General features: G+C 45.5%; 1 long non-coding RNA gene across 1 annotated transcript; it reads left to right on the plus strand.

Moving 5' to 3' along the window:
* Positions 1-22,333: 22,333 nt before the first annotated feature.
* LOC138268596 (uncharacterized) lies at positions 22,334-119,745 on the plus strand. The gene is made up of 3 exons (XR_011200032.1): positions 22,334-22,464; positions 37,578-37,653; positions 117,481-119,745. It is a non-coding gene; the product is annotated as an uncharacterized lncRNA (long non-coding RNA).
* The last annotated feature ends 24,434 nt before the right edge of the window (positions 119,746-144,179 follow it).

Consider the following 144,179-nt stretch of genomic DNA (forward strand, 5'->3'; position numbering starts at 1 on the left):
TTGTTACTTTTTTTTTTTTTTTTAAACACCTTGTCCCCTGGTTCATCTCCTTCGTCTCCTCGCCCTCGCCGTCTGAGAGCACAAAGGCTCCCAGACTCCCCTCAGCCAGTCACAACGCTGCTATCACCAGCATGACAGCAGCCTCATGATTGGTGCGAGCGCCCTGCTTCAGTGCTCACAGAGGGAGTGGAACCCTGTGCAATTTCTTCTCTCGGCTGTTCAATACAGCTGGGTGGAGAAATGCAAAGTGTGCTTGTCAGTTTGGCCGGCCAAACAGACATGCACACTTAGGGTGCACGAACCACTCCTCCCTTCAGCCCTGCCCTATCCTGCTGCCACAGGTTAAAATAAAATGATAATTACCATTTGTTAATATCATTTTATTTTTCTTCTGCTGAAAGCAGCAGGGTGATGCTCCTCTGTCGTAGTGGAGAAACTGCCCCTGCTCACACCTAAATTAGAGTATTCCAGTTTTGGACTGGAGCACTCATGCGCACACTCACTATTGAGAGAAGATACAGGAGGGCATTCCACGCACACCCACTGACAAATTCCTGCAATGTGAATGTATCACACCCTGCCAGGGCTGCAAGATCTGAGGGAGATGAGAGAGAGAGGAGCGAAGGGAGATGGAGACTGGATGGATGGAAAGTGAGCCACTGTGGGAGGACATGAAGGAAGCGGGCGGCTTTCATCATTTCTGCCCAGGCTGCTCTGGTTCTCACATCCGGCCGCACAGATGAAAGAATTTGGGAACATGGACAACAATTAGTGGTAGCTAAGGGTAGCATGTGCTGTCCATGGATTGCACTATGATACTACATGCACTACCCTTGCTTCCTCTGGTCTCACGGTTCATGAAGGCAGGACAGGGTAGAAAGTAAACCGATCTCTTACCAGCCCGAGCCGCTAATTGGGATAAAAAGTGGGAGAAACCTAAAAGGGCATGGCCTGTATAATTAATGGCATGTGTAAAACATGTAAACTACAATTCCCGTACAATGCCTCACAAGTGCAACTGGCATACGTGAGCATTGCTTTGTGCACTCTACAGAGAGGCCAAGGATTGCATGACCATGCATTCCGAAAACCAGTTTGACCCACTGACAGGCATTGAGAGAAACTTGCACTGCCTTCAGCCTCCTCTCAGTTGTGCCCCCTATAATCACCTGGATGAGACTTGATTCAAAGAATGCACTATACAAGAGTAACATGCTGCCTGAAAACAATGCACCAGCTCAACATCATGGAAATAACTACCATTCTTTGGGAATGCAAGATTAAGGACCTTACTACGAGGTTGGCGGGCCGACCGTCGGCCCTCCAGTCCGTGAAGAGGAGACCACCGCAGAGCTGGTGGTCTCCTCCAGGGCCAATTTTACAAGATTCCCACTGGGCTGACTGGCAGAAACCTCAGAAATCTGAGGTTTCCGCAGGTCAGCCCAGTGGAAACAATGCAGAAGCATTGCAAGGCCAATGGCGTCCACAGAGGGTGCCCCCAGCACCCTCGGAGTGTGCACTTCCTGCCATAGCTGACAGTGCCCATTCCGAGGGTGTTGGACAGTGGGGCCCCTGCACTGCCCATGACATGGTCGAGGGCCGTGCAGGGGCACCCTGTGGCCTCAAGCACTATTTTTCACCCAGCTTTTTATGGCAGGGTCCCAGTCATAAAAAGGCTGGTGGAAAGTGAAGTTGTGATCAGCATAGTGATGCTGCTTTAGCACTGCTGTGACTAAGCACGACTTTGACAGCCACCTACCCGACAGGAACCTTGTTCTTAGTGGTGGCGGTGGTCCAACCGCCAGGGTCATAATTTTGCAGTCAGATCAACAGGAGCTGGGTGGTCAGACCACCACCGCGAGTCTTAATGAGGGTCCATGTGAAATATAAGCAGGAATGACATGGATTACCTTAACCTTTCTACACTTATTGTTCCGAAATTGAGCCGTGTTTTTGCCTGTAAAGCTAAGGACATGAAAACAGGGCCCGAAAGGGACCCGTTTCTATGCGCCTTTTTAAATATTACTGGGTATGAGACCCAGAGGGGCCTGGCCCACTTAGAGCCATGCTCTCATCAGCAAACAGTAGGCTGTTGAGGGGGGCTTAGGATGGTACAGAGGGGGTTCATCACTGTGAAGTCATCACATGAATGATAGCACTTCCTCCATAGCATGCATTTTGGTGAATCGACACCCATGCTTGGGAGCAGGCGCGGCCAGCAGGCTGAAGCGGGAGTGTTGCCACGGCTCTGAATCAGCCGGGTTCCCTCGTCATGCAGCATCTGTCCCCCCTCCAGCTGCATTTCCCACCGTCCCGTTCGTGCCGCCATTTACAGCACTTTATCTACACGCTCAGAGATGTTATCGCTTTTGAGCAGATGCGTATCGTGTATTACTGCCAAAGAATCCCTAAAAACATAACAACGTTCGCAGCTAAATGTAGATTAATAACTAATTTGCGTGCAGTGAAAGTTTTCTTTGGAAAATATTTTGTTTTACTACACAATGCCACAACACACTCAGTGCTGGTAAGCTTGTACCTCAAACGTGGGCTATGAGTTCATGTGTGGCGCCTAACATATCACAGATAATAAACAATAAGTGTGGATATGGAAGGTACATAGTGGTGGTGAGGCTGTTGTAATACTCTATGAAGGCCTGATTTGAGTAGGGCCGAAAAGGTTGTGATAATAACCCCACCCAATGAAAGCTAACACTCTCTAGGGTTCGAAATTCATCTGCGGCCAAAAGTAACACTAGATTGCCTTCAATATTGGGGAATAACGTGGATTTTGTTGTTTACAGCAATAATACAAATTTTGTTACCGGAGATCACCAGGTATTTTACTTTGTAAAACCCGGCAAGGTTGACCTCAAATTTAACTGGGGATGTGAATGTCATTGCTCCCAGTAATTACCATGTACCGTAAACTTTGCATAATTTATAATTCTGGTGGCACAAAGAGGGGCTTTTTGCAAGGGTCAGAATTTTCCATGCCACTTGTAATGATGGCCTAATCAGAAATACATCATTTTAAGGGAATATGATGGTGTTCAAGCCAAAAAAAAAAGAAGAAAAAAAACGAACTGTGCAGAATAAGCAGAAAAATGGGTACCACATCCCACCATGGGAATTTAAGCATGCAGCTTCCTGCACTGCTGCCAGTGACATGAGATTAACTTTCATCCAGTCATGGTTTTTGGTCAGAACACTAACAAGCTCCAAGAACTTGTAAGCCCCTGCATATTATAAAGCATTTAATCAGTTTTATTGATATTGTTATTGGGGTTTTAAGAAATAAGTACTTTGTATGTTTGTGTGATCTTTTAAAAACTACAAATAAATATAAAGGTATAATATGAAAAGCAAAGCTACAAGTCCGATCATGTTTATTGCTGTTGGATGAATAACTGGGGCTGGCTGACAGGCACGATTATGTGGTTATTTTGTCCTCTCTCATCTATATAGTTTTAAGGGTCGAGGCTGGGAGATCGGTGCTACATTTCTAAAAAGGACACTAGCATACAGGATCAGATGTCACAGATACATCTGGATAGCCGGTCTTCACTTCAACATGCATGCTGAGATTATTTATATTAGGAATGTGTATCTACTGGAAAATGCCTCTGAAACCTATCATAAATGTAATCTTCAGAGTTTGAGTTCCCTCAAAGTTCTCTCATTGGGGCTGGAGGTTCAGCCACTCCTGGTGGAGCTGAACAACCATCCATCATACAACACATACACAGGCACACACTGGTTATTAATTGTGATACTTTTTTTCTTTAAATGTCTTTATTTAATCTTTTCAATTAAAAAATCTAAATTGCCCCAAGAACAGTAACATGGAAAATATATTAAAATACTCTAAGGAATATTCTTGTTGATATGACTGGCTCCTCATTTTCCGATGTTGCTACTATAACTACTTTAACTGTGGTCTGAAATGAAATGTGGAGGTCATCTTCAACAAAGTCTTGAGGCCTTCTATTACTATGACCTCGTAAAAGATATGTCCTCACCTGCGCAATGTTTTTTTCATCAGTTGCTCAGTTCAGTATTTGGGGGTATTTTATTCAGCAGAATCCCAGAACATACCTGCCTCGGACTAAGGAAACCATCAATGCTGCAGCAAGACTGATCAAGAATCCGATTTTTCTAGCACATTACTCTAGTGCTCATCATGCTTAACTGGCTGCAGATAGAACCTAGAAACATATCCAAAGTGGTCTACATTACCCAAAAGCCTTGCACTACAGCACACCGAAGTGCATGGTACAAATGCACAAAAACTCACCCTCTCGGGTAGTAGCCTCTGTCTTCGTAGTGTCAAATCCATACTCCTAGAACCACCCAGATTCAAGAACAAAGAACAATCTCTTGAGCCTTCTCTCGAAGTGTACTTAGAGTCTGGAACTCAATCTCTCCTGAAATACACACATCCTTTGTTCAAAACATTCAGGAACTTACAATTCGTACCCATCCTGATGTACCTATTAAGTTAACTGCATCTACAAACCTGATCCCCTGTAGAAAGGATATGGCACTTTGCAGTTCGAGTTTGTGTATATTTGTTTAAATCCAACGACTAAGAAATCATCATGTACCCTTATATTGTAACATTACTATTGATACTGTAAAAGCTCTGTGACACTCCAGGTCTAGCACGCAGTGTAGCATATATAACGCTTCAAAATAAATAAACAGGCATTGTGTTATAAAAATATATTTTAATTTGATAGAACACTTGTTTTTGCCTTCATAATGGCATGATTAATGGTTTTCTTTTTAGTGTGACACTGGAAGCACAAACTCAATTGAGTTGACTACTTATCACGTTTGTGTGCCATTCGTTTGGGTTTAAAATGCATTCACTTTGTTGCCAAATGCCTTTTATTTGGACAGTAACCGGTTTGTCACTTCTACAAACCTCAGTACTTTGGTGAATGGCTGCCCATGTCAGCATGGCCTTGATTTTGACTAGTGTCCTTTCAGGTGGCTTTAGGCCTGTCCTGCAGCTAACGTCATTTGGTTTGCGAAGGGTCAAAGTGTGACAGGCGTCACTTCCACAACCCCAGCACTTTGGTGAACAGCTGCCCCGTCTTAGTATGGCCTCGATTTGTCCAAAGTGCCCTTCAGGGTAGCTCTGGGCTTGCTCTTCACCAAGAGCTGGTACAGGGCAGGGATGACCAGGCCTGTATGCCGGTGCGGGACATGAGGCGCCTCAGCTCGTTAAGGGCAGCGCACTCCTTGATCGCCTCAAGGGGATGGACTGGCTGAGTCAAGCAGAGCCGCGCGATCAGGTTAAACATGTCCTCTCCTTTCATAATTGCGCTGCTGTCCGCTGAGGCCTAATCTATATTATCTATTGCTACCATTTAAAAATAGCTGCCGTCGATATTTCTTTGTAAATTATGTCTTGATTGGACAATGGAGGTAGTTTTTTTTCCACTTTATTGCTGTTTATTTGTCTCTTTCCTAGCGGACTCTGACAGGCCAAGGTTAAATAGGACTGGACATCTGCCCCTTCGGCTTTATAGACTGCAATGTCCTTCAGGGCCGGAATGACATTTCCCTGCAGACTACATTAATGACGGCCATCAACCAAAGATGTCCCTGTGGCCTGCAGAGTAGAGTTGCTTTGACAATACTTGCCTGGAGGACCGGCCTTTGGTGTGGCAGAGTGGAGCCCAGGCCCAGTGTGCCATTACTTAGAGGGGTGCAAGGAGCTGTCTGCTTTAAGGCCATGCAAAAACTAGCCCAGTGAGTCGCATTAAACTGCTTCTGAAAATGTTTGCTTGCCTTGGGTGCAGTTATTAATACCCCATCAACTATCCTTCTTTCCCTCTCCCACCGCGGCCACGCACAAACTACTGTCTGCCCACACACCCCTACACCAAAAGGTGGTCACCAGCATGATGAGAGAGCTAAACTGTGGGTGATAACGCACCAATGTCTAACAGTAATTTTAGGGGGTATACACAAATTAAGATAAAACTGGCAGACCCACCTACAGCAGGCAACCGTGAAATGCCAGTGCACGCACGTGTGTTTATACATATATAAACAAATTCATAGAAAGCATTTTAAGGAACAGTGCTGCTTTTTATAGGTCAGTCTTATGTATTGCCTTAATCAATGTTGCCGGGAAATGTGTCTTATGTATTTACTTAATCAATGCAGTGAAATATATTTAGATATATTAATGAGTGCGCCAAGGTGTGGTGTCTGTCTTTTTTTCCCCTGTATTGCTGCCTAGGACTGTACTATTTCAACAACAGAGCCCAACTGGGGAAGGGGGGGGGGGCAAATTGTGCCGGGGCACAAGCCACACGTGCGCACCTACCCCCCCCCCCCACCCACTGTTGTCAGTGTAATATATGTGAGCTGAGGGTGGAATAGTAAGGTCTGTGTTCGAAGACAAGTCACTGCACATCCAAAGACTAATTTGCAAACAAACAGGGGTCCCTGCGGCCTCATTGTATTTACCATCGGTAGCCAAGGAGTTATCCCAGCAAAGGCTTGTTCTGTCTTTCGGAGCGGATTTTTGTTTCCAGTCTGGTCCTGATGTTTATGGATGTACAGATTTTCATCTACAGGCCTGATTTTACAATAAAAGTTGTGATCACAGACCCTCTCTTAGCATCATGGGACTGATTACAAGCACCCCAAAGCTGTATCAGATAATTAGGTTTCCCCAAACCCCCAGAATTATCAGTACCAGGAGGCATCTAACTCTGGATGGTCGAAGCTAGCAGATATTAGATGTAGGTCTCTGAGGGAACTGCTATGAAGCAGGTAATTACTGACTTGGATTCTAATCTGAAACGGATTCGGGAATACCTCCTTGATTCTCATGTTTATTTCTAATTTCTCGCCGGTATTTTACCTTGGAATTCTGAGTGAAAGTCACAGGGTCTATGTTGTACCTGCGAGTCAGATTCTTCCGCTGGTTTCATTAACTAGTTATCAACACCATTGCCATTACAAGGGACCAGATAACGAACGTGGAGGCCAAAGTGCTACACAGCTACTCGGAAGCAGCCCACAAGCAATGTGGATGGACGGGTCCTCCATCAACCCAGCAGGATGTTGTCATCGGCTGGACAATTGACCCACTTTCTTTTCATTTTCAGGCGTAGGGGGTTATGTTAAGAGACAACCTCGAACACGTGACATTGCAGAAATTACCACCACAGGGATAACTTTGAAGGAAGTGATATCCCAAGAAGTATAATTAAATGATACGTGGCACTGAGCAGGAGGCACTTGACAGAGAAGAGGGATTGTGGGCACAGTCTTAGTGCAGGAGACAGTGATTCTTAGAGGTGAGCGAAGAGTGGTCTGTTCTGGGGGTAGCTGTATATGCATGGAGGCAGAGTTATGATTCTGGGGATGGAACAGGAATGGACACGTAGGAGGAAGTGATTGTGGTGGAAGTTGGTGGTGCACAGGACCTGGTTATGGGAGATTTAGTTAATTCAGACTTGTTTCCTGCAGTGACATACATGTGTAATAATGGGGTTATCACACATTCTCGACTAAGGCAGATTTAGAGGCATGTGTTACAGAACAATCTATCCAGTTCTTAATTGTTGCCGGTAGTTTCATATGTTGGGCATGGGCACTCATTAGGGACTGTAACCCAGACCAAGATAGAGAAATGCAGACAGCGCAGAAAGGAGGGACAGAATGATAGGAAAACTGTGACAAGGGTGGTCATTAAAGATGAAAAAGAACCCGCATGAGTGAGATAGACAGAACGTTTATAGGGTGGAAGAAAAAAGGCAAAAAGGTGAAATTGTGACTAGGGTGCCAACCTCGGCCTTAAGCAGTGCACCCATGGGCTCCTAGAAGAATGTTGGGTCCCCGATTTATGTTTTATTTATTTTACAAATTAACCATTGATTGTATCACAGAATAGCTTCCACTAACAGAAAGCTGGAAGATACTACACACTAGAAAATTCAGAAAAACGTGTGATTTTTAGTTGTCACTTTGTTATTTTCTACATTAAGTGCGATGTTAATCCATGTGGTATCCTTTTCATCGTATCAGTGCATTATCACGACTTTACCCCACTGCGAACGATAGATTAATTGAGTTTTGTTTCAGAATGACATAAGTAGCTCAGCCCTGCAACTACTGCTCAGGGCGACGATGTGCAGGACTATAAAGCAGTTCACGGCGGCGAGATTGTGTGTGTGTATACAGTAAAACATGACGTTTCAATAAGACGCCGCAGCTTAGTCGTCTGAGCCGGCTGTTTAAAATAAAGCCCTTTCTCTGGCGCGCTTTTATCTTCCAGGACCCGTAATGTGCTCATTTGCGTGTGACTCACCCACAGGGCCGCGCCGCCGCGGGTGCGCTGTTGACAGAAGCTTTTTCACGGCCTACAGTGAGCGCATTTTCCCGCCGCCAGCCGGGCCTGGAATGAGTTCTATAAATTGTACTTTTGAGCATTTTCAGGTATCGATTCATTAGCACTTTACAGTCCACATGACATTTTTTTCAAAGGGGACTGAAGAGTGAGGGCCAAAAAACACGACGGGCTCACGGCCTCCCGAGCAATGTCTGCTGTTCGATGCAAGTGCGCCAGCCGCATGTCCTTCAATTATTAACCGCGATAGCTCTGGTGGCATTAATGCTGCGTCTAGACAAAAGCACAGTCCCCCCCCCCAAAATGGTCCAGATAAACCGATAATGCAAGGCCGGTGAGCGGTGCTGCTTTATAGGTCAGCCCCAAAGATGCTCTGTCTCTTTTTGTTGCAGAGCAGTCCGGTGTATTCTGTGCTGTTGTGCGTCCTCAGAATCGCCCTTTCTGGCTCTTTATGACATTTGCATCAGCTGCAAATAAGTGTGATGCATTTTTTTGCAGTTGCATTTAGGGCGAACTTCACCCACATGTATTGGAGTGCATTACATGAGCATCAGTTACATTACACAAAAGCACAGTTAATTTTGCTTTTTAGGCACCCGGAGATTAGTTATTTTGCCCGGAATCTCGAGCCAACGCCGAGATTCGAACCTGGTTCCCAGTTAAAAGTGCAGTAAGCTTTGGCCGTCTAGCACCTAGATACATTCTGTCAGCTGTGGTTCACACTGAAATACAGGCCAATGTATCACACCTAGGGTGGCACTGACCTACACGCAGTGCCAGAAAGGCTTGTGTGACATTTCAGTACGTTTTACTCTTTTGGGCTCTTCGTGGACCTGTTTTATAGGATGGTAAGCTCTTTTTTCCTGTTGATTTCCCTGAGATCACCACAAACATTGCATGCTGGAAGCATAAATGCATGCAGTCTCTCATACCTTGCAAAATCCCTATACATCCTGCCTTTACAATTTCAAAACTGCCTCTGTTGGCAAATGTGAGACACGTTTTCTTTTTTTAATCTATCCGATTCACTAATAGGGGCTACTTTTATTTTGGATCCTGAACCTATTTTTTCCCCCAGTCTGACCTTGGATGTTGTCTCCTTTTCTCTTACATTTAGTATCTGGACAAACAAAATGACTGTAGGCTTAATTGGACCCTCTTTTCAAACCTATTTCACACGCCAAAAAACTTGATGGGATCATCCTCATATACGTTTGATTTCATCCTCATTTTAGAGTCAGCCGGTTGAGAAGCTTGTTGTCTGTTGGTTTTCATTTATGGTACCTGCGTGACCTTTAAATACACCTATGTACATTAAAAATCATTTGGGAAAGGGGATGTGTGGAGGCATACTGTTATTCATGGGGACTGTTCAGGAAGTTCTTTTCTTGCCGAGTTGTTTGTGTTGCAGTAAATGCAACTGTGACTATTTTTTTTTCTTTTTTGTCCTCATAAAAGCCCATTCTTCCAAACGAGGGTCATCAACCTGTGCCCCCTCACCAAGGGGGAGGCACACATCACCTCTCCTGGTCTTTTCTACACCTATACGCTTATAAATCAACGTATGATGTTATCCAGGCCAACCAAATACATAACTAGATATACAACGTTGGCCGGCTAGAAGGAGGGCAAATAATCATTGGACCAGAGAAAGAAAAAATTCACACTGTTGAACATTTTCCCAAATTTCCCAGCAATCATCCCTTTTTTCGGAGGAACCAAGGGCATCCAAACGGCAATATTAATTAACTGATGTCAACCATCCAGATACAGAGGGAGGGGAAGAGGCGATCCATCGAAAACAAATTTGTCTCCTAGCTAGTAAGATCAACAGAAACATCAAATCCCTCTGAGGTTTAAGTAATTTAAGCCCTTCAGGAGCTACCCCAAAGATCACTAATGTAGGAGTTACCTCTATATCAGGGTTTATCATGTACTTAAGGATAGCTCCTATATTAGACCAAAATCCTCCAAGTCTGCTACACTTCCAAAACATATTGATATCATTCGCTTTAGGCTCCCCGCAATGTGGACAGCTTTTAACTGACTTCCCCAGACCTGATAGCCTCTGAGGAGACCAATATGCTCTATATAAAGTAAACAGATGATTTTTCTTTAGTGGGGCTGGCCTAAGAACAGACCAAAGCGTGGAACAAGATGTTTCCCATATCTAGCCAAATCCAAGGAAGGAAGGACCTCGCCCCATCTCCTCTCCACTAAAGGCTTGAGTCAGAGGCTTCCCTTAATGCCTGATACCAAACTGCAATTTCCATGGGAACCGAGACCTGAATTAATTTCTCCTCCCAGGCATTCCCCATAACCCCCTGATCCTTAAGATTTGCTGCCCAACTAGACAGCTGCAGATACTTAAACTTCGAAGACCTATGTTCGGTTATTTCCTCAAACCTCTCCCAGACCACCATGTTTGAATCATCCAGAATCTGTCCCCAACAACCCACCCCTCTTAACAGAAGTGATAACTTATCCAACAGATATTCTGGGGTGTCGGGGGAATCCCACACCGGATCCAAGGAACTATAATACTTAATTCCTAATGCTTGTCTGACCCGCCACCACACCCTGGCAGCGTCCCGGAGGATCTTCAGCCAGATCTTTTTAAAATATTTAGGGTGGCCAAACTTGTATAAAAAGTACCTGCCAGCCTCTAACAGCTCCTGAGTCATTCCAGACCAAAAGACCGTATATCCCGATCTATCACGTAGTAAAATCCACACATTCTTCAAATGGAAGGCTAAATAATATTTGTAAAAGTCTGGGGCTGCAATACCACCTTTCCCCTTTGTCCTACATAATTTCTGCCAGGCAATCCTGACCCCCTTGGAAGCCCACACAAATCAAGTTAAGTCTACATGCAATTTTTGAAACCAATGTTTCATAAATTCCAAAGGAATTGCATTAAATAAAAAGATAAACTTTGGGAGGATAATCATTTTAAGAATATTTACCCTCCCGAGGAAAGATAATGTGAGGCCCGTCCATATTCTAAGCAGTCTGCGAGTCTCTGTATACACCAAATCAAAATTTGTCTTAGCTGTTTCATAGTGGTTGGCAGTAACTTGTATCCCTAAATATCTAATTTGTTGTTTAACCAAGGGACTACTGTACGTGGTATTCCAACACAATTTCGGTTTTATCCTAGTTTACTCCAGTATTGGAACTTTCATAGATTCACATGCTTGAATCATTCCCCGTCGTCGAGATGGGAGTCCCGGTACAGTTTTCACAAGTAATGTTAAAACATATTGAAGAGAAAAAGGCCCTAGGCCTCTTCAATTTCATAGTCTATCAGAGTCATTTTGTGAAAAGGACCAAACCTAAGCCTCCACCAATCAGGCGACAGCACCCTTCAGAACCTCATGAGAGAAGCTCTAGCACCACAGATTTTCTACCGCATGTCGTGCTAGGGAGTCTCCTCAGAGCTCTGCTCTGTCTTCACACCTTTATTCAACTATTTTTCTCTCAGAGAAACTCATTTATTTGGATTTGTCAGCTATTTTTCAACTATGTCTGACAAGGAAAAGAAGAGTCTCTTCAGAGACTGCAAGACTTGTGGGAAGAAAAGACTTAATTCTGAAGACCCTCACCAAGACTGCATTTACTACCTGTACCCAGATCATTCAGCCAAAGACTAAGATTTGCCGTACTTTTTCTTCTAAGACCTTAAAAGACAGGGAAGGCATATTATTAATATGGCTGCAGAAACTAAAACATAGGAAGGATCCAGTTTCTGATTCTGAGATTGAGGAATCATCAGCATCTAAGAGATCATCTAAAAGAGCAAGATCACACTCTAGATCTCCCTCACAAATCTCAAGAAAAGCCCTCAAAAAGACTGCTTCAGGGTCTTATAAGGGTCGCAGCCCATCTTCTTCCCCAACAAAAGTCTCAAGTAAAGAGGGGAAAAGACATTCTTCCAGTTCTGAGAGGCACAGAAAGTCTTCATCTGTTCCACCATCTGTGCCTTTCAAAAAGCCATCCTCTATGACTGGAAAAAAGGCTTCGTCGACAGATTCCCCGTCTACGGCACCGTCGGTGGGTGCATTGCCGACGACATCTACTTCTGGATTGCCATCGTCGACGGCTCTGCCGGCGACATCGTCGACGAGAACAAGTACCCCACCTCCCTTGTGCCAGTACATCTTTTGGAGGGAGACGAAAATTCAGATGAAGATGGGCCTTTTGGAACAGCCCACAGTCCTTCTGAATTGAATGTAAAGTACCAGGAAGAGGAGTAATATGAAGAAGCTTATGATCCCCAGGTTTACTCAGAGCAACAGCAATATCAACAGGGGGCGTATATTCCTTCCGACCTGCTTACTGACCTTAGAGCGATGTTAGTGGATTACAACAGAAGGTTTCCTCCTCAAGGAGAACAACCTCCTCCATCGCCTATTTCTGGTGTTTCTACTCCACATCAGAGACCAACGTCCTTGCATCTCACAAATGTGGCCACTCCGGACATGACAATTCCCCAAGACACCGACATCTCAGAAGGGGATCAGAAAGAAGGAGAGCTCATGGACACTCACTCAGAGTGGGACGAGTACATTATCCCTGCTCCTTCGAAGGTGGAATCCCCACCAGAATACATTGGAGGTTTTCATAATCTTCTAGAGAGGGCAGCCAAGCGTTTTGCCTTACCCTTACCTACTAAGCAGACTGTTTCCTATATGATTTTAAAGAGCCCTTTCAGAAGTCTGTGCGCTCTATCCCGATGGTGAACTACCTGTGGGAAGAGGGCCTTAAAGTCATGAATAATCCGGCAACAGTCACAGCAGTTTTGCCACGTCTGGATAAAAAATACAAAGCTCTTGATGATGCACCAACATGCTTAACAGGACATCCTCCGGAGGATTCAGTAGTAGCTCAGGCAGCTCAAAGAAGATCGAAGAATCCTTCTGCCCCAATTTCCGCACCCCCAGACAAGGAGGGTAGGCGGCTAGACAACATAGGGAAAAGGTTTTTGTCTATGGCTAGCCTAGTAGTTAGAGCTGCCAACTCCTTGGCTATTTTGTCTAGATACGAGAGACAGCTTTGGGCGGATATTGCACCTTTCATTAACCAACTGCCACAGGACGCAAGATCGGAGGCAAATAAAACTGTACAGGAAGGTCAACGCACGTCTGCAGAGCTTATAGACTGTGCAATGGATATAGCGACCACTGCTTTTAGACAGCTTGCAGGTGCAGCTGTACTAAGAAGAGAGGGCTGGCTTAAAGCCACCTTGTTTCGTCCACAATAAAATTCTAGACTTACCCTTTGATGGCCAAGTGCTATTTGGAAAGCATGTCGATGAAGCCCTACAATTAATCAAGACGGACACGGAAAGGTCATTAGGGACCCTGCAATATCGAAGATCGTCCTTTCATCCTAGGGGGCGTGGCCAACTCTCATACAGAGGGGGATATCAACAACAGAGATATTCTTCATATCCATCATCCTCACAGCAGTATCGTCCATACTACTTGCAAAGGCAACCGACTTAACCAGCCTATAGTAGACCGGCAGGCCGTGGACGTTCAACCCGTCCGGCCAAAGATTCAGCTCGTAGAACCGGATGTTTTCAAGGCGCCGGCTACGCTCAGTCCTCCTCCTGGCTCCCTGGGCGGGAGGATCTCCTTATTCCTCAGTCAATGGCAAACCATTACGTCAGACAAGTGGGTCCTACAATTAGTGGAACGGGGCCATACTTTAGAATTTATCTCAACAACTCAAAGAAGAAGTCGACAAGCTGCTTCTCAAGGAAGCTATAGAGAAGGTGCCTCGGGCCCAACGAGGAACAGGATTTTATTCCAGATCCTTCATCATTCGGAAAAAGTGGAAGGATTGGAGGCCGATCCTCGATTTAAGGGAACTAAATGTATACCTAAAGAAGCAATCGTTCCGAATGATCAGCCTGCAAGACGTCCTTCTGCGTCTCAATCAGGGAGATTTTATGTAATCACTAGACCTCAAAGACGCATACTTCCACATACCCATCCACCCTGCCCACAGAAAATATTTGAGATTCACCGTAGCCGGGAGCAGTTATCAATACCGCGTCCTTCCTTTCGGACTGAAATCAGCCCCAAGAATATTTACCAAATGCCTAGCACCAGTCGCAGCCTTTCTCAGAAGAAGAAAGCACCAGGTTTTTCCATACTGAGACGATTGGTTAATAAAGGCAAAGACTTACGCAGGAGCACACAAGTCAACAAGAAAGTGCGTTTCCTTACTGACCAATCTCGGATTCACAATCAACTGGGAGAAGTCCAACCCTCTACCAGTACGCAATAATACTTTTCTGGGAGCAAAACTGAACACAGAATCCGGCATGGCATATCCCACGTTAGAGAGGCAACAAAGATTACTGAACCTAGTGAGTTCCATACAGAGAAGACAAAAGGTTACTGTCTGTCTCTTCAAATCACTGTTGGGCATGATGTCTTCATGCATACCTCTGATCCCTCTGTGTCGGCTAAAGATGCGCCCCTTACAGGAGCAGCTAAATCGTCAATGGCTCCAAGTATCAGGCACTTTCGAAGACCAAGTACAAATAACTCAGATAATGATCAGAACTCTGAGATGGTGGTCTCAAAAGCACCATCTGTCAATCGGCCTCTCGTTTCTTCAACAGCCAGCCCTGAGGACCATAACAACGGATGCCTCACTGGAAGGCTGGGGAGCGGTGTTACAGGACCTGAAAATCAGTGCCAAATGGCCAATGCATCTGGCATCAATGCATATCAATTGGCTAGAACTCAGGGCAGTGCACCTGGCCTTACAAGCATTTCTCCCAAGAATCTCAGGATCGCGAGTGGTGATAAGAATGGACAACACCACTACGATGCACTATCTCAACAAACAAGGAGGCACAAGATCTCTCACCCTCTCCAGGGAAGCCCAAGGGATCTGGAATTGGGCCTCACAGCAAGGCATCACACTATCAGCGGTACACTTGCCTGGAATAAACAACAAGACAGCAGATGCACTCAGCAGGCAGAAATCGGACTGCCACGAGTGGGAGCTAGACCAGACAGTACTGAACCAGATTTTTTTCCCTGTGGGGAACACCAAAGGTGGATCTGTTTGCGAACAAGGACAACGCCAAATGCCGGTTCTTCGCAAGTTGGCATCACCAAAAGGGATCTTGGGGGAATGTGTTTGATAGTCTGGTCAGACATCTTTGCTTACGCCTTTCCTCCCATTCCGTTGATCCCAAGGGTCCTCACGAAGATGAAAACAGAACCGTGCACTCTGATACTGATAGCCCCGTACTGGCCGCGCCAACATTGGTTCACGGAGCTCCTCATTCTGTCAGTCAAACCTCATATTCCACTGGAGCCGTTACCTCAATTACTAACAATGAACAACGGGCAGGTTCGGCACCCCGATCCTCAGTCAATGCGGTTATCAGCATGGCTCCTCACCACAGAGAGTTTGCGCATTTGAATATCCTGCAGGACTGCAGGGATATTTTGACGAAGGCCAGAGCAGTTAGCACAAACAAGACTTATCAATGGAAGAGATTCTGTGCCTGGTGTCATCAGCGTCGGATTGACCCTCTAGTCGCACCACCAGAGGAAATATTGCCGTATCTCTTACAGTTAGCTCAATCTGGCCTAGCACACTCGTCCATTAAAGTTCACTTAGCAGCTATAGCTGCATACAGACGTTCAGATGACACACCCTCACTTCTCTTCTCGGCTGATTAAGAGATTTCTAAAGGGGCTTTTCAGGGTTTACCAGCCTTTCAGACCACCACCTCCTTCGTGGAATCTGAATATTGTTTTGGCACAACTGATGAAGCATCCGTTTGAACCGATCCATCGTGCTTCCCTCAAGTTCTTATTGTGGAAGGTTGCCTTGTTGATAGCCCTTACATCAGTTAGGCGGGTCGGCGAGGTGCAAGCGCTGTCCATCCAAGAGCCACTCCTGCAGCTTAAACACGATAGACTGTTAATGCGCACTAACCCGCATTTTATTTCAGAAGGGTCAGTCAGACTTTCACATGAACGAACCTTTAGTCTTCAAGTCTTTTCCCTCATCCATCTACTCCGGGGGAGAGGGCATTACACTCTTTAGACGTTAAAAGATGTGTTCAATTTTATTTGGACAGGACTAAATCTTTTCGACGCTCTAATCAGTTATTTGTGGCATACAGTGCTCCTAGGAAGGGGTACCCACTATCCAAGCAGAGTATTTCCAGATGGATCGCCTCAGCCATTCGCTTTTGCCATCAAGCAGCGGGCAAACTTTGCAGTCATCTGTGCATGCTCACTCTACGAGAAAAGTCTCATCGTCAGCGGCACTGTTTGCCGGAGTGCCTCTACAAGACATTTGTAGGGCAGCAACGTGGAAGAGCTGTCATACTTTCACTAAGCACTACTGCTTGGAATCCCTCTCTCAGGGAGAGGTAGCAGTGGGCCAGGCGGTTCTCAGGAATCTCTTCAGGTGAAGGTGAGCCATTTCTCCTACATCCCTCCATCCTAGAACAGGTATGCACATTGTTTACATTTAAAAAAAAAAAAAAAAAAACAAGAGAAAAACAAAATGTATGTAAGGATAAAAGAAAGCTATGACAATCACATAAGTAAGCGGGTTTGCAGACATTGGTCATGTTACAGTAGTGTCTTATAATTTCTTTTACTGTTTTTCTTGGAATTTCATCATGTATCTCCACAGGTATATCTGTATGTAATAGAGATAAGTATATAGGTGTATTTGTGTATATATATAGACATATGAGCGTATACTTATATAGTTCATCATTTTATGCAGGATGATAATAAGGTTTTGTGGTTCAAGATATTTTGTTTATTAGAGGTGTTGTCATATTACAATGTGCATAGTTATTGCTCTCTACTCTGATTCAAGCATGTGAATCTATGAAAGTTCCAATACTGGAGTAAGAAAATAAGTTACTTACCTGTAACTGTTTCTCCAGTATTGGAATCTTTCATAGATTCACATGCGACCCACCGGCCTCCCCGGATAAGCTCACTTCACCTCTTTCTTTCTTTATATATTCAACATAATATACGCACTTGTGCTTGGAAAATCTGAGGTACTAGAGCTTCTCTCAGGAGGTTCTGAAGGGTGCTGTCGCCTGATTGGTGGAGGATCAGGTTTGGTCCTTTTCACAAAATGACTCTGATAGACTATGAAATTGAAGAGGCCTAGGGCCTTTTTCTCTTCAATATGTTTTAACATTACTTGTGAAAATTGTACCAGGACTCCCATCTCGACGACGGGGAATGATTCAAGCATATGAATCTATGAAAGATTCCAATACTGGAGAACTACAGTTACAGGTAAGTAACTTATTTTCTTACCAAATAACCTGACACTTTGCCAAAATCATTTAAACATTGTACAATTCTAGGAAAAACCCATGTCAATTCACCTGTATAGATCATTAAGTCGTCTGCATATAACACAACCTTTTTCGTCCAGCCTTGACATTGAACTGGGGGGATCTGACTATCGGCCCTAATTTTTGCAGCTAATGGTTCAATGTACAAATCAAAAAGAAGAGGGGACAGTGGACAGCGGACAGCCCTGGAGTGTTCGTCTTCCAATTTTACATTTTTGAGACACTCAGTCACTAACCAGAATGCTGGCAACCGGGGCTCTGTAGATAGCCTGGACCGCGCTGATGAATCTTGAGCCCAGTTTTCACTTTTCCATAACATTCAATAAAAAATACCAATTTACCCTATCAAATGCTTTAGCAGCGTCAAAGGTTAGAACCGCCAGAGGAACTCTGCTTAAACCGGCCAAATCTATTGCGCCTAACAGGTCATGAGTCAACTCATGCAGTTGTCGCCCCTTGATGAAGCCTTTTTGATCTTCATGAATCAACTTCCTAATTAACCCTTGGAGTCTCTTAGGCAGAACATATGTATAAAGTTTATAGTCTGAGTTCAACAAGGAAATTGGTCTACGTGAACTACACAATGCCGGATCTTTCCTGGGCTTTAAGAGACGACTTATATCACTCTGTAATTCCAAGAAATGGGCATGTTTACCCCTTCCTATAAAAGAAGGTTAAACAACTCTACCAAAATAGGGGCGACCTCATCACAAAGTGCACAATATAGCTCATTAGGGAGCCCATCAGGACCGAGGCCTTCCCTTTTTTCAAGACTTGAACTGCTGCCCTGACCTCCCCAGTATCTAAACTCCTAGTCAACTGTAGCCGTTCAACATCGGTTAACGGAGGGAGATACACCCCCTCTAGGTAACCCTTAACCAGTGCTTCCGAGCAGGGCAGGTCTTTAGTGTAGAGGTCCTGAAAAAAAGCCACAAAAGCCTCTTCTATTCCGGCAGCATCTGTACATAATGTTCCAGTTACCTCTGATTTAATAGACGTGATATAGTTTTTTGCGTGATCCGTCTTAGTTTTCCAGGCTACAAGTTTGCTGCAACCTTCCCCATATTCATAATGGGCAAACCGGCTGCTATCCCAGCTCTTTCTGCTTTTCCCCCTCCAGAAAAAGATAGATCTATTTTAGCAGAAACTAATTCGGCATCCAATGTATCTGACTGATTTCTCTTGCCTGTGTGATTAAAGAAAACTTCCTGCAAGGATATCACCTGAGATTCAAGTTGCTCTTCTAACTGATTCTTTTCTTCTCTATATTTGAAAGTAGCTAGACCCACCAACCTCCCTCTGATAAATGCTTTATATGCATCCCACAGAATCTGCAAGGTAGTGGAACCATAATTAAATTCAAAAAAATATTTTTTATCTTTCCTCAATCCCTTAACAATCGTCTGGTCCAAAAAAAGGGTACGATTAACTGTCCATCTGTAGGTTAAGGGTTGAATTTGAAAAGAAATATGCATTCTTACTGCTGCATTATCTGACAAATGAAACAGGGCATGATCAACAAACCTCACTGAATCCCTCAAGTTGTTCTGCTCAAGAAAAAAAAAAAATCTATCCTAGATCGGTGGCCATACTTTTTATTATTAAATGTAAACCTAGGGCCCTCCCTGCCTTTCTGGTGCCAAATGTCAATCAAGCTCAAATCCAACATCACTTGTTTTATCCACATACGAGTTTTAGGAAGGTTGACCGTCTCCCTTGATGTTGACTTATCCAACCGGGGATCTAGTAAAATATTGAAATCCCCGCCCATAATAATCGGGTATTTTAACTCCAGCCAATGGTTATACAATTCTTGGAAAGGGGCAGGATCATCCACTTCTGATGGATACAACTACCTGTGGATTCCTCACCTAATGAATACTCCCATGGCGCCAGCATTCGACGGAATTCTTCTTCCCAGCTTCTGCACGTCGACGAGGACATCACATTAGCCTACCTTTAGAATCTCTTATAGTCTTTGCCACTCTTGCCTTTAAAGATTTATTTATAACAATCGCCACACTTTTCACTGTATAAGGTCGATTTGTGCTTGCACTCAAGCCCACCCAACCCAAGTGTTTAATACATTCTTTCCACTCGCTTTGCTTTAGGTGTGTCTCTTGTAAAATAATCACTTTACCATCTTCCCCTTTCAGGTATTCAAAATGTTTTCTCCTCCTCCCTTTAACCCTTAGACCATTAACATTCCATTAAACAAACTTCAAACAAGCACCCTCCTTATTAGCCATTGTCCAAAAGAGAAAACAAAGACCAGGATACAAATAAACCCAAACCCATAACTGCCCCTTCCACAGTATTCTTGAGGACCTTCACAAATTTAATATTTTACCCAGTCCACCCCTTACCCCCAAATAGTGAGAAAAAAAACACCAACCAAACACAAACACCCTCCACATATCCCCCCCATGGGAACCCTCCCTACACCTATAACAGGATGAATATTGCAACCCATACGAGCTCAGTATGGTTCCGGTCGACTAATATCCAGAAAAATCACACAGTTATGGTGGTTTTTCCATCTTCTCAATCAAAGACTGAACCTCAACAGGATCCCTAATATGGTACATTGTGTTATTCCACATAATTTTTAGGAATGCCGGAAATCTCATCTGAAGTGTGGCACCCAGGGATCTGAGTTCTTGCATGAATTTTCCCAGCTCCCACTGCCTGTCTAGAGTCACTTTGGAGACATCTGACCTTATCCAAAAGGACCATTCTCCCATAGTAAAGCTGCCTACCTTAAGAGACTCAGACAGAATCTTCTCCTTAATGGAATATGTACCAAAATTAATAAGAATCTTCCTAGGGACCTTTGTATCAGGCTTCCTTCTGAAGGGGACTCGATGAACTCTGTATATCTACCTCCAAGTTTGTATGCGCGATCGACGGACAAAACCTCCTAAGCAAACTTATCACGTAGCCCCTGGTATCCTCGCCCTCCGCACCTTCGGAACATTCAACACTCTAATGTTGTTCCTCCGCAGATTATTCTCCAATGATTCCAACTTTTCTTGAAACGCTTTTTCCTTACGAACCAATTGCGCAATACCCTGAGAGTTAACGGACACCCATGTTTTCTGCTCCGCAACCACAGTCTCAATCCTGCTGATTCTCTCGGATAACATGTTCAATTTGGTTTCTAGGGCTGCACAGGCCTCCCTGATTTTCTCTTGATTATGCTCAGAGACCTCGAACTTTCCCCTAATCTCATTTGTTAATGATACCAAGAGGTTCTGAACAAACTGTGATTGTGGGTCTGGCTCGGTCTCTGGTACTGTAGCTGACCGAGAGGTAGGTGCATCTGCAGATTTAACTGAAGCGGCCACTATGTTACTGCGGTTTCTATTTCTTCCCATCTCCGGGGGGGGGGCAAGGGTAAGGGTTTGGGAGGGCAGCATGTCTGAACCTCCGGAAAGGTTCTTCAAAAAGGGTGCTAAGAGGGAGGTTGTCCTACCACCCTCTCATAACTTGGCTTGCACACGGGTAGCCTTAATTAAAATGGGGTTAAAGCCTGATTTGATATTTTGCCTTTTCCGGAGTTTAATCTCCGGCTGCTCTTTTACTGAGTTAGTCCCTTTTTAGGGTCGAGCCTGCGTTGCATGCGCTCGCGCATGCGTATCGCAGCAAGACGCTTTTGTATTTAGAAAAGGGCTCGGAGCCCTGTCAACTTCACGTCAGTGTTTTTTATTGGTTCGTGGGCTAGCCTAATAAAATCTGCTTGCTTTCATTAGTCGAAGGCAAGCATACGTCATGCCTTTTCCGGTGGCTAGCCCTCCTCGAGCGCAGCGACCAAGTACAGAAAACATGCGAGGCTCGCTGTTTTCCATCGGGCTCGTGGACTTCTTTTTCTCTAATTTACGAGTGCGATCTCGCTTGGCAGAAGTAGAGCGCTTTACATAGTTAATTTAACTTTTTCGTGTTGTGTACACAAATGCACTTTTGCCCGATAGGTGAAAAGTCGGGTTAGGAGTTTACAACGCGATCAGCTCTAACATGAGCAAACGCGAGACCCGTTGCATTGTAAATGCTTGCTTTTTTTGCTCGCTGTCAGCTTTCCGTGACGTTTCCTACTGCCCCCCCAAGCCCCCCTTTGGGGGGGGGACCAGAGAACGACCCTAAAGACGCCTCCTCGCCTTCCCCCTTATTTTGTTGCTGCTGAAGTAATGCCGATGGAGGGCCTCTAGGAGTTGCCAGAGCCCTCCGCTTAACCAGCGTCATGCGCACACAGCTCTTACCATGGATAAGATGAAGTAGCTGAAGTATAGCAAGATAAAGTCAGGTTAGAGCCATCGTTGAAGAAAAAAAAAAAAAGCCTTCTTCAAATATCCTTTTGTTCTCTACAGTAAACACCTCACAGTTACTTCTTAATGTTTTACTTTCTTTTTTTTTATCTTCTTCAAAACAGAGCTGAGAAAAAGAGATGCCCTCCAAAACCAATAATACACACACAAGCTGCCAAAACAAGCTGGCAGCGTCTCCTTCAGCATTCCACCTTCGGTAACTTCAATTGCTTTCGTGTTTTCAGGACTGCACTCCGCGGTCCTAAACGCCGACCGCTTCGTCCACTCCCCGCTTCCGTTTCTCCTTGCCTAACTGCGAGGGAGCGAGGGGAAAGAAAGAAAGAAGGAATGGGCGCGGCCCAGCACCTCCACACTGCCGCCACCCTTGCGCGCAGACCGGGAATCAGGTGAGCTCGCGGCTGCGGACTTCACGCGGCTGCCATGTTTCCTCTAACCCCAACTGTGACTATCAATGATGGGTCAATTTTGCTAACTGTGCCCTGCATATTCAATGTCACTAAGGCCTCAGCCACTGCAAACCAGAACTGGTCTGCCCAGACCCGCAGCGTTTAATCTGAATTTTAAAGCCTACCCTCACCAGCAATGAAGTCCTAGGATTAAGGATCTGAAAGTACTTGTGATTACTTTGGTACATTTTACTTTGAGGTTTTTTTAAGGGGCTGTGAATGTGGACTTTGTGTTAAATGTCCACTATCAGTGTTTTAGTATTGTGTTAAAGGAATATCTTTTCAGTAACATACGTTCTGATTTTTTTTTAATGACACTCTGCATACTTTGTCACATGTGCCTCAAAAGTCGAAACAAGTTATATAAGCCCCGTTGTTGATCTTGCCTGGGTCACACACTCAAGCTCTTGACTGTTCCCGTTCCATGCCTCAGTAAAGAAGCAAGGCACCTCCTGTTAGTGAGGAGATCTGGCACACAGCAAGTGCAAGGAAGAGGTCAGGCAGGTAGTAGTGTTTTTTATGTTTTTTATGTCTTGCTAGAGAGCAACTGAGAGCGAGTCAGAGAGTTACTCTCTCTGGGCTCCAGATTGCTAGTTTCTTGTGGCAGTTTAGCGTGAATTAATGTTAGGGGTTGTGTGTTTTCTTTTTTTTTGCTCTGTGTCGGAAACAAAAATCCTCCTGTTTTGATGTGGACAGTCTTAAGTTTTGGCTTTGTGTGAAGTTGTGCGAGGTGAGTAATGCAACAATTGCGTGGTGTACCTTTCATGAGTGGAGTTGACACCCATGTGTATGGTGGTTTGAATTATGTGGGTAGAAGCATGCCCTATTTAGGTGGGTCAAATACTGGCCCGTGTGGGTGAAGATGAGTCTTATGAGGGTGTGGATTTTTGTGTTTGGGTGTTGTAGTGTACTGTGCGGGTGAGTGAATTGTGCTGTATATGGGGTGTATTGGACTAAGAAGGGGGACTCAGTGGAGTCGGCCCTGTGTGGGTAGATGGTACACTATGAGTGTTAGGAGTTGTACCCTACGTGAGTGGAGTTATACTCTGTGTGGATAGCTATGTGTCAATGTGGTAGATGTTCCTGCACCACTGGGTTGCTACCTATGTCAACATATGACTCACGGATTTTCGTCCTGCTCCTAGTGGGATATGTACATATTTGTAGCTCAAAATTAACTTGATTAAGCTAACTTAACTGATAATCTGTAGTTGTTCCTCCTAAAAAGGAAGACACGCATTAAGCATAGAACATAAGAGAGCAAGGCATCTAAATGCTAGAGCAGACCAGTGTCCTCTGCGTTGTGTTGTTTCCTCCCAGGAGTGCACTCCTTTCCCACAGTGTTTTCATATTTGTTTTTTCTTGGGGCCTCGGATGCAGTATGAAGCACTTCTTAGAAGATATGGAGGCAGGCGAGAGGCAACTGGAAATTGAAGTTTTGGAGTTCATATGGGTGATGGGTAGTACACGTCTGAGTGTGGGATGCAAATCTTTCCCACGGTTTGTTTTTATCTTTGTTTTTTCTTACGGCCTTGGATGAAATATGGAGCACTCCCTAGAAGATAGGGAGGTAGGCCAGAAGCAACTGGAAACTGACGTTTTGGAGTTCATACGGGTGATGGATAATAGATGTCGGAGGGTAAAATGCAGTGTGGGATGCAAACCTAGTAAGTGGGGTAATGCAGAACAGAAAATATCTGAATTATTCCTCACCAAATCACAGATTATATAAGGAGTCACACTTAGGAACCAAAAGTAATAAACTGCTTATACAAGATGTTCCACTCCACGGCTTCAGTGAATGACAGTGGAACAAAATCCCTATATGAGTGACCCCTCCAGATCCATCCCGAAGGAACGACGGTTCGTTGTAGCAACAATAAGCAACTAATTAAATTGTAGGACCATGGTGTGCAGGGTTGGGTTTTATGTCAGACATCATATACAGAAATATTATCTAACCTTCGTAGCGTGTCCTCAATATAATTTACCAAAACGAAATATCAACCCACTAGGTGAAGATGTCCTCAAACTCCAGTGCGACGATTTGTTTGTAGACGATATTTAGAATGCAGCATTTATGAGAACGTTACTCTAGTACCATACTGGATGAGTGCCCTAGCAGAAGGGGCAGTATGATAGCCTGCAGCCCTCCAGCGTTGTAACTTTCATAAAGTTGCATGTTTGAATTGTTCTACTTCGTCAGGCAGGGAATATATTGTAACATTAAAATAGCCGTAAACGATGTTAAAAAGGCCATATACCTTAACAACAGCTCCTGTTTAGTAGCATATCCACACCTGTTGAAGCAAGTTTAGTCACTGGAGTTGAAGTGCTATCTCTACTACTCCCCCAAGGCCCCCCCCCCCCCACAGCTCAGATTTCTACAGCACACTGTGTGCGAGAGTGTGTCTAGGTAGAGCTCCGCTCTAACCTATTAGTGGCCATATCTGTCATTTTTCTGGGCTAACCTGGGACCTCACCAGCCCGATCTTCGGTTTCAGGCTACTGTATGTTGTTTTAAGGGTAAATTCCTTTAATCTCTGGGCCTACAAGACCCTTCCTCTGTTATTTACTGTCACCATGGCAGCGAGGGACCACGTGTGCCTGGAAATCGAGGGCCTCTCCCATGACAGCTTGCTTGGGCTCGGTCGATGGAGGTGTGGGCGACAGCAGAGGGTACTGCTTTGCTGTCTGTAACAGCTGGGTCTACGGAAATACCTGGTATTACAACAGTGGGACTCCCTGCTTGAGACCTTCACATTTGAAGCGCCCACCCTCGACTCTGCCCACTCAGCCCAGCGACTGAGCCCCTCCCCCCCCCCCCCCCCCCCCGAACCCGGAACCTGTCTCTCACACCAGCGACCCATACACGCTTCCTGTTACAGACATCTTCTACCGGTCACATTTCCTGACCGCCTGCCACCTCAAAACAGTCTCAGTACCCCCTCCCTCCCACCTAAGCTTCCCATTTCTCCTGATCCTCACCTCCGCCTGTTATACTGGTGCTTTGCGTGCATGATCTTACTCCCTACCACGATGAAAGATGTACACACCTGCGTTATGAGAGGCCGGACGCCTTTGGATCTTGTTCGCGTGCATTATTGTTATTTACCCTTAGTTTGCTTTCCTCTTTTTCAATTTCTGTGGCTGTAATTCTGCACATGATTATATAACTCGTACTCCCTTTTGCTACGGCACTAGTACTCCTTGTGCACTGACGTATCACTATTGCTACTTAAAATTATTCATACTGTGTGTTGTTGATTTCATGACAATGTTTTCAGAACTTCAATAAAAACATCTTTAAAGAAAATGAAATGTCACCATGACCAACACAGAGAAGAAATCTCTTTTAAAATCCTATTCATCTTGTGGTCAGAAGAAAATCTTTACTGACGACCCACATGAACAACGTATGCGTTTATCCATTCTCCCGTTTTCTTTCATTGCCAGGGTACGAGCATAGACACATTTAGGGGTCTTAAGGGATTCCACTTGCGACCCTAGATTGCCCTTTGCGACCTCTGGCTTAAGAGGTGGCAAAGTTCAGTGCCTGGGACACAGGGACACCTCTTCCAAATGAATCTCGGTTGGGGCTATCCTTTCCTGGTTTTCTGTCATGTTTTTATTAAACAAATAGCGAATAATAGTATTCATTAATAATGTAATAAAAATGGAGAACAGTTAGCTGTAATATAACATTATCAGGCAGTTAAGGTTAGTGTTAGACTTTTCATCCTTGGCGTGGTCTCCCTTAACTTTTTGCCTCTGTTCCCCAAGTTGTTGATGTGTGCTGGACTCTGATTTTATTATGTTTGTTACTCTGGGCACTTTACCACTGCTAACCAGTGCTAAAGTGCAAGTGCTCCTGTTTAAAATGTGTACGTAATTGGTTCTCCATGATTGGCATATTTGTTTTACTGTTAAGTCCCTAGTAAAGTGCACTAGAGGTGCCCAGGGCCTGTAAATCAAATGCTACTAGTGGGCCTGCAGCACTGGTTGTGCCACCCACATAAGTAGCTCTGTAATCATGTCTCAGACCTGCCACTGCAGTGTCTGTGTGTGTATTTTTACACTGTAAATTCGACTTGGCAAGTGTACCCACTTGCCAGGCCTAAACCTTCCCTTTTCTTACATGTAAGGCACCCCTAAGGTAGGCCCTAGGTAGCCCCAAGGGCAGGGTGCAGTGTATGGATAAGGTAGGACATATAGTAATGTGGTTTATATGTCCTGACAGTGAAATACTGCTAAATTCGTTTTTCACTGTTGCAAGGACTGTCTCTCTCATAGGATAATATGGGGGCTACCTTTAAATATGATTAAAGCGTAGATTCCCCTAGAGAGTAGATGGACATGTGGAGTTTGGGGTCCCTGAACTCACAATTTAAAAATACATCTTTTAGTAAAGTTGATTTTAAGATTGTGCGTTTGAAAATGCCACTTTTAGAAAGTGAGCATTTTCTTGCTTAAACCATTCTGTGACTCTGCCTTGTTTGTGGATTCCCTGTCTGGGTCAGTTTGACAGTTGGGTTGTTTTTCACCTCACCCCAGACAGTGACACAAAGGGAGCTGGGGTGTAACCTGCATTTCCTGATTAGCCATCTCTGCTAGGAGGGAGGGGTGGAGTGGTCACTCATCTGAAAGGACCGTGCCTGCCTCTAACAATGCCGGCTCCAACCCCCTGGTGTGTGTCTGAGGCCTTGCCTGGGCAAGGCAGGATTTCACAAGTAGGTGTGAGTCCCCTTTGAAGAAAGGTGACTTCAAAGGCTAAAATGGGTATAAGAAGGGCACCCAAATCTACAGACTTCAGAAACACTTCTGGAATCAAGAGGAACCTCTGCCTGGAGAAGAGCTGTTAGCTGAGGAGGAAGTGCTGCCCTGCCTGTGACTGTGCTTTGTGGAGCTTTCCTGCAGTGCTGCTTCTGCCAGAGTAAGAGGGCAAAGACTGGACTTTGTGTGCCTTCCATCTTGAGAAGAAATCTCCAAGGGCTTGATCTAGAGCTTGCCTCCTGTTGTTTGAAGTCTCAGGGACAGCAAAGACTTCTCTCTGCCAGCACCTGGAGCCTCTGGAGAGACTCCTACTCTGCCCTGTGGTGCCCATCCAGTTCCTGGGACCCTGAAAGGAGAAGCTGGCAGCCTAAAGACAAGAAAATCCACGCACAGAGCGCCGTGCGGGGAAAAGATCGACGCGAATCCGATCTGCGGCTGAAAAACTACGCGCCGCCAGCTCCGCAGCTGAGAAACGACGCTCGCAGGAAACGCGACCGAAGAATCGACGCACGGAGCAGGAGAAACGACGCGCAGCATCGCTGACGGAGGCTGGGAGATCGCAACCTGCGCGGCAGGATCTTCAACTCATCGTGCAGCTGGATTTTTGACTCGAGTACCGCCGTGCGGAGTTATTTTCGACGCACACCCGCCCGTGCGGGGTTATTTTTTACGCACACCAGGTACATTTTCACTCTAGCAGCGCTAGTGCGTTTTTAAAACTACTTAAAGACTCTTTTTTGATTTTTAATTAATAACTTGACTTGTGTATGGTGGATTTTTGTCGTTTTGGTCTTGTTTTGTGTAGATAAATATTTCCTATTTTTCTAAACCTGTGTTGTGTCATTTTGTAGTGTTTTCATTGAGTTACTGTGTGTGTTGGTACAAATACTTTACGCCTAGCACTCTGAGGTTAAGCCTACTGCTCTGCCAAGCTACCAAGGGGGTAAGCAGGGGTTAGCTGAGGGTGATTCTCTTTTACCCTGACTAGAGTGAGGGTCTTTGCTTGAACAGGGGGTAACCTGACTGTCAACCAAGGACCCCATTTCTAACAGTTAGTAAACTGCTTTTAAATATATGTTGTATGCATGCTTGTCGATTAGAGTGTTTATGTGAAAGAGTAGGTGTGATAGTGTGTGTATGTGTAAGCATGTGTGTCTGAATAAAAGTAAAGGTCACATGGCAGATGATGTCACCACCCCTGCCATTTTGGTGAATTGACGCCTATGGGTACAAGGTAGCCATCTGGTCACTCCCAGAGAATTAAGCAGCATATTTCAAGCAGAGGCCTCTGAACGGCACATGGGTACCTTTCCTTTACTGTACAAATGAGTGCCATATGATACAACCTGCTCACATAAGCAACAAGCCAGTCTGGAATAGGCAGACAGTTCTACTTCTAGTCTCCATTATCCGTCACTTCCTGAGCTGCTTGAAGCCAGGGCTCAGTTATTGCTCTGTTCCACATAAACAATGTCATTCTAGCATAAAGGGGCTTTAGATTCACTTCCATGAGCCAGAATAGCTTTGAAGGGCCTAGGCAGTCTGCGTTGTCTCTGACCAGACCTCCAAATTTCTCTCAGCTTCAACATACATTCCAACGTTTGCGGGCACCTAAGATGGAGAATTAAGAGAAAGATGGTAGAATTTTGTTTCCCTTTTAACTTACTTTTGGGGTGGAGGACGTTTTAGATCACTTTTTGCTCTAAATATCGGGAGTTTCCCCACTTAAATCAGGAATATTGACATTAATGCTCAGACATGTTGAAGAAGCCAGTGGGGTCAAGTGTCCTTGTGAGGTGATATCTGCAGCCCCACCAGTCTCCCCAATGCTGCATGCATGATGTTCAGTCAAGATGCTGGCAAGCCAGTGATCATACATGATCACATTGGTCCATAAAGGTACATCTGTGAATTTAGAAATTATCACGTCTGATAATGCCTTGGCATTCTGGCACAGTCTTGGTTAAGATATATCTGTTTGTCGTCCTATCAATACTTGCTCTTGTCTGATCCCATGTGGGCGTATTACAATGTTCCAGTGTCCGTCTGTTTTCCCTCTCCCAGAGTCCGTGTCTAAGTTACCTCATGCTATTCTCCATGCTCCCAGAGTCTGCATCTGTAGCCATGCTTTAGTGTCTTTGTCTGCCCCTCGAGCCTGTGATTCCCTGTTATAGTTTGTGTCTCAATAACTCAATGCCTGTCCCCCTATTTGATTGTCTGTTCCTCCCTATTTGTTTGTGCATTTCTGCCCATGTGCTGTTATCTTTCTTTTCTTCAACGGCGTCTCCCTACACCAGTGCCTGTGCTGTGCCTCCTTGCCCAAGAGCCAGTGTCTGTCTCTTCCTGGCTTAGTGTCTGCCTGCAATTTCCAGTTTCTGTTTTCTCCCAGTCCTATGGCCTCATTACGCCACCAAAGCCCCCCAACCCCCTGCCCTCTTACAATGTTTCAGCCGGTCTGATCAGCAGCCAGTGCGCATTCCGATGCCGCAGGGCAGGGGGGCCTATTCACTGCCTATGCCATAAGCATGGGCAATGCAGGCCTCCCCCATGGCCCCCAGCATAGTCACCACCAGCCCTTCCATGCCGGTGAAACAGCCATGGAAAGGCTGGTGGTGAGTGTAGTTGTAATCAGCCAGGCGGCACTGAGTTCAGCGCCACCTGGCTGAGTTCAACTCAGACCGTTGTTACCACGTCGGGAACCATGTCCCTGGCAGTAACGGCAGCTCCCTGGCAGGTGTCTGCCAGGGCTGTAATTGGGCAGTTTGACCACCCGGAGTGCAGCGGTGCAATCGTCAATGCAAGTGTGGCAGTCCTCAGTCCCCCACACCCGTAATGAGGCCACTGATTTGGTATCATCATGTTCTAGTCTCTTTGTCTTCCCTGTATTAGTGTCCTTTTTCTCTATTTCTGTTCAGATCCCCCTGTCCTTATGTCTCCCTATCCCTGCATCAGTGTCTCACAGTGCCTCGGCCTCTGTCTCAGTGTCGGCCTCTCCCTGCCCACAAGTCCCTATCCAGGTCAACCTGTCCAAGAGTCTGTGACTATATTGTCCAGTGTCCATGTCTTCACGTTCCAGCCTCTCTCTCTTGATCTCTCTAGACATAACTGTGGCGTTAGGATCAATATAATTTTCTATGTGGAAAACGTGTGATCCTGGGCAAATTACTTTATTTGCAGGTCTCACATTTGCCGGGGATTGAAGTGGTCAAAACAGACGAAACAGGTAAGGTAAGAAGACTTTTGTGCACCTCCTAGACGTGGTTTAGTTTGCAGGGCTCTGTACATGCCTGCTCACTGCATACACCACTACGAGCACATCCACCCCTCCCCGCCTTGCTTCACATTCGTTACCGGATGACAAGAGCGGAGGGACGTGTAGTAGAGATCGGCTTCCGGCGCCCAATAGATCTTCCGATATGTACCAGCGAGAAGCAGATGCAAACCATTTGTCAAGAGGCAAGAACGAAATATTAAGTAAAGCTCTTTTGTCGAGAGGTCTCGACATGCCACACTCGGCAGATTTCACCCTCCCTCGAGGATTACCTCTCCTCACAACAACCCCAAAATATATAGAGACATAGAAATATATTGCACTTCCAGCCCATAATAAAAACCACTGAGATATGAAATTAGAAAACATTTTCAGGAGGAAAAAAGCAGCAACAACGGAAGCGACAAAAGGCTCCCTTGATGAAAACCGCGGCAAGATGATTTTAGGATAATTAACTTTAAATTGCTTTTGCTGGCAGATAGCTTTCGCTGAACTGAATGGAGGAAAAGAGGCGCGTTCGCTAGTTATCCATCAAAGTTCACCTCGAGCTATTTAGGAACCGATTTTAGGAGGATGTGAAGATGGCTCCAGCTGCTAACTTCGAGTGGAAGATTTCACGGGATGCTTGTAGGTGCAGGGGTGGAACATGACACTGGGAGGGGACATGTTACCATGTGCTGGCATCACGGAAATATGTGCCTTGCTGATAGATTACACATCACTTGGATGACGAATCACTAAAATGCCAGGGTTGATGAAGATGGCGTTAGGCAACCTTTACCACCTTATTGATACTGAGGGGCTAAGTCAAGGAGTAGTAACTGTCTAAAACCGTCACGGATTTTTCAGAATTGCTTTCTTGGGTCCTGTGGCAGGGGATAGCAACAGCAGGGTCCTCTTACCAATGGCCAAACCAGCGTAACACCTGTCTGTTATTGATGCCCATCTACCTACTATCCTAAATGTTATATTCGTGTTTAATGATTGGCAGTAAAATGGCACCAGATTCAAGATAAATAGTTTGGCATGTATGCATGCTGAGCACCCCCCAAGCAATTAATGGCACCCTAGGTCAGTTCTTGCTATTTAGCCATCAATACTTTAGATTCTGGGATTTGTAGTTTTTTTTAATGTTGCTTTAAAACTAGAGGATGTTTGTGGCTACAGTCTTGGAATGCTGGACTCCCGAAGCACACCACCTAAACAGAGTAATCAGTGGAGGGGGTATGATGGATGGCTGAAGTCCAACATTAGAGTTGATGTCATAAGACTAGTGACCCGCCAGCACATTAGTTTGTTTGAGAGTTTACATTATTGTTTCACACACCGACCTTGCAACAGCGTTCTTTTGCACACTTGTTATTGGCTGGGATACTCTCTGTTTGAACTTCCACTAATAAGCAAGCCGTGGTGTGATATAAATGCCTAGGCCCTGCTAAAGTATCTTTAATCACACCACTCCCTTTTAACATGAATCTCTTGTACTTATGTGATTAGTTGTTTGACAACTTACATGATTGAGATTGGTTGTGTTTTTTAGGCTACACGGTTGAGATTGTTTGGTTTGTCAGGCTTGTTTGTGTAAGCTCTGTTGTCTTGTAATTGTTTATGGAAACACCTTGACAGAATAAACATAGCTGCTTCTTGCAGATTTAACATCTTCTGCTTGTGGGTTCTGTCTTTATGTAGAGAATGATACACGGTGTCATAGTTTCACATCTCTCATTACCATTAAAAGTACTTATATTCATGCACACCACCCGAAAGATTCATGTTTAAATGGCAGTTGCAGTTTTTTAGGCTCCAACTCCAATCGGGGCCATCATCTTTCTGGCTGCGGCAGTTCTTTCGTTCTGACATTTCTTCTTCTGCTGTTTGTTTCTCTTGTGGACCAGGAGGCACTTGTCTTCAACATGTGTCATTTTTGTCTATGTTACGTTCACCGATATTGTGCAATGTGGTGCCACAGGCGATGCTGTCAGTAGTCTTCTCCTGGCCATCAGCAAAGATTCCTGTACTACTACTAAGCGTTTTCAGTTGTGCACATATTAATGATTCCACCACAATGTTAGCATGCAGCCAGTGTAAGTTAATGCAATGGTGGCGAAAAGCAAGTTGTGCTAGAGAAACACATTTGTTGGAGGGGAGATTGTGGCCCTTTGGCCAATTTCAGCTGTAATGGGATGCTCATGATTGTAAATATGGTAAAAAAAAAAAAGCTGTGCCTTTGTGAAGTATGCCCTGAGCGCTTAATGGCAGCTTGAGGCAGTGCCTTCAAAGTTCCTTTGCTTGCAGGTTGCCATATATCTTTGGATAGGACACCATTCCCTTGAGCAACTTCCCCAACTGAATCAACAGCAGACAGTGTTCTTGAGCTGTAGACTGGACACAGTGTCCCAGGCACCTTGCTTCAAAACTTGTTGTCAGACAGTTCATATTTCATTGTCTCCATTTCTGATGATCCCGAGTGTTAGAAACGGGGTCTCTAGTGCCAGTGGTTTGCACTCTGTCCAAGTAGTGACCCTCACTCTAGGGAGTCATATAGCTAAGATAACCCCTGCTCACCCCCTTGGTAGCTTGGCTAAAGCAGTTAGGCTTATCTCAGAGGCAATGTGTAGAGTATTTGTATACACACACACACACACACACACACAGTAACAGAGTGAAGACGCCACAAAAGTACTCCACACCAGTTTAGAACAGTAAGCAATATTTATCTGAGTAAAACAATATCAAAACAATAAAAATCCAACAATCACGTAAAAGTATGATTTTTCAAAGATTACATTTTGTATAGCACTTAGAAACACAATAGCTCCAACTGGGGCTATCAAAACAACTTGACAGAGTTGTTTCCAACATACCAGAGCCACCCGCAAGGAAATGCGGCCGGTCATGGAGTCTTGTAGACCACAGTTTCAGTAAGGAAGGAAACAAAGAAGTCTAGGAGGTGAGGTCCCCTGGAGCAGGTGCGGCATCAGCTCCTTACTGCCACCAGGAAGGTGAGGCATCAGTTCCTTACTGCTAGGTAGGGGAGGTGAGGCATCGGTTCCTTATGGTTGCAGAGGAGGTGATGCAGCGTTGTTCTTGAGGCATCTGTTCCTTACGACAAGACAGGATTGATGGATCCAGCAGAACAAGATGCAAGGCGTCTACTTCACGGTGTCGCAGTCATACCAACATGGCCACAGATGCTTCCTCGGTGTTGGAGTCTGGCATCGCGGATGTCAGTGACATGGCACTCTGGACTCATCCTGTTGCAGGACTTTGGAGGCACTGCAGCTGCGTTGGGCCTGCCTTGTGTGCCGCAGCAGTGTACCAAAGTCATTCTGGAAGTCGATGCACTAGTTTCTTCCTTGTCGCACCAGAACTCACTCCCAGGAACTGCACATGGCACCACTTGGCAAGCTAGGACTCTCACCAAAAGAGCCCAGGCTCTGGCATGCAATGTCTTTGCCGCCCTGGGACTTCTCAGCCGGAAGCAAGCTCAGTCCAAGCTCTTGGAGAACCTTTTAAAGCAGTATGTAGAAAGCAAAGTCCATTCCTTTCACTCCAAGGACTGGAGCAGCAGGCCAGCAAAGCAACAGGCAGAGTGGCAGTCCCTCATACAGCATCCAGCTCTTCTTCCTAGGCAGACTTTTCTCATTCCACAACTATGTGGTACAGAGGTCCAGTACTTATACCCATTTCTGTCTTTGAATGAGGCAAACTTCAAAGAGAAGTCTTTGTATTGCCAAGTCCCTCTCCCTGCTCTGGTCCCAGAGAGACTCCAGGGGGTTGGAGACTGCTCTGTGTGAGGATAGGCAACGCCCTATTCAGGTACAAAATTCAGCTCCTTCCACCACTCTAGCTCAGGAAGACCCATCAGCCTGGTGATGGGCCATCAGGATATGCAGGGTAAACCTCAGCTACCTCTGTGTGACTGTCTAGAGTGATTTCACAAACAGCCCAACTGTCATTCTGACCTAGACGTGTATTCCACTGCCATGCAGTCACACAGAATGCTTAAGCAATAAAGTGCATTCAAAAAGTGGCATTTTCAAACGTACAATTTAAAAACCAACTTCACCAGAAGACTTTTCTTTAAATTGTGGGTTCAGAAACACCAAACTCCAAATCTCTATCTGTGCCCATTGGGAAATTACACTTGAAAGGTATTTCAGGGCAATCTCCATGTTAACCTATGGCAGAGCTAGGCCTTGATATAGTGAAATTGAAAGTATTTCACTATCCGGACATGTAAAACACACCAGGACGTGTCCTACCTTTTAAATACTCGGCACTGGGCCAATGGGGCTTCTTTGGGCTTAGTTTAGGGGTGTAGTAAAATGGAAGGTTTGGGCATGGCAAGTGGGTGCGCTTGCCAAGTCAAAATGGCAGTTTAAAATTACAGAAACTGCAGTGACAGGTATGAGACATTTTTACAGGGCTAGTCATGTGGTTGGCACAATCAGTGCTGTAGGCACACATAGTGCACTTTACTAGGGACTTACTAGTACATCAAATAGGCCAATCATGGATAAACCAATTGGCAATACGATTTAGACATGGGGCACTTGCACATTTAGCACTGGTCAGCAGTGGTAAAGTGCCCAGAGTCCTCAAAGCCAGCAAAAACGAAATTCAGCACAGGATCAAAAACAGGAGGTTGGAAGCAAACAAAAAGACAGGGGGAACTACGCCAAGAGCTGACAGGTCTAACACTGAGGGTTACGACCCATCTCAGAAAGTAGCTGGCATACTCAACCCTACTTTGGAGATTGAAAGTGTTGATTGTAGTTGCCATGGCACTTACTACAGTTTCCAGATAAATCTGAAACAAATCCTACTCCAGATAAAATGGTTCCCACCTCAAGGAATCCAGAAGATACTTAATCCGTAAAATACGTAAGACACATAGAAAAGAAGAGAAAGAAGATGAAGAAGAAAACAAAAAACAGAAAAGAAAGAAACCAAAACAAAAAAACCCACATACAAGCCAACAAACAAAAACACAGAAACCAACACTCAAAGAGACAAACAAAACAACGTACAAACAGCCAACAAACACACCCCTGAGATACCCTCAAATAATATATACATTAAGAGATTTTTATTCCCAAAAATTCCAAAACTACAATGATATACAAAAATACAATATAGTAAATAGAACTGATATAACAATAATAAATAATATAAATCCTGGGAACAAGACATAAAACTATATACCACTCACACTCACCAATCACACATAAAACTACTATAATATTACCCAGACAATATGATACACAGCAGGGACAAAGGACAAAATGAATGCTAAATGGCCTAAAATACAGGTCAAACCCTATATGAACATTCTATAACAAAACAAAGCAACAAAGAGGATCTGGAAAATGATGTCCATATTTTGGCCAGATTAATGTCTTTAGGCACCCAATTAATTCAATGGAGTCTAAAGAAGAAATTCTTTACTTATTGCTTAACTTAATTATAATGATCTAAACCTCATTGTGTCAAGATAATTAGCTAATAAAGCCATAATATGTTGATTGCCAACCTGTCCCAAGAAAAGGATGTCTTGGTCCGGGTTAATGTATGCCGACGCGCGTTTCGGTGAACCATGACCCTCACAAGGGTCACACACCTTCCTCAGGGCACATACATTTCACATTAATATAATTCTTCCCAGGGAAATATTAATCCGCCTTCAGGCTGATGTTGCTTTCAATAAAGAGAACGAGGCCTTTGCTTCTGATTATATGTCATAAGGTACCTGGAATAAATTTCAGTCCAAGTACCACCTTGAGTACGCTTATTGGAAATACAACACTGATAGGGAGAAATCCTAGCCCAATCTTCCTCTTGACTGTCTTCTGCTACTTAAAATTAATATCGTGGCACACACGGAGGAATAGGGCATCCTACAGATGCCATACAATAAGGACGGCGCATTCCAAAGAATCTGTCTTGCGTGCAAAATCATCTACTGCTTCAACTCTCCAATGTCTCCCTTTCTACAGTTTCTCCAACTCTTGTTTAATTCCTCAGTCCAAGTCTCCTGAGATCATGGAGAATTCCTTAGAACTTCCATATTCACTGATACAGTCAAATCAGTTACATCTTATGGTGTGAGAAGGTTCCGGGTACGACAGCAAGTTCCAGGAATTACGACGAGTCCCTAGTACATTCACCAGACTTGGCCCAATGGCACTAAAATATAAATCACAGATCTGCTTGGAAGAGGTGGTTTAGTTATGTAGCCTGAAGACACTTATGTGTAGCTTAGTGGTTGAGAGACTAGGATGCATATGCAAGTGAATTTGGATCCAGTGGAAAGACGCATTTGTTGATATCCTCCAAGATGTTGTTTGCACCTGTTTCAAAGACAACTTTAACTCATTGGGTGAAGTAGGAAATAATATATTTTGTCATCTTTGGGGTTCAATCCGTGAGAAGGGCCATGACAGTACGATTGTCTCTGTTGGAAGTCAGATTGGAAGAAATTTCGACCTTACTGGAATGGTGAGCAGAGTCTACATCGAATACATTTTATTTGAATTTTTTTTTGTTGGAGAATCTATAGCGTAATTGTTAAATTGGGCAATCCAATGAATGATGTCTCAGTAGATCTCAAAACTCCCAGTAACAATCAATCAAACAACATTCTAAAATACATGTTGTTGGAAGGGGGGGGGGGTGCAATGAGAATTTTTGTTTTCTTCACAGCAAATAGATCCTCTAAGCTTTGAATACTATAATTTAGTCCTCTGGATCTGACAACAAATTTAACATTTCTTAGCTTTTCACATATGAAAGTTTAAATGCTAATACTGCACAGAGGCAAAGAGTATCTCATGATTTGCTGTACGGTGTTGTGAGCCATGAAGACTGAATGTACATATTAGTTTAAATTCCTGGTTATTATTTATATTCCGACCCCCATGTTTTGCTATGTTTAATTATTTTCATTGCAGAACATCTTAGTATCTATGAAGCATTTTACATATTTGGTCTATATGTTGTGTTTTAGAAAATTACCAAGAGCAAAAGTGGACTGGCGCAATTTATCAGATGGATGAAGTGCAAGCTCAAAGCAATGAAAAAGCGTAAGCAGGCAACTTTGCTGTGCTTTGTTGAAATTGATGTTTTCTGAACATATGCTTGGCCCTTTCGTTTTCAAAGCCAACTGGGCACTGACATTTTATTGTTAATCATGTATTGTTGTGTTTAAGGCCTTGAGTAGGAGTGCCCCAGAATATTTCAATAAGTCTGGTATCTCCTGTTACTACACATATAAATATTATGAGGCATATAGCATACGGCCTCAGTTTTCCCTAGCTAGACACCTAATGACATTTACCACTGGAAAATGCCTGGTATGTACCAAGTGATGCACATTTTTGTGCGGAAAGCAACAAAATCGTACAGTTAAGGCTCATTTCGTGGACAATATGCAATAACTAGTGCACCAAATACATTTCAAACTTTTTGGTGTCGAGTTTTGGGATAATTATTTCACAGAACACAAGGGAACTAATAATCAAGGCCTAGGTAGTGAAGAGAGATAAAGCATAATCCTCACCGCTATGTAATTAACAGAATCTAACCTCTCAGAGAGATAATACCTAATCGTTGTCTCTGTGTAATTATTCAAATCTAAATTTTTAGGTTTATAGGAAGAAAATGTACTCATGGAGACCCCCCCCATTCAAACCTGAGAGAAGATCCAAAAACACCCAAAGCCGCCAGCAGACGAAACACTGCCAAACAAAAACTAGACCTTTGCACGAGTCAGAGCAACACCTTGTTCAACACAGGCACTGTGGATGGTGGGTTGCAGGAGACCGCAGATTTTTCTGGGACAGAAAGGAGGGACCATCTTATATAAGGCTCTCCAGTACTCCTCTGCCCCTCCGTAGAAGTTGAAAGCAGTCAGATGATTTAGATTTTGGGACCACATATGACATATTTATAGGTGTATGTACGTGTGTGTATATATATATATATATATATATATATATATATATATTTCGTACACAAGTCCCGGAATGCAGGTGCACAACACAGCGGTCCCGGGTGGGCTCCGAGAGGCCCTAATATAACGTTCAACCCTCCCTTCAATACCAGGATCCATGAGTAAGGCTGTTGCCGAAACGCGTTGGATTTTTGTGCTGAAATAAACTGAATTTTCACAATGGAGGTGTCCTAGTTCTCCTGGTATTGAAGGGAGTGTTGAACGTTTTATATATATATATATCATTTTCTAATCTTTAAAATAAAAAGTAAAAATAAACAAAGGGCAAAGGGTGCTACTTAAAAATAACCAATCTGCTGCTGTTCTGTATTCGTAAGACCAGATGTTCACCTGCACATCATACTTCTGTCATCCTTGATTGCTATGGTTCTGTCATTGAAGAGATGAATTTAATCAATTGTTGATCCCATTTCTAAACTTTTAGTGAAAGTTGAATTTAAAACCCCCATTACTAGTTAACTCTGATCATGTTATAGCTTATTTTCACAATTCAAAATGGATTGCCAGCACTCTAAACAAGAGTTGAAACAGGAAGGCACAGTCAGTGTGACACATGACTCACATGATTGATAGATATTGTGTGTGGTGACATGTAATGTTATATCAATCACAGGTATATCAGATGCAGTGTTACACCACAGTGTTTGCAACTGATATACCTAGTTGCTGATGGTATAAGGGCAAACAAGATCGCTACAGGCATGTGCTAAAATCTTCTGGTGCACCGTCATGTGGTATAAAACCTCACCTTCACTCATGCTGCATGCTTCACTCATTCTTCTGTGGAGCGTCTGATGTTTCGGGTTCCTATATAGTAACCAATCCCCTCTCCCCCTTTCTCCAATGTGCAATTCTTGAATTTCTGTAAGCTGCAACTAGCTGACGATACGTGGGAAATGAAGCTCAGTGTAGCTGGTAAGCAGCAGGGCCATGTTGGTAAGCATTATTATTTTCAGTGTACAGTGTTTATTGCTGCATTCAAGCCAGATGTGCGCAACCCAAGCCAGCCCATCGCAATCAGCCAAAAACCCAACTCACTGCTATTACCATTCCTATTAGGAGACCTAATTGGCTTCTAAGCCCGGAGGCTGCAAGCTGCTCTGATCTGGCTTTGCCAACCTTTACTCGTCTGTTACCTGATCAACAGTGTGAGGAGTGGGTAATGGGTGGGGCTATGAAGTCATAGCTCGGAGTCTCCCATTGTGTGCCTGCTTTGAGATTTATCAATTTCAAATACGCAATGGCGAAGAGAACCCTGCCTGGGCCCTACAAATTGAGGCATCTATTTGTTTTATTAATTTGGTCAAACATTTGTATTTTTAAGACCGGAAAATTGTCCTCCATCATCCAATGTATCTCAGGATATTTCATAGCAGGTAAAGGAGTCTATATCTAGGATTATTCCAAATCTGAGGCACAGAATTTTCTATGGAAAACTAGGAAGTCGGCAGGCTGTGAATGAGATGGATGCAAATATCTTGGCATAAGGGCCCCAAATACTGCTGGCAGAAGTGTGCATGAGAGGTGCTCCAGGTGGACACAAACCCTACTTATGTTGAATTAGCTAGCTTCGTAAAGATTCTTATGACTTGAAAATATAGAGAATGAGAGCAGCTGGATGAACATTTTCATTATTTTTTTCAGTGACCATGAATGTGTTTTTTCAGTATTCTCTGCAAATTTCATAAGAATTCTCTAAATATTTTAATTTTTTTATATTTCTCAACAATTATATTTCTTCTGCCAGTATATTAGTTTTGGTCTGTTCTATGGTAATGGTCATCAGGGTATTGTTTTTCAAATGCAGGAAGATAACACAAACATGTTATTTGGACAAAATATCGAGTTACAGATGTACTGAAAAAAATATTGTGATACAGAAACTGTGGTGCAGAAACATTGTCAATAACATACATTTTTCGTTAAGTGATATTTATGTCAAGAGTATCATTAATATCGTTTTCCATAATATACTTATGAAAAATATTGTTTAATTATCTTCATGTGTTTTTGTTCATATATTCATTTTGTGTTGTTAGTGCTTGTATATTTGCTAACATTTTTAAATTAAGTTTGTAATTTTAAGTGATTAATTTTTTAACATGTAATTTCTAATAGTAATATATAGTGTTGTAGCGGGCTAATAGGTTTCTAGCGGTATAATACTAAGTATAATTAACAATTAATTTATTATGATTTATTCAATTGCTGCATAATTATGTAAATTGTGTTATATTTTTTAAGTTGTATATTAGGTGTGGGCTGCTGGGCTTGTAGGGCCATAGGCTGAGAAGTTAGGTAATGATTTTTTAAATGTATTTTTCATTATTTAATTGATTAGTAAATATGTAAACTGTGTGATAATATTTTAAGTTATATATTAGGTGCAGGCTTCTGGGTGTGTAGGGTTATCAGGTGGGAAGTATATTAATAATTGATTAAAAATGCATTACTAATTGATTAATAAGTATTTGATTATTATTTATGTAAATTGTGTATTATTTTTAAAGTGTATGTTAGGTGCGGGTTGATGGGTTTCTAGGGGTATAGGGTGGGAAGTTAAGTACTAATTAACCATTCATTTATTAATTATGTCATTGAATATTAAGGATGAAAATTGTGCAGCAGTTATATTTTTAAGTTATATATTAGGTTCAGGGTGCAGGGTTTGAAGGGACATAGGGTGAGAAGTTAAGTAATAATTAACAGTTATTAATTTATTATTCAATGATTATGTTGATTATGTTATAATTATTTATTTTTGTTCTATTTTAAGTGTGGGCTGCTAGGTTTGTGGGAGGTATCGTGTGTGAAGTTAAATATGTTTTTATTTGATAATTATTAAATTGTTTCATAATCATGTAAATTGTTTAATCGTTATATGGGTTCTTTACTTCTAGTAAATGAATAGGGTTATTCAGCTATGTTATGTGTTTGAAGTAAAGTGCTTTTCCTTCTGTTGCACACGCTGGAATTGGAACAGTAAGCATTGCTCCTCTAAAGTCCAACGCTTCCCCTACTGTTGCACAGTTTAGAATGGGAATAATACATTTTACCCTTCTTAGCCCCTTCGCTGCCAGGCCTTTTCCCCCTCCTGTGCCGAGCCTTTTTTTGGCTGTTTGGGGCAGTTCGCGCTTAGGCCCTAGTAACTTTTTGTTCACATAAGCTACTCACGCCAAATTTGCGTCCTTTTTTTCCAACATCCTAGGGATTCTAGAGGTACCCAGACTTTGTGGGTTCCCCTGAAGGAGACCAAGAAATTAGCCAAAATACAGTGAACATTTTGTTTTTTAAAAAAAAAAATGGGAAAAAAGGGCTGCAGAAGGCAGCTCGTGGTTTTTTCCCTGAAAATTGCACCAACAAAGGGTTTGCGCTGGCAAGATCACCATCTTCCCAGCTTTCAGGAACAGGCAGACTTGAATTGGAAAACCCAATTTTTCAATAAAATGTTGACATTTTACTGGGACATACCCCATTTTTACTATTTTTTGTGCTTTCAGCCTCCTTCCAGTCAGTGACCAAAATGGGTGAGAAACCAATGCTGGACCCCATTAAGCTAAACATTTCTGAAAAGTAGACAATTCTGAATTCAGCAAGGGGTCATTTGTGTAGATCCTACAAGTGTTTCCTACAGCTGAAATAAATAAAATTGAAATTGAGGTGAAAAAAACAGCCATTTTTCTCCACGTTTTACTCTGTAACTTTTTCCTGCGATGTCAGATTTTTTAAAGCAATATACTGTTACATCAGCTGGACTCTTCTGGTTGCGGGGATATATAGGGCTTGTACGTTCATCAAGAACTCTAGGTACCCATAGCCAATAAATGAGCTGCACCTTGCAATGGGTTTTTATTCTATACCGGGTATACAGCAATTTATTTGCTGAAATATAAAAAGTGAAAAATAGGTATCAAGAAAACCTTTGTATTTCCAAAATGGCCACAAGATAAGGTGTTGAGAAGCAGTGGTTATTTGCACATCTCTGAATTCCGGGGTGCCCATACTAGCATGTGAATTACAGGGCATTTCTCAAATAGACTTCTTTTTTACACACGGCCTTACATTTGGAAGGAAAAAATGTAGAGAAAGACAAGGGGCAATAACACTTGTTTTGCTATTCTGTGTTCCCCCAAGTCTCCCGATAAAAATGGTACCTCACTTGTGTGGGTAGGCCTAGCGCCCACAAAAGGATATGGCCCAAAACACAACGTGGACACATCAAATGTTTTCACAGAAAACAGAGGTGTTTTTTACAAAGTGCCTACCTGTGGATTTTGGCCTCTAGCTCAGCCGGCACCTGGCGAAACTTAGCAAACCAGCACATTTTTGAAAACTAGAAACCTAGGGGAATCCAAGATGGGGTGACTTGTGGGGCTCCGACCAGGTTCTGTTACCCAGAATCCTTTGCAAACATCAAAATTTGGCCAAAAAAACAGTTTTTCCTCTCATTTCGGTGACAGAAAGTTCTGGAATCCGAGAGGAGCCACAAATTTCCTTCCACCCAGCGTTCCAAGTCTCCTGATAAAAATTGTACCTCACTTGTGTAGGTAGGCCTAGAGCCCATGAAAGGAAATGGCCCAAAACACAACGTGGACACATCACATTTTTTCACAGAAAACAGAGGTGTTTTTTGCAAAGTGCCTACCTGTGGATTTTTGCCTTTAGATCAGCTGGCCCCGGGGGGGGCAGAAATGGCCTAAAATAAATTCCCCCCCCCCCCCCAGGGGAGCGACCCTGGCCTAAAATTGGCTGATTTGCCCCAAGGGGGGCAGAAATGGTCTAAATAAAATTTGCCCCCCAGGGGGGCAACCCTTGCCTAATGGGTCGCTCCCCATCTCTAAAAAAATAAATAAATAAAAAAATGTGCCCTGGCGCCTAGAGGTTTCTGCTCTGACCCCCCCCCCCCCCCATCAACCCCCCCCCCTCCCCCCCCATCCCCCCCCTCCAGGGACAGATCAGCCGAGTAACAATAAAATAAATTTGCCCCCCCCCCCCCCCCAATCGAGCGACCGTTGCCTACGGGGTCGCTCCACTTGCGTGACATTGGCGCCAAAAAAATATTCCCCTGCCTAGTTGTTTCTGCACCCCTTGGGGGCAGATTGACCTAAAATCGGGCAATCTGCCCATAAAGCGGGCAGAAATGGCCTAAATACAAATTGCCCCTCTAGGGGAGCGACCCTTGCCTAAGGGGTCGCTCACCAACTGTACAACAACAACAAAAAAAAATCCCCGGTGCCTAGTGGTTTCTGCCCCCTTTGAGGGCAGATCGGCCTAATTAAAATAGGCTGATCTGGCAGAAATGGCCTAAAATAAATTTGACCCCCAGGGGAACGACCCTTGCCTAAGGGGTCGCTCCCCTTGCGTGAAATTCACAGAAAAAAAAAAAACCCTCCCTGGTGTCTAGTGGTTTCTGTCCCCCTTGGGGGCAGATTGGCCTCATAAAAATAGGCCAATCTGCCCCCAAGGGGGGCAGAAATAGCTTAAATATAATTTGCCCCCTATGGGAGCGATACTTGCCTAAGGGGTCGCTCCCCACCTCTAAAATCAAAAACAAAACAAAATCATTTTTTTAATCCCTGGTGCCTAGAAGTTTCTGCCCCTGGGGGGGGGGGGGGGGGGGGGGCAGAAAAGGCCTTTAAAAAAATGCCCCTCCCTGGGAGTGACCCTTGCCCAAGGGGTCGCTCCCTCATGCCAGTTTCCTTTTAAAAATTAAAACCCTCGGTGTCTAGTGGGCGTTTCAGAAGCCGGATTGCTTTACAATCCGGCTTTTGAAACTCAGAGAGAGACTTCAAAGGGAAGGAAATTCCTTTCCTTCCCTTTGAAGCCTCTCTTGCCTCCTCCACGTGATCGGATCCGATCATTCAGTGCGAAGGAGGAGGCATTGTGACAATCAGCGCGCGATCGCGTGCTGACGTCACGGGGGGTGGGGGAGGTCGGGGGTGGAAGGGGAAGGTCTTCCACTTCCATTCCTGCCTTGGGGGGCTGGGGGGGGGGGGGGGGGGGAGCCCCACAGAGGGAGCGCTAGCGCTCCCTCTGGGCTCTGTGCCCAGGACGTAATGGTTACGTCCTGGGCACACAAGCACTGTGCCGCAGGACGTAACCATTACGTCCGCGGCACAGAAGGGTTAAGTCCAACACTTTCCATCCCATTGAACAAACTGGAGTGAGGATAGTAAATGTAACCCCTCCGAAGTCCAACGCTTTTCCTACTGTTGCACAGACTGAAGTGGGAGTAGTAAATTTCACCCTTCTGAAGTACAGTGCTCACCCTACGGATGCACAGGTTGGACTGGGAATAGTACAAACTACAACGCTTTACCTAAAGTTGCACAGAGTGAAGTGAGAATAATATAACTATCTGTTTTAAATGTTTTATATTTTATTCATTTGGTAATTTATTCAATGTTATGCAACTGATTTATTATTTTATATTATTTATATATATGCTTAAACAGTAGTACATTAAAAAATAGCTGAAAATGTAATATAATCTAAAGTATATGTATCAATAGTGATACTTTACATATAAATACACATGTTTGTTTACATATATATTTTTTAGTATTAATTCACATTTATTTAATTAACATTATAATAATGTTATATGTTAACATATTTAAGATTTACCATTTTAAAATATATATATATATATATATATATATATATATATATAATATATATATATATATATAAAACAATAGTTTGTAAGTTTTTTTACGATATTAGTGTGAAAATATTTTTTTTATATTTTTGTATTTACAATTATAAGTATAGGAAAACAGTATTTTTGTAATCAATATTTCTGATGCGATATTCCTGTTCCACAATATTGTTGGTTCCAATATTATGTCAGTGATCTCACAAATGTAGATGGCACATACTGACAAACTCCCAGTGGTGTGGTCATACAGGCACCAATAATGTATCTGTTTTGGTCTAAATGTGCTGATGGGGAAAGAAAAGACTAAGCCACGCTTTGCCAGACATTTATCAATTTGGCATACGTTTCAGCATCGGCCATTTTGCCTGTCAGTGACCCATAACTTTCAGTGGGCACGGTGATGGGAGTTAATAGGTCCATCAGAATTATACTTTTTTTCACATGGGGATTTTGGCAGTGAAAAGCAGTCAAAGTTTCCGTGTCAGACTCCGGGTGAAATCATTCAGGAATCTTTGTAGAAAAGAATTGATTCTTGCATGTTATCACCAACAGCAGCAGTCCCAGTTATTTTGCTGTCCTTGGAATTACAGGGATCCCTAGTAATGGTAATTCTAGGTCAGGGAAGTAACAGGGATTGTAACAGGCTACCCATACTGAGAGCCTAAGTCATTGAGTTGCTTTGGGAAGTATGTTTTATGCATTGAATAAAACTAGTGAGACAACACACTCTGTTAAAGTCGATTACGTTAAAAAAAAGTCACCTGGAATTTAAAGTTAACATTGCATGTTTTTTGTCAGTGTGTGCAATACTCAATTTTAGAATGAAGCAAGGGTAAAAATGGATTGGATGAGAAGGTGCATCCAGTACATGTAATATATGACTTACGGTCATCAGTCTCTATGCCAAAAATAATTAAGCTGTAATTATAATAAAAAAGGCTACTTTTCGAGAAAATTCTGGAAGAATAATATTTCCAACAGAGCACTATTCTGCATTTTGACAGATATGGCAGACTGTCTAACCCAGAGGTCTTCAAACTGGGGGGCGGGCCCCCCTTGGGGGGCCTTAAGTGATCCCAGGGGGGGCGCCAAACTCTGGCCAAAATAAATATTATACAAATAACATGCCTTTGTTTTAAGCAAAAGCATGATATTGCAGTTTTAAAAAGGTAACAGTACTTAACTGCGATGTTTAAATAGGTTTAGACCTATTTAAACATTGCCATCTTTCTAAAATAATTGTGAAAAATTCTGAGGGGGGTCCCAATGATTTTTATTTTTCAACTGGGGGGGCGCAGCATTAAAAAGTTTGAAGACCACTGGTCTAACCGCTGATAATGCTCATAAGGTGCTGAAAAATGTGTGTACAATAAACCAAATGTTTTTCAGAACAAAATTAATTTAATAAGTTCTACCATCAAAGGAAAAGACAAAAGCAGTATATTAAGCTGTAACAAGAACCAGTCAAGGAATGAGACCTTCCACGAGGATATGTAACTGCTGGTAATCATCAACCTTGTTAAATTCATAAATAGAATTATAGAAGGCTAACTGTGAGTTATGAAGGTGGTTTTCACTGAGGGGTTCTGAGGGACATCAAACAGACAACGAGAGAGAAGCTCTAGTTGTCCATATCACATCACGTAGAACCCCCATGTGAAAAATATGCCTCTAACTCACAGTTAGCCATCAATAAGTTTATTCTATGTATGGTACCTAAAATCATCTACCACAGTTGGTAGACCGTGACAAAGGAGTAATGGGGGAGCCAGTTCTAATATGGCCTCTCTTCCCTGTCCCAAATGTGAAAATAACTTTAAATGCCATGCTTAACTAACCCTCACACTTTCCTTGCCATTCTTTCCCCTCTAGCAGCTGTGCATTCTGCTTTTAGTCATGGCAGACAAGCAGTGCTGGACGGACTAGCTCGGAGAGCCCTGTCAGCCTGACCTGGAAGGCATTTATCACAAAGCAACAGTTTAGAATGACTTATTATCAACGGTTGTTACGTCATAGCAGTGAAGTACCAGATTTAGGGACTTGTTACGAGTATGGCGGTCCGAGGACCGCCACACACACAGTGACAGTCGGTCCGCCGCACCATCCGACTACCACATTACGATACTGGTGGGCAGACCTGCCTGAAGACTGCCATACCAGCCAGGAACATCGTTCCGAACGTGGTGACAACAGTCAGAGTAGTACTCAGCCAGGGTGATGCTGAACTCAGCACTCCCTGGCTATTTACAACCCCACTTACCGACAGCCTTTCCATGGTGTTTTCACTGTCAAGGAAAGGCTGGCTGTAAGGGTGTGCTGGGGGCTACCAGAGGGCCTCTGCATTGCCCATGCCATCGGCAGTGCTGGGCTCCACCTGCCCAGTACCGTCGGAATGCACACTGTCTGCTTTGCAGACAGTGCACATTCCGAGGGTGCTGGTGTGCTACAGTTTTGGTCTCCGCTCCCTTAAGAGAGCAGAGGCCAATACTGTAGTACTGTTCCCGCTGGGTAAAGTGGTGGGAAAATGCAAATTACAATGTTACCGACAGTCAGCCCGGCAGCAACATTGTAATATGCTGCGGGGGACGCCATTGCCAGGGTGGTGGCATTCTCCCTGCGAGTTTGGCAGTCCTGCGTTGGAACCACCAAACTCATAATTAGGCCCTTAGAATCTGGTTTAAGTAATAGAGGATTCCTATGGAAGACATGCATAACATTTCAATCACAAGTCCCAGTGATGCTGGTCCATCCAGAGTGATCAAAGGAGTAAATGAGTTTACATACTTCTATTGGAGATTATAAATGGCTCATTTATAACTGGTTAATTACTGCGGACCTTTATAAGACAGGGTTTCTCCCCTTTCAAAAGAAACAACTGGATATGCTGGGCCCAGACATTTGGAGACCAATCACTGTTATCCCATTACTTAACAATAAAACAGCTGTTGAGATCCATTTGTAGAAATACAAACGGTCTCAAAGACTGCCTTGGTAAATATTTACACTTCCAGCTACGATGTCATTGCCACAAGAGCTGTAGCTCATTTGATGCTCTTTTATAGCTCTACTCCTTTTGAAATACTTAATCATCCCAAACGTCAAGAGAATCCAAGGGTTAGTGAAGGTTTAGGTAAATACATACCATTGGGTAGAAACCTTCATATTTGATCAAGAATCAGTAACCATTGGAGCTATAAACCCTTGAAAATATTGAAAGCAAGTTATATTAAATTCAGTATGAATATAAGGAAAGGACTCCAGCATGGAAAATATGAGGCACAAAATGTAATTGAGAATAAAACTGAAGTGAACCCTTGGCTACTAAAAAGATTTCTTGAAATTTAGAATTTTGTGTATTCTTATGTTCTTAAGCATTATGCATATATCCCTAAAAGATCCAGTTGCACCTTGAATTTAATGTCTGAAGGGACTCTAGAAAATACCATAATGAAAAAAAGGAAGCATCAGCAAAGCTGATGGGTCTCTTTCAGAAAATTTTGGTTTTGTAATGGCTTTTGGCAAAGTTGTATACCATCAGGCTTACACTACACTGTGCAGCATCATAAATTTAAAACAAAACAACAAAAAAACTTTCATGAAGTGCTTAACCCAAAAAATGTCCCTAAAAATGAATAGTCAAGTGATAGAAGTCAGCCATTCAGATAGATGGTAAAAAAGCTATGCACCAAGCGAGGAACAAATGCACGATAGACAAGCTGGGACAAGGAAAGGAATCTAATAAAAAACAAACCAATGAGAGTGATAATTAAGGCAACCAACATAAGGAATGGGTGGGCTGTAAGTCCCAGGAAGTTCTTGTTAGCTCACAATAAGGTTTTTGCAACCAGACAGATTGTGGTTTTGGTAAGTTCAATCTTACGCAGGGACCATTAAAATAAACATTAACAAAAGTCAGATTTGTAGAAACATTCTGAACCAGCATAGCCATTTACTATACTGTAGGTGCTTAAGGTTAAGACTGAAAATTATGAAGCACCTATCCTTCCCAAGCCATTGATACCTGAATGAAGCAAATTGCACCTCTCTGTTTATAAGAAATATATTATATTTCTAATTTGTTTAGTAATAGCTTTATTTTGTACAATCAGCGTGGCAGACTTATAAAAACGTTCCACAACGCAGCACAGAAACTTTGGTCATGAAAATGTTAGAACATAGCACAGAGCCATTTCTACAAGTCATCCTCTGTGCTGGTACTCAAATAGGAGGCCTAGTCCCATCACATACCTTTGCGCCATGGTTCTAAGCAGTATATGTGCATTACAGTGCAGACATGCATGCAATATGTGTAAATCAAAATATTTCACCAACTTAATGTCTTTCTAAAGTAGGCATTATTTTTTGCCACAGACCCTATCTAACACGGTTAGCAGATAGGACTTTGCATCAAAAACTATGGATAGTAGAGTGGGAATGCCTATGTAACATCGCCTCAATGCCCTCTTAATAAAACGAAGTTCAAAGTGCTATTTACGTTACTTTAAGGCTACTTTTCAGGACCAATATGTTTTGAGTTGGAAACTTAGTAATACTTTGCATGGGTTTGTGTATTTTTTGTGACTTTGAATCAGTGCTGAATGATGATAAATCTGACCCTTAGACTTCTAATTTGATTTAGCAATATCTAGTTGCAAAGAATTGTGTGTGTGAAGAAGGAAACAGCTGTTAATAGTTGATTTACAATTCTTTGTTGTTTTTTCAACGATACTTCTTCGGGTGTTGTATAAAAATACTGCACAACTAATGTTGTTGCATTAAAGATGTGATTATAAGACTAGCATTGTTTTAAATATTGTAGGCAAATATATTGTTTAATGGATTTTTAATAGCATTGTAAATATATTGTTCTGTATAATAGTGTGTGTAATGTTAGTATTTTCTATATTTTTGGATATTTTATACGTATGTAGGAGTGGGTTGTTAGGTTTATAGGGGAAATACAGTGGATATTATTTTTAAAGCTCGTTTTTTATTTTTTGAAATGTTTTATTATTTGTATATTATGCTTTATGTGTAATGAAGAAACCAGTGGGAAAAAATAAAAGTTATACAATTATTTTTGTAATGTATTGTTTATGTTTACATGTTTTAGGTATATTTTTTCAAATAGTTTCTAATGTTTTTCTGTTGGATGCATGGTTTTTAGGGGAATAGAGAAGATTTTTAAATGTGAATTTTTCTTTATCTATAATCAATTTTAAGTTCACTTTATTAAAAAAAATTGCTGTGATAAAATATGTAGTTTTTACAGTTTTAGTTTAAATTTGTTTAGTTACATGCCTTTAGATTTAAATTGAAATGTCTTTAAAATTTTATTTTTACAGTTTGAGAGTTAATGTTGATTAGTTTTTGTTTTAGCTTTTTTAAAACAACGAATTGTTTTAATTGTTTTTATTTATTCATTTTTATTAATGTTATAAAGTGTACGCTATTTTTAATATGAAAAAGTGTTTGCAATACATTATTTTATTGATTTTTAAATAATACCCGTTTTTTTAAAATTGTTAGTACTATTCATAATTTAAATGGTACTTAAAATGTAGTATTATTATTGTTCATTCTATTTATATTAAAGAGTATTTTTTACAACTTTTATATGTATTTAAAATATTTTATTTTTTATAATGTTATTAAACATTTTTATTGCAGCTTTTTAGCACAGTTCAGTTTATTAAATAGAGTTGGTGTAATGTCCATAATTGTTGTATTAGTTATATTTTTCAAATATTTATTTCTATTTTAATGGTTATTTTTCCATTTTAATATAATTTTCAGTTATGTTATAGGGGTTTTGGAATATTAAATATATATTTTTCAATGTCAAACACATGTTTCAGTGTATAAAATAGGAGTGTGGATAATAAATCTGCATCCCTCAAAGTCCTACACTGATCTCAGGGTGGCATATAATGGAGAGTGAATAAAAAAAAAAAAAATTCACCTCTCAAAGTTAAACTCTTCCCACATTGTGGCTTATTTTAGCATGGGATAGTAAATTTATACACCTTAAAGTCCAACATTTCTCCATATGGCTTGGATTGAAATGAGAGTACTAAATCTAAATCCATCAAAGTCCAAGACTTTCCCTACTGTGGCCTAAAGTGGAGAAGAAATTGTACTTAGATTGAGAAGGGACTAGTCCACCTACAACCCTTGAAGTCCAAACCTTTGCTCAGTGAGGCTTAGACTGGAGTCGGAATAGTAAATCTACACACCACAATGTCCAAGGCTTTAGCTGATGTGGCTTAGATTAGCAATGGTATAGTAAACCTACACCCCGTCGAAATCCAACACTTCCCCAATGTGGCTTAATTTGGTGTGGGGATTGTTTATTTGCACCCTCAAAGTCCTATCTTTCCCCAGTGTGAGTTAGATGGGAGCCACTATACACTCTTCTAAGTCTAACACTTTGGGTTAATTTGGACTGAGAGTAGGTAGCCTATGTGTTTGAGAATTGTTGTGTTTTTATGTTGTGGATTTAAGTTGTGCGAGTTAAAAATATTTATGTTAATGAAATTAATGCATTTAAGTAATATATACAATATGAAATCAAATGTAAATAATGACACTTTGGGTTTGTGATTTGTTTTGTGTTTTACATATTTTCACTTTTTTAACATAAAGGGCCTTATTAGGAGTTCAGTGGGTGGTTTGGACCGTCTGAAGAACTTCCAACGGGAAGGTTGCCGTCACACTGGCTACCCCCCCCCATCGGACCCATTATGAGTTTCCCGCTGGGCTGATGGCCGAAAACCGAGGTTTCTGCCCACCAGTGGGAAAATGGCAGCAGCTTTCTTGCCGGCTCATAATTGAGCAGGCAGCAATGCTGCTTCTACTAGGTGCACCAGCAACCTTGCAGTGTTCACCATCTGCACAGCACAGCAGACAGTGAACATTGGGAAGGTGCTGGACAGGGGGGCCCCAGCATGCCCATGCCAAGCTCAAGGGCAGTGCAGTGGCCCCCTGCACCTTTTCTCCACCAGCCTTTAAATGGTGGTAAAGCCACCATGAAAAGGCTGGCCGAGAATAGGGTCACCCGATCATGGAGTCTGGCGGTCTAACCACCAGGCGTTCCTGACCACCACCGCGAGGCTGGCAGTCCCAAGACCCCCAACCTTGTAATGATGCCCCCCCAAGTGTTACATTTTGTGTACTTTTTTGATTACTTTCATTTCTTTTTTGTTTAATATTTTAATACATTTCATAAATCATTTTTCAAACTTTTTTTTTTTTTTTACATTTTGTTACACATCTACATTTATTATGAATTTTTCAAACAGCAAAACGAAGAATACATTGTTTTCCCATTGTTTTTGGAGTGTTAGTTTTTTTTTTTTTTATCTTTATTTAGCTGACATTTTGTTCATGCTTTCTTTTACTCTATCTTCTTTTTTTTGCTTTGGTTCAGCTTCTGTGTGGTCGCAATTCCCCGCTTTTGCTCTCTGGTCAGGCAAGAGTCATTTTCAGTTACTTATTAGGGTTTTTAGTGTTTGGGTGGATGTATTTATGATTAGTTAGTGTAGTGTTTGTTGGTTGTTCATAAGGTAAACGTTAGGGTATCACTGTAGTTGTGTTATTCGAATGTAATGTATAAAATATGTTCAAAAACAGCAACAACAAAAAATGAAAAAAACGGCAGAACACCTGTTTATGTATGGTGCATAATGACAAACATTTCGGTTTCAGACAGTCTTTGTCAAGTGTTGTGCCCTTAACACAATAGAAAAAATATAGAAGCTATTTATTTACTATGAAAGACACACCACATAAAAAGATGATTGTTGTTTACCAAGTCTTGGATCATATTGGTTATTTCATCGAGGTACATATTTTTATAATAAATATGCCAGGCAAATTGCAATGGTAACAGTCAAAACAACATTACCTATAAACCAGTAGTGAAGCATGTACTCTAAAAATCAGCATAAGGTAAAGACACTTATACAACTACTAATTCTTAATATTAAGAAATGATCGTGTCCATAGCTGGTGCCTGAGAACAAGTATTCCAAATAAATGTGATGTGCATTATAGCACTGCTTAAGCGCGCCACAAAATACGTGTGTATGCACTGTTCATGCTTCCAAGGTATTGTAGTAGGCTGCGAATTGTGAGCATGACTAATGGTTGTGATAAGGCCTTGTTTGCCTATAGCTGAAGGAACCTACATTGCATTGGTTTCATCCAAGGATGGTAAAATACATCTCCGGAGTAATCAATAAAAGGCGGATCAGAAATTCTGCCCAAATAGGCATCAACTGCTGGATCCTGCATGGAAATAAGTAAGTCCCATCCTAATAATACTACTGGAAAGACTTATAGCAATACGGATCAGCCATTAAACCCCTCTGTATATATTTGCCTGCATGTGCTATGGAGAAAAATATTATCCACAAGGCCGAATGACCGCAGAGGTTACCACAGGAACCTCTGTGTGTTAGACCTATTACTGTTGGGTTACTAAGGTTACAGATGAAGCCCCACGTTTTGTTACAGTCCCTATAAGAAGAGTCAAAAGGTCTTCTCCACCAGCTGTGTGCTATATGGAGGGGGAGATTGCTGTATAGGATTTAACAATATTGGCCATGATATTAAGACAGTTGTTTGTTCCCAGCTTTTATAATAAGGATTGTGTATGGTTTGCCTGCTCAAATCTCATTAATACAGGCAGTGCTTCGTTATTCTAATGAGGGTCTGAGCTGCCACACAGGGAAGGGAAAGATATCACTGCAAGAGCCAAGGCCACAATAAAGGTGTCTCAAAAAGATAATATGTATGCTACAAAGTGACCTGAAATCTGCAAAGAGAGGAGTATAAGTAATAATCAAGTGCTAAACGTTGAAAGCTAAAAAATGCACGTTCCGATGAGCCAATGGCAGAATGAAATGGAAGCCAATAAATCTTGATACATCTACTCAAAGAGAAGGTCAAACACCTTAGTACACAAGTTAGGAAGCAACATAAACGCACAACAGCAAAGGTCCCCGTTTAAGTGCCATGATCAGTATCCTATCAATGGTAAAAAATTGGAGAAGTTAAGATTAGCTGTTATCAGCAAAGTGGCGCACAGCTGGATATATAAACACACTGATTATTTATTGCCGAAGGAGCTTATCTACCCTCTTCTGGACAGGAAATGTCATGCTTCCTGCATATCTAAGTTTACAGGGCCATTGCTGTACATATACACACAACATCTGAGGGCCTAAATACCAGTTTGGCAGTCCTATGACTGTCCTGGAGCTCCGACCCCCAGATTACAATCCTGGCGGTCTGACCACCAGGAGACTGCCGCCAGGATCAGTGATCCCAATGGCTTAGCAGAGGTGAAAGTCATGGTCAGCCATGGTGGTGCCGAGTTCGGCACAATCGTGCTCATCACGACTTTCCTTTTCGCCAGCCTTTTCATGGCGAGGTCCTCACCAATAAAGGCTGGCAGAAAGGCAGAGTTCGGGCTAAGGAGGCCCTACACTCTCCTCAACCATGTCATGGGCAGTGCAGAGGGCCCCCGTCAGCACCCCAATAAGGTGCAGACAGTGTTCCTTCCAAGGGTGCTGTGTGCGATGGAATTGGCCTCTGCTCCCTCAGGGAGCTGAGGCCAATGACGCCGCACTGTTTTCGCAAGTCAGCCCGGCAGAAACATCGTAATATGATAGTGTTGAGGCCGCCTGCTTGACTGCCCCATCCCCACCGCCATATTGGCATTTGGGTGGTTCAGCCCCCGAACTCATAATGAGGCCCTGAGTCACCTGACATTAGTTTTGGGATCCTTCTACTTTTACTGGTAGACCAGGAGAAAGAATACACATTTTTGCTGGATTTACAGGCATTGCATTTATTGCACCTTCTGAACCAAATGTTTTTTTATCAAGAAAGGTCTCATGTGTAAGCTTGTGCTGGTGGATGTGTACTAGTCTCTGTAAGATTTTACCTTTGTGAATGTAATAGAGGGCTGTATATTGATTTTATTTGACTGGTTGTTGAATCTAATCTAATTATCCCTAAGATTCTTGTCTTAAAACAGTATCTTATTTAGAGGCACCCAGAATCTTATTAAAAATCTGATTAGATTCATGACAGTTTTCAACAGAATCAAACAAAATAAGATACAACTTTTGCAAACACAGAGAGATTTTGAAATCTGACAATGTCCTTGGCTCACTCCTCAATATATATCCCTTTATTACATTCAGAAAGTGTCCTAAAAATAAAATACAACTGTGGCGGTGCCGGCAAAGCAGAGATGCATCATGATGGGTCCTATTCCAGTGGAAAATACCTTGGTAGGGCACTGAGGATGTCTTTTGGAGCACAGCTTCAGTGCTACCAACACGCCCCCATGATGTCATGCGGCCCAGCGATATGTGCACTGACGAGGAATGATGGGGTCTGATCCGAAAGAAGGACGTGACAACGAGCAGGAGCGCGGAGATGGCAGCAGGGAGAACACCGACTAGGAAAACACAGAGTAGCAGAAGGACGATGGGAGCAACAGCAAGAAGAAAAGCAGCGAGTGGAGGAGCTGGGAGACCTCAGAGGCCACGAGCGTGGTGGCCAGAGCCCAAGGAGTGGAAGTTTAGGTTCGATAAGCCAGAGACGCCTGCATTCCTGACGACTCTTTAAAGTCCTGGATGTCCCATGTTCCTGGAGTAACGTGGCTGGACAAGGTACGGGCTCGGGTCGGTGGTAACCGGGGCTGGGGACGAGTGATTGGGGTTAGGGAGGAGAGTGCAGGAACTTGGATAGAGCCTGGAAGTCAGTGAATGTTCTACTCACAAACACGGGGAATAGCAAAGCACAAAATAGGTGACCGTGGCAACAAGTCCCTTTCGGCATCTCTTCTTCACAACCCTCACGCCCTTCCTTATTGCTGGCACATTGAGGAAACTAAAGACTTACCTAGGGTACTGTCTTCTCTTTCTCGAGATACTGTTATCCCGAAGACGGAGTGAGAGTCTGGTAATTGAAAAACCTTTGAAAAGACAACAGGGAAAAAACACTATAGAGAACAACAACTAAACCTGGAACAAACTTAATATATTTCAAGTAGGCTACAAAAGGCCCTAAAAAAAATATTTAAAACATTTAAAAAAAGAGAAAACAGACTTTTCCAGTGTATGTGTCGGAAACAAAGCAATCTATAGCCACTTTCTATCCTTGACCCTGTCACAATAACACAACAATCTGTTGCAAATTATGTGGCTAATGTGGAAAATTCATAATTGTGTTAAATACTACAATCAGAGTGGCATAAACCCACTGGCCCTTACTGTAGTCCATTGTTTGATCTCAAATGTATGCATGAAAAGTGAACAAAATCGAAACATTCTATTTCCAGTCAGTGCCCATTGTTGAAGAATACAGCCTTTTCAAGTTTGCTACTCCAAAATAAACATGTAATATAAAAATAGATAATGAATAAACTGTAATATGAGTCTGTATTTCAATCTTGGGATTCTAAGCATTTACAAACCACTGTGGGTTGGTCTCTTGGTTTATGATGTCCCTAGATCACCTTGATGGCATTATTGGGCCCTCTGACATGGTTACTTGCTGCAGGTCCTCCATATATTACACAGGACGCTCGGTCGCCAATCTGTAGTTATAATTAGGCTCTTGTTACCATGGGAGATGGATTTTTGGCTTGCTAGTACCTTTGGCACCCTTTGACTAATCTTGACAATGCTTTACAAAGAAAAGTTCATCCACCTCAGCTTCTTCTTTGATCTGCCAAATGGTGGCCGTGACTTAAGGGGGATCCCAATACATAGTTTTGCCATGCAATTTCCACAGGAAATTTAAAATACTGCTACAGCCAAAACAGCTGAACAGAAATACACTAAATTTGGTAGAAAGGTAGAACTTTACCTAGAAAGTGTGCTTTTTGGAAATTGGTTTAAATCCATTCAGTGGTTTAGAAGATATTAAGTAAGGTTCAAAATGTATAGATATGGACGGTTGGGTTTGCGGGACTCTCATGAAGGACCAGCAGACAGGCAATTTCAAATAATGGAGCTATCAGATTAGCAGATGGTGCTTTTTCCCCAACATTTTTCAGCACAGCACTGTTGCCACTGTGATAATCCTAAACTTAAAGACTTTGCTGAAAAAAATGACAAAGGTCTCGGTCACTTTCCAGTTGTGTGTGAATGGCACTGTGCTAATCTTATGTTTAATAAAAACTCTGTTAGAAAAACAGATATTTTGGCTGGGCATATTCAGCGTGCTCCTTGTGTTGTAGGATGCTTCATATAAAGGAGCTGCTCTCTCACTAAACGTAACTACCCAGAGTTCGCAGCTTCCGTTTTGCATAATTCATGCAGCACTCTAAGCCTGAAATGGTATTGCCTTGACTTCTGCTAGGTGCTCCCTTGTGTCTGGACAAAGCTGCACCTCTCTGGCAAGCTCTAACTAGAGAGAAACATGTGTCAGGTATTGCTTGTATTGATTCCAGGTTGGTGTGGGTGGTATTGTACCAACCCAAAACTGTAATACTGTTGCTGGAGTGCTGAAAGGGTTTGTCATTTTATGCTTAAAGGCTTTGCTGTAAATATGGCAAAAGGCTTTGTCAGTTTCTAGCTTGGCGTAGATGGGACTGTGCTAATTCTCCGCTTAAAAACTCTCCTAGAAAAACAGTCAATTGATGTGAGCAGATTCAAAGTGTTCCTGGTGTTGTAGGGTGCCCTGTATAGAGGAGTCGCTCTCCACCTAAACTTGAAAGCTATCTAGAGATCCCTGCTTCCCTTTTGCATAGATAGATATACATCTGTGCACCTTTAACTCTGCAAGAGTGGTCTCATGGTGCCATCATACCACAGAGACTGTCTCATAAAAATACTTTATTTAATTGTCAAAGTCTTCAAGGTGTTTGTGAAACAAGATAAACTGAATTCTTCTGTGAGCAATAATGGGACGTGTGACAAGCTAATTCCTTGATGACTACGATCTGGCACCGCACTTAGAGCTTCTTACTTTTAGAGCCCTCAAAAAGAGTTTAGATGAGGGTAAACATTTGCTGAATGCTGTAGACCGACAAGTTGGAGCAGTGCAATGTAAAAAAATTAAAAAAAAGAAAGAAAACTTGGAATCCCAGTGCTTTCAACACGATAATTTAAAATAAAATCTTATTCCCCCACAGGCAGCCAAGTGTAGCTTTTTAATTTTAGGCAAGATATGATCACATTTGTTCATTCGGAGTGTGATGTGAGCTGCAGAATTTTGAATATATTGTAATTACTGTATAGACTTAGGCAGAAAATGGAATTACAGAAGCCCAGCTGAGACTGAATGTAATCATTCATGACTAGAATTTTAAGACAGATGTCTAAAAAAAAGTAGGGTGCATCAAAGAATGGACATATGGTAAAAAAAACTAATTGGTATGGATTTTTTCCTAATGTCTGGTATAATGGAATGTTGAATTTATGGTGCACCTCCAGGGAAGGATTGCTTTAAATTGGATGTTGTCACTACACTGGAGAACTCATTGACCACCTGAGATGGATAATAACTGAGCTAGAGATTCAGGTGTACAAAAAATGAGAAAAAGTTATTGTAGTAGTGGATTTAAAAGTGTCCTTAAACCATACCATACCAAAAGTTGGAATCTGGAACCCTCTATGTGTTTAGGCTTAGTTTTTGCATACACATGGCAATGGAAACATCCCTATACATGGATGTCACATCAGAAGGAAGCGAAGAGTATATTAGCTATCTGATAGAGAATTCTAGCTGCAGATTCCTTACCTTAGAATTTCCCCAGGTGTCAGACTGGATCCCGAGATTTTTTCTTCAAGCAGTACTCTTGTGGGCCGTCAGGTGGCATCGTCGACTCCACGTCCGTTGCTGGCATCGCAGTTGCGTGAGGACATGGGAGTTGAATATAGGTGCCGCTTCGCACGATGACGTCAGTTCTTTTCTTTCTGTACCACGCGCTGATCTAGAGAAGAGCTACCCTGGTCACTTTTTGACCGGCCACTACACTTTTGTCTAATTTTATGGTGACTTCTGGTGAATCTAGGATGTCCCCTTAGACCAGGTTCAAGACTTGCGAGGATTGTCACTGAATGATGTCGGTGACGGATTCGCATCGGGTGTTTGTGGTGTCTGGAGCGCTACCATGACCTGGGCCATGCACCCAAAGGCTTTGAGGGAGCGGTCCCTCATGGTGGCCCGTCTCTCGGCTCCACATCGTTCCCGGTCTTGTTCTGGAGGAAGGTCTCGAGACCGGCTGCGGAGTAATCACCACTCCTCATCCTCAAAGTCACCGGGGTATTAAGGTAAGAAGAAGAAGAAGTCGAAGAAGGCTAGGCATTCTTTAACTTCACCCTGGCGCTCAGACAACCTGATGCGGAAGAGCGTTGACGCTCTAGGCCTCCGTCCGCGGAGCCAATTTCTGGGTCCGCTCCGTGACTCCCCAAATTTCTGGGAGCCAGAGCGACTCCTGCCCAACAAAAAAAAATTATGAGGCCATGTTTCTCATATTTGGGCAGTCAGACCCCTCTGCAGCACCTTTGGTGCCTGGGGGTTCAAACGGGGACCCTTAGGGTTCCATGCCAGCAGCTCCAACTCCAGCCACTGAGGGTACTTCTGGATCCGCATCGCCACCTGTCGTACCATCAAGAACTTCACCGGCGCAGTCGCCGACACTACCGACGTTGGTTGGGGCCATAATCGCCATCGACCCGATCCTAATCCTTGAGGACCCAGAGCCGGAACAGCATTGGTCGACACAGATTCAGACTTCAATGGGGCTTAGCCTTCCGAAGTCAGATTCAGACCCTTTTTACTTTGTGTATGAATAGGAGGAAGGATAGGAGGGGTTGCTGGACCCTTATGAATAACAACAAGATGAGCAGAAAATGGACTGGGCTCAGGAGTTAGGTGACTCCAATGGTCTTGATACTTCCCCCAGACACTGGCATGATGTCTCCTCCTACCGTGGCTATGGCGGAGAGATCTTCTTAGTCCATGGTGGTCAGTAGGGCAGCTGAGGTCCACGGCCTTGAGCTGCCTACTCTTGCGGTCAGGACTAATCTCTTGACAAAGGTGCTTCAGCCCTGAGCTTCTGCCTCGAAGCCTCTCCTTCCAGTTAACTAAGCCCTCACTGCTGTCCTACTGAGTATCTGATACAGACCCAGCACAGGGTCTCCTGTGATTAGGACAGTCGCTCACTGCCATCGGGCTGCCCCAAACGACTCTAAATTCCTGACTCAACACCCCACGCCTGAGAGCTTGGTCATTCAGGCATCATTGTCATCTGGCGCATTTCCCTTCCGCTCACCCAGACAGGGAATCAAAAAGACTGGATAATCTTGGGAAGAAGTTGTTTTCTTGCTCCAGTTTGCGTTGTGGTCGGTGAACTCTGCATGCCTTTTGAGCCCTCGTACCCCCTCCTTGTGGGGTACGGTTGCGCAAGTTTTGCCGCAGATCCCGGACAAGGCCCGTGCGATCATCTCCCAGGCTGTTGCCGACGGGAGAGATGCGGCCAAGTTCGACATAAAATGCGGGCTGGACACGACCGACTCTCTGGGCAGATCGGTTGCATTGACAGTGGCAATGCGACGCCATGCCTGGTTAAGAACTTCTGTTTTTTTGAGGGATGTCCAACAGACCCTCATGGACATGCCCTTTGATGGCTCTTATCTCTTCGGCGATAAGGCGGACTCGCCACTGGAGAGATTCAAGGACTCCAGGGCTATGGCTCGGTACCTTGGACTTTTCACTGCCTCTCACCCCCAACTGTCCGCCTTTCGCCCCTTTTGTGGACATGGAAGGTGCTTCCTGTTGCGTCCCCTTCCTAGCCAACATGCCACGCATGCTTTAGAGCCCCTGCGTGGCCAGGGACACAGAATCCCGCAGGCTCAAAGGACAGGGAACCAGAGGTCTGCCCAGTCTACCCCGGCTGCAGCCTCCAAACCTTCCTAGTCCATCCCCTCACCCCAGAACAGTTGGTGGCAGGATAAGCCATCACCTGCCCCACTGGGAATCGATCACGATGGGCAGGTGGGCTTTGCAGATCGTCTGAAGGATCTTCTCTGTCCCCCTTCGAGACTTCCGCTCCGGCCATGCCTCCATCATTTGGCCCTCTAACGGTGGATCATTTGGCACTTCTCTGCAAAAAAGTTACATCTCTTTTGGCCAAGGAGGCAATAGGGAGAGTTCCTGCGCTAGAGGTAGGCTGTAGTTTCTATTCCCACTACTTTCTGGTGCCCAAGGAAGACAAGGCCCTGCATCCTATCCTCGACCTCGGAAGCTTCAGTCTCTTCCTCAGGAAGGATAAGTTCAAAATGCTCACCTTGGATCAGGTCCTTTCTGCTTAGGACCCAGGAGGCTGCATGGTGGCGTTGGTCTTGCAAGACGCTTATTCTCATATCCCCGTCTTGCCTGCCCACAGACGTTACCTACAATTCATGGTAGGTCACAAGCACTTTCAGTTTACCATGCTCCCCTTCAGCCTTACCAGCACCCCTCGGGTGTTCACAGCTCATCGGCGCAGGTCAGGAATTTCTGTCTTTCCTTACCTCGACGACTGGCTGCTGAAGGCAGACACGCCCCAGAAAGTCGTCTCCACCTCCAGACTACAAAGAACCTCCTACATTCACCAGGGTTCAATATAAACAGGATGAAGTCACACCTGACACTCTCTCAGATGCTCCCTTTCATTGGAGCTGTTCAGGACACGGCACAGTTTCGGGCCTATCCTCCTGATCACGAGTCCAGGATATTTGGGCTATGATTCAGAGGTTTCAGCCTGTACCTGGGGTTTCGGTGAGAATGGCTCAGAGGCTGCTGGGCATCATGGCCCTCTGCATCCTATTAGTACCAAATGCCAGATGGCATATGCAGGCTCCGCAGTGGGACCTGAAGTTCCAGTGGGCACAGCACCAGGGGAATCTCGCTGACATGGTCCAGATCTCGGAGGGGACTGCAAAATATCTGCAGTGGTGGCTTTTGAATCAGGATTGGTTCAGCAGCAGATCCCTCGCCCTTCCCCAACCAGATCTCACAGCTCTGGTCTCCGGTGGAGTCTTAGCTCCACATCAATCTTTTGGAGCTCGGGGCGATTCGACTTGCATGGAAAGCATTACTTCCCTCTCTCAAAGGGAGAGTGTGGCAAGCGTTGACCGACACCACCACCACTATGTGGTACTGCAACAAACGGCGGAGTGGAGTCGTGGACCCTTTGTCAAGAGGCTCTCGCCTTCGGACATGGCTAAAAACATCAGGGCATTTTCCTGGTGGCTCAACATCTGGCGAGCTCTCAGCAAACTCAGCAGTCGATGCATAGTCGATCACGAACTGCATCTCCATCCAGAGGTGGCGCAAGGTTCCTTTCAAAGGTAAGGAGAGCCTTGGTTAGATCTGTTCGCCTCTGCAGAGAACGTGCAATGTATGCAGTTTTGCACACTGGAGTTTCCAAGGCGGTTCTCGCTCTGAAACACCTTTCGTCATCAGCGGAGCTCAGGCCTCCTGTACGCCTTCCCGCCAGTACCACTTCTTTCCAGAGTTCTTAAGACGATCAAGAACAACCGGGCCCCATCCTATATCATATCAAAACAAGCTTTATATGGTCATAAAAAAACCATCAAAGCATACAGCTATAGGACTCCATATAAATTACAAAACTAGATCAAATAGATAAAAATTAAAATCATCATACGATACGGACACAATAAAAATTGATCAATTCCCAAAGTCCAAGCCACAGAGCATACAGAATTTGCACCATACAAACATACATACATATAAGAGATATACATTACTAATTTTTCAAAAGGCGAGTAAGTGTGTGCCATGCAGCCACAAGGAACTTGCTAACTGCATGAACCAAGACAGTTGAAGTGTTGCTCTTTAAAATCCTAAAGGCAATAACATGTTGACCAGTGCCCAGGTTCTGGCAAATTGGATGAATTCACTTGGGTCATGCGGAAGCTGTGCAAAAAAACAGAAGGTGTTCAACTGACTCAGAGGCACCGCCACAAGCCGGGCATAGGTTAGATACAGATGGTGCCCTCCAACTACTGATAAGACATTAGCGATAAACCCCCACAACGAAAACGGGCATACAGGCTCTTGCCTGAGGAATCATGCAGGTCATTTAAAAAGGATTTCTACTGGGGGTACCATTTGAAATTGAGAAATTGATTGGTCAACCGCTCATGAGTTTTGCCAAGGAGATCATTATTCCTAACGCAGGACCAATACGCTAATTTCAAAGATTGCTTCTGAGCCTTCCTTAGATCCTGACCTCCCTTAGATCCTGAACAGGGTCCAATCATTCTTGTGGCTCCGGAGTGGGCATTAAGAGTTTGGTACCCAGAACTCCTGAGCATGGCCACGGATCCTCCAATCAGACTGCCTCTTCGGGAGGATCTTCTGTCGCAGTAGCAGGGGACGGTTCTTAACATGAACCTGTCTAGTCTCCGCCTTCTTTGTGGAGATCAAGCGGCGGCAGTTGATGGCTTTTGACCTTCTGACCGAAGTCTGCAATATTATCTTGGCAGCCAGGCATCCCTCCACCAAAACAGTATATGTCTCTCGTTGGCACAAATTTGTGGCCTGCTGCATGGACAAATCCGTTGATCCTCTCTCTGCCACTCTTTCTGAGGTTCTCAAATTTGTTTTTTTACTAGCCAGTCAAGGTTCTGCTTTCGACATTCTTAAAGGCTACTTATCAGCTATCTCAGCTTTTCTTAGATTGCCGGATCAACTTTCTTTTTTTTTAAATCCCCTATTGGAGGGCGATTTCTTAAAGGTATAACCCACTTGTATCCTCCTACTCCATTTATCATGCCCCAGTGGGATATCAGTCTTGTCCTCACTTACTTGATGTGTGCTCCCTTTGAGCCATTACACAATTGTCCCTTGCGGCTCCTTACCCTCAAGACTGTCTTCCTGGTGGCTATCACGTATGCTAGCAGAGTGATTGAGCTTCAGGCTCTGTCTTCCAAGCCTCCATTCTTGTCTGTACATCCTTACAAGGTAGTGCTATGCACAAGGGCCTTCTTTCTTCCCAAGGTTGTCACCCCTTTTCATGTAGGCCAGTCCATCACTTTGCCTACTTTTTACGCACCCCCACATCCTTCTCATGAGGAGAAGAGACTCCACCGTCTGGATCCATAAAGAGTGTTGCCGTTCTTTTCTAATCACACTAAAGATTTCCGGGTGGACGATCAACTCTTTGTTGGGTATGTTGTTGTGAAGAAAGGGAAGGCGATGCAGAAGCGTACCATTTTGCGATGGGTGCTTCTCTGCATCAAAATGTGCTACGCTTTGGCAAAGAGCAACCTCCAGAGGATTTGCATGCTCACACAACCAGAGCAACTGCTGCTACCACACTGTTAGGAAACAGAGTTCCTGTCCTGGACATCTGCCAGGCAGCAATGTGAGCATCATTGCACACATTTACTAAACATTACTGCCTGGACAGTCAGGTCCGCTGAGACGGCTACTTTGGTCGTTTGCTCCTGCAGGACTTTTTAGTATGATTTTGGTTCGCAGCCCACCTCAGAGGATTGAATTGCTTGGATTTCTATTCTAAGGTAAGAAATCTGCAACTAGAAGTCTCTATCAGATGAACAAGTTACCTACCTTTGGTAACGATTTATCAGGTAGAGACATTCTAGTTGCAGATTCCTTACCGACCCACCCATTCTCCCTGCTTACGAACTGATTTCTATAGCCAGGGATTCCCCTTTAAGGGCCTTAGCTCTGGCACACAATTTCAGTGTTCATCATGGCTCTCCGCTTTGGCATGGAAAGTCTTGAAAAGAAACAGATGTCACTGCGCTGAGGTGGCACCTATATTCGACATCATCACTGTGACCACGATGCTAACGACGGACGCAAAGTCGAATGACGCCACCTGCCGGTGCGCAAGGGTACTGCTGAAAGAAAAAAATCTTAGGATCACCCCTGGCGTTAGCCTGGATCCGAAGATAAGGAATCTGCTACTCGAATATGTCTGTACCAGATAATTTGTTACCAAATGTAAGTAACTTGTTATACAAGACCAATCAGGCAGCTTCTTCTAATGTAAACATTCAGATGAAGGCAGGGTCTGCGTGGTCTTCAAACTGAATGTATTATTTTATCATCATATTAGTGTGGGCACTAGGTTATTTTGGACACAGATGATAGCAGGACCGCCTGTTGGGTTATATGAAGGAAATACATTTATTTTGTAAACATATACTTGAAAATTATCCAAAAACATGTTGGTGCTGTGCATTGGTCATCAATTTATTATTCAATTGGAAGATATTATTTACTACAACATACACAGTGTCCACAGTGTCTTCATGGACGGAATGACAGTGATAACTGGCCTAATGTCATAAATCGATCAGAGGTGTGGCATCTCTTTGAAGGGGCAGGGGCACTGGAGAAAAAAAAATGGTTCCTTCTTTCTGACTTACCACATTTTAGCGCAGCCTTTGCAAACCTCATTGACACTTGTGCCTTGAAGTCCTGCTTAAGACTTGTGGGTGTTTAGTACTTTGCTTAAAACACAATTTTTCTGATCTTTAACCATCTAGATGATTTTTAAAGTATCTTAGCACTTAATTCCCTAAATATGTTGGGCCGTCTAAGTTGTGCATGGTGGTAATTGTCATCTTTCTGGCTCTAAAAGCATAAGTTGTGGATTACTTAAAAATAGAACCCCAGCCCAAGTGTAGAAACACCGTCCCCCAGGCCGCTTTTAAGCGTAATGAAACAGCACTTAAGTTGTCATCTCCTGATGTGCAGCCTCTCCACACCGCCCTCTGCACTTGTGTATTTGTGGTGAACTTAGTATGCAAATGACCCCCGAGAAAGGCTGTTTAATAGTGCATTATGGTTCGCACAAGACAGCTTTTTAGAAAGTAAAATCTGTGTAGATCAATGCACCTTCTTATGGAAAAATTAATAAAAGTTGTTTAAAAAAATCTGTGTAGATATGAGGATAACCTGCCTTTGAACCGTATACCATTGCTAACATTTTTTCTGATATTTTAATTGTGAGTAGTGACTTTCTGTTGTACTGTTTAAAATGGAATAATAAATGTGCAGGTACTCAACAACCTAGAGTATATGTTTGCTACTTACATGTGTCAGTACTCACCCATTAATATTATAATACAAATTCCGGCATGTTCAGGTACTCTCCGTTTAAAATTAAATAAGTGCGGGCACTCAGTACCGGCCCATTTAAAGCGCCCGTTGTAATGCTTTATCAGATAGTGATAAAATGAGCGTACGCAATCAGTAACGGGAAAATCCATACATATGGGCAATACATTAAGAGGCACATCAACAGCTCTGGCTCAGATTTTCCTGCGGAAACTAAGTCCCAGATCCGAATCAGTCACTGAAAAGAGGACAGAATTAATAATAGAATTTATACTCGAGTGTTTGGGTCTTTCGTGCTGTACTGGCAGTGAAATGTGTCAATTAGAGTTCTGGATCGGAAGGGGTGAGGGACTGGGGAAACCCGGTAAGACCCCGTCAAGCCCCTCAGTTACACCACGTGATCGTCGTCACACAGTAAATGAGCCTCAGTCAGGAGTGATAAGCGTGGAACCCGTGACCCCGAGGTCAAAGGTGAGAGCTGCCAGCCTGGCTTGGCTCTCATGCCCCCGAGGCGTGTGATTACGTAAGAGCCGTCTCCTCGTCGTAAGTCTGTGCAGTCATCCAAAAGGTTCCTATTCCGAAGGCTGTGAATGGACATTAATTCTATCCGGTTTCAAAGCTGCAGAGCCGGCCTCTGCGGCTCCCGGGACCTTATAGCTCATTACGGAGAGAAACAGGCCGGGTCCACCGTCCCCTCGCCGTTTTTTTTTTAGCCGTTTTCCACATTTTTTCAGCCTTGACGGTCCTCGGCTCTGGTAGGTACGTGCTGATTAAGTGCTCGGGTGAGGAACGTTTGCTGTTAATTTGAGCTTCGGACATGGATTTATTTATCCGCCTCGGAAGAGATCTGAATCCTTCAAAAGAAGAGCCTTGCCATTAAAACATATTCGGCAGTCACGGGTGCGCTTTCTGCTCCGCTTCGTTCAGAAAGAACCATCGGCCTGTCGCAATGGGTAAGCTCCGCGCTCCTCTGCCCCGGAGCCTCCTACATGTAGGTTCTGGGTCATAGCTCTTAGGACGCACAAAGCCCACCCTTGCATGGGTCTCTGGTCACTTCCCACGTAGTCCCTCACTCCACTCATCCCATCTCTGGCACCTGCTAGGTTTTTAAATTCACCCTTCCGTGCAGCAACAAAACGTGCAAAACATGACCAGACAGTGTACTTCTGGTCCTTGCGCACATCAGAACTCTACACATACAGGCCATGTGAAGGACACACACTTCCCTCAATAGTACTCCCTCAGAGGATACTACCGTGATGCAATGAGGCGCTATATACATGCGACTACAGTACACTATGCATTGTAGACGAAGGGGTTGATTTATCTGCTTTTACTCTTTGTTTAGCCCGTGATGTTTATAGTTGGGTCACATTAGATGGTAATGGTGTTTGATGGTATTGATGGTTTGACAGAGTTTGTCGGTGATAACATTTCTTGTTTTATAGTTCTGTAAATTCATGTAGCCATTCTTACGAGGTTGGCATGCCCACCGTCGGGCCTCCAACCCTGTGGAGAGGAAACCACTGTGGAGCTGGCAGTCTCCGCCCCAGGCCGATTACAAGGTTTCCACTGGGCTGACCGGTGGAAACCTCTGAAATCAGAGGTTTTCACCAGTTCAGTGGAAACTGTGCGGAGACATTGGCCTCGGTTCCTCATGGAGCCGAGGCCAATGCCATTGCGCAAATGCTGCTCTCAGCACCTTCGGAATACAATCTATCTGCCATAGCAGACAGTGTGGATTCCGAGGGTGCTGGGCAGCGGGCCTGCACTGCCCGCAACATGGTTGCTTCCAGATTTTTCATGGCGAGGTCCTGCCATGAAAAGACTGGTGGAAACTGGACTCATGGTCAGCATGGTGGTGCGGAGATCAGCGCCTCCATGGCTGAGCACGACTCCAACAGCCGCCACCTTGTTTCTGGTGGCGGACGCGGTCCCTAGTGGTCCAACCACCAGGGTTGTAATGCTGCCTGGAGTGTGGCAGTCTGACCGACAGCCTAGTAATGAGGCCCTAAGTTTGGTACCATTTTTGGGTTACAAACGTATTGTGAAACATATGTCCTATATTCTGTTTTACTGTGTGTGAGTCTATCTACATTTGAAAACTGCAAGTAGATATACATAGTGACACTGGATCAGGGTAAGTCCTATAGCGCAAAGACTACATAGAGGTGGGTACTTTCACCAAAATAATGTCAGTATTCCCAGGCCTTAAAACATCATCCTTGCAATGTGTCTGTTCAACTAAAACCAGAGGTCATACATATTTGGGAAGTGCATATATGGGCCATCGGGGTTTTAAATTGCAACGGTCAACTAGCTGAGGATTGCGTCATTAGAGCAAATCCACAGCAGAGAATACCTTAAAGGCTAGCCCCAACAAAGAAAAGGACAATACAAAGAATAGTTCAGCTAAATCATGACCACATGTATTTATTAAGTCATTGCATAGTTGTAATAAATGAGAGATGTGAGTTAGGGTTATATTTTTTGCAACACTTTTTGCTAACTTTATTAATACAAAACAACAGTGATGGCTGGCGATATTTCAGAGTAGTGAGGCGTGAAAGAATGTTCCAAAATTAAGAGAGCAAGCAGACATGCATGACTATTTTTTGTATATATGTCGCAAACTAGGCCCAATGAAATTGTACCAAAGCACTTTACAAGAGCACCAGTTAAATGACACCAAGGATCGATTCCTTCTTTTTAGGCATGAGGAGATTAAGTGATTTGCCCAGAATCACAGGATGTTCAGCCAACGCTGGGACTAGACCCTGGTTCCCCAGTTACAAAGTCAACCTATCTGCATATTATCATACTGAAAATTAAAGACTTTTCTCTCACCTGCGTGTTCAGAGAAAATAGGTTTACTGTGGTGACCCTGGAGCTGGGTTTCCAAACTCTGTGTTTATGTCCAAGCACTGTTCATGAGTCAGGCAAACCTACACTGATCTTTATTCTTTCTGAGAGGATTTGCAGCTTCTTCTTTCCACCTGCCCAGCTAATCCAGAGGCTACTCTTTAAAAATAAAGGGCACAAGATTCTTTCAACTGTGTATGGGCACGCCGTTAGGATTGGCTGGGCAGGGCACTTCAGCGATCCAACAGAGAACGGGGGCCTCTGTCACTATCCACCTGGCTTTCTAATACAGAGCCCGTTCAGAGACTTCAAAGCGTGCATCTATTTGGCAGTGCCCAAATACTTTCCCAGCCGAACATGCACACTTTTTTACAGCAGCCCCTGTCACTCCCATGAGCAGTGCAAGGAGGAGGGCTATTCTTCCTGCACTACGTGACTGCAAAGGTGCAGCACTGATTCAGCCTAATTAAATATTTGGTAATTAATGCTGATATTTTATAGTGTTTGTTGCAGGTCTCAGGTGGCGGAGCAAAGCTCATGCACTCCTGAAGAGGAACTTCCACTGTAAAACAACATACACCAATTGCAGTATAGCTCATTATTAAATGTCCAGCTTTACAAGATTTCCATATCTATTGATTTTCAGTCGGTCACACAAAGTCCAGTCCTTGGTGATGATTCCACCACATGCCCCATAGCTTATGGTTACTGTTAGCGTAGATTTAGTATTTTGTTGAGGAAGTTACAATTAGGCCTAATGTAACTGTGAGGTTTATGTAAGGGGGGGTAGGGTAAGGGTTAGGCTTAGATTTAGCGTGTTTCTAAGGGTTGAGGTTTAATTTAAATTTGAGGGTTTTGCTAATGGTAGGTTTAGTATTAGGCATATGAGGGTGTTTATAGGGGTTTAGACACAAGCTAACTGAGGGTTATGGACAGGTTCTAGGGTATGGTTCTTGGTGGAAAGAAATATTAACGTATTTAGAAACATTTTACTGGGCAACCATTGTAAGGGCTTCTTTGTAAAGTAATGCCTCATGATCTAGATCTCACCAGGAGTGTTGTCCACAGTTGTGTAAAGAAACGCGCCAACCTTTGCCTTGGCTCCAATTTCTTATGATTCATCTGCCCTCCGTTCCTTCAACAGATAGTGGGCTGGCTGTTTAAATTTGAGGAACCCTTATCTCATGAGGACAACTCCCATAGTTGTGAATGTTCACCAAATAACTGGATGAATGGCTCACTTCTGAATGCTTACACAAGCTCTGCAGAGCTTTTGTCAAAAACAAATGGAAGGTGTTCTGGCAAGATGTCCAGAGAAAGAAGTATTTGAAATTTAGGGTAGTGTATAGTCTCAACCCTTCTCAGGGGCTCTTCCACAGTCATTTGTGATGGGACATGTTGGTGGTTCGACTCCTAATAAGAGGATCAAGAAACCCCCGTCCTTCAGAGGCTCTAAAAAAAAAGTCAAAGAAGCCAGAGCAAAGCAGATTTTATTGATGTACCCTCTCCCCAGAGTAGATTTCTTCTGATTAGACAATAAAAAAGATTGTGAGCTTGATTCACAAAGCTTATTTGTGTGTGTAGATTTAGCATCCACTCACAGCTACCTTATTTTGCAAGTGTAAAACCACTTTTGGAATTCAAAAAAGTTGGTTTTACACACTAAAAATGATTTTCTTTGGAAGATCTTCATGTGAACACATTTACCCACCACAACACAAACACTGGACCCTGAGACCAGATAAAGGCACCTTTTTGACCCACAACACTATACTTCCCTCGTAGGCCCTCAGCAACCAACCAACCACAGCCTCAACTGAATGGAAAGCTCCATATGAATCCTACTAATATTACTACAGTGTGGTGGTAATGGGTGTTCCGTGATGGGAATCCCGGTTCAGTTGGTGCATACCCACCAACATATACATTGTGGGTTTCACATACTCTTCAGTGGCCTATTTCCACCCTAAAAAAGTCAGAAATGCACCCACAACAGGGGTGGAATGTAGATCCCTTTCTAAGGAGTGACAAGGAAGGGAGCACCCCTAAATTTGGTGGTGACATGTGGGAAGGGTTCGGTCCAAAGCGTAAAAGATGTTTTTACCATGGAGAAAAAAAGAAAAAAAGTTGACGTTATGCAAATCTGATGGCTTTTCCACAATGCTTAAGTGTCTTTTTACAACTGCCTGTGGTAATGCCTCTGTATAGTGTCTCAGTTTCCAATACCAAAGTAGAAAAAATTGAATTCTAAAAAAGAAGAAATCTACACATCTTGGTGTATATTTAATAATTGTTTTGAGAAGTATGCTTTTTATTTTCTTAAGCGGTGTTTCAGAGCTCACTCTTGCAGTTTCTCAGCAATGTATATAACATATGTTACTTTACCAATTTCTGGTATTGAATTTCTTTATCTGAAAGGACAGAAGGCTGAGTAGCCTTTGCTCCTATTCGGTCTGGTGATTTTCAGATCACCGTTTTTGGTAGATGCAAGCATTATGCCAACTGATTCTATTTTCTTCCTGGCTAGTGTGATTTTGTTGGATTGCCATTGTATGCTTTTTCTACTTGTTACTGGGATGTGCCTTTTCTGTACAGACATTCAAATTTAATTTTGGCACATTTTCTGGTGGTAGTCTTAATGGTGCTTCTGTGGCTGCTTTATTGATTAAGCTGACGATATGAGATTCATCGGTAGTGTGAGGCATCAAAGGGCTGTTTGATTAGACGAGTTTTACCTGTGGGTTGTTTATTCATAATTTAGCTTATTTGCATTTTTCTCCCTCTGCAGTGATGTCACTCTCGGGAACACCTGTCATGCAATGGCTTGAATGGCAGCCCCATTGGTTGGAAATGTACAATTCTTTTGATATCATTTGTAAGAATGAAAGAAATTACTTAAAATCTTGGGGAAGCTGACCACCGAACCACTCAGTAAAGATAAGTGGGGAGGCACCAAGGCCCGAACCCAGTTTTGGACAAATGAATGTCTTCGGAGGCCCGTGCACCATTGGAGCTAGCTCCAAAGTAGAGCCAGGAATTCCAGACATTCTCTATACCACCCAGAATGCAGTTTTGTAAACACTGAACTGCTACGTGCAAGACAGATGAGTGCATACATTAAATCTAAAAAGGAGGGGTTCAGTGCAGAATGTGTAAGTAAAACCTGACTGAAGTAGAGCTTTACCCTTCGCTTATTTCCCTGTGAAGATCTGTGCAACTTTGCGATCTTTGAGTCCTATTTCTTTTTGTAATGTATAGTTACCTCAGCTGATATGTTGAGCCTTCCTGAAATAATTTGCCTTGTTAAGTCAAAGGATGTCACCGATATTTACATAAAAACTATGTACAAAGTAAGTGGGCCTGCGTTTAATGCACATTAGAGCTAGACATAAAGGTCGGGCCTGCAAGGGTGGGCAGAGAGGGCTATTGTTCAGTAGATCCTCGTGCAGTTCCATGCAAGAACAAGATTGGATACACCCAACAGCCATGAGCATTAGGTGAGAGATTAATACTATTGTGGGTGAGTCAAGGCGTGAATGATAGAGCCTGAAGCCATTGGCTGTAATAAGCTGATTGAAGGTCAGTGGATAGAAGCCCACTCTCTGTATAATGTTGGGAATATGTCTTTGTAACCGCCGGCTTAAAAATCCTGCCTTCGCCTAACATTTTGCACTATATATATATTTTTTTTTTTTCTTCATTTTTTTTTTTCACCTCACCTTCTGTCGTTTGGTAACACCCTTTTCTTTACTCACAACGCTATATCTCCCTATCTCCCCATTATTCCTTATCTGCCTACAGAATGTTCACTATATTCTGATATCTGATGGCTAAGTAAAGCGGAAATTCTATGTATTACTGACGCTTGTTATTCCATGTGACAGATGCCTGTCATCTTCAAGTTTTTGTTTGTACCGCACACGGACAGCTTCTCGAGAGTGCACTATATAACAGTACAATAACATTTAAAAAAAAGTGATATGTATATAACAAAGTGTACCAATTTAGCCATCAAAGCCTTAAACACAAAACCTTGTCTTTCGGTGTTAAAAAGTAAAGAGAAGCATTAAACAGTCCAGTGTCTGAATCGCTGTGTCATAATCTCGTTTCAAATCACAGCTTGTCTGGGTAGCGATTTGTTTATTTCTACGAAGTTACTTCATTTTAGTGAGCTCCCTTTTCCTTGATCGTGACAATTGAGAACCCCGTGCAGTAATTTAGATCAAGGTGTGCAGCGTAAAACCGCTCGTGTACGGTTTAATAGGCTATAGTACTGCTCCATCTGTAGAGCTAGAGATCAGGTAGGGAGGGCTAGGACAAGTGTCCGGTCTCTTGGTTTGCACCGTTGTCAGGCATGGGTGGCATTAGAAACTGTCGCTTTTAATATGCGTCACACAATGGAGTGATATATTCCAATGTACTAAATTGAAACAATTCCAAGTTTAAAACAACACGTTTTGAAAAAGTTGAGGAGTCATGATGGGTCGGTTGGTGATTTGGCCGTTTGTGCCCAGTCAGACTCGACTCGGCTACTGCTCTCCCTATTAAAACGCTGGCGTGTCCATCTCTATACAGCGTAGAAGTCCGAGTTAATGTTACCTACGTATCCTATACCATCGTTTTGGTAAAAAAATAAAAATTGTTGGAGGTCAAGGCAGCAGTTAGCACGAAATGTCCATTCTGACTCTGGTCTCTGAGCTTGGAGCTTGGAAGCCCACACCTGTGAAAACTGTGAGCTCCAGTCCGTGGCAAATAGTTGGATCCCACTTAATGATATAGACAACACCACCCAACCACTAGGGTCACTCGTACTGGAGCCGTGGAGTGGGAAGGCCTAGAGGAAAGCCGGAATGCTGCAGCTGTCTCTCCTGACAGGCTGCTCGAGTCTTACTGTGTGCACGTGGACTGAAATGACTGAGCGCTTGGACTCGAGTGGCTAGTCTTAGCCGAGCACATCATCCTCCAGATTCATGGCTTATGTGGTGGAGGTGCGACCTGCTGCCATTGGACGGTTTCTTGGCGTGAGTGATGCGCAGAACATGCAGCAGTAATGTGAGGTGTCCCAGACACCACTATTGTTAAATCTTTGAGCAAGTCTCAAATTCCTTCTTATGTTTCAGTCAAAGAGGTGAACGTAAAATCTGGACACATTTAAAGACTTCCTGTCCGTCAAGTGGTTCATTATTATGAACAGTGCAAACGCTGCGTCAATCAACTGTGGGAGCAAAAGGATTCTTTGCACTGCATCATAGGCACATCTGACGCTATGCAAGTGCATTATTACATACCTTTTGCGTTTTAGAGCACCAAACCTTCACAGGCAGTGCAACAGGTTTGTAACAGTGCGAACACTAAGAATTGCATTCAAAACCAGCTGTTCTAAAGTAGCATGACTGTGTGGGATCCCAGTGCCAATTAGAACCAGGCCCAAACAATTGACAAGAGAAATAATCTAGGTATTACTGCACAAAAACAGTTTATGCAACCTACCTTTGTACAGTTCTCAACATGCAGAATTTTTTTTGGAGGGCCTGCCACCAGTACGAAGTTCGTGTGAGACACCCACATTGGTTGGACGTGAGACACTGCGACAATCAGGATCACGGTCCAGAGGAAGGTCCCGGAAGCAGTCGCAGAGTCCGAGATCCTTGTCGCACTCGAAGTCGTCAGGTCCTTCAGGAAAGTCCCACCACAAGAAGAAGTCAAAGAGGTCTTTGACTTCACCTCATCCATCGGTCCATGAGGGAGCACTGGTATTCAAAGGCCTGGATCAAGGTTGAGCCAGCACCTGGGCCATCTCTGCACCTCCCGGAGTTTCAGGGTCCCAGAGCGATCTCCCCCCCATCTAAAATAATTTTATCAGGCCATACACTTCACATCTGTTTGGCCTATTCCCTCTGGTACACCGTCGGGCCTTCCAAGTTTGGGAGGCGCCCCTACTAGATTCATGCTGGCCCCAGTGCCAGTCGGGCCTCTTGAAACCACAGATTGATCTGGACTTGCACTGGTCATGCCATCCTGACCTCTCTTCCCTGATCCCAATGCTGATGTTCCCGAGACCCACCGGCTGCACCAAGAGCATCCCCATTCTAATCCCTGACTTCAGCATCAGACGACGACCCCTCCGGCTCAATTTCGATTTAGGCACCGAATGGAGCATTAACTTACAGGCCTGAACCCTATTCAAATAGGGTAGGACTTGGGGAAGATTGGGATGAGTTGCTAGACCCTGAAGAATACCACCCTTATGATACAAACATGGGTGGTGTGATGATTTGGTTGTGGCCAGCAGACTGGACACCTCGCCAGATACTTGCAAGCTTTCTCCCCATACCAGGGCTATGGAAGAGGGAGCATAATTTGCAGTGGTGGTGAGGAGGGCCAGCTGAGGTTCTGGACCTTTGCTTGCCAAGGGACAGTCAAGACGAACGTCTTGACAAGTGCTTCAACCGGGAGTTTCATCCTTAACTGCTTCTCCCATTTACTGAGGCTCTTACTGATGTCCTGCTTGGGACCTGGTCAAAGCCCAACACAGGGTCTTCTGTGAACCGAACCATTGCCTGCTGCCACCGCCCCACCCGACCCCAGGAGACCCCCAACTTCCTCACACAGCACCCTACCCTGGAGATCTTGGTGGCCCAAGCCTCCACTTCCCACATAAATTTCTGTGCATTCCCAACCACTCCACCGAATCTGGCATCCAAGAGGCTGGACAACTTAGGGATCTTTTCTTCCACCAGCCTGGCACTGCAGTCTGTGAACATCACATGCCAAAGGATTGACAGTGGTGGCCAACAAACCACGATTGGGTCAGAGGCAGACCCCTCTCCCTTCCCCAACCAGACCTGACAGTTGTGACAGATGAGTTACTCCTGGGATGGGACAGCCATCTGGTATAGGTGGAAATCAGAGGAGACTGATCTCTGGTCAAAATTGGACTCCTCATCAAATAGGGGGAGCTCTGGGCTATCCAGTTGGCATGGACAACCTTTCTACCCCCATCAAGGGAAGGCTAGTGCCTGTGTTCATGGACAACACCACTGACATGTGGTACTGTAACAAGCAGGGCGAGGTGAAGTCATAGACCCTTTGTCAAGAGGCTGGAGATGGCTGGAGTTTCGGGACATATCCCTAGTGTTTCAACACCTAGCAAGCTCTCTGAGCGCCAGGGGGACAAACTCAGCCAAAGATGCCTAGTGGATCATGAGTGGCGTTTCCATGCGGAGGTGGTGGAGGGTCTCTTTCAGCAGTGGGGAGAGCCTTGGTGAGATCTGTTCACCACCGGAGAGAACGTGCAATGTCAGCAGTTCTACATGCTGTACTTTTCAAGGCAGCTCTTGCTCGGAGATGCTTTTCATCTTGAGGGAATCTCAAGCCACCTGTACACCTTCACACACAACCCACTCCTGCCTGGAGTTCTCAAGATCAAGTACAACTGCACCCAAGTCATCCTTGGGCTTCCGACTGAGCACGGAGAGTCTGGTATCCCAAACTGTTGAGTAGTCATCGGTCCTCCGATCAGGCTGCCCCTTCGGGAAGATCTTTTTTGCAGCAACAGGGGAAGGTTTGCCACCAGAACCTGTCAACTCTTCACCTTCATGGGTGGAGATTAAGCAGTGACATTTGACAGCTTTCAACCTTTCTCCTGAAGTCTGCAATGTTATCTTGGCAGCCAAGTGTCCCTCCACCTAGACGGTATATGGCTACCATTGGAGAAAATTTGTGGCATGGTATAAAGAAATACAGATCGATCCCGTCTGTTCCCCTTTCTCAGGTTCTTCTTTTTTTTTTCTCTCTCTTGCCCAGAAGAACTCTGCTCTGGACACTTGCAAGGGCTATCTTTCTGCCATTTCTGCAGTTGCCTGACCAGCCATCTCTTGTCTGAAATCTTTTTGAAACATTTGTAGCATTTGTTCCCACCTTCTTCTTTCATTATGCCTCAGAAATACCTCATTCTGATGGATACAACTACCTGTGGATTCCTCACCTAATGAATACTCCCATGGCGCCAGCATTCGACGGAAATCTTCTTCCTAGTCTCTGCACGTCGACGAGGACGTCACTCTAGCCCACGCGACGCCGTCTGACGTCATACAGGCAATAGGAGGTCCTCGCCGACGTGCCGACGTCCGTTCCCTTTTTTCCGTGCATTCGAAACGGTTATCTTCGAGGGAGCTACTGTTACTTTAGTAGTTACAGTGTATTTTCTGCTGCGTAGTTCTTCTCTGCGGTAACAATGTCTCAGAGAAAGTCGGGTTTCAAGCCCTGTCGAGAGTGTGGGGGCAAGATGTCCGTTACAGATCCTCACTCCGACTGTCTCTGGTGTTTGAGCTCCGACCACGACGTCGTGACTTGCGATTCATGTCAGCACATGAATCTGAAGGCCCTCAAAGAACGTGAGGCTAAACTATTCCTGGCGAAGTCGAAGAGAAAGGAAAAACATCACAAAAAGTCTTCTTCGCCAAGGCCTCATCGAGACTCCCGGCGCCGTAGAGATTCACGGCGTCATTCCAGCAAGGAGACTCGTTCGAGGTCGCCTTCGGCTCCGCGTCGGAGAACTTGGGAGGTCAGTCCCATGGTCACGCCGCATCCATCGACGCCGTTGCCCTCTCCGGCGTCACCGACTTCGCCTGGACAGGCGTCTGTGGTTGAGGTGATGCAGCCTCTTGTGATGTCTCCGGCGTCGCGGACGTCGAGGCCGGCGTCGGGGTCGCCTTCGATGCAGGCACCTCAGTATCCGGCTTTTCCCGCCCCTGGAGCCGATAGTACCGCATTTCTGAATGCGATGTATACCATCTTTCAGCAGATGGCTCCAGGAGGTGCTCCGGCTGGTCCTTCGGGGCCTTTGGCCTTTTCATTGGGTGATCCTGCGCCTCTTCGGCCGGCACCCTTTATGCCCTTTCTCCCTTTTGGGAATGTGGGCTCGGCGCCGGTGGCTTCAGAGGGATTGGCTCTGGAGGTTTCCATCCCGTCGACGTCGGGATTTGGTCCTGTGACTCCGGTGGGTCCATCGGCTCCAAGATCTCTTCGTCCTGCTCCTTCATCGGCGCCGAAGCTGCCTGTGGCGCCGGATGCGGCGTCGGATGCTTCTGGAGATCGGCGCCGATCTTCGACTTCGGCAGAGGCCATGTCGACTCCGCGTATTGAGCAGAGACTACATTCGAGGAGGCGTGCTCTCCGTCTTTTGGAAGAGCAGGAGTACCAACGAGTCCTGGAGGAAGGAGAGGTTGAGGACTCTGGTGATGGACTGCATGGTCTGGATACGGCCAGTGGGCTGGATACTTCCCCTGAGTGGGATCTTTCATCTCCAGGGGAGTATACGGAGGAGGCTGCTACCTTTCACGCGGTGGTGAGGAAGGCAGCTAACTTTCTGGACCTGCCTTTGCCGGTGGCAGAGGCGAAGCAGAATTTATTGACGGAGGTGCTGCATCCGGCCTCTGCTGCAGCGGAGCCTCTCGCCGTTTAATGAGGCTTTGCTTGATCCGGTGTTAGAGGTGTGGAAGAAGCCTGTATCTTCCTCGGCGGTTCATAGGGCTGTGGCCAGAAGATATCGGGCTGCACCATCTGACCCTGGCTTTCTTTCAAGACACCCTACGCCGGAGAGCTTGGTGGTGCAAGCCTCCTGTTCATCGAAATCAGCGCCTGGATCTTTCCCGACGGTACCTGGAGACAGGGACTCCAAAAAACTGGATGCGCAATCCAAGAAAATATTTTCATCTTGCAGTTTGGCGTTGAAGGCCACCAACGCAACTTGCATTCTGGGGAGATATATCCATGCTCTTATGGATGATATTTAATCTTCATTTACAGAGCTTCCCCAGGGACTCTTGGATGTTGTCTCGGACGCCCAGGCTGCCGCAACCCAGATTATCCAGTCTGGGCTGGACACGACCGACTCGGTGGCTAGGGCGATGGGCACGGCTGTGGTGGTGAGGAGACAGGCCTGGCTCCGTAATTCAGGGTTTTCTGCGGACCTGCAGTCGACCCTATTGGACCTCCCGTTTGATGGGGACAAACTGTTTGGGGCAAAGGCAGATTCAGCCTTGGAGTGATTTAAAGAGAGCAGGGCCACAGCCAAATCGTTAGGGCTGCAAGCTCCTTCTTCCTCTGCCTCTTCCAGGTTTTTCAGGAGGTTTCGTGGATTTGGGCGTGGCTCTTCCTCCTCTTCCTTTCGGGGGAGGTTCCAGCAACCCGCCTCTTCCCACCCCTATAGATCATTTAGAGGGAGAGGTAGGGCCCGCACCAGAGGAGCCTCTCAACAGCACTCTGCCTCTTCCTCGTCCTCTGGAGGGGTGCAGCAGGGAAAGCAGCCTTAGGCTTCCACCATTTCCCACTCACTCCTCTCCTGTAGGGGGAAGATTACCGCATTTTCTCCACAAGTGGGAGACTATTACAACAGACACTTGGGTTATCAGTATTGTGGAAAAAGGCTACACCCTTCCCTTTCGGGAGTTTCCGCCCCCCATCCTATTGTTCAGAAGAACACCTCCTGCTGCTAGAACAGGAGGTTCAAGTCCTCCTTTCAAAGGGCGTGGTGGAGTTGGTCCCAGAGCAGGAAGTCGAGGTTGTTACTCAAGGTACTTCCTGATTCCCAAGAAGGATGGTCGGTTGAGACCAATCCTGGACCTAAGGATCTTGAATTGGTTCCTCAAACAGGAAAAGTTCAAGATGCTGACCCTAGCACAGGTGCTTTTGGCATTGAACAAAGAAGATTGGATGGTGTCTGTCAACTTGCAGGATGCTTATTTTCATATTCCGATACTCAAGTCACACAGGAAGTATCTCCGGTTTGTGGTAGGGTCGCAGCACTATCAGTTTGCGGTCCTCCCGTTTGGTCTTACTTCAGCACCTCAAGTCTTCACGAAGGTGATGTCGGTGGTTGCGGCAGAGCTCAGAAGGAAGGGGATAGCAGTATTCCCTTACTTGGACGACTGGTTGATCAAAGCCAAGTCCCCGGAGCTTGTGTCGCATCATCTGCAGTCAACAACCCAGTTGTTGTTCGGCCTGGGCTTTTCGGTGAACGTGCCCAAATCTCACCTGGAGCCCTCTCAGCGCCTCCTGTTCATAGGGGCAGTACTGGATACAACATTGAATCGAGCCTTTCCTCCGCCTCAGCGGATTCAAGATATTCAGGAATTGGTTCCAATGTTTCGAAATGGAGCGGTAGTTCCAGTCCTCAAGGTCCTTCGTCTGCTCGGTCTGTTTGCCTCCTGCATACTGTTGGTCACGCATGCTCGCTGGCACATGAGGGCTCTTCAGTGGTGCCTCCGAAGGCAGTGGTCTCAACACAAGGGAGATCTAGAAGGTGCGGTCAAGATCTCCAGAGATGCTGCTGTGGACTTGAAGTGGTGGATTGCGAGCAACAATCTTTCACAAGGAAAGCCGTTCGCACAGTCGCCACCAGTGGCCACGGTCATAACGAATGCTTCCACTCTAGGGTGGGGAGCTCATCTGGGGGATCTGGAGACCAAAGGCCTTTGGTCTCCAGAGGAACAGATGTTTCACATCAATCTGTTAGAGTTACAGGCTGTACGTCTGGCTCTCAAGGCCTTCCTCCCTTCCCTTCGTGGTCAGTCGGTACAGGTCCTGACAGACAATACTACCACGATGTGGTACATAAACAAACAGGGAGGAGTAGGGTCGTACCTTCTCTGCAGAGAAGCTCTTCGACTATGGTCCTGGGCAAAGGACCATCAGATTTGCTTGGTAGCAAATCATTTGGCCGGGGTCTTGAATGTACGTGCGGACAGTCTCAGTCGCCAATTCTCGGCCGACCACGAGTGGCGTCTCCATCCAGATCAAGTCCGTTTAATCTTTCAGATGTGGGGGTTTCCTCGGATAGATCTGTTTGCCACTCTGGAGAACGTGCATTGTCCGTTATTCTGCAGCCTCCAGTATCCGGTGCAGGGAGCATTGGGGGACGCGTTTCTGATAACCTGGTGCGACCAGTTGCTTTACGCGTTTCCCCCCATACCCTTGATTCCTCGAGTGTTGAGGAAGATTCGCCAAGACCGGGCCCAAGTCATCTTAATAGCTCCAGATTGGCCAAGGAGGGTGTGGTACTCTGACCTTCTCCAACTCTCGCTGTGCCCTCCGCTCCGTCTCCCTCTCAGGGCAGACCTCCTCTCGCAGTCGCAGGGGCAGGTTTTACACCCCAACCTCCAGAGTCTACACCTACATGCCTGGAGATTGAACGGGGCAACCTGAGTTCCTTCTCTCTCCCGCCTGATGTAGTGGATGTTATATTAGCGGCCAGGCGACACTCCACTAAATCTATCTACGCTAATAGGTGGTCTAAATTTGTTATGTGTTGTGGAGAGAGACAGATTGATCCCTTACATGCTCATCTGTCGGACGTTTTGTCTTTTGCTCTGTCTCTAGCGCAGAAAGGTTGTGCAGTGGCTACCATTAAGGGTTATTTGTCGGCGTTGTCAGCCTTCATTTGTCTTCCAGACCAACCATCGTTATTTAAATCCCCTATTGTTCTCAGATTTTTGAAAGGTCTTCTAAATAAATATCCTCCAAAACCATTCGTTATGCCTCAATGGGATTTGTCCTTGGTCCTCACTTTCCTTATGGGGTCCCCTTTTGAGCCTTTGCATTCTTGCCCCTTAAGGTATTTGGTTATTAAAACAGTCTTCCTGGTGGCTATAACATCTGCAAGGAGAGTGAGTGAGTTGCAAGCCTTATCGGTAAAACCCCCTTATACAACTTTTTATGGGGATAAGGTGGTGTTGAGGACCAAGGCTGCTTTCCTCCCGAAGGTTGTTTCACTCTTCCATTTGGCCCAGACGATTACTTTGTCCACGTTCTATCCTCCGCCTCATCCTTCAAAGGAGGAAGAGAGACTACATCGCTTGGATCCAAAGAGGGCGTTAAGCTTCTACACTGATAGAACAAAGGACTTCAGGCTGGAGGATCAGCTGTTCATCGGATACGTGGGCAAGAGGAGAGGAAAGGCAGTCCACAAGAGAACACTCTCCAGGTGGGTTGTTCTTTGCATTAAAATCTGTTACTCTTTGGCAAAGAAGGATCCTCCTGATGGCATTAGAGCTCATTCCACCAGAGCGAAGTCAGCCACTTCGGCCTTGGCCAGGGGTGTTCCTGTGGTTGACATTTGCAAGGCTGCAACTTGGTCGTCCCTTCACACTTTTGCGAAACATTACTGTTTGGACTCTGAGGTCAGAAGGGACGGCCATTTTGCACGGTCAGTGCTGCAGGATTTCTTGGTTTGACCATTTCGGCACCCACCACCGGGAGTGGTACTGCTTTGGGACTCTATTCATTAGGTGAGGAATCCACAGGTAGTTGTATCCATCAGAAGAACGAGTTAATTACCTTCGGTAACGACTTTTCTGGTGGATACATTAGCTACCTGTGGATTCCTCACGGTCCCACCCGCCTCCCCGTTGCCTTTCTGGTCTTACCAAGTAATCCTTGAGTGCGCTCCTCTTGGTCTTCAAGGTTGCAATAGATGTTGTATATATGGATACTTGTATATATTTATATGTATATATCTTTGTGTATATACATGATTTGCATATATTTGTTTGTTTAAAAAAAAAAAAAAAAGAGTTATATTATATCTACAGCCTTTTTATTGCAATGTTGTGTATATTACAATGTTATGGGATGTTGCATTGCTCTTTCATTGCATTGGGTTGTTATTCTCATGCACGTAAAAAATGTTGGTACTGACGTCGGCGAGGACCTCTTATTGCCTGTATGACGTCAGACGGCGTCGCGTGGGCTAGAGTGACGTCGACGTGCAGAGACTAGGAAGAAGATTTCCGTCGAATGCTGGCGCCATGGGAGTATTCATTAGGTGAGGAATCCACAGGTAGCTAATGTATCCACCAGAAAAGTCGTTACCGAAGGTAAGTAACTCGTTCATCTTGTCCTTGCTTTCCTTATGTGTTCTCCTTTTCAGCATTTGCACAGTTGCCCTCTCAGGCTCCTTACCATCAAGATGGCCTTTCTTGTGGTTATAATAATATCTGCCCAGAGGTTCAGTGAGCTTCAGGACTGGTCATCCAAGCCTCCATACTTGAACATCTACCCAGACAAACTGGTGCTTTGTACAAGAGCTTTGAGTCCACCTAAGGTGGTCACCCCCTATCCCATAGGGCAGTCCATCACTCTGCCTACTTTTTACACTCCACCACATCCCTCCAACGAACAGTAGCGACTTCACCATTTGGACACAAAGAGAATCTTGTCATTCTAACTTGACCACATACAAAAGTTCTGGGTGGACGACCAGCTCTTTTTGGGTATGTCGGAGTGAAGAAAGGATGGGCCTTTCAAAAGCAGACATCGCACGATGGATCGTGCCCCATATCAAAATCTGCTACTCACTGGCCATGAAGCAACTCACTGAGGGTTTGCGTGCTTCTTCTACCAGAGCTAAAGCTGTGACCACTGCATTAGCATGCACAGTTCTGATCCTGGACACCTGCCAGGCAGCAACATAGGCTTATTTGCTCATGTTCACAAAAACACTACTGCCTGGACAGTCAGGTCTGTCAGGACAGACTTTGCCTGGACGATCCTGCAGGACTTCTTCATATAAAATTGGTCCGCAGTCTCCCCCCCAGGGAGGTATTGCTTGGGTATTGATTCTTAAATAAATAATTTGCACCTACAAGTCCCCATCAGTTGAACAAGCTACTTGCTTTCGGTAATTCCTTATCTGGTAGAGACTATCTAGCCGCATACTCCTTTCCGACCTACCCATCTTCCCCGTTGTGCGATCGGATTTCTAGGGACAGGGCTGTTAACATATCAGGGCCCTAGTATGCCACACCAGTGGTCATTGTTTGTTCATGGCTCCACGCTCCTGGCGTGGAAAGTCACAATAAGAAAGTGATGTTAGCACACTGGGATGGCATCTAAATAAGAAATGGCCATTTCACTTCTGGCACAGATGTCCCCACAAGAAGCTGAGTGACGCCACCTACCGGCACGCAGGGGTACTGCTCACAAAAAAATTCCAGATCCATTCTGACGCTTGGGATAATTCTAAGATTAAGGGATCTCTTACTACAAAGCGACTGTACCAGAAGGTTTTATTGAAGGGAAGTAACTTGTTCTTTAATACTGTTTGGGCTGGAGAAGCACAAACTTAGGAATTAAAACGTACCTCAGTGGTTGGGTTTATTAATAAGAATCTATTTCTACCCAAATAAACTTTTTTTTTTTTTTAGCAACATTAGGATAACGAAAGACTAGGGTAAAAAATATAGTATTCTTACCTATACCATGTAGTTTACATGCAGCTCTGACAGTTCCTAGCTCACTGTGCTATATTAGGGCTTTACCTTAGGAACTGCAAGTAACAAAAGGATTTCTGTGACAAAAGCAGTAACTCACTGAGCTATCCTCATAAATACAGTTTTGTGATTTGTGTTGTACACGTACTTCGCATGAGGTATATTAACCCTCAAAACAAGGTTATCATGAGTAAAACCTGCCACTCAATACAACTTAGATCTCTCTTCAGCAGGAACACTAATCAGCAGAGTTATCTTAACATTTTTATTTCTGCCTGAAAACTGCTAGACACAAAGCAGCTGTGCAGCAGGTGCTTTTTAAACACAGTTGTTTCTAAACACCCCCCCCCTCAATGTTAGCAACACAGTGAATGACTACAGCGTGCGACTCTATAAATCCAGCATTATGATTTTTGTTTTCCAATTCGCACAACACAGCAATAGAGAACACGGCAGCATGGACTGATTTTTAGGGACCACAGTTTGTTAGTTAGAATAAAGTACATAACTGTGTCGTTTTCATATAGTGCCAAGCTTTCACAGGGCAAACGGGGAGCATTACGGAAGGAAAACAGTGACGAAACTCAGTTTTACGGTTATCAGCCTCACGAGGAGGAAGACCTGCGCCATGCACGCCTTAATTGAAACCTTTCATTCCTATCCTGGCCCAAGAACTCTACATCCAATACAACAACTCAGTGAATGAAGTTCTCAGTGACGAAAGCTCACTGCAAATTCATAATTCTCTCCAACACACTTGTCTTCAACAAATAGGAGGGACCCCCCCCCTTGGTGTTGTGCTGCTGTAGCATGTGGGTAGTGGAAAGCTTACTCACTCGGTGGCATTACCACCACGGTCTCCTTTGGGTGACTCATGTGTTGGTGTTGATGCCACCAAATATGATCGAGAACGATGTGCCAGACCTAGTGCGACCATTCCTTCATTGGAAAAAAAACTTTCAAGAGTCCTTGGAGTTACGGGAACAAAAGTTATAGGACGTCAGGTACAATCTAAATGCGGGTACTTGTAATGTGAGATATATATTCTAAATGCACATCTTTGTTGATTTAATACTGAAGTGCCACTCAAGCATCGTGGAGTTGTTTCCAACCAGGCGGCCCCTCTTTTTTAGAGGCAGCAACATCGGCGTGGTCGAGATGCGACCTTCACCTAGTGTGACCACCCTTCCGTAAATTTCACGGACTGTCCGTAATTTCGCCCTGCTGTCCGTTGTCCGTGATGAAAGCTTTAACGGACGGCATTTGGTAATTTTAGCCTTTCACCTGAACAGAAATTATGGGCAGATCAGTTTCCCCAGCTGGACTGGAAGGCAGGGAGTCTCCAGTGCTCTGAGGGAGGGGCAGACAGATAAGAATCAGACCTTCTTGCCAGGCGGTCTCCTTCCCTAAGGACATGCAGATGTGCCCAACTGGTAAATCTGCAAATACAAAGGGGCTTGAGAACCTGCATTGACTTTACTAAAAGGAGTCACTTGAAGTTTTCTGGTGGCAAAGATATTTCTTTTAGAGAGGAATTGTAATGGTGTTCCAAGGTGAGCTGTAGAGTGTGTGGTTTTAATGGAGTGTTCTAAAAATTTTGAGTACTAGGTACAAACCGTATATTATTCAAATCTGTATTTGAGAAGCACTTTTTTTTTTCTTTAACCAAAATGTATTTGCGCATTTTGTAGCAGCCTTTATTATGATGTAATTTTTTTTTCACAGTTCTTTCAGGTACTTCGGTACCTCATACATAGTACTAACAAACATTGGCAAAGCAATAGGTCTCATCTACGAAAGAGTTATTGGCTTTGCTAATGTGTTTTAGCCATTAGCCATGTTATACACCAGAGTGGCTGCTGTTCAGCATGGCTTAAAGTTAGTGGCATAGTGGTGTGGAGTGGAGTAGAGTAGCATAGGAGCAGTGGCATAGAGCCCAGTGGTGCAAAGTACAGTGCAGTCGGGTACAGTGCAGTTGTTTAGAGTGTGTTAGCGTAGAGTGCAGTGGTTTAGAGTGGCGTAGGACAGAGTAGAGTGGAATAGAGTGGCATACAATAGAGTGGCAGAGAGCAGTAGTGTAGAGTGGTGCAGTGGCATAGATTGCAGAGTAGACTCACATTGCAGGGAGTGCAGTGGCGTAGTGTAGAGTGGTGCAGAGTAGAGCAAAGTGCTGTGGAGTGATGCAGAGTGGCACAGAGAGCAGTGGCATAGAATGCAGTAGTACATTGGTGTAGTACAGTGGTGGAGAGTGCAATGCTGCAGAGTAGAGTGTCAGTGCAGTGATGTGGAGTAGATTGGCACAGAGAGCAGTGGCATAGAGTACAGTGGTACAGAATAGAGGGCAGTGGTGTACAGTGCAGTTGTTTAGAGTGCATTGGCGCAGAGTGTAGTGGTATTGAGTGGCATGGGGTAGAGTTATAGAGTGCAGTGGAGTAGAGTGGCATACAATAGAGTAGCAGAGAGTGCAGTAATGCAGAGTGGTGCAGTGTCAGAGTGCAGAGTAGACTCATGTGGCATAGAGTGAAGTGGTGTAGAGTGGTGCAGAGTGGAGTATTGTAGAGTGGTGTAGAGTATAGTGCCTAGAGTGCAGTGGCATAGAGTAGAGTGGTGTAGAGTGCAGAGTTGCAGAGTAGAGTGTCAGTGCAGTGGTGTAGAGTGGTACAGAGAACAGTGGCATAGAGTACAGTGGTGCAGAGTAAAGGGCAGTGGCATACAGTGCAGTTGTTTAGAGTGCACTGGTGTAGAGTGCAGGTGCATAGAGTGGCATTGGGCAGAGTAGAGTGGCATAGAATGCAGTGGAATAGAGTATATTGGTGCATAATGCAGTAGTACAGAGCAGAGTGCTGTATAGTGCTGGCCAATGCAGTGTTGCAGAGTGTCAGCTTCCAGTGGTGTAGAGTGCATTGAACTAGAGTGCAGTGGTCAGAGGGGTATAGAGTACAGTGGCGTAGAATAGATTGTTTTAGAGTAGAGTGCTGTTGCATAGAGTGGAGAGGTGCAGGGTAGAGTGCAGTGGCATAGAATGCAGTGGCATAGAGTACAGTGGAATAAAGTAGATTATTTCACAGTAGAGTGAGGAGGCTTAGAGTGGAGAGGTGCAAGTTAGAGTGGAATTGCATAAAGTGGCATAGAGTGTGATGGCATAGAGTAAAGTAGTGTAGAGTGCCGTGGCATAGAGTGCAGAGGTGCAGAGTAGATTAGAGTGATGTACAGTGTACTGATGTAGAGTGCAGGGGCATAGAGTTGAGTGTTACAGAGTAAAGTGCATTAGCATAGAGTGTATTATCTTAGAGTACAGTGGTGTACAGTGCAGTGTTGCAGAGTGGCAGAGAGTGGAATTGTGCGAATTAGATTGGTGTTGCCTAGACTGGAGTGGTATGGCGTGCAGACGAGCAGAGCGCAGTGGTGTAGAGAGGCGTAAAGTGCAGTGGCACAGAGTAGAGTGGTACAGAGTAGAGTAGAGAGGCATAGTGTGAAGTAGCATAGAGTGCAGTGGCATAATGTGGGGTGGTTCCGAATGGAGAAGAGTGCAGTGGCATGGAGTGGAGTAAAGTAGAGTGATACAGAGTAGGGTGCAGTGGCGTGGAGTGGTGCAGAGCAGAGCGGAGTGCAGTATGGATGATATGCTAACACACTGCCATTACAGATAACATTTTTGATTGAAATGACCATTACATTTGCACAGATATACAGTTTTTCAAATCAAACTATACTGTGCACAGACGATGATGTGTGGAAATTGCATCACCTAATGCAATGATTTGTTTTAAATCATGTAAAGGTATTTGTTTCCATCACAGTTCACAATTAACAAAAATGTGCTTGATTTGTACTTCTAATTCTTATATATTCTGAAGTTTATTTAAATGTTGTCATGTGATGGAAAAACTCTTTCCTAACCCCAGTATCCAGCAAGATTGTCGCATAAATCCTCTCACTTTGAAGTCAGAGAAAGGAAAGTAATCACTAAGTTCCCACCGAAGACAGAGCCTGACATTTTACTTTGTTCCTTGAATGCACAGCAAATATGATAAGATAAGAACAAGATTTACAGGCCTGTTTACAGAAAGGGAGCACTTGGAAGGATACTGTAAATAAGGTTTTGGCAAGGGAAGGGACGAATTCAAGCTGTATAGCCTAGAGCAAATAAAGCCAGCAAATTGAAAGCAACAAATTGTGAGTTACAAACCACAAGGCCGATGGCAAGCAACGGGCAGAATGCATTCACAAGGAAGCATTATGAATTTACTTAAAGTGACAGCTGTGGGATACTTTGTGGGGAAAGTCCAGTATTTTAGTCCATATCTTGCAGAGGTTTGGCTACATCAATCACCCAGGTAGTATGACGAGAAGACCTGGAGTGGTTTCCATGTTGCAGGATAGGTCTGTACACCAGTTCTATCAGTTTGCCACCATTTCCTATGGTACAGAGCTTCTGGCTCACCTCTTGTAGGGTTAGTGCTAGGTGGCAGACATGAAATAGGGCATTTAATGATTATTTAAGGTGGTTGTAAGTAAGGAGTTGACCGGGGTGAAGATGGTAGTCTGCCACAAGGGTTTGGAAATTTAGTAGCTCACTGTTCAGAAACAAAGTCCCCCATTTCAAGACACCTGCAACATGCCACTGACGGAGTTGCTCAGAGCACAGCCATCCTGTGTGAGTGGTAAGGCTTAGCAAAGGTAGTGCAGGAGCATAGGGTTTCTTTGTGTCAGTGAGTTTACAGGTTCTGGCAAGGCAAGAGAAAGCCGTGCATGATAACCCCGGATGGTGATCTGTAGAATGGTCAGTAGGAAACAACGAGCAGTGCATTAAGCCTTCCTTAAAAGTCTTTACTGGTAAACCCAATCTCATGCAGGTAGGTGGGCAGAAAGCCAGTGAGCCACCCATTGGACCTGTGCAGCTGAATAATAGCATTCTAAGTCCAGAAGACCTAATCCACCGCAGTCATAGGTAGCTTTAGAGTGGAAAGAGCTCCCAATGGCGCTGTAGTGACCAAATCAGATGTGTGGCCTGTCTGAAGAAGGAATGAAGGACAAGCAGGGGAAGGTTTGCAAAATAATACTGTCATTGGGGTAGCACACCATCTTCACTAGTGCTACGTGGCCTTTACAGAAAGCAGAAGAGAAGACCAAAAAGCAAACTGGGCTTGGAGGGACCGTTCGCTCTGCCGAGATTTTCATCCTGGAAATCAGTGTAAGACTGTTAGATATGAATCACTAGGTATCAAAAGGTAACTGGTTCCCGGTTCAATCTGAGATCTCATGGTAAATGAAGGCGAAAACAGCGCCATATGTTAAAGAAACACTAATTACATTTGAATTTTTTTTAATTTTGTTTGTGCAATTTACATCCCAAATATTTTGAAGATTCTATGTGTACTTGACACTTAGGGATAACCCAGATCTCTAGTTTGGCTTTTGCTCAATTTCAAAACCATATAAACACATGGACAAAGCGGACAATTGCCTTGCACAACCTTGCAAGTGGTCTGGCCCCTGCTCACCCTTCAAAAGCACTAACAGCGGACCATTGCACCAGAAGAGTTTGCCAAGGTGGATGGGTGTTGCTTGTTCAACCACTTGACAATGCCCCTTCTGTTTCGCACCTGTGTGCAGAAAAAACTCCCCAGGTACCCAATACCTTCGAACAGTCTTGTTGGACCCATTTTGTCTGATTTTAGGAATTGTCCCACCTTGTTCTTCTCTTCTTTATTTATCCAGTTATCCAGTATTGGATCTTTCATAAATTCACATGCTTGAATCATCCCTGTCGAAGTGGGAGTCCCACAGTACATAAAATAGCAATAATTAATAAATCATTTTTTTTTGCCACAGGCTATAATTGAGCCAGCAATTGCTCACATAGCCTATCCATGTCCTTTTATGAAAGGACCCAAACCTGCCTGCTGTCCAATCAGGCACCAGCACCCTCTAGAACCTTCTCCAGAGAAGCTCCCTTCCTCAGATTTTCTACCGCACGTCGTGTGAAGGGAGTCTCCCTGAGCTCTGCTCAGTTTTTCTTCTACTTCAGAACTTTTTCTCTCAAAAGAGTTGAAAATATGTCGGATTCTTCTAGGAAAGGCCTTTTCCACCCTTGCAAGACCTGTGGAAAGAAAAGGCTCCATGTGGATGACCCACATAAAGACTGTTTGTATTGTCTCTACCCACAACACCAGGTTAAGGACTGCAAAATATGTTGCACCTTCTCCACAAAGACCCTCAGAGACCGTGAGGGCAGGCTCCTGACATGGTTACAGGCCAAATCCTGTACTTCAGGTGAGGAGAGTGGGTCAGAGAGGCCACACAAAACGTCCAGATCTGAGGACCTGGGCCACACAGAAAAATCCAGGAAGAGGCAGAAATCACATCATGGGAAGGGCTTACAGACTTCAGTCTCCTCTGAGCCTTCCTCTCCTCTTCAAAAGAAGGAATCCTACCGTCTATCTCCTTCCTCAGAGCCTTCCACTTCTGGAAAAGTGACTCTAAAAATCAGATCGACGACGACAACACTGTTGACAACGGTTCCAACAACTACCATCTCCACTACATCGTCGACGAGACCGTCGTCAGCGTCGACTACCTTAACATCGACGGTAAGGGATACTATCCCCTCTCTCAAAACATCGTCGTTTACAACACCGTCGACAACTGCCCCGTCGACTATAACGTCATCGACGCCATTGTCATCGGCGTTTTCGCCATGGACGGAGACACCGTCAAAGAAGTCATCCGCAACGACAACACTACCGTCAACGACACTACCGTCAGCGAGACCACCGCCGGCGAGACCACCGTCGATGGAAAAATCTGTACCATCCACGGCTCCATCAACTTTCACGCCATCGACAGCAAGACAGATTGAGGCCACTCCTGCCTCTGCCAGGTCTCCAGATCTCCGAGCCATGGTCAGGATCAGATCTCTACCCGCACCAGACATTTATCCAACAGACACCTCTCCAAACAAGGTGTCGGCTTTAGTACCCAGTCATCTTCTGGACTGGGAGGAATCTGACGAGGGTCCATTCGGAGATGCACATAGCCCCTCGCAGCTCCATGTCAAGTACCAAGATGAGGATGACGAGGATGAGTATGCACAATACCAACCATACTACTCTCATCAGGAACAATATTACGAAACACGAGAGCCTCAACACAGAGATTCTGTTCAGATGCCTTCCTCCTTAATCCAGGATTTACAATCTATGCTAAGGATTATAGGAGAAGGTTCCCACTGGCAGCGGAAGATCAACCACCAGTGCCAGTTTCTCCAGTGACACCAGTTAATGTCCCTCCTCCTCCTCCAGCTACTCCAAGATTGACATCTCACTCGGTGTTAGCTGCACCCCCCAGAGATGAAGGTTCCACTTCAGGGGAAGAGGAACAAGAGGAAGGAAAAATGTCTACTCCACAGCATCCTACCGAGGAATGGGATGATTACTTGGCCCCCACTCCTTCTCCACCACCTCCTCGCCCCTCTGATTCTCCGCCCGAGGACATAGGTGGTTTCCATAATCTTATGGACAGAGCCGCGGTACGTTTTCACCTTCCAACATCTGTCTCCTAGTCGGAATGTTTCCTACATGATTTTAAGGAACAATCACGGAAGTCGGTACGGTCCATTCCGATTATTGATTTCATATGGAGTGAAGGCACAAAGATTATGCGAAACCCGGCTACGGTTCCTCCAGTTCCGCAAAAACTGGATAAGAAGTACAAGGCAACCCAAGATTCTCCGGCATGCCTTACTGGCCATCCAAAGCCTGACTCAGTGATCTCACAGGCTGCTCAAAGGCGCTCCAAAAACCCATTGACGCCTATCTCTACTCCTCCAGACAAGGAAGGACGAAGATTGGACAATTTAGGCAAAAGATTCTCCTCCATGTCTGCAATCACTGTCAGAGCAGCAAATTCTTTAGCGATTCTAGGTCGATATGACCGCCAAATGTGGTCCGACATGCAGCCTTTCCTGGACCTCATCCCTGAAAATAAACAAGCAGAGGCACGAAAGATCCTACAGGAAGGTGAGCGTACGTCGGAAGAAATTATCGACTGCGCTCTTGACATAGCCTCTACTGGTTTTCGCCAACTAGCAGGTGCCGTGGTCTTACGACGGTAAGGTTGGCTCAAGGCCACATCTTTTAGACCAGAAGTGCAGTCCCGAATCTTAGACATGCCTTACGATGGCGAATCTCTATTTGGCAAACATGTAGATGACGCACTTCAAGCCATCAAGACTGACACGGACACCGTCAAGTCCCTGGGAAACCTGCAGTATCGGAAACAGCCCTTTCGAGGGGCTAGAGGAAGAGGTTTCACCTAATTTCGAGGTTCCTTTCACAGGCAATACCAGCAATCCCAGTACAGGCCTTCATACCACCAACAGTACAGGCAATCATCGACTGCTTCCTATACCAGACAAGGAGGTAAACGTAGGCAGAGTTCGCAATCCAGAGATCAACCCAGAAAACAATGATGTTCTACAGGCACCGGCTATGCTTCCCCAATGCCCACGACATCAGCAAATAGGAGCAAATATTTCCAACTTCATCCAAGAGTGGAAGAAAATAACATCAGACAGATGGGTGCTGGATATAGTGACAAGAGGTCATACCCTGGAATTCACACAAAAGCCACCGCTTCACCCACCAACATCAGGCAGATCTCTCCATCTTCGTCTGCTTCAAGCGGAAGTATTCAGCCTTCTTGCCAAAGGAGCTATAGAGGCAGTTCCTGTGCAACAACGGGGTCTCGGATTCTACTCCCGGTTTTTCCTCATAAGGAAGAAGTCAGGAGAGTGGCGTCCTATACTAGACCTCAGGAAACTCAACAAGTTCCTTCGGAAACAATCTTTCCGGATTATCACACTGTCAGATATCTTGCACCTCCTGAATCCTGGAGATTTTATGACAACTCTAGATCTCCAGGACGCCTACTTCCACATACCAATACACCAAAGACATCGCAAATATTTCAGTTTTACAGTAGCCGGTGCCCATTATCAGTTCAGAGTCCTACCATTTGGCCTCAGATCAGCTCCAAGAATCTTCACGAAATGCCTTGCCCCGGTCGCAGCTTTCCTCAGAAGCAAGGGATTCCAGGTGTTCCCATACCTGGACGACTGGCTCATAAAAGCTCCATCATCTCTACTAGCTTCCAAAGCGACAAACGCGTGCCTAAAACTATTCAACGGTTTGGGTCTAACAGTGAACCTACAGAAGTCAGTTGTGCTTCCCGCATGCAGGAGAGTTTTCCTGGGAGCAGAATTAGACACTATCCAAAACAAGGCATATCTTACCCTAGCAAGGCAGCAGAAGCTGACCCAAATTGGCTGTCACAATCTCCGCAAAAAAGTTTGTTTCAGTACGACTATTCAAATCGCTCCTGGGCATGATTTCCTCAGCCATAGTCCTAGTATGGCTAGCAAGACTCAAAATGAGGCCGCTGCAAGAAGAACTGCAACTTCAATGGACCCAGTCGCAAGGATCCTTCGACGACTTAATAATTATCACACCAAAGATTCGGCAGGCGTTAGCATGGTGGTCTCACATCAACCACCTCTCCCACGGGCTTACTTTTCTAGCACCAATAACAGACTTTGTCATCACCACGGACGCCTCCTTGGAAGGATGGGGAGGCCACTTACAGGACATGCGCATTCAAGGCAGATGGTCCAAGCTCCAAAAAGAGATGCACATAAACCTGTTAGAGCTGAAGGTGATTCATCTCACGCTCAAAGCTTTTCTGCCACGCATCGCAGGATCATCAGTGTTAGTCAGAACGGACAACACAACAAGCATGTTTTACATCAACAAGCAGGGAGGAACAAGATCCCTCTCCCTCTCAAGAGAAGCTCAGTCTCTTTGGAACTGGCTCACACTGAACAACATCCGCCTCAGGGCGGAGCACCTGACTGGGGTCAACAATGCTCTAGCGGACTCTCTCAGCAGGACGGACGACAACTGTCACGAGTGGGAACTCAACCAGACCATACTCGAGGGCATCTTCCAACGATGGGGTCGGCCGATCCTAGACTTGTTCGCCACCAATCTGAACGCCAAATGCCAGTTTTACACCAGTCGATACCCACTCCCGGGGTCGTGGGGAAATGCTCTTTTGATGAGATGGTCCGGGATCTTTGCATACACTTTTCCCCCCATTCCACTGATTCCCAGGCTCCTCAGGAAAATGAAGACCGAATGCTGCCGGATCATTCTCATAGCCCCCAAGTGGCCCAGGCAGGTCTGGTACACGGAGCTCCTACTCCGGTCAGTAGCCAATCCAGTCCGCCTGCCCTGCAACCACAATCTTCTAACGAAGAATCAGGGTCTCATCTTACATCCCGACCCAACTTCGCTACACTTGCATGCTTGGCTCCTGAGTACAGAGAGTTACACGATATGAACATTGATCAAGAATGTAGACTTATATTATCTAACGCACGAGCAGAGAGCACGAACAAGACATACAAACTCAAGTGGAAGAGATTCTGTGTATGGTGCTCTCAGAATAATTTTCACCCATTTCAGATTAACCCTGAGCAAATTCTTTCTTACCTGCTCTCTATCTCCAAAGCTGGTCTTTCCCATGCATCAGTCAAGATTCACCTAGCAGCTATAGCCTCTTACAGGCGATCGGCTGACATACCATCGATCGGCTCATCCAGAGTCATCAAACAGTTTATGAAAGGGCTGTTCCGCACTTTTCCTCCGGTACACTTACCTCTGCCAGAGTGGCATCTTAATATTGTCCTTTCCCAGCTCATGAAAGCTCCTTTTGAACCCATTCATAGGGCGGAGCTCAAGTACATCACCTGGAAAGTGTCAACCTTGCTCGCTCTCACCTCTACCAGGAGAGTCAGTGATATACAGGCGTTCACTACTAAAGAACCCTTTTTAGTTTTCTCTGAAGACTTCGTTATGCTCAGAACCAATCCCAAATACATTCCCAAGGTTCCATCTTCGTTCCACCTCAATGAACCAGTTATTCTACGAACCTTTTTTTCCAAACCCTACTACAATCGAAGAGAAAACTCTCCACTCTTTGGACATCAAACAATGCCCAAAAATGTTATCTTCAAAGTACCAAGCACATCAGAAAATCAGAACAACTCCTAGTATCTTATTCTCTGGGACGACAGGGAACAGGAGTAACCAAGGCCACTATAGCCCGATGGATTTCTTCGACAATCCAGTTTTGTCACACCAAGGCAGGAAAACCGTTGACTAGGCACCCGAGAGCCCACTCCACAAGAGCAGTCTCCACATCGGCTGCTTTGTTTCAAGGTATTGCCCTTGATAAAATATGCCAGGCTGCGACATGGAAAACTACGCACTCCTTTATGCAGCACTATTGTTTGGAGTCATCACAAAGAACAGACTCTCTAGTAGCACAAGCTGTTCTACGCCATCTCTTTCATTAAGGTGAGACCTTTCCTTAGTTATAGACAAATGGTTTGAAATGCAAATAACCATGTTTTCTATTATGCTTCCATATGAATATGTAATGTGTATGTATGTATTTATAGATATATATTTATATATTTATACATATATTTATATTGGCATTTACAGCAGGAATTTCAGTATTTATGTACATGTACTTAAAAGTATCTGTATTCCTTCGAAGCGCACAACAGAAATGTATGAGTTTATTATTATTATTATTTATATTGGAGACGGAGGGCCTTCATGCTCGCACCCTCCATCCACGCTGGATACAATGTTTATCAACCATATTGCTGTCTATTCAGATTCAAGCATGTGAATTTATGAAAGATCCAATACTGGATAAGAAAACAAGTTACTTAACTGTAACTACAGTTATCCAGTATTGGTATCTTTCATAAATTCACATGCGACCCACCCTCCTCCCCTTTGATGCTCGCATTTCCTCTCAGGTTATAATTTTTCACTTTCGTGCTGGAAAATCTGAGGAAGGGAGATTCTCTGGAGAAGGTTCTAGAGGGTGCTAGTGCCTGATTGGACAGCAGGCAGATTTGGGTCCTTTCATAAAAGGAAATGGATAGGCTATGTGAGCAATTGCTGGCTCCATTATAGCCTATGGCAATTTTTTTTTTATTAATTATTGCTATTTTATGTACCGTGGGACTCCCACTTCGACGACGGGGATGATTCAAGCATGTGAATTTATGAAAGATACCAATACTGGATACCTGTAGTTACAGGTAAGTAACTTGTTTTCTTGTTAGCAACAACCCTTTGAATTACTTGCCGTGGATCTCCCATTTGATCTCGATTTCATCCTCCTCTTTTATTATCTTTGATTGGTAGTCCGGGCACCCATTTCGGAGATAAATGTAGAGTCCCAGACATACACTCTAGTGCAGTGAGACTACAGACAAGTTATGGGTACATCACATCCTGACATTAGGTGTGAGACTGTCGCCCACACCATCTGCCCTGGCTCTTTAAAAAAAAAATTAGGTTGAAAGTCCATGGGCGGTTGGTGTAAGCCAGATGTTTTTGTTCAATTTGTTTAAACTAGCATAAGGTTAATTACCTTCAGGTTTCCCAAACTGTTTGCCAGGGGTTTTAAAATGTTCAGCAACATAGTCAAAAAATTTGCTGTTACTTTCTCTTCAGGAAAGATCGGGTAGATTTGGGTAGGGGTGATGGCCTTGCCGGAGTACTGAAGGGCATTAATTTACTACCGAACAAGGACGTAATGTGACACCTGAATGTAGCATACCAGGAGGCAATCACAAAATGTCCACAGTGAATAAATAGTGCTATGTTAAAAAAGAGTAAATAAATGCACGGACAACATAGTGAGGCATGGCCTCTCTTGGGTGTGTCTGTAAAACTGACGTTTGTTCTTGAATTTTTGTGTTGAATTTTGACCCTTTGTCCTGAATTTTTTATAGTCCTGTCCAGAATTTGCCTCAATGCCAGGTGGTCACCCTACCTTCACCAGGACACTCTGAAGGTCTTTCCTTGTTAAACTTTAAAACTGTGCCGATAGGTTTCTTCATGTGTAAGAATGCAACACAAGTTCACACCGATTGGCAGTGGCATTGTTGTCAGGTCCAAGAAGGACAACTACGTCCAGTGCTTTAAATGGGCCCGTACTCTCCGGTACTGAGTACCGGCACTTTTTTATTTTGCGAGGGAGAGTACCGGCATATCTCAAGAAAAACGTAATACTTTTAATTGGAGAGTACCGGCACTTCTCAGAAACAAGCAGGTACTCTGGTACAGAGTACCTGCACTTCTATTTTTCCATTTAAAGCACTGACTACGTCTTTTTTTTTTTTTTTTGGTGTGGGGTCTACCAACCCTGGCCTGTGACCACAGTTCCCATGGCAGTCCTTGCCGATAACAACTGAGACTAACTCCCACTTACATGCAAGGAATCTAAATAAATCCCATGTGGAGATCCGGAAAACCTGTGGCGGCCTGGCTCCTCATCTGGTCTTCCCACGTCACAGTGCTTGATGCCTGGCGCGCTCCTTGCCCCGCCCACATCCGGCCGCCCGTGAGTGGCCGGTCTGTTCTATCAGAGGTACCCGGCGAGCGCAGGTGAAGGGGACTGTGAACCCGGCCCTCTCTTCAACAAGGATCAGTTGTTAATGATCCACACTCCGTGTTTACCATTTTTTTCTGTCTCGCTCTCTTTTTCCTTTTAGCCAGCTCGCTGCCCATCTGCCACAGCTCTGACAAGCAGGCATGGCATGCTGGCAGTCTGGCAAGCCCGGGATGTCAGTCTCTAGGGCTAGGTGCCCAGGGACTGATGAGCCAGCAGGGACAGTGGTATCGCCGGCGGCTCCTGGGTTGCGATGATATTGAAAGGGTATCGAAGCTGCGACATAAAAAAAACACTTTGAAGCCGTCTGCCTCATCTCGCATGGGGAGTGTCTGAGGCCCCCCTGGTAGTACTAGGCCGCCACCACAAGCTGCTTCGCTGCCAGGCCCCAAGGCCGAGGGAGGGCTCCGAGTGAGACCACGAGGGGCACACGGGCAGCGAGTGTTGTCACATGGGTACTTGATGGCAGGCCACGTTTCCCCTATGGGTCGGAAATCACAACGATCTCACGTAAATCATTGCTTCAAGACGCTTTACCATTTTGTGCTGTGAACCAGCCCCTTAATGTAGACATGATAGCAGCGGTTTAAGGACAAAGCTATGTTTTCTGATCAATAACCATGTAACAGGTTACCTCTGGTTCATATGCACAATCTCTGGTTCACCCAGATGTGTTTTTTTTCTTTTATGCTTAATTGCCCAGCTTACACCAGTTGATCTTGGGGAAGAAACGGTGCTCTCTTTCTACCTCACCCTTTCCATCAGCTCCAAATGAATGTATGTGTGTGGCTAAAGCACGGACCCAACAAAGGAGCTCCGGACATGGTCGAGAGCGTAAGGCTCTGATTCAGGAGTGTTTACTGGCGCCAAAATATTATGATTATATAGTGACCCTTTGAGAGGTAAGTCTTCAGAATCTTTCTGAACGGGGTCGGGCTGTTCTGATTGGGTTGTTCTTAGGTAAAGTCTACAAGGAAGGCATATGGTGTCTCACCAAGAACAGAGGGACTTGGGGCCTGCCTGCTGCTTACTATTAGTTGACTTTCATTGTCTCTCTAATGCGATTGCTTCTTATTGCTGTCCCACTTTGTCAATCTTGTGTTTGTCTGGCCCATGGAGCATTGCCGCTGAGTTTTAGACATGCGTACACATACGTCCATGATCTGCTTATGTTTCCAACTCTCCTGCAATTCATTAAAAGTTTTCAAAGAACTCTTGTCGACGAAGATTCTCAGCAATATTTACATGCATTAACATTTTTTGCTAGCAAATCATATATCTACATCTCCAGTTACAAAATTAGCAAAACCTCAATGTTTTAAAAATTATTCTCTGGGTGGTGGTGGGGGGGGGGGGGGTGCGCAATTATTGAACAATCCTAGCCCTCAGTTTCCCACCAGTTTTGTTAGGTTTCTCCATCATAACTCGTCATCACAAACTTACACCACCTGTATTCCCGAGAAAATCTTGGACTGTATTTAGAGTAAAACTTCCCATAAAATATTTTCATATACTTACAACTTTGCATTTCAGACAGATACAACTACACCTGTGGATTCCTCACCTAATGTACTCTCCCCATGCATAGCATTAGACAGAAACTTCTCTCTAGCTCTGCACGTCGGCGAGGACGTCACAATTGCCCGACTCCACGCGGCTCAGTGTGGTGTCATCGTGGCAATAAGAGGTCCTCGTCGGCGTGCTGACGTCAGTTCCCTTTTTTCTGTGCCTTCGATAACGGTTACATTTCTGGTTACCTGTATCGTTAGCTCTTCAGAAGGAATACTTTGTGTTTTCCTCGATGTTGGCTCCAAAGAAATCGGGTTTCAAGCCCTGCAGGGAGTGTGGAGGTCAGATGTCGGTGACTGACCCTCACAACGATTGCCTTTGGTGCCTCAGTTCGGATCACGACGTCCAGGAATGCGGCTCCTGTCAGAAGATGAATCCGAAGGCAATGAAGGAGCGTGAGGTGAAGCTATTTTTGGCTAAGTCCAAGAAGGAGAGGAAGCGGCACCATGGGTCCTCTTCAGGAAAGTCGTCTCACAAGAAGCGGCGTCATCGTGACTCCCGCCTTCGGTCCAGAAGTCGATCGGAGTCAAGGTCTCCATCGACTCGGTGCCGCAAGTCTTGGGAAGTGAGTCCGACGGTGTCCCGACAACCTGTGACACCGCAATCGTGCCCGGCGCCATCAGTCTTCGAGGTCGTGGAGCCTCAGTCATCTGGCTTCGCCAGTGCATCCAGGCGCTGAAGAGTCCAGCCCCGCCGGCTTCGCAAGGTTATCCTTCGTTCCCGGCTCCGGATCAGGCAGCATTTCTTAATGCCATATTTGCCATATTCCAAAATGTGGCTCCGGGAGGTGGTCTGCCAGCTGGCCCCACTGGTCCCCTGGCATTCAATCTCAGCGTTCCGGCTCCATATAAGCAGACGTCATTTATGCCGTTTTGTTTAGCTGGAGACTCCGGTCAAGCACCTCTGCCGGAAGCGCAGCCCTCGACGTCGAGGGAGAGACCTTCGACGCTGGTGTCAGAGGGGATGGATCCTAGAGGTCTGATGGCGGCGTCAGATGCAGGAGCTTTGTCCATGGTGCCGATGGATCCATCTGCGGCGTCGGGTGGATCTGGAGATCCTATCATGACGCCTTCCCGGCGCCATTCACTGACGTCGTTGCACTCCATGTCGACGCCGGGGCTCGAGGCTAAGTTGAGTCTCGGTGGAAGGCCCTTAGGTTGCTGGAAGAAAGAGAATATCAACAGCAATTCCTTGAAGAAGGGGAGGTCACTGATCCCCAAGGTGACTTACCAGGACTGGACCCTGCAAGTGGACTTGACACTTCCCCAGAATATGATCTGGCCTCCCCAGGAGAATATACGGAGGAGGCAGCCACTTACCGTTCAGTGATTAGGAAAGCCGCAGCATTTTTGGAACTTCCCTTACCAACAGCACAGTTCTGCACCCTGCTACAGCCATGGCGGATTCTCTTCTGCCATTTAATGAGGCTCTGATGGAACCAATCGAGGAGGTTTGGAAGAAGCTTGTCACCTCTTCGGCTGTTAGTAGGTCAGTGGCCAGGCGTTATAGGTCTGCGCGTGGGGACCCAGAGTTTTTATCCAAACACCCTTCACCAGAGAGTCTGGTTGTGCAGGCATCCTGCTCTTCGAGGTCGGCCCCTGGTTCGTTTACGCAAGTCCCATCGGATCGGGAATCCAAACGAATGGACCAATCGGCCAAGAAAGTGTTTTCGTCATGCAGCATGACTCTAAAGTCTGCCAATGCGACTTGTATTCTTGGCAGGTATATCCATGCTATAATGGATGCGGCAAAGACTGTTCTTCTGGACATGCCCCAGGACCTGCGTAGCCTTCTTTCGGACGCTCAGGTGCCGGCTACGCAAGTTATTCAGTCGGGGCTGGATACCACGGACTCTGTTGCAAGAGCTTTGGGGACTTCTGTTGCCACCAGGAGGCATGCGTGGTTACTCACTTCTGGTTTTTCATCTGACGTCCAGACCACGCTATTGGATTTGCCTTTTGATGGGGCAAAACTATTCGGATCGAAAGCGGACTCTGCGCTAGAGCGCTTTAAAGAATGTAGGGCCACTGCTAGGTCTTTGGGTCTGCAGGCTGCTTCCACCTCGTTTCGGTCATTCAGATGGCTGCACGTTTTTGGTAGAGAGGCTTCCTTTCGTGGGAGGTCACAGCAGCCGGGGCAACAGTCTTCCAGCCTCCCTTATTGATCATTTAGGGGGCGGGGTAGAGTCCGCACAAGAGGGGCCACCCAGCAGCAGCACCCTTCCTTTTCCTCTGGAGGGTTACCTCAAGGAAAGCAGCCCTAGTCCTCTTGCCATTGTCTCTCATGTCTCTCCAGTAGGAGGGAGGCTTTCTCTTTTTCTTCCCATATGGGAGTCCATAACAACAGATTCCTGGGTCATCATAGTGGTAAGAAAAGGTTACGCTCTTCCCTTTCGGGAGATTCCTCCTCCCTTCCCTCCCCATCCTTCCTTCTGTTCTAGCAACAGGAGATGATCTTCTGAACAAGAGGTTCTCTCCCTATTGCTGAAGGGCGCAGTGGAGTTGGTTCTGGAGCAAGAGAGGGGTCAGGGGTGTTATTCAAGGTACTTCCCAAAAAGGATGGTCGTCTGAGACCTATTTTGGACCTGAGGGTTTTGAATTGGTTCCTCAAGCAGGAGAAATTAAAAATGCTGACTCTGGCACAGGTGCTTTTGGCGTTGAACAAGGAGGACTGGATGGTGTCGGTCGACTTGCAGGATGCTTATTTTCACATTCCCATTTTCAGGTCCCACAGGAAGTATCTCTGGTTTGTGGTAGGGTCGCGGCACTATCCGTTTGTGGTCCTTCCTTTTGGTCTTACTTCCGCACCACGGGTCTTCACGAAGGTGATGGCGGTTGTTGCAGCACACCTCCGGAGGAAGGGAGTAGCAGTATTCCCTTACCTGGATGATTGGTTGATCAAAGCAGAGTCTCCGGGGCTTGTGTTGCGTCATCTGCAGCTGACAACTCAGTTGTTGTTCAGTCTGGGTTTTTCAATAAATGTGCCCAAGTCTCACCTAGAGCCCTCTCAATGCCTCCTGTTCATAGGGGCAGTACTGGATACGACATTGAATCGTGCCTTTCCTCCGCCACAGTGGATACAGGATATTCAGGCGTTGGTTCCGATGTTTCAAGAAGGAGCGGTAATTCCAGTCCTCAAGGTCCTTCGTCTGCTCGGTCTGTTAGCTTCTTGCATTCTGTTGGTCACTCATGCACGCTGGCACATGAGGGCTCTTCAGTGGTGCCTCCGCAGGCACTGGTTTCAACACAGAGGAGATCTCGGGGAGTCGATAAAGATCTCCAGAGACACTGCAGCAGATCTCCGATGGTGGGCTGCGGAAGGCAACCTTTCTCAAGGAAAGCCGTTTTTGCTGCTGACTCCGGTGACCACGGTGATAACGGATGCCTCCACCTTAGGGTGGGGAGCTCATCTGGAGATCAAGGGTCATTGGTCTCCAATAGAGCAGAGGTTTCGTATCAATCTGCTGGAACTGCGGGCGATTCGTTTGGCCCTCAAGGCCTTCCTCCCGTCCCTTCGCGGTCAGTCAGTTCAGATTCTGACAGACAACACGACCGCAATGTGGTATATCAACAAACAGGGGGGGTGTAGGGTGGTACCTTCTTCGTAGAGAGGCTCTACGACTCTGGTCCTGAGCTCGGGACCATCGGCTTTGCATAGTGGCAAACCATTTGGCAGAGGTCCAAAACGTACGAGCGGACAGACTCAGTTGCTTCTTCTTGGATGACCACGAGTGGCGTCTGCATCCGGATCTCACTCTTCACCTCTTTCGGATGTGGGGTTTTCCCCAGATAGACCTGTTTGCCACTCTGGAGAACACGCACTGTCCGTCGTTCTGCAGCCTTCAGTATCCGATGCAAGGAGCGTTAGGGGACGCATTTTAGATGTCCTGGTGCAACCAGCTGCTTTACGCGTTCCCCCCCCCCCCCCATACCTTTGATTCCTCAGGTTTTGTGGAAGATTCGCCAAGACAGGGCCCAAGTTATTCTGATAGCTCCGGGTTGGCCGCGAAGGGTATGGTATGCAGACCTTCTTCAACTCTCGCTGTGCCCCCGCTCCGTCTCCCTCTCAGGGCAGACCTCCTCTCGCAGTCGCTGGGGCAGGTGCTACACCCCCACCTCCAAAGCCTGCACCTTCATGCCTGGAGACTGAGCAGGGCAACCTGAGTTCCTTTTCTCTCCCACCAGAGGGGGTGGACATTCTTTTATCGGCCAGGCGACACTCCACCAAATCGGTCTATGCGATTAGGTGGGCTAATTTCGTTCGCTGGTGTGGAGATTAGAAAATTGATCCCTTAAGTGATATTTTATTGTTTGCATTGTCGTTGGCTCAGCGTGGTTGTGCTGTGGACACTGTTAAAGGCTACCTTTCAGCCCTTTCGGCTTTTTTATATCTTCCAGATCAACCTCTTTATTCAAATCTCCTTTGGTTTTACGATTTTTGAGGGGGCTTACTAATAGATTTCCTCCCACGCCTTTTATTATGCCGCAGTGGGACCTGAATTTAGTGTTGACTTTTTTGATGGGCTCCCCCTTTGAGCCACTCCATTCTTGCCCCTTGAGGTATTTGTTTTTCAAAACTGTGTTTTTGACAGCCATTACGTCGGCTAGGCGTGTTAGTGAAATTCAGGCCCTTTCTGTTCACCCGCCTTTCACAACTTTTCATTAGGACAAGGTGGTTTTGAGCACGAGGGCGGCTGTCCTCCCCAAGGTGGTGTGTCTGTTTCACTTGGGACAGTCCATAACTCTCTCGTCATTCTACCCTCCTTCACACCCATCTAAGGAGGAGGAAAGACTCCATCGTTTGGACCCTAGGAGGGCTCTCAGCTTTTATATCGACAGGACAAGAGAGTTCCGGTTGGATTAACAACTCTTTATCGGACACGTGGGGAAGAAGGAGGGGAAGGCCGTCCACAAGAGAACGGTCACCAGGTGGGTCGTTCATTGTATAAAAATTATGTTACTCATTGGCGAAGAAGGATCCTCTCCTGAGGGGATCAGAGCCCATTCCACCAGAGCCAAATCGACCTCATCAGCTTTGGCCAGAGGTGTTCCGGTGTCGGACATCTGTAAGGCCGCGACTTGGTCTTCCCTCCACACCTTTGTGAAGCATTATTGTCTGGATTCGGAGGTGCGGAGGGACACCCTCCTCCGAGTGCAGTACTGCTTTGTGACTCTATTCATTAGGTGAGGAATCCACAGGTAGTTGTATCCATCAGAAGAGCAAGTTACTTACCTTCGGTAACGCTTTTTCTGGTGGATACATTAGCTACCTGTGGATTCCTCACGGTCCCTCCCGCCTCCCCGCTGTCTGTCTGGTCATACCAGGGTCGCCTTGGATGTGCACTTCAGTGCCTTAACCCCTTCGCTGCCAGGCCTTTTCCCCCTCCTGTGCCAGGCCCTTTTTTGCCTATTTGGGGCAGTTCGCGCTTAGGCCCTCATAACTTTTTGTCCACATAAGCTAACCAAGCCAAATTTGCGTCCTTTTTTTCCAACATCCTAGGGATTCTAAAGGTACCCAGACTTTGTGGGTTCCCCTGAAGGAGGCCAAGAAATTGGCCAAAATACAGTGAAAATTTCGTTTTTTTCAAAAAAATTGGAAAAAGGGGCTGCAGAAGAAGGCTTGTGGTTTTTCCCCTGAAAATGGCATCAACAAAGGGTCTGCGGTGCTAAACTCAGCAGCTTCCCAGCTTTCAGGAACAGGCAGACTTGAATCCGAAAACCCAATTTTTCAACACAATTTTGGCATTTTACTGGGGCATACCCCATTTGTGCAATTTTTTGTGCTTTCAGTCTCCTTCCAGTCAGTGACAGGAATGGTCATGAAACCAATGCTGGATCCCAGAAACCTAAACATTTCTGAAAAGTAGACAAAATTCTGAATTCAGCAAGGGGTCATTTGTGTAGATCCTACAAGGGTTTCCTACAGAAAATAACAGCTGAAAAAGAAAAATATTGAAATTGAGGTGAAAAAACCATCAATTTTTCTCTACGTTTTACTCTGTAACTTTTCCCTGCAATGTCAGATTATCGAAAGCAATATACCGTTACGTCTGCTGGACTCCTCTGGTTGCGGGGATATATAGGGTTTGTAGGTTCATCAAGAACCCGAGGAACCCAGAGCCAATAAATGAGCTGCACCCTGCAGTGCGTTTTCATTCTATACCGGGTATACAGCAATTCATTTGCTGAAATATAAGGAGTAAAAAATTGCTATCAAGAAAACCTTTGCATTTCCAAAAAGGGCCCAAGATAAGGTGTTGAGGAGCAGTGGTTATTTGCACATCTCTGAATTCCGGGGTGACCATAGTAGCACGTGAATTACAGGGAATTTCTCAAATAGATGTCTTTTTTACACACACTCCTATATTTGGAAGGAAAAAATGTAGAGAAAGACAAGGGGCAATAGTACTTGTTTTGCTAATCTATGTTCCCCCAAGTCTCCCGATAAAAATGGTACCTCACTTGTGTGGGTAGGCCTAGCACCCGCGACAGGATATGCCCCAAAACACAACGTGGACACATCACAGAAAACAGAGCTGTTTTTAGCAAAGTGACTACCTGTAGATTTTGGCCTCTAGCTCAGCCGCCACCTAGGGAAACCTACCAAACCTGTGCATTTCTGAAAACTAGAGACCTAGGGGAATCCAAGGAGGGGTGACTTGTGGGGCTCGGACCAGGTTCTGTTACCCAGAATCCTTTGCAAACCTCAAAATTTGGCTAAAAAAACACATGTTCCTCACATTTCTGTGGCAGAAAGTTCTGGAATCTGAGAGGAGCCACAAATTTCCTTCCACCCAGCGTTCCCCCACGTCTCCCGATAAAAATGATACCTCACTTGTGTGGGTAGGCCTAGCACCCGCAACAGGATATGCCCCAAAACACAACGTGGACACATCACAGAAAACAGAGCTGTTTTTAGCAAAGTGACTACCTGTAGATTTTGGCCTCTAGCTCACCCGTCACCTAGGGAAACCTACCAAACCTGTGCATTTCTGAAAACTAGAGACCTAGGGGAATCCAAGGAGGGGTGACTTGTGTGGCTCGGACCAGGTTCTGTTACCCAGAATCCATTGCAAACCTCAAAATTTGGCTAAAAAAACACATGTTCCTCACATTTCTGTGGCAGAAAGTTCTGGAATCTGAGAGGAGCCACAAATTTCCTTCCACCCAGCGTTCCCCCACGTCTCCCGATAAAAATGATACCTCACTTGTGTGGGTAGGCCTAGCGCCCGCGACAGGATATGCCCCAAAACACAACGTGGACATATCACAGAAAACAGAGCTGTTTTTAGCAAAGTGACTACCTGTAGATTTTGGCCTCTAGCTCAGCCGCCACCTAGGGAAACCTACCAAACCTGTGCATTTCTGAAAACTAGAGACCTAGGGGAATCCAAGGAGGGGTGACTTGTGGGGCTCGGACCAGGTTCTGTTACCCAGAATCCTTTGCAAACCTCAAAATTTGGCTAAAAAAACACATGTTCCTCACATTTCTGTGGCAGAAAGTTCTGGAATCTGAGAGGAGCCACAAATTTCCTTCCACCCAGCGTTCCCCCACGTCTCCCGATAAAAATGATACCTCACTTGTGTGGGTAGGCCAAAGCGCCCGCGACAGGATATGCCCCAAAACACAACGTGGACATATCACAGAAAACAGAGCTGTTTTTAGCAAAGTGACTACCTGTAGATTTTGGCCTCTAGCTCAGCCGCCACCTAGGGGAACCTACCAAACCTGTGCATTTCTGAAAACTAGAGACCTAGGGGAATCCAAGGAGGGGTGACTTGCAGGGCTCGGACCAGGTTCTGTTACCCAGAATCCTTTGCAAACCTCAAAATTTGGCTAAAAAAACACATGTTCCTCACATTTCTGTGGCAGAAAGTTCTGGAATCTGAGAGGAGCCACAAATTTCCTTCCACCCAGGGTTCCCCCACGTCTCCCGATAAAAATGATACCTCACTTGTGTGGGTAGGCCTAGCGCCCGCGACAGGATATGCCCCAAAACACAACGTGGACATATCACAGAAAACAGAGCTGTTTTTAGCAAAGTGACTAACTGTAGATTTTGGCCTCTAGCTCAGCCGCCACCTAGGGAAACCTACCAAACCTGTGCATTTCTGAAAACTAGAGACCTAGGGGAATCCAAGGAGGGGTGACTTGCGGGGCTCGGACCAGGTTCTGTTACCCAGAATCCTTTGCAAATCTCAAAATTTGGCTAAAAAAACACCATGTTCCTCACATTTCTGTGGCAGAAAGTTCTGGAATCTGAGAGGAGCCACAAATTTCCTTCCACCCAGCGTTCCCCCACGTCTCCCGATAAAAATGATACCTCACTTGTGTGGGTAGGCCTAGCGCCCGCGACAGGATATGCCCCAAAACACAACGTGGACATATCACAGAAAACAGAGCTGTTTTTAGCAAAGTGACTACCTGTAGATTTTGGCCTCTAGCTCAGCCGCCACCTAGGGAAACCTACCAAACCTGTGCATTTCTGAAAACTAGAGACCTAGGGGAATCCAAGGAGGGGTGACTTGCGGGGCTCGGACCAGGTTCTGTTACCCAGAATCCTTTGCAAACCTCAAAATTTGGCTAAAAAAACACATGTTCCTCACATTTCTGTGGCAGAAAGTTCTGGAATCTGAGAGGAGCCACAAATTTCCTTCCACCCAGCGTTCCCCCACGTCTCCCGATAAAAATGATACCTCACTTGTGTGGGTAGGCCTAGCGCCCGCGACAGGATATGCCCCAAAACACAACGTGGACATATCACAGAAAACAGAGCTGTTTTTAGCAAAGTGACTACCTGTAGATTTTGGCCTCTAGCTCAGCCGCCACCTAGGGAAACCTACCAAACCTGTGCATTTCTGAAAACTAGAGACCTAGGGGAATCCAAGGAGGGGTGACTTGCGGGGCTCGGACCAGGTTCTGTTACCCAGAATCCTTTGCAAATCTCAAAATTTGGCTAAAAAAACACATGTTCCTCACATTTCTGTGGCAGAAAGTTCTGGAATCTGAGAGGAGCCACAAATTTCCTTCCACCCAGCGTTCCCCCACGTCTCCCGATAAAAATGATACCTCACTTGTGTGGGTAGGCCTAGCGCCCACGACAGGATATGCCCCAAAACACAACGTGGACATATCACAGAAAACAGAGCTGTTTTTAGCAAAGTGACTACCTGTAGATTTTGGCCTCTAGCTCAGCCGGCACCTAGGGAAACCTACCAAACCTGTGCATTTCTGAAAACTAGAGACCTAGGGGAATCCAAGGAGGGGTGACTTGTGTGGCTCGGACCAGGTTCTGTTACCCAGAATCCTTTGCAAACCTCAAAATTTGGCTAAAAAAACACATGTTCCTCACATTTCTGTGGCAGAAAGTTCTGGAATCTGAGAGGAGCCACAAATTTCCTTCCACCCAGCGTTCCCCCACGTCTCCCGATAAAAATGATACCTCACTTGTGTGGGTAGGCCTAGCGCCCGCGACAGGATATGCCCCAAAACACAACGTGGACACATCACAGAAAACAGAGCTGTTTTTAGCAAAGTGACTACCTGGAGATTTTGGCCTCTAGCTCAGCCGCCACCTAGGGAAACCTACCAAACCTGTACATTTCTGAAAACTAGAGACCTAGGGGAATCCAAGGAGGGGTGACTTGTGTGGCTCGGACCAGGTTCTGTTACCCTGAATCCTTTGCAAACCTCAAAATTTGGCTAAAAAAACACTTGTCCCTCAAATTTCTGTGGCAGAAAGTTCTGGAATCTGAGAGGAGCTACAAATTTCCTTCCACCCAGCGTTCCCCCAAGTCTCCCGATAAAAATGATACCTCACTTGCGTGGGTAGGCCTAGCGCCGGCGACAGGAAACACCCCAAAGCGCAATGTGGACACATCCTAAATTTTGGAAAAAAACAGAGGTGTTTTTTGCGAAGTGCCTACCTGTAGATTTTGGCCTCTAGCTCAGCCGGCACCTAGGGAAACCTACCAAACCTGTGCATTTCTGAAAACTAGAGACCTAGGGGAATCCAAGGAGGGGTGACTTGCGGGGCTCGGACCAGGTTCTGTTACCCAGAATCCTTTGCAAACCTCAAAATTTGACTAAAAATACACATGTTACTCACATTTCTGTGGCAGAAAGTTTTGGAATCTGAGAGGAGCCCCAAATTTCCTTCTACCCAGCGTTCCCCAAAGTCTCCCGATAAAAATGATACCTCACTTGCGTGGGTAGGCCTAGCGCCGGCGACAGGAAACACCCCAAAGCGCAACGTGGACACATCCTAAATTTTGGAAAAAAACAGAGGTGTTTTTTGCGAAGTGCCTACCTGTAGATTTTGGCCTCTAGCTCAGCCGGCACCTAGGGAAACCTACCAAACCTGTGCATTTCTGAAAACTAGAGACCTAGGGGAATCCAAGGAGGGGTGACTTGCGGGGCTCGGACCAGGTTCTGTTACCCAGAATCCTTTGCAAACCTCAAAATTTGGCTAAAAAAACACATGTCCCTCACATTTCTGTGGCAGAAAGTTCTGGAATCTGAGAGGAGCTACAAATTTCCTTCCACCCAGCGTTCCCCCAAGTCTCCCGATAAAAATGATACCTCACTTGCGTGGGTAGGCCTAGCGCCGGCGACAGGAAACACCCCAAAGCGCAACGTGGACACATCCTAAATTTTGGAAAAAAACAGAGGTGTTTTTTGCGAAGTGCCTACCTGTAGATTTTGGCCTCTAGCTCAGCCGGCACCTAGGGAAACCTACCAAACCTGTGCATTTCTGAAAACTAGAGACCTAGGGGAATCCAAGGAGGGGTGACTTGCGGGGCTCGGACCAGGTTCTGTTACCCAGAATCCTTTGCAAACCTCAAAATTTGGCTAAAAATACACATGTTACTCACATTTCTGTGGCAGAAAGTTCTGGAATCTGAGAGGAGCCACAAATTTCCTTCTACCCAGCGTTCCCCCAAGTCTCCCGATAAAAATGATACCTCACTTGTGTGGGTAGGACTAGCGCCCACGAAAGGAAAGGGCCCAAAACACAACGTGGACACATCACATTTTTTTATAAAAAGCAGTGCCTACCTGTGGATTTTGGCCTGTAGCTCAGCCGACACCTGAGGAAACCTAGCAAACCAGTGCATTTTTGAAAACTAGAAACCCAGGGGAATCCAAGATGGGGTGACTTGCGGGGCTCTGACCAGGTTATGTTACCCAGAATCCTTTGCAAACATCAAAATTTGGCCCAAAAAACACTTTTTCCTCTCATTTCGGTGACAGAAAGTTCTGGAATCTGAGAGGAGCCACAAATTTCCTTCCACCCAGCGTTCCCCTAAGTCTCTCGATAAAAATGGTACATCACTTCTGTGGGTAGGCCTAGCGCCCACAAAAGGAAATGGCCCAAAACACAACGTGGACACAACATATTTTTCACAGAAAACAGAGGTGTTTTTTGCAAGGTGCCTACCTGTGGTGTTTGGCCTGTAGCTCAGCCGGCCCCAGGGGGGGGGGGGGGGGGGGGGGGGGGGGGGGCAGAAATGCCCTAAAATAAATTTGCCCCCCCAACCCCCACCCTCCCCCGTCGGGAGCGACCCTTGCCTACGGGGTCGCTCCCCCTGCGTGACATTGGCACCAAAAAACAAATCCCCGGTGCCTAGTGGTTTCTGCCCCCTTGGGGGCAGGTTGACCTAAAATCAGCCAATCTGCCCCCAAGGGGGGCAGAAATGGCCTAAATACAATTTGTCCCTCAGGGGAGCGACTTTTGCCTGATGGGTCGCTCCCCATCTCTAAAAAAAGAAACAACAAAAAAAAAAAAACACAAAAAAAAAATTGCCCTGGCGCCTAGAGTGTTCTGCCCCCCCCCCCCCCCCGGGGGCAGTTCGGCCTAATAATAGGCCGATCTGTCCCCCGGGGGGGCAGAAATGGCCTAAAATAAATTTGCCCCCCCAACCCCCCCCCCCCCCCCCCCCCCCGGAGCGACCCTTGCCTACGGGGTCGCTCCCCCTGCGTGAGATTGGCGCCAAAAAACAAATCCCCGGTGCCTAGTGGTTTCTGCCCCCTTGGGGGCAGATTGACCTAAAATTGGCCAATCTGCCCCCAGGGGGGCAGAAATGGTCTAAATATAATTTGCCCCCCCAGGGGTGCGACCCTTGCCTGATGGGTCGCTCCCCATCTCTAAAAAAAGAAACAACAAAAAAAAAAAAACACACAAAAAAAATTGCCCTGGTGCCTAGAGTGTTCTGCCCCCCCCCCCCGGGGGCAGTTCGGCCTAATAATAGGCCGATCTGTCCCCCGGGGGGGCAGAAATGGCCTAAAATAAATTTGCCCCCCCAACCCCCACCCCCCCCCCCCCCGGGAGCGACCCTTGCCTACGGGGTCGCTCCCCCTGCGTGACATTGGCGCCAAAAAACAAATCCCCGGTGCCTAGTGGTTTCTGCCCCCTTGGGGGCAGATTGACCTAAAATTGGCCAATCTGCCCCCAGGGGGGCAGAAATGGTCTAAATACAATTTGCCCCCCAGGGGAGCGACCCTTGCCTGATGGGTCGCTCCCCATCTCTAAAAAAAAAAAAAGAACCAAAAAAAAAAAACACAAAAAAAAAATTTGCCCTGGCGCCTAGAGGTTTCTTCCCCCCCTGGGGGCAGATCGGCCTAATAATAGGCCGATCTGCCCTCAGGGGGGGCAGAAATGGCCTAAAATAAATTCCCCTCCCCCCCAGGGAGCGACCCTTGCCTAAGTGGTCGCTCCCTTTGCGTGAAATTCACGCAAAGAAAAAACTCCCTGGTGTCTAGTGGTTTCTACCCCCCTTGGGGGCAGATTGGCCTCATCAAAATAGGCCAATCTGCCCCCAAGGGGGGCAGAAATGGGCAAAATATAATTTTCCCCCAAGGGGAGCGACCCTTGCCTAAGGGGTCACTCCCCACCAAAAAAAAAAAAAATGAAAAAAAAAAAAAAATGGTCCCTGGTGCCTAGAGGTTTCTGCCCCCCCTGGGGGCAGATCGGCCTAATAGTAGGCCGATCTGCCCCCAGGGGGGGCAGAAAAGGCCTTCCCGAAAATATGCCCCCCTGGGAGCGACCCTTGCCCAAGGGGTCGCTCCCTTTTGTCAATAACCATAAAAAAAAAAAAAAATCCCTGGTGTCTAGTGGTTTCTACCCCCCTTGGGGGCAGATTGGCCTCATCAAAATAGGCCAATCTGCCCCCAAGGGGGGCAGAAATGGCCAAAATATAATTTTCCCCCAAGGGGAACGACCCTTGCCTAAGGGGTCGCTCCCCACCTCAATAAAAAAAAAATGAAAAAAAAAAAAAAAAAAAAAAAGAGGTCCCTGGTGCCTAGAGGTTTCTGCCCCCCCTGGGGGCAGATCGGCCTAATAAGGCCGATCTGCCCCCAGGGGGGGCAGAAAAGGCCTTTTCAAAAAAATGCCCCCCCTGGGAGCGACCCTTGCCCAAGGGGTCGCTCCCTTTTGTCAATTTCTACGAAAAAAAAAAAAATCCCTGGTGTCTAGTGGGGTTTCAAAAACCGGATTGCAAGCAATCCGGCTTTTGAAACCCTCGGAGGGACTTCAAAGGGAAGGAAATACTTTTCCTTCCCTTTGAAGCCCCTCCGGGCCTCCCAAGTGATTGAAAAAGAAATGCTTTTGCATTTCTTTTTCAATCGCGCTGGAAGCAGAGCTTCCAGCGCGACGAGGGAGGCCCCTGTGACACATCAGCGCGCGCGCGCTGACGTCACAGGGGGGGGTGGGGGGGGGGTCGGGGGTGGAAGGGGAAGGTCTTCCCCTTCCATCCCCGACTTGGGGGGGGGGAGGGGGGTGCACGGGGGGCGCGCTAGCGCGCCCCCAAGTTCCCCTGTGCCATGGACGAGATGATCTCGTCCAAGGCACAGGGGAACTGTAGCCTTGGACGAGATCATCTCGTCCAAGGCACAGAAGAGGTTAATTTCAATGTTTCTATATATGTTTATAGTTGTAATTCAGGTTATTTCCAAGTTTGCTAACTGTTCATGACGGTATGCTCCTTTTTAAAAGTATTTTGCAAAGGTTTTTATATGAAGATTCTCTATAAAGTTCATTATTTATAATCATGAAGTGTGTAGATTGTCGATGTTCTCTATATGTTTCAAAAGGCACGTCAAAAATGGCATAAACTGACGTCCCGCGCGCCGGCGAGGACCTCTTATTGCCAAAATGTCACACAGAGCCGCATGGAGTTGGGCAATTGTGATGTCCTCGCTGACGTGCAGAGCTAGAGAGAAGTTTCAGTTGAATGCTACACATGGGGAGAATTCATTAGGTGAGGAATCCACAGGTAGCTAATGTATCCACCAGAAAAAGCATTGTCTGGTAGAGCGCCCCTCTTCCCCCAAAAGGAGGGGGGGGTGCGGCCCCTTAGATCTCGGGCCCCCGTGGCCTGAACCCGGTCACTTCCGCCCTTTCATTTTACGAGGTGTGAGGGTGGAAGTGATTCAGAGGGAGTCGCATGGGCCGCATCACTTCCGGGTCCGGCTGGCGTGCATCAGATATGGGGGGGGGGGGCTATTTAAGTGGCTCACACCGCCCTCCCCCCCACAGAAGGGCCCCAGCCTTTCCTGATACAACGTCAGCAGCGCTTTTCATCGGCTTCTGCACCTGGCATCTCTCGACGGTGGCGGCTCGCTTCAAGTTTCTGCACCCAGCAGGGAAGTCGTGCTGCTTGGAGCCGGGTGATCCTTTTTGTCAACAGCCCTTGGTGTCTTAGGCCCTCCCAAGGAAGGGGTTCGAATTCAGCTTTGACCTAAATTTGCTTTCATTTGTGCAGCACGCACGTTGCCTGGACCTGTGATCCCTTTGCCTGAACATTTGCAGCACTGTGTGGGCCAGTTTCCTAGGCAACGCATCGGGGCTGGCAGCGCTGCTTGGGCACGTTTTTATTTCTCACAGCGTGCTCACTGCCCAGGCCCGTTTCGTGGTTAAATTCAGCCCCCTTTTTGAGTAGGCCTTTCTTTGGGGGTCTACTCCGGTAACCTCCTGCCCCTTTTTGTGGCTGGAAGGCCTTTCTAAGTATTTTCAACCCCCCCCACACACACACACACACACACACACAAATTGTCTGTGCCTTCCTGACCTGGCTGAGTGGCCCACCAGCAATTTCGTTTGCGCAACATCGGCCCTGTCTGGGCCAGGAACGCTCATCAGGATCTGGGGTAAGTGAAAAATTGCAGGGAAGAAAAAGTAGTAATGTGTTTTTTTACTCACTGTTTGCGCATATAGGTGTAAATTTGTTAGGAAGGGAAATAAAGTAGCACTGTGTTGATTACATTTGTTGCGAATTTCAAGCTATAAGGGTGTTTTGTGCTTAAGTAATTCAATCTTGTAAGTTTGAGTGTGCAACAAGGGTCATGGTTTGCAATCGCAGTAAGGTTGGAAAGAGAAAAGGCAAAGACCCTGAATTGTCGCAGTAATTGACATTGGTTTTGGCAAAATTAAGGGATAGAAAATCACAGAGGGAACTCCGCATCAGATGGGAAAAGCAATGGGGCAGAAGGTGATCGCCCTAGCCGCTCTCATGTCTCCCCGTGCAGCATTCCCTCCTGTGAAGCGCAGTTAGGAAATAGGTTTCAAACATTCCTGTGGGCGGGCCAGACATGGCAGCGCAGTAGGTTGCTGCTGCTCCTACATTACCTACCTCCCCTGCGCAGTCACCTAGGGTGGATACTTTGGGCCAACTGTTATGCACTATTCCAGAGGTCCCCCCGGTAGAACTGAGGGTAGTTCCTACGCCGGATCTAGGGGTCATGTCCATTTTAACTGATATTCGGCAGGCACTGTCAACTTTAACACCACCCCTTGCAACCCAAGGAGTGCAGACCGCAGCGCAAGTGGTCCTTACTCCCGCCTCACAAGCGCAGGGCAGCGCCACTGCCCAAGCAACTATGCAAGATGCGACCATGCAAGCGATGCTGTCAGCGGTACAGCTTTTGTCTAGCCTGGATACTCCCTCTGCTCTTGTTCCACCAACTGCCCGCGGGCCCCCACAGATACCCTAAAGAATACAGTAGCGGAACTCAAGTGCCAGTTCATGGCAATTACTGCAGCGTGCATTATTGGGACAGCGGCTACTGGAACCACAGACTCAAGTGACATCTAGTCACCGGGCATGCAGTCTCCTATCCCCAACAACCTGGACAAAGATAAGATCACTGAGAGCAGCATAAATAAGTCTGGGGATGTTCGTTTGATAATGAGCACCAGATAAGACACACTATTATTCCGGCCAGGTAAGCTTGCAGCCCACGTTGCGGCAGATGTGAAAGAAAAGATTTGGAAAGGGGAGTTTGTAGACATTTTTTCGCTCATCAAAGCTAAGAGAAGAGAGGTAAAATTTTAAGATAAGGAGGGGAAGGCCTCATCTTCCAATGACAAAAAAAAACAGGGTCGAGGAGAATAACACGAATTGGTTGTTTGGGTTTAATGTTTATATGTCTGTCATGCTTGAGAAGAAACCGGACTTGGCAACCTCTATGATTTTTTATGCTAATAAGATATTGAAAGAACATCATGTGTACGGAGGTAATGCTTGGATGGAATATGATAGGGACTTCAGGTGGGCTAAGGTTGAGGACCCAGACAACGGATGGGACCAGACCAAAGTGAATATATGGCTGGAATGCGTGAACAGTAAGCTGCCTGGGAAGCAGCCTTTTCACACACAATATTCCAATGAGAAAAAAGGCTCTAGTTGGACATTTAATAAAAAAGTGTGTTCACGCCAAGCAGGGTCCTGCAAATTTAAACATAACTGCTCCTTCTGTGGACACCCTTCTCACCCAGAGTTCAAATGCATCAAGAAATCCAAGGAGAAGGTTAAGAAAGGGAGTAAGCTCTCAAGCTGACTTTATCTTGCCCTCATCCACACAGATGAATGCTTTCCTACCATGGCTGCAGTCCTATCCTAAGAAAGACTCTGCAGACTTATTGTTTATGGAGGCTTCTCTTTTGGTTTCAGGATTCCCGCCATAAAAGTGCAAAACAGAATGTTTTTGAACTCTTGCAAAATTACTGAGTGATTTTCAATGCAGGCCATTTGCTGTTTTTTAAGTCATCTTAGGAAACTTTGCAAGCCAGTTTCCTGTGCAAAGGCTCACCTTGCTGCTATTGTTTTCTTTTCCAAAACTACATAATCAGGAGACTCAATGCATTTATCATTAAGAGGGCTGTGGCCGGGTGGGTTTATCTAGACTGCACAAAGGATACTAGGCGCCTCCTAACTGCTCGCATATTGGGGGGGAGGGGGGGCTCCTGGACAGTCTCATGAATGTTTGTTCCTCCCCCCTTTGAAGCAACACTATTTACGGCTGCATCTTCTACAGCCTTTTATGGAGCTTTTCACGTGGGCAAATTAGTGGGGTCATCCAAGGGTGACTACACAGGAGACCTCCAGTTGGCCGACATTCTGATTATCACAGGGTTGGTAGCAATTCGATTACAAAGGTCCAAGACAGATCAACTAGTAAAAGAGTCGACCATTGAACTTGAGACTGCCCAGGGATCCCGTTTGTGCCCAGTGGATCGCTTGGGCTCATACTTAGCAGTTCGCCCAGCATCTGAGGCCTCAACTCTTTCTTGATAGGAAAGGGGAGTGCTTATCCCGTTACCAATTCTTAGCAGTAATGAAGGCGGCACTGGGGCCTGCTGGGTAGCCCCTCAAGGTTACTCATTGCACTCATTCAGGATTGGGGCAGCTACTCTAGCGGCCGGGGCTGGGATGTCCCTGGCAAAAGTGAAGACCATCGGGAGATGGCCATCCAATTGTTATAAACGTTACATATGCCCTGAGTTGCAATGACAAGTGTTACACACTCCTGTTTTTTGATTCCTCATGATGGTTACTCATGCAACTTTCTTTTGTTTCAGTACTATGCCGTCTCATGTGGTTTGGGTGTGAGGGACTCCAGTTCCCAAACCTCCTCGTCATCCATGTAGGTGGAAATTACCTGGTGCGACTGGGCCGCAAGACTCTCAGGGAAGCGTTTTTAATGGAAATCACCCGATTATCCAAGAAGTTCCCGAACGCTGCCATCGCAATTTTCGCACATGGTACCTCGTCGCAACTGGGGTCCGAACACTAAATCAAGGACCATGAATGTGTCTGTTCGTCGACTTAATGCGGAAATATTGAGACTTTGTCCTGGTCCGGGCTGCTTATGGTAAATTTGTAGAAAAATCCCCTCTGGGCAAACTAATCCAATCACACCTCATTCACATCGACAATGAAACTCTCTATTAATCAGTTTAGAATCAAAGGTAAATGTTTAACAAAATTGCGAGCAAACTCCCAGGTCATGTAATAACAAAGCAAACACATAAATATTAAAACATCAATGACATAAAATCAATATCCAATACAATTCAATAAAAAGAAAACAAACAAAAGACATATACAATCGTCTATAAAATAGAACTGTCCCAACATTGATAGGACCAGGCCTATCGATAATTTTCGGTACTCTTTATTCAATAAAGGCCTCCTTCTATGGGTCCAGTAAAGGTAAAGCGTTGACGCGTTTCGGTGGGCTTCCAAATCTTTTCCACCACCTTCTTCAGGACTAAATAGTGTTCCCCAAAATTATTGATTCAAACCTCGAAAAAAGCCAGTACACAACATCCACACTGATATATATACTTTCCTTAACATCCACCGTCTTTATGGATTGTGTTTCATGGAGTCCAAATGTATATAGATAAAATATGTCAGAACCAAATATTGTTCACCTGGTTCAGACCTTAATTCTTAAAGTCAGCGCTCTTATTTCAATTCTTATTTCGACGCTTAACTTATTTTTTTTTAAATGAAGGATGCTTATGGAACATCCCACACAAACTGCTAAAAGGGCCAGACATGTTTCATAAAGATAGGGTGCATTTATCTGATGCAGGAATGGACCGTTTCATTGTGGACATTTGGTCCTTCTCTCTCAGCTTGTCTGAGGGTGGGGAGGGCGAAGGACCTTTGGGCCCCTGGTCGCCCTCGTGGCGGGAAAGGAGATATTAAAAGTCACAATAACAAACAGAGGGGTCCCCAAGGCAGGGTCCCCTGGATAACACCAGAGGTAGGATCCTGAAGTCCTGAACCAACCTGTGGATGTACACACCAGCTTAGGGGGTAGGGATCCCAGATCGCTGGGGTGGGCATGGGGCTCCTGCTCCTGGCCGCAACGTTACACCCCTATGGTGGATTGGTGTTTGGGGAGGAGGCAGAACCCAAAGCATGAGGACAAGGGACGTGAAGTCTGGGGAACAGCCCCCCCCACCCCCCTAGGGATACAGGTGAGGTATGGGTCACCTGTGTGGTCCAAAGGAGGTTCAGGACAGGAATGGATCCTGTCACATTGATTTATGACTTTAGTAACAGAGAAATTCTTATTGAAATGATGTGAAGTTAGTTAATATTTCACTCAAAACAATACAATACATCAAATGCTTGTTTTTAAATCTTCAATTTAAAATAAATTGCTTCCAGCAAATAAGTCCTGTCGGTCTGCGTGTGGCAGGTGTTGGGGTGAGGCCTTTCTGGTGGCCTCCGGGTTCTATGTGCTGTGCAGCACATCTGGGTGCCCCATCAAAAAATCCCTGCACCCCACCACTAAAAGCAGATTTAATCACCCTGGATATTATGCCCTACTGGTAGATTTTTAAGTACATAGAAATCAGTGTAATCATCTGCAAATCACCGGCATGAATTTGCAAAAGCAAATTATAGCGCTTGCCTTTCTCAAAGACCCTTGGGAATTTTGTGTCCCTTGTATCAAATTCAAAAGAATATCTGTGCATCTCGTTTGGCTTGCGCATTGTTCAGATGTGAGTATATTTCCTGATCCCAAATATGTGTGAAGTCCCAGCAGATGGTTGATGTGTCACTTGCACAGTCTAGGACACCTATGACATGAAAATTGACTTTGAAATAGACAGTAGGCTTCACTGATTGCAGCTGGGAGCGTGGTAGTTAGAATTGCATATGCTGTGCTTTGATGGACTGATTGCTTCTAACAAGTGTGTAAGGGATGGAGGAAATGATGTTTGTGAGATGCCAGTTCCTGGTGCAGGTGACTACAGATGCAGTACGGCAAGTAACTACGTTTGCTGGCACAGCGGATCATTTTCCTTTTGTTGCTTCAAGATAGGTGCACTTTTGGCGGGGGGGGGGGGAGTGGGGGGTTTTGGGGTTAAATGATGACTCTTCTTAATCTGTACCTTTGTGTGATCATGCACCTCTTGAATTCCAAACATTACATTTTTTGGCATCATGAAACCTGGGGGCACGTGTTAATAAGTGCCAACAGTACAAAAGCCCATTGGTACAGAAAGCAATAACTTAGTGCCCTGGCTCTAAATACCAAGTTTTACCAGGCTGTCAGCAAAAGACAGTGGGCAATACGGAGGAAGGGAAAAACGGGAAGGCGTCACAAAGGGAGAAAGCTGCAAGAGTGAGATGAAGGGGAAGGGCTGTAATGGATTCAATGGCTGTAATGGATTAAATGGCTTTAAAACTATGCTGCCTCAGTACTCCGTGCGCGCACATTTATTTGCAGTAGCGGAGTGTTTCAGAGGAACTTTGAGCACCGGCACGTTTTTATTTACAAATTAAACACTGCACCAGATCCGTCTTTGCTCACCCTGCCCATGCTCCCAGTGTTGTCTTAAACTAAACTCCCGATCGTTCTTTCTTTGCGTCTCGCTGACTTTGGTGCGAGGATTTCACCCTATTTGCAGAGGTGCTAAATTGTGCAACGTCAGTGGACTTCCTTTTGCGTGAAATCAGGATGCTTTAGCCTGGTATACTCCCAGGCTCCTGCCACCTTTTAGGTGCTATTGCTCAAGTTTTTATCTGGTGCGGTGGCCCCACTGGTTAATCCTCGGCTCTGCCATGATTTCCTGTAAGGGACAACACAAGCCCTTCTGCTATGGTATAGGAGTAAATATACCGCCCTGTCACCTTCTTGTGAACGCAGCGTATTGAATGATCAGATTTCAAGTAAAACATTCTCAGCGCCGTGGGTGGGGCCTTCATGACATTTGATATGTATGAATTCCATATTATTAGCATGGCTGTCTTTAATTTGACAGTCTGGTTTAAATTAATCCCCTCTCTGCTCAGAGGGGGCTTCCTAAAGAAGCCCTAAATATCATAAAGCGATGACGATGACGTATGGATAACACGGGGTCTGGCGCATTTCCACCATCTTTCCAATCCGTGGTAAGGGATACCATTCCATGGCTTAAAGGCTTTAAACATACTCGGCACATGGGATATAGAGAATACAGAGAGCTTAAAAACAACAATACTCTTGGCAACTACTATATAACTATATGAGCAAAGATTTAAAAGTGTGAGAACTTGTATTGAGGCAGGCCGGTGCAGTGTGACGCAGGCGTGGCCTGCCTCCCCCACTTAGATGTGGCTCTTCAGATGGCACTGTGAGGGCCAGGAGAGAGGAAGCCCGAAGGAGGGAAGGTCAGGAGGGGACTTAGAAACCCCCGGCCGGTTCGGTCTTGCTCATGGGCCTAACTGACCACGTAGGATATGAATGCACAGTTGGGCAACTCAGATACCAGGTTGGTCCACTCCCTATAATACCTTTGGTTAAGGCAGCGGCACCATCCCTCTCTGGCTGTCACTGGAGCCCTTCTAGTTCCTTCAGTCACCCGAATTCCAAGGGTGGGCTGCCCATCGCAGTCCTCGTACCTCCTGATTAGCATGTGCCATGACAAATGTGCAGCACAAAACCAGAGTTCTCAAAGAACATGACATCTATGGTAGTGAGGGATGGGGCTGCTACGGTAAAGCTGGAGGCTAAAAAAAAAAAAAAAAACGTGTGTTGAAGCAGGTATGGAGACAGGCTGACCACGGCACTGGCGGGTCTCTTCCTTTCCCTCACTTTCTATTATTTTTTGAAAATTAGCAGCAATCCCCAGCACACAACGCTGCCTTCCCTCAAGTCTGGCACTGTCTGCACCATGGTGCACACTATTTACTGTAAATGTCTGCATTGTCAGAACATGGCTATTTTGTTTGTGTTTTAGTATTCTTAGATTGTCTCGGTGTACTCTGAAGCAGCCATTAATCAATAACCTATCGCTACGTGAAACTCCCACAGAACCTAATCCGGTTTTCTGCCTACTAAATTACTTTGCTAGGACACATTTTATTGCATATAATTTTCTTATTTATTTTTTGCTATCGCACTTGCCACGGATTAAATCATACTTTCGTACAGGAGTCTTTGGTGATCCCATATGAACACTGGTGCATTGTCAAATACTAGTTCTTCAGTCCTTTCCTGTGTAACAGCAGGGAGTTAATTTCCCTCCAATGAAGTGGAAATCAGTTGCAGAGCTTTGGTTCTAGAATAAAAAGTCTAGGGTGTCTGCAGGACTTGCAGAGAGCTGGAGCGAAAGATCTGGTGATGACAACGCTCAGATCTCACCTCGGACACAGCCCACATACACTATGCCCTGTATGTGTGTATGTGTATGTGTATGTGTATGTATATATATATATATATATATATATATATATATATATATATATATATAAAACCCCTTTCAATGAAGACTAAGCAGCTCGGATCAGTGCTTAGCTTGTGTAAAAGTAAGTCTAGGGGCCAAAGTTCTTCTTAGGAGCCCTCTGCTTCTGGATGCGAAAATTAAGACTTCTTAGTACAGATTCCACCTCACCCATCTTTCTTCAAACACCCTGCAGTTTCTCTATTTCACTATTGCACGTTCTTTCTTATCTCTGCTTTCTCTCAATATTTTTCTTCCTCAGCCTCCCTTTTCTTCCTTTCTGCCCTTAACTTTTTTTGCTCTGAGGCAAAGTATGTTGATATTAAATAAGTACAGATCATCAAAAATGAGTCCTAGTGCCCAACAACTGCAACCAGTGGTACAAATTAAGCCCTGTATTGACTCGCCTGATAGGCTTTACGCCATAGCAATTCATCTTGTCAGTTGGGTTTTTATTAAATAAAAATGGAAAGGATTTGTAAATTTTCAGAAAATGTGGTCTTAGTCTGGCATTTTGGAAGACTATCAAATCTTCGCTGAGTCATCTATCTTGAAAACGCACTTCCTTACATCATTACTTTTCAAAGACCCTGCATAGACTCTCAGATACAGAAAAGATGTCCATATTTTAGACAAGCCTTTACATTAGCCACAATTCTTAAAATCATTTTCAGAACATTGATAAACCGTTTCGATTTCTCACAAAGTATATTATCACTTTTTCACACGTTCTACATTGTTGTGATCCTGAACACACTCGACTTCCAAAAACCACCACCACCCCTATCTGCTAGTAAGAAGAGATCTACGCACTCCTTACTAGTAATCAGAATTGAGAGGCACCTTTGACACCTCGCCTAATTCAGACACATGGCAGGAGTCCAATAGAAGCACTGCGGTCACATTTCGGGAGGAGGGGGGGATTAGATTGGGGGCTTCAAGAACAGAATCAAAAAATGAAATGATACAGGGGAACAAGTAAAAAATGGATCGGTAGGGTGCTGGAGGAAGCAGCTGCAGCCTTTCATCCTTACTGCCCACCCACCTCAGACTGGACATCAATCACGGACTTAGTCACACTTGTCTAACCATTTGGACCTTCTTCGACAGTCCACTTATTCAGCGGAAGCTCTGGCTTTGCATTCATTCTACCAAGGGCCTGCACTACACTGCCTTAGATTGGAGCTTTTAGCTCCAGTTCCTTTCCAAGGGGAGTTTTTGGTGCATTACCTTTTCGTATTTGGTGGTATATTGGCAACCAGGAGAAAATTACTAAAGAGAGTGCACTATAGTTATACTTGTGAAGCTGGGTCTTGTGTCTCCCCTAACTGATGCATGTCCTGCAGGAATCTGTGCTTAAGCTCCTGATCACAGGTTTGAATCCTGGTGAGCCCAATCAGCCTTTGAGTCTTCCAAGGTCGGCATAATGATTACCGCTGACTTTGGTAACAGTAATCGTCGGTCATACAGCACGACGTGCCACGGGACAAAACGTGCCCTTAACAGTTCTACATTTTATGTTACTTTGCTTTACAGTGCCTAAGTGCACTGAACCAGGTTTACTGGAGACACGTCTACTATGGTTCTGGCTGTGGCCAGAGTATAGTTCCAGAATACTGCAGTAGGTTGTCAGGAGAACCGTGGCTCTCAGCTGCATCTGTTAACACGAGACGCATGGTCAAATAGTGATGTCTGTCATTTTCTACCAACTCAGTCCTCTACAGCAGAGACACAGCAGCAACGTTTTACTCCCGTAGAAAGATATGTCCACCATCTGAATCTACCACAGCATGTTCGCAGAAATCTCTGGCCCTGTTTAGTTATGCAGCCACTCGTTCTACCACAAGACTTTACTGCAGTTTCTACCATTAGACTGAACTGCAGTTTCTACCATCAGACTGAACTGCAGTTTCTACCACCCGAATCAACGACAGCAGGTACACCGAAATCTCTGGGCCTGTTTAGTTCCCCAACCACTCGTTTCTACCTCCTGACTGTACTGCAGTTTCTACCACCTGAATCTACCACAGCAGGTACGGAGAAATTTCTGGGCCTGTTTAGTTCCCCGACCACTAGTTTCTACCACCGGACTACTGCAGTTTCTACCACCTGAATCTGGTGCAGCAGGTGCGTAGCAATCTCTGGGCCCGTTTAGTCCAGCAGCTACTTGTTTCTACAACCTGGCTCTACTGCAGTTTCTACCACCTGAATCTACCACAGCAGGTACACAGAAATCTCTGGCACTCTTTAGTTCCACAGCCACTAGTTGTAACACCTGACTTTACTGCAGGTTCTACGACCCAAATCTGGCACAGCAGGTACACAAAAACCTCTGGGCCTGTTTAATTCAGCAGCCACTTGTTTCTACCACCTGACCATATTGCAGTTTCTACCACCTGACCCTACTGCAGTTTCTACCACCTGAATCTACCACAGTAGGTACACTGAAATCTCTGGGCCTGTTTAGTTTGCAGCCACTCCTTCGTACCACCCAACTCTACTGCAGTTTCTACCACCTGAATCTGCAGGTACGTTGGAATCTCTGGGCCGGTTTAGTTCCAGAGTCACTCATTTTAAGGTTTCACACAAGCTTACGGCCTCTTGTATATACTTATATACTTCTTTGTGGGCTCTCTACATTTTCATTACTTTATTTCAGTGACCTTAAAAAATCGTTGCTTGCTAGTGGTCAATCCTTTCTCTGTCTCACCCTTTCCTCAGTTGTATACTACCCTGGAGCATGGCCTGGTACTTTTACCCATCCACTTGTGCCACTGAGCATGTGCTTAGGGACTACTTTTTTCATAGGCGAAGAGTATTTGACCAGCACACTGGACGTTTTCAGTGATTCCAGTCAGTTTCTGTAAACAGGGCTGTGAATCATGTTCTTCGCTGGTTACGTGTGCTGTGCACTCAAAGACCGAGGGCAAATGTTAGAGGCTGTTTAATGAAGGTGCCCAATTCCGCCCCCTGCCGCCGCCATGCAAAGACAATCATGGCCAGGACTATGTTTGCATCGATTTCTGTATGTGCTGCCGATGCATAAAGAAAATTGTTACCATTACAATATTTAAATGTATATTCCACCAATTTAAAATTGCCGGTGCACGTCATGCGCCATGATGTCATTAATGTCAGGATGAGGCCGTCTCTTTTCTTTCGCTGTTGCTTGTTATTTCCTGAGATTATGCCACATACTGCAAAACGATGTAGAGGTAAGTGCCTGACAGCCCAGTCAACTGTTACAGGAATACTACAGCTATCTTGGTACCATTACAGTTTTGAAATATACAAACAACAGTTACTTGAGACACTTGAATTTTCATATGTTTTTAATATATCTTAATTACGAAAATTATGGTCAAGCGATTCTTATTAATATCAGGTTTACATAATTCCCAACCATGCTACACTTTACAATTTCTGCAATAATGTATTGGATACAAACTTTTAAACTGGAAACAAGCCACCAAACATGTCCCATAGACGTTATCCTCATAATTCCCGGTTTATTAACAACTACGCTGGTATCCACTTTTAAACTTGAAACCTGTGTGACTCAACAATGACAGCCATCTTTGACTAGTGCTCTTCAACTGGAAATGGTAAAGAGTTGCACCACATTTTTAGCAAATAATGCATTATTTTGAGCACTCCATCAAATAGAGTAGTTGCATACAATAATATTTAACCTTCAAGTGTATATCCAATAGAGAATGCTAAATACAACAAATTAGTTTGCAGCTCATAGTTAACATTTTACTTTAATATTTAAAATCAATTGTCTGCTTACTACTCGAGTATTTTTACTTACTTTTACAATTTATCAATTTGCAACACTTTTTTATGCTGAACAGGATTCAGTGTCATTAGAAGGCATCGTCAGGCTGAGCATTTGCAGTTGTCCATTTTCTATTTCCAGCCTTCGTTATTTTACCTGGACAGTCTTGGTATGTGCGGCTGTGCCCATTCCCCACCCTTACCCCAGACAGTCCTTCTTCTGTCTTCACTAGCTCTAGAACTCTCCTGGCATTGCTCATACAGCTACTCCGGTGTCATCATACTAGCACGCTACTGCATCCTCTTTGGTGAGCTGCAGGGCTATAGTTTACAGCCTCTGTCTCATCGACCCACTTAACCTCTCATCCCTCTGCCCCGTACTGTCTTATATGTGACAGGAATTACCTTAAAGTGTGTTGCAGAGGACCTACCTACACCTGGCCTGCGACCTTCCACAGGGTTGGATTTGACTTTTGCACTGAATGTTTAACCTGCTTGTAGCCTCGACAGCTAGTGCAATTTATTTGTGTGGTTTTGGGCTCATATTACGAGTGACCCCAATACCCCCACTGTTTATTTGCCAGTAATTATACATTTTTCACATTTTGGACCTCAGTTGTGCTGGGTCTCAGTCTAGCCGGGGAATGAGGTACGACATAGTGCTAGCAGGCTGGAGCTAATTATACATTTTTCACATTTTGGGCCTGGGTAGTGCTAAGTGCCAGTCTATCCGCGGCATGTGGTACAGCCTAGTATTTGCAGGCTGGAACTCAACTGCCTTTGGGTACTTTCAACAGACCCATGACCTTGTGGCGCAAAACTTTGCTCAACATTGACCTATCTGGCAAGGGGCATTACATGAAACTAGTATATTTAGAGGGTTGGGTATGTTCTGTTCTAGTCACCAACTCGGTTACTGTACCAGTTATTAATAATCTAAATGAGTAGTCATGCATGTACAACATTAGAACGCATCCTTGCTTTTAACAGACAACAGGCCCCTCCACCAAATTGTTAAGCACAACATGCTTTTTCTGTTAAGGTCATTCCTGGGTCCTCACACTAGGATGAGAAGCTTGGGGGGATGGTGATGGGGACAAAAGAGTCACCCCTTCCCACCATTCAATGTCTTTTTGAAGCTATCTCATGGCTGAAACTTTTGTTTTACAGCTGGGAGTAGTTTGTGTTTCAAGGGCCTTGTTTGTAATAGTATTACAGTAGGCCTTCAAGGCCTGAAAATGTGTAAAGCACTATGCCCTCTACCTGTATGTTTATACTGCATTACTTTCTGCCATTCTGGTTTCATATCGTAAGGCCCTTTAGGGATTGACTATAGGCTTACATGACTGTTTCTTACAAATGCTATTTTTATCATGGTGTCCTCTAGAGGCTGTTCTGAGCATCACAGTCAAGATACTACATCATCAGCTTGGAAACTCATTCCATAATGCTTTGCGGGGCATTCCTTTTACAAACATTTTTGCCCTTAACTCACTGTGTGGTGGTCCTAGGACAATGGGACTCTTGAGCATTAAAGTCAAGATACTACAATATTCACTGCACTCTGGAACTGCCCTTAACTCACCTGCACAGCACACACGGTCTCCAGGTCATCTCTGGATCTCCACACTAGGAACCCCAAAATAATAATATTAAAAAAATATAATAAATAATGGCAATATTTTCATTTTTGCTGCAGATAGAGCAAGATGATAAATCAAAGTGCTTTAGTTATAGGCAGAGCCATTGGAATTATGCAGCAGAGCGGACCAAATAATGCTGCAGGGATGACCAATTTATGTGGCATGAAAAGATCAGTTATGCTTTTACAATGCCAGTAGCTCTTACTCAAGCATTACAAATGCTTGTTACCGCCCTACTCTACTGCAGTTACTACCGCCCGGCTCTACTGCAGTTACTACCACCTCAATCTGGCACAGCAAGTATGTAGGACTCTCTGGGCCTCTTTAGTTCCACAGCCACCCATTTCTACCATCTGACTATTGCAGTTTCTACCATCTGGAGCAACAGTTACGTTGAAATCTCTTGGCCTCTTGTTCCACAGCCACCCATTTCTACCACCTGACTTTTGCAGTTTCTACCATCTGGAGCAACAGTTAAGTTGAAATCTCTGGGCCTCTTGTTCCACAGCCAACAGTATCTACCACCTGAATCTGGCGCACCAAGTACATAGGAATCTCTGGGCCTCTTTAGTTCCACCGCCACTCATTCCTAGCACCTTACTGCTGCAGGTTCTACCACCGACTCTACTCCAGTTTCTAGCACCTGACTACTGCAGTTTCTGACTCCAGACTCCGCTGCAGTTTCTACCACCTGAATCTAGCACAGCAGGTACATTAGAATCTCTGGGCCTCTTTAGCTACACAGCCACCCATTTCTATTACCTGACTCTACTGCAGTTTCTATCACCTGAATTTGGTGCATCAGTTATGTAGGAATCTCTGTGCCTCTTTAGTTCCGTGGCCACATGTTTCTACCACTCAACTGTACAGCAGTTTCTACCACCTTAATCTGGACAGGTACCTAGGCATCTCTGGAGCTCTTTAGTTCCACCACCACTCGTTTCTCCTACCTGCCTTTACTAAAGTTTCTACCACTTGAACCTTGAGCTGCAGGTACGTAGGACTCTCTGGGCCTCTTTAGTACCAGTCACTAGTTTTCAGCACCTGACTCTACTGCAGTTTCTAGCACCCGACTCCTGCAGATTCTAGCGCCTGAATCTGGCACAGCAGGTACGTAGGAATCTGGGTCTTTTTAGTTCCACAGCCACCCATTTCTGCCACCAGAATATACTGCAGTTTCTACCACCTGTATCTGAGCAAAAGGTAACTTCAGTTCTATTGCCCTGGACTTTGTACAAGGAAGCCATTTTACCTGTGTACTGGACACGTGGCCCGCACCATAATGGTAACTCCAAACCTGGGCATGTTTGGTATCAAACATTTCTGATGGATACAACTACCTGTGGATTCCTCACCTATTGAATACTCCCATTGCGCCAGCATTCGACGGAAATCTTCTTCCTAGCTTCTGCACGTCGACGTCACAATTGCCCGCACGATGCCGTCTGACGTCATACAGGCAATAAGAGGTCCGTGCCGACGTCAGTTCCCTTTTTTCCGTGCCATTCGAAACGGTTATCTTCGAGGGAGCTACTGTTGATGTATCGACAGTTACAGTTTGTTTTTTGGGCGATTTTTACTTTGCGACATTACAATGTCGCAAAGAAAGTCAGGATTCAAGCCCTGCCGTGAGGGTGGTGGCAAAATATCGGTAACGGACCCACATTCTGACTGCTTGTGGTGTCTTAGTTCCGACCATGATGTTGATAAGTGCGATTCTTGTCAACATATGAATCCTAAGGCCCTGAAAGAGCGTGAGGCCAAGCTTTTTCTTGCGAAGTCGAAAAAGAAGGAGAAGAGACATCATCGAAAGTCGTCGTCACCGAAGTCTCATCGGCGTCATCGGGACTCCCGGCGTCGTCGAGATTCACGGCGCCGGTCAAGTAGGGAGAGGTCTCGGTCGAGTTCTCCATCAGCTCGACGTTGGAAGACTTGGGAAGTCAGTCCCACTGTCACTCCCCAGCCGACGACGCCGTTACCATCTCCGGCTTCACCGACTTCACCCATGTCATCGGGCCATCCTCCTTCAGTGTTCGAGGTTCCGCAGCCTCAGATGTTTTCTCCGTCCTTGCAGACGTCGAGACCAGCGTAGGTGTCGCCTTCGAACCAGGCACCCCAGTACCCTGCTTTCCCGGCCCCTGGAGCGGACAGTACCGCATTCCTTAATGCGATGTTTTCCATCTTCCAACAGATGGCTCCAGGTGGTGGACCGGCTAGTCCTTTGGGCCCTTTGGCCTTCAACATGGGTGCTCCGACTCCACTTCGACCGGCACCCTTTATTCCCTTTCTCCCCCTGGGGAATGTGGGCTCGGCACCGGTATCAGCTCCGGTGGCTTCGGCTCCTACGGCTTAGGCTCCTACGGCTTCGATTTTTCAGCCAGTGACGCCGTCTAGACCTCCTCCGACTCTGGGACAGTCTTCTCACCTTCCGGCTCCTCGTTCGGCGCCGAAGACAACTATGTTGCCTGTAGACCCGGCGTCTGACGGATCAGACGATCAGCGTCATTCTTCGATGTCTGCCGACACCATGTCGATGCCGAGGATAGAGAAGAGGCTGCACTCGAGGAGGCTTGCTCTCCGCCTCCTTGAAGAACAGGAATACCAGAGGCAAGCCTTGGAGGAAGGGGAGATTGAGGATTCTCGTGAGGGTCTCCATGGACTTGACACTGCTAGTGGCCTAGATACCTCCCCTGAATGGGACTTGTCATCACCTGGGGAGTACACAGAGGAGGCGGCCACTTTTCATTCTGTTATCAGAAAGGCAGCTGGCTTCCTGGACCTCCCTTTGTCAGTGACTGAAGCCAAGCAGAACATCTTGACGGAAGTGTTGCACCCTGCTTCTACATCAGCGGAGCCACTTTTGCCATTCAATGAAGCGCTACTGGACCCCATAATGGAAGTCTGGAAGAAGCCGATGTCTTCTTCAGCCATCAATAGATCTGTGGCTAGGAGGTATCGGGTTGCACCGGCTGACCCAGGTTTTCTTTCCAGGCATCCAACACCTGAAAGCCTGGTGGTCCAGGCTTCCTGCTCAGCAAGGTCTGCTCCTGGGTCCTTTCCAGCTGTACCCTCGGATAGAGACTCCAAGAAGATGGACATGTCATCCAAAAAGGTGTTCTCATCATGTAGCATGGCATTGAAGTCCACCAATGCTACATGCATTTTAGGAAGATACATTTATGCCCTGATGGACGAGATTAAATCAACGCACACAGAGGTTCCTCAGGAATTATTAAGCCTGGTATCTGACGCTCGGGCAGCTGCAACTCAGGTTATCCAATCTGGGTTGGATACAACTGACTCGGTTGCTAGAGCAATGGGCACTGCTGTAGTTACAAGGAGGCAGGCCTGGCTTCGTAACTCAGGATTTTCCTCTGATGTGCAGTCGACCCTACTGGACCTTCCTTTTGATGGTAACAAGCTGTTTGGTGCCAAGGCGGATTCGGCCTTAGAAAGGTTCAAAGAGTAGGGCCACGGCCAAGTCGCTGGGCTTGCAAGCCACTTCTTCTACTTCCTCCAGATTTTTTAGGAGGTTTCGAGGATTTGGTCGTGGTTCCTCCTCCTCCTCCTCCTCTCGAGGGAAATTGCAGCAACCCACCTCTGCTCTCTCCTATAGATCTTTCAGAGGGAGGGGTAGGGTCCGTATCAGGGGAGCCACTCAGCAGCACTCTGCCCCTTCCTCTGGAGGGGTGCAGCAGGGGAAGCAGCCTTAGGCTTCCACCAATTCCCACTCACTCCACTCCTGTAGGGGGGAGGTTACTGAATTTGCTCCACAAGTGGGAGGTCATAACATCAGACTCCTGGATTACCAGCATTGTGAGAAAGGGCTATACCCTTCCCTTTCGGGAGTTTCCGCCCCCCCATCCCGCCCTGCCCATCTTATTGTTCAGAAGAACACCTCCTGTTAGAACAGGAGGTTCAAGTCCTCTCAAAGGGCGCGGTGGAGTTGGTCCCAGAGCAGGAAAGGGGTCAAGGTTGTTACTCGAGGTACTTCCTGATTCCCAAGAAGGATGGTCGTTTGAGACCAATCCTGGACCTAAGGATCTTGAATTGGTTCCTCAAACAGGAAAAGTTCAAGATGCTGACCCTAGCTCAGGTGCTTTTGGCGTTGAACAATGGAGATTGGATGGTGTCTGTCGACTTGCAGGATGCTTACTTTCATATCCCGATACTCAAGTCGCACAGGAAGTATCTCCGGTTTGTGGTGGGGTCGCAGCACTATCAGTTTGCGGTCCTCCCGTTTGGTCTTACTTCAGCACCTCGAGTCTTCACGAAGGTGATGTCGGTGGTTGCGGCAGAGCTCAGAAGGAAGGGGATAGCAGTATTTCCTTATCTGGACGACTGGTTGATCAAAGCCAAGTCTCCGGAGCTCGTGTTGCGTCACCTGCAGTCGACAACCCAGTTGTTGTTCGACCTGGGCTTTTCGGTGAACGTGCCCAAATCTCACCTAGAGCCCTCTCAGCGCCTCCTGTTCATAGGGGCAGTACTGGATACAACATTGAATCGAGCCTTTCCTCCGCTTCAGCGGATTCAGGACATTCAGGCGTTGGTTCCAATGTTTCAAAGTGGAGCGGTCATTCCAGTCCTCAAGGTCCTACGTCTGCTCGGTCTGTTTGCCTCCTGCATACTGTTGGTCACGCATGCTCGCTGGCACATGAGGGCTCTTCAGTGGTGTCTCCGAAGGCAGTGGTCTCAACACAAAGGAGATCTCGAAGGCTTGGTGAGGATCTCCAGGGATGCTGCCACAGATTTGAAGTGGTGGATTGCAGACGGCAATCTTTCCCGAGGAAGGCCGTTCTCGCAAGCTCCTCCAGTGGCCACAGTAATAACGGATGCTTCCACTCTAGGGTGGGGAGCTCATCTGGGGGACCTGGAAATCAAAGGTCTTTGGTCTCCAGTAGAACAGATGTTTCATATCAATCTGTTGGAGTTACGGGCTGTACGTCTGGCTCTCAAGGCCTTCCTCCCATCACTTCGCGGTCAGTCAGTTCAGGTCCTGACGGACAATACTACCGCGATGTGGTATATAAACAAACAGGGAGGGGTAGGGTCGTACCCTCTCTGCAGAGAAGCTCTTCGGCTATGGTCCTGGGCAAAGGACCATCAGATTTGCTTGGTAGCAAATCATCTGGCCGGGGTCTTGAACGTACGTGCGGACGGTCTCAGTCGCCATTTCTCGGCCGATCACGAGTGGCGTCTCCATCCATATCAAGTCCGTCTAATCTTCCAGATGTGGGGGTTTCCTCGGATAGATCTGTTTGCCACCCGGGAAAACTCGCACTGCCCGTTATTCTGCAGCCTCCAGTATCCGGTACAGGGAGCATTGGGGGATGCGTTTCAGAGGACCTGGTGCGACCAGTTGCTTTACGCGTTTCCCCCCATACCCTTGATTCCTCGACTATTGAGGAAAATATGCCAAGACCGGGCCCAAGTCATCTTAATAGCACCGGATTGGCCAAGGAGGGTATGGTACACGGACCTTCTCCAACTCTCACTGTGCCCTCCGCTCCGTCTCCCTCTCAGGGCAGACCTCCTCTCGCAGTCACAGGGGCAGGTTTTACACCCCCACCTCCAGAGCCTGCACCTTCATGCCTGGAGATTGAACGGGGCAACCTGAGTTCTTTCTCTCTCCCGCCTGATGTAGTGGATGTTATCTTAGCGGCCAGGCGACACTCCACTAAATCTATCTACGCTAATAGGTGGGCTAAATTTGTGTTTTGGTGTGGAGAGAGGCAGATTGATTCCTTACGTGCTCACTTGTCGGATGTTTTATCTTTTGCATTGTCTCTAGCACAGAGGGGTTGTGCAGTGGCTACGGTTAAGGGATACTGGTCTGCTCTTTCAGCCTTTATTTGTCTTCCAGACCAGCCTTCTTTGTTTAAATCCCCTATAGTACTTAGGTTCTTGAAGGGTCTTATGAATAAATTCCCTCCTACTCCTTTTGTTATGCCTCAGTGGGATTTGAACTTGGTTCTAACTTTTCTTATGGGGTCCCCTTTTGAGCCTATGCACTCTTGCCCCTTGAGATTATTGGTCCTAAAGACGGTCTTTCTGGTTGCAATTACTTCTGCAAGGAGAGTGAGTGAGTTGCAAGCTCTATCTGTAAAACCCCCTTATACATCTTTTTATGGGGCTAAGGTGGTATTGAGGACCAAGGCTGCTTTCCTTCCGAAGGTTGTTTCACCCTTTCATATGTCCCAGACGATTTCTCTTTCCACGTTTTATCCTCCGCCTCATCCTTCAAAGGAAGAAGAGAGACTTCATCGCTTAGATCCAAGGAGGGCGCTAAGCTTTTATATAGACAGGACGAAGGATTTCAGGCTGGAGGATCAGCTCTTCATCGGGCACGTGGGACAGAGGAGAGGAAAGGCAGTCCGCAAGCGAACACTCTCCATGTGGGTTGTTCTTTGCATTAAAATGTGTTACTCTTTAGCAAAGAAAGAACCCCCTGATGGTATAAGAGCTCATTCCACCAGAGCTAAATTGGCCTCTTCGGCCTTGGCTAGGGGTGTTCCTGTGGTTGACATCTGCAAGGCCGCAACTTGGTCGTCCCTTCACACTTTGGCGAAGCATTACTGCTTGGACTCGGAGGTTAGGAGGGATGGCCATTTTGCACGGTCACTGCTGCAGGATTTCTTGGTTTGACCATTCAGGCACCCACCAACGAGTGCGGTACTGCTTTGGGACTCTATTCAATAGGTGAGGAATCCACAGGTAGTTGTATCCATCAGAAGAACAAGTTACTTACCTTCGGTAACGACTTTTCTGGTGGATACATTAGCTACTTGTGGATTCCTCACGGTCCCACCCGCCTCCCCATTGTCTGTCTGGTCTAACCAAGTAATTCTTGAGTGTGCTCCTCTTGGTTTTGAGGACTTGTATGTATTCTGTATATATGTTCATATGTATATATATTGCTCATATTTATTTGTTTTAAAAAAAAAAAAAAGAAAAGAAGAATTGAGTGTTAGAATGATGTAATTATTTAGAATATCATTAAATTTTGCAATGTGTTTTTTTCATCTCAATGGCCTATTATTCTCAGGCACGTAAAAAATGTTGGTACTGACGTCGGCGAGGACGGCGTCGCATGTCCAATTGTGACGTCCTCGTCGACGTGCAGAAGCTAGGAAGAAGATTTCCGTCGAATGCTGGCGCAATGGGAGTATTCAATAGGTGAGGAATACACAGGTAGCTAATTTATCCACCAGAAAATTCGTTACTGAAGGTAAGTAACTCGTTCGTTGGAATCATACCCAAATACTAACGCCAGTATTGGTTGTATGATTCTATGTACTCTGGGGACTCCTTAGAGGACCCCCCAATATTACTCCTACTAGTCTTCCAGGGTTTTCTAGGCAGCCCATGCTGCTGCAGCCCCTCAGACGGGTTTCTGCCCTCCTGCTGCTTGACCAACTACGACAGTGGAAGACAGAACGAAAGATTTCCTGTGGGAGAGGGGAGGCAACACCCTCTCCCTTGGAAAAAGGTGTTACAAAGCTTGGACGGGATAGGCTCCCCAAGCCACCAGTTTGCTTTGAAGAGCATGCCCTACTTGCATAAACCGGTTTACACCAGCTCAGGGACCCCCGGTCCCTGCTCTGGTGCGAAACTAGACAAGGGAAAGGGAAGTGACCACTTCCCTGTCCATCGCCACCCCAGGGGTGGTGCCCAGAGCTCCTCCAGGTGGCCACTCAATTCTGCCATCTTGAAACCAAGATGTGCAGGGGCCCCTGGGAGCATCCGAGTGCCCAGATCACGCAGGTGACGTCAGAGACTCCTCCTTATAAGTGGTTACCATGCATGGTGACCAAACCCCCTTTTAGGGCTATTCAGGGACTCCCTTGGGGGTGGGTTCCCAGATTCAACATGCAAGCCTCCACCAGGACTCCTCTGCCTTGTTCACTTCTACTCCTGGCCACTGGAACTGCAACTGGACACTTCAGAAACCAACAAGACTGCAACTCCCGAGACAACCTCGCCTTGCAACATTGTTTCCTTGGCTCCTTCCAGCAACTGCAACAATTCCCCCGCTGTGCATCCTCTGGGGTCGACAAGACTTGAGCTGCACCAAGAAGCAAGAAGGAATCTCCCTTGGAGTGAAGGAGTCACTCCCCTACATCTGCAGGCACCTACAGCAACGACGTCCGGCTGCGTGGATCTGCTCTCCTTTTGAACTGCGTGGATCCTGCATTATAGGTGGTGGTCTGGAATGGTCTCCTTGGTCCTCTCTGCCTGCTGTCCAACTTTGGAGATGGTGAGTCCTTTCCTCTCCTTGCAGGACAATACATCCCTGTTCACCGCGACGCTTGTAGCAACCAAGGCGTGTTATCTGCTGCTCCAAGGGATCATGAGGCTCTGAATTGTCCCGGCCTCCAACACTTCATCCTTGCAAGGACAGTCTCTCCCCTGCTGCTCCAGCAATGTGGTACTCCTCTCCAGGTGTGCCTATTGAGCCTCATTGCAATTTACTAAGCCTGCTGCCAGTGGGTTACCTGTGGGGGCAGGGGCTGTGACTGCTTCTGCTGGCTCTCCCAACTGCTTAGGGTCAGCCCAGACTCCCTACCCAATATTCCTCCTCCACCCCCCAAAGGTAGAGTCCCCCAGACCTTGCAGGTCCTCTTCAGGCTTGCAACTCATCTTTTGCTTCCTCTTGCATTTCCAAGGCTTGGTGGTTCTCCTGACCACTGACATATGCAACCCAACATGGGACACCATTTGCACTGCTCCAAAGATTCCTCTGCAGCTCCTGGACTCCACAGCTGGTCTTCTCCTTCCGCTGTCAACCCGGATCTTCATCTGCAGAAGGATGGGTAGTGGCTCCTGCCCCGACTGGGCACTCCATTGTGGAATGGACTCTGTCCCTTCTTTTGCAGGTCCTCTTCTTCCATTATCCACCTTTGGGTTCCTCTTGTCTGGTCCAGTCAGGTTCTTGCACAATCCATTTTCTAGTACCTTTATTTTTGTAACACTGTGTGGTTCCTTTCATGTGTGTTAAGTTACTGTGTGGCTAAAATGGTATTGCATAAGCTTTGCATGTCTCCTAGATAAATCTTGAATGCTCATCCACAGCTAACTTTAGAGAGCCCTTACCTCCTAGACACTGACCACACCTCACTAATAGAGGTTGCCTGGACCTGGTATAAGGTGCCAACACCATAGGTTTCCACCACACACCAGGCCAGCTTCCTACAGTTTCTACTACCTGAATCTGGAGCAGCAGGTATGTAAGATACTGTGGGTCTCTTTGGTTTCACAGCGACTCGTTTCTACCACCTGACTCTACTGCAGCTAGTAGGCAGCAGCGACGTGGCCTCTTCTGTTTCACAGCCACCTTTGTAGTCAGGCCTGATCTAGGCAGATGACTCCATTGCAGACAGACAGCAGCGCTCATGTCAAGCCAGGCACTTAGTGGGAAAGGGGACTGGGATAAGCAGAAAAGACAGAATGGCACTAAGCTGCCCCAAGGCTCGCAGACCATGCCAGAGCGCGCTGCGAGGGATGGCGTTCACTTTCAAAGTGATTCATATTGCAATAGCTGCCCAGATGAAATCAGCTATTCCACTTTTTTTTTTTTTTTTTTTTTTTTTAAGAGCGCCTCGCACCAGCGTAGAATTTTAACGACATAGAGCACTTTGTGGCGTCTAAGTGCTCATATTAGCTTTCTTTGCCTTTCTTGATGTCTTTATAAATCTGTTTATTCATCTAATTGAGTCACACATGACTGAAGGGTTGTGATTTTTCGCATGACGTGCTCCTCGTTTTCAGCTGAATGCACAGCGACAAGCTCTGCTCTCTACAACTGTCACAAGTTTTCTTTCAATTACTTCCGCTGCGCCTTCACTTGCATCAGGCATCATTAGATGTGCTGTCATAAACTGAAGTCTGCGATTTTTGTGTTTTTTTACGCTGCGGCGAGATAGATCATGTGTTTCTTAGCTTTCTTTCTTAAGAAACCTCGCATGAAAGAAACAGTGCGGACGAAGATTGAGGAAAACAAGCATTAACTATGCCAGTAGGGCACCTTAAGTCATTGATGAGTTTAGAGACTCAAGTCAACACACGTGCAGTGCACTGTTACACATTTGTGCACACGTACATTTATTCATCCAGCCACTTACTCATTCTTAAATTCTTGGATTGCCCAACCCACCCAACACCACCATACAAACTCACCAAATATATGGAAGAGAAGTGATAAGAATAAAAGCAGACAAAAGACAACATGCTGCAGTCTGACCCGAAGCCGTTCAATGTCATAGATGTATGTGGATTTTTTTTCTTTGTTTTCCCCCCGCCAACTTTTTGTTGTTGTAAGATGACCGAGAACCACACCTGCAAGAATTATCACAGGTACAAATCTTCTACTCCAAGGGTTTTTCGTAGCAAGTAATAAACATCATTGATAACGTAGAGTATCTTCCTTGGAGCAAACTTACTGGCTACAGGCATTAACAGTGTAAAATCAATCCACACTTCGTGTCCTATTTGCTTTAACACACACACACACACACACACACACACACACACACACATATATATATATAAATATAAATAGGTCAGGACTAATTCATTTATTCACATTTTTCATAATGAACTTAATCAGACCGCTGGCATCCTAGATAACGATTCCAAACAAACCAGTACCCTTTTCCATTATAACATCATCATGACCTATTCAAGCCTACTATAGTGACCACAAGCTTTCCTGCAAGGTATCCATCAATTAAGCAGTTCTAAAGTTCAAAATATGTACATTAAAGACGGCAAACAATTTAGAGCCTATATTCTCCTACTCCTGTACCCCATGCCTAGGAAGGATTCTCAGGGTGAGTCAGGGTTAATCAGAGAGGTAAGCAACACCAGAATCATTGCTTATTATATTGACATTTCATGTGATGCTGTGCCCGTCTGCAATCTTTCACACTGTGTATTAATCCACCCTGAAAGACCTATTTTCTTTAACATTCGCGTTTTACACAAAACAATTTATGCCTACTGATTTTGTCATTAATTTTCATAAGAAACAGATCAGCCCTATGGCATCTGGCATACATTTTCAGAGTGAACCAATCAGGCCGGTTACACTTATCGATGGTGTGCCATCATAAACATCTCATGCCTACTGTTTCAAGCATAAGCTTTTCTACAAAGCAATCATCCGTATAGAATCATAAAATGACAAAAAAGTACAAAATTACTTCTGACAAAATAATATACAACCCCACCTAAAGTGGAATAAAAGGATTCTCCAAGAGCAAATCTGCTGACGGGGTTTCTCACAGGACAAATATCACGGCCTAACCTACTACAGTAATTTCGGAGAATGTAAATTGTAAAATACATGTCTGCAGTCTTTAACTTAGTGTAATGACAATCCAATCTTACAGGACTATTTGATTTAACATATGCATTTCACAATAAATATGCTGGCCCTACTGTCTTTGTCATAAACTTTCATAATAAACCCAGAAGGCCTATAGCACCTAAAATAACTTCTCAAATAAACCTATCAGGCCTAAAACCTTTAACATTGCTTGTCATTACCACCATTTCAGGCCGAGAATAAAGATTCTACAAAGGAACCATTGGGTAGGTAAACAGTGATCAATGTTACAAAAAGCCATACAATTATAGTTGGTAAAACAATATACGCTCCTCAAGATTTAAAAAGTTCATTTTTTCTACTCAAAATTTTTATCCGAAGGGAGAACTAACACAAAAAATCTCTTACTAAATTACTCTGAGAGATTTCATGTAACAAAATACTGCCAGCAGCCTTCAACACAGTGTAGTAGCAGTCCACTTGTAAAGGCTTTTGACTTTCACACATGCATTCCATAAGTAAGTCAGGCCCTACTACCTTTGTTGTATCTTTTCATTTCAAAAAGTTCCAAACTAAGGAATCTGATATAAACTTTTCCCAGTTAATCAATCAAGCCAATATTCTTAATCTTAATCTACAATTGCCGTGTAGCCATAACCAACCAGGGCCTCCTGTGCGGCACAAACTGGAAAGCAACAGGTGCAGTCATAAAATATAGTTGTCAAAACGATATGCAACCCTATAAACGTGGTCTAAGATGCAATATTACATTGCAAATTTTCAACTCCATGTGTTCGTCAGAGGGGCTAACAAATACCACATCCCTTTCCTTCTGGTAATCTGTGACATTCCATGCATGAAAATTTCTGTCTACAACATTTAAAATAGTTTAATGACAATCCCCTTTTTTGCTTATTGGCTTCAACAAATACTTTTCACAATATATTGGTCAGGCCTGCTGCCTTTGTTAACAATTTTCATAAGCAGCATATCAGATCTAGCTGACATACATTTTCTCAAAGGCCCAATCCGGACTATAGCCTTCATCATTGGTCTGTCACTATAACAAACCAAGGCCCTCCGAATTCTACATAAGATATATATATATATATATATATATAGCATTCAGGTATGTGGACAGAAAAATAAGGAGATACATGTTACAGTTGCTAAAACAATATTCACCCCCATAAGAGCGTTAACAAGGTTTACAAAGTACTAGTCTTCAACCTGAATGGTATGCCTGAGGGTGTTGCAGGGTTGATGAGCACCAAAACCCAGGCCTACTACAGTAATCTGTGAGGATCCATGGAATGCAATACTGTCTACATTCTTGAACACAGTCTAATGGCAATTCACCCTTAAATGCCTATTGGCTGCAACATACGATTTTCAATACGAGTCAGGTCTTTTTGTGTTGGTCATACATTTTCATAATGGAAAGATCATGCTGATGGGCTTTGGTATAACATTTTCAAATGAAACCATCAGCTTCTTATACTTTATCATTGCCTTGTCACCATAACAAACTCAGTCCTACCGTAAACATTACAAGCTTTCACACTAGGCATCTATTGTTAAACAGTCATAAAACTCCACAAAAAGCCTAAAACAGCATAACAGTTATTCTGGCAGTGCTAGTCTTTGTAACAGGGGTTACAAACCCGAAAGCCCTTCCTACTTTAGTAATCTGCAACATTATTTGGTAAAATATATGTTGGTAAAATATATCTATCTACAAGCTTCAACACTACGTAATAACAATCGACCCTTACACGTCTATTGGCTTTATCATATACTTTACATAGTAAATAAGGCCTACTGCCTCTTTCACAACTTTTCATATAAGTGGATCAGGTCTACAGCCCTGAGGAATGGCTCATCACTTTTACCAACTCAGTACTATTGAATTGCACATACGCTTTTCCATAAGGCAATAAAGTACACTGAGGGTACGGCTTTTCAGTGAAATCTCACAATGTCCAAAGAAAGTGTGTACTCAAGGTGAAATCCACATTGGCACTGGGCCAAACCTTTCTCCCAGTAGTTCTCCTCAAAGCTGTTTTTCTGTCCATCATATAAGCTCTAGCGACTGCCCCCTCACAAATAATTGAGAAAAAAAAAAAAAATCAGGGGGCATGGTTAGAAAAAGAGAAGACAAGAAATAAATATTTGTGCATCTCTTGATTTCCGTTGTAGATATTTGCTCCACGTCTGTAAGATGTGCCACTTATCATATAAATGTGTTTTATGAAAGAAGTTTTATGAGGCCGTGTGTCTCATTTTTGGGCAGCCCGACCCCACTACAGTGCCTTCGGGCCCAATGAGTTCAGTTGGGGGGCCTTCTGGTGTTGCGCCGGTGGCTCCGGCCACCGAAGTCCCTTCCGGATCCACACCGGCGCCGGTCATACTATCGAGACTTTCCCTGGTGTTGGTTCAATTGTTGACGCTCCCGACCTCGGTGGTGCCCACCATAGACATCGAGTCGATCCCTGATGACTGAGTTGGATTGGTGTCGGCCGACGACCTCTCCTTCGATGGGGCCTATTCACCCCAGGTTGGATTCTGACGCTTATTCTTATTGGTTTGAATTTGGGGAAGGATTGGAGGGGTCCATGGACCCTTATGACTACCAGGATGACCCTAACATGGACTGGGCACAAAAGTTGGGCAAGGCCAGTGGTCTGGATAACTCTCCAGACGTTGGCATGCCGTCTCCTCCTACTGTGGCTACGGCAGAGGGAGCAACTTATTCCATGGTGGTCAATAGGGTGGCTGAGGTATTTGGCCTTGAGCTGCCTACTGTTCAGGTCAGGTCTAAACTCCTGACAGAGGTGTTTCAACCAGGGGCTTCCACATCTGACCCTCTTCTTCCATTCAGTGAAGCCCCCACCGATGTCCTTTTGGGTAATTGGTCCAGACCCAACACAGGGGCTCGTGTGAACAGGACTATTGAATGCCGCAATTGGCCTGCCTCAAACGACCCTAAATTCCTGTCCCAACACCCCACGCCTGAGAGCCTGGTCATCCAGGCATCCTCGGGCACATTCCCTTCCGTACCTCCGGATAGGGAAACAAAAAGGCTGGAACAATTTGGGAAGAAGATGTTTTCTTCCTCCAGTCCTGAGCTGTGGTCAGTGAACACTGCATGCGTTTTGGGCCATTATACTCCCTCTCTAGGGGCTACAGTCACACAAGTTCTGCTGCAGATACCGGAGGAGGCCTGTGCTATCATCTACCAAACTGTCACCAATGGGAGAGACGCAGCAAAGTTCACTACCAGATGTTGGCTGGACATGACCAACTCTAGGTAGATCAGTTGTGACAACGTGGCCTTGAGGTGCCACATCTGGTTACGTACATCTGGTTTCTCTGGGGATGTCCAACAGACTCTTATGGACATGCTCTTTGATGGCTCCTGTCTCTTTGGAGACTAGGCAGACTCGGCTCTGGAGAGGTTTAAGGACTCCCAGGCTATAGCTCAGTCCCTCAGCCTTTCTACTACCCCTCATCCCTAACAGTCCACCTTTTGCCCCTTTCGTGGCCACGGAAGGGGCTCCCTGTTGCGTACCTTTTCCGTGCCATCCATGCTGTTTAGCTGCTGCGTGGCTGGGGATGTGGAATCCCATGTGGTTGTGGAACAGGGAACCGAAGTTCTCCTGCTGCAGCCTCCAAACCCTCCAATTCTGTCCACTCAATCTGGTCCAGTTGGCAGCAGGATTCACCATCACCTGCCCCACCGGGAATCCACCACTAAGGACAGGTGGGTTTTGCAGATCGTTCGAAGGGGCTACTCCCTCCTTTTTGAAACTGCCTCACCAGCCATGCCTCTGTCATACCGGAGGATCATTTGGCACTTCTCGGCCAGGAAGTCGCGGCTCTCTTGGCCAAGGGAGACATATAGAGGGTGCCTGCACCAGAAGTAGGCCGTGGTTGTTATTCCCGCTACTTTCTGGTGCTAAAAAAAGAAAAGAAAAAAAAAGACAATGGCTTACGTCTGATCCTAGACCTTTGGACCTCAGCCTCTTCCTCAAGAAGAAGAAATTCAAAATGCTCACCCTGGCTCAGGTACCGTCTGCCTTGGACCCAGAAGACTGGATGGTAGCATTGGACTTGCAGGACGCTTATTTCCATATTCCAATCCTGCCTGCCCACAGACTATGCCTACGATTTGTGGTATGTCATGAGTACTTTCAATTTACCGTGCTCCCCTTCAGCCTTACCAGCGCCCCTCGGGCGTTCACAAAAGTGATGGAGGTGGTTGCAGCTCATCTGCACAAGTTGGGGGTTTCAGTCTTCCCCCTACCTCGACAACTGGCTGTTGAAGGCGGACTCGCCCCAGAAAGTCCTCTCCCACCTTCAGAATAGAACAAACCTCCTGCATACGCTGGGGTTCACTATAAATGTGCCAAAGTCATACCTGACTCCCTCTCAGACACTCCCTTTCATCAGAGCAGTTCTGGACACAGTGCAGTTTTGGGCTTATCCTCCCGAAAAGTGAGTCTAGGATATTCAGGCAATGATTCCGATCTTTCAGCCTTTATCTTGGGTTTTGGTGAGACTGACTAAGGCCGCTGGGCCTCCTGGCCTCCTGCTTGTGACACATGCCAGATGGCATATGTGGGCTCTGCAGTGGGACTTGAAGTTCCAGTCTGCTAACATCAGGGAAATCTCTCTGACATGGTCCAGATCTCGGAGGTGGCGTTCGAATCCACATTGAGTGAACAGCAGATCCCTCTCCCTTGCCCAACCAAATCTATCCATAGTGATGGATGAATCACTTGCGAAATGGGAGAGGTGGAGATCAGCAGCCTCTGGCGGAGTCTGGGCTACATATCAATCTTCTGATGCGCTCGCCGATCAGGTTGCGTTGAAAGCATTTCTTCCCTCTCTCAAAGGGAAAGTAGTGCAAGTGTTCACGGACAATACTACTGCCATGTGGTACTGCAACAAACAGGGCGGAGTAGGGTCCTGGACCCTTTGTCAGGAGGTGCTACGCCTCTGGACATGGCTGACACATTAGGACATCACCCTGGTGGTACAACATCTGGCGGCCTCTCTAAATGCCAGAGCAGACAAACTCAACCATCGATGCATAGCCAATCATGAATGGCGTCTCCATCCGGAGGTGGCGCCAAGGTCTCTCTCAGCAGTGGGGAGAGCCTTGGTGAGATCTGTTCACCTCCACAGAGAATGCACAATGTCAGCTGTTTTGCGTGTTGGAGTTTCCAAGGCGGCACTCACTCGGGGACGCTTTTCGTCTTGAGTGGAACCCTGGCCTCCTTTCGGCCTATACCACT

The sequence above is a fragment of the Pleurodeles waltl genome, chromosome 12, assembly GCF_031143425.1.
Source record: "Pleurodeles waltl isolate 20211129_DDA chromosome 12, aPleWal1.hap1.20221129, whole genome shotgun sequence".
Classification (NCBI taxonomy): domain Eukaryota; kingdom Metazoa; phylum Chordata; class Amphibia; order Caudata; family Salamandridae; genus Pleurodeles; species Pleurodeles waltl.